The sequence below is a fragment of the Schistocerca americana genome, chromosome 2 (genome assembly GCF_021461395.2).
Source record: "Schistocerca americana isolate TAMUIC-IGC-003095 chromosome 2, iqSchAmer2.1, whole genome shotgun sequence".
In the NCBI taxonomy this organism is placed as follows: domain Eukaryota; kingdom Metazoa; phylum Arthropoda; class Insecta; order Orthoptera; family Acrididae; genus Schistocerca; species Schistocerca americana.
In genome coordinates this window covers 1,006,352,099-1,006,468,465 of record NC_060120.1, presented here as the reverse complement: position 1 = coordinate 1,006,468,465, position 116,367 = coordinate 1,006,352,099, and the positions used below count along the sequence as shown (strand labels likewise).

Genomic DNA, 116,367 nt, shown 5'->3' with positions numbered 1-116,367 from the left:
AAGGAGGAGGGATGGTATGGTGGGGATGGCAGACAGTGAGGCGCTACATTGTAGATGGTGGGCAGGAGAGAAGGTGGGGAGGGGGGGGGGAGAGACTAAGTAGCGAAAAAGGAGAGAAATAAAAAGAAATTAGAAGACCAGGTGTGGCGGTGAAATGACGGCTGTGTAGTGCTCGAATGGGTAGGAGGCTGGATCGGTGAAGACAGTGACTAATGAAGTTAGAAGCCAGGAGGGTTACAGGAATGTAGGATGCATTGCAGGGAAAGTTCCCACTTGTGCAATTAAGAAAAGCTGGTGTTGGTGGGAAGGATCCATATGGCACAGGCTGTGAAGCAGGCATTGAGATGAGGGATATAAAGTTTGGCAGCATGTTCAGCAGCAGGGTGGTCCACTTGTTTTTTGGCCGCAGTTTGTAGGTGGCCATTCATGTGGACCGACAGCTTGTTGGTTGTCATGCCTACATAGAATGTAGCACAGTGGTTGCAGCTTTCCTTATAAATCACATGACTGGCTTCACAGGTAGCTCTGCATTTGATGGGATAGGTGTGTTAGTGACCAGACTGGAGTAGGTGGTGGTAGGAGGATGTATGGGACAGATCGGGCACCTAGGACTATTACAGGGGTATGAGGCATGAGGTAAGGGATTGGGAGCAGGGGTTGTGTAAGGATAGACGAGTATAATGCTTAGGTTCGGTGGATGGTGGAATACCACTGGAGGAGGGGTGGCGAGGATAGTAAGCAGGACATGTCTCATTTCAGGGCATGACGAGAGGTAAACAAAACCCTGTCAGAGAATGTAATTCAGTTGCTCCAGTCGCAGATAGTACTGAGTTACAAGGGGAATACTCCTCTGTGGCCAGACTATGGAATTTTGGGAAGTGGTGGGAGACTGGAAAGATAAAGCAAGGGAGATTTGTTTTTGTACAAGGTTCGGAGGATAATTATGGTCAGTGAAGGCTTCAGTAAGACCCTCGGTATATTTTGAGAGGGATTGCTCATCAATGCAGGTGCGACGACCACGGGTGACTTGGCTGTATGGAAGGGACTTTTTGGTATGGAATGGATGGCAGCTGTCGAAGTGGGTGTATTGCTGGTGGTTAGTAGGTTTGATATGGATGGAGGTACTGATGCTGCCATCTCTGAGGTGGAGGTCAACATCTAGGAAGGAAGTTTGTTGGGTTGAGTAGGACCAGGTGAAGCAAATGGCGGAGAAGTTGTTGAGGTTCTGGAGGAATGTGAATAGGGTGTCCTCACCTTCAATCCAGATAGCAAAGATGTAATCAATGAATGTGAACCAGGTGAGGGGTTTAGGATTCTGTCTTTTTAGGAAGGATGCCTATAGATGACTCATGATTAGGTTGGCATAGGATGGTTGCATGCAGGTGCCCATAGCTGTACTCTGGATCTGTTTGTAGGTAATGCCTTCAAAGGGGAAGTAATTGTGTGTGAGGACATAGCTGGTCATGGCGACTAGGAAGGAAATTGTTGGTTTGAAATCCATAGGGCGTCTGGAAAGGTAGCGTCCGATAGCAGTAAGGCCATTGGCATTAGGAATGTTAGTGAACAGGGAGGTGGCATCAATAGCTGGTTGTGCTTATCGCGACCTAACATCTCCGCTATATGGTGAGTGACCACATTCCTTCTATAACATTGTTACATTCCGTCCTGATGTTACATTCCATTCTGATAAATGTATGACACTTACTGCGAAAACTAGTTGTAATTTTACAGTTAATACAACGCTCTTGTATCACCTAATTTGATAGGGAACATGTTCGCACTAACCTCTCCAGGCGCTTCAGTTCACCTTGTACGGTCACTGGTTCGTATCTACTTTTAGTCATATCAGCATCGTGACTGGCTGGCCGTCTTATTATGTCAACTGTACTATTTTCTAGGCTACAGTTAGCAGTTGCTTTACAAATATATAAGCTGTACAAATGACTGTTACATTTGACGCAGGTCTGTCGACTCTCGCAATTATACCGACGTGTTAGCCGCGCCTACAGGTCAAAACGCCAGTGCAAAGTAACGGGATTCTTTCGGGGTTCATACCTCTGGTTCTGTTGGTGATAGAAAGATAGTGTCAAGTGTCTTGGATACCACTTGGGGGGGGGGGGGACATTTGTATCATTTGTATATCCAAGAGAAGGATCACCGTACTGCAACTCTCTTACACCACAGAATCAACGCTTGAATATTGTACGTACATTTCCTGCAGCTTAGGCAAATGGAGAAAATCTGTTTTTCTTTTTAAATGAGATGTGGAGTATGGTGTGCCTTAAGGCGCTTATGGACATATCATTTATTTCACTGGCAGTTCCTGAGAATAAAGCGAGAAACACGATTTTTCTGTAACAAAACCTAGCCCAGAAATCGCAGACCGTTATGCACAGAAAGTGGCTGAAATCCTTACGATAGAACCTGTTTCCGAAATGCAGAGCTTCAAAATTACCTTAATGGTGCATGTAAAATACGCACATAAAACCCGGTGTGAGGCGAAAACTTCGTTTATAAAGTGATGCATCAAAGAGAAATAAGCTGTAAAGGGTCTCTGTTGTCGTCATAAGGGTTCTAGTAACACCATGTAGTACTGAAGAAAATGAAAAATTTTGTGAACGTAAAATCCGGTCTGAGGTGTAAATTTAGTTCTGCGCTATTTCAATTTCACGAAAGTAAATTATAAAAATTTTACTAACCCATTACGTTCCTTTTACACGTGTGAGATGCCCTACTGCTGCAGTGAAAAGAAAGGAAACAGCTGAAAACAGCTCCTGTCGGAGCAAAAAAAGGCTAATATGCTCCTTTTTTAAAAGACTCTGAACAGAATGGAAGCAGCTACCTAGTTCTACATTCCTCACCACCTTTAAAAATAATCCCAAAAATTTTGACATGCGAACATATTCGTGCTTTTTTGTTGAGGATGAAGTAGACAGTAGCAGTTGGAAACCGAGGAAAAGTAGTACATAGTGCAAGATAGTTAACAATGGTCGTGGTATTGAAAGATTCTATACTAAATCTGTGGAGGAGATAGCATTACTTCGAACTACATTGAAGAGTCAAAGAAACTGGTACGCCTGCCTAATATCGTGTAGGGTCCCCGCGAGCACACTGAAGTGCCGCAACACGACGTGACATGGACTCGACTGATGTCGGAAGTAGTGCTGTGGGGAGTAGACACCATAAAAGCTGCAGGGCTGTCCATAAATCCGTAAGAGTACCAGAAGGTGGAGATCTCTTCTGAACAGCACGTTGCAAGGCGTCCCATACATGCTCAATAATGTTCATGTCTAGGGAGTCTCGCGGTCGGCGGAAGTGTTTAAACTCAGAATAATGTTTCTGGAGCCACTCTGTAGCAACTCTGGACGTGTGGGGTGTCATATTGTCCTGCTAGAATTGCCCAAGTCTGTCGGCATGCACAATAGTCATGAATGGATGTAGATCAACAGACAGGGTGCTTACGTGCGTGTCACCTGTCAGAGTCGTCTCTAGACGTATCAGTGGTTCCATGTAACTCCAACTGCACACGCCCCACACAGAGCCTCCGTCGGCTTGAACGGGCCCCCGCCGACATGCAGGGTCAATGGATTCGATACAATTTGGAACGAGACTCGTCCGAGCAGGAAGCAAGTTTCCAGTCATCAACAGTCGAATGCCGTTTTGTGTCGTGGAGTCATCAAGGCTCCGAAAGCCCCTATTGATGATGTTTCGTTGAATGTTTCGCGTGCTGACACTTGTTGATGGCCCAGCAATGAAATCTGTAGCCATTTGCGGAAGGATTGCACTTCTGTCACGTTGAACGATTCTCTTCTGTCGTCGTTGGTCCCGTTCTTGCGGGATCTTTTTCCGGCAGCAGCGATGTCGGAGATATGATGTTTTACCGGATTCCTGATATTCACGGTGTAATCGTGATATGGTCGAACGGGAAAATCCCCACTTCATCGCTACGTCGGAGATGCTGTGTCCCATCACTCGTGTGGCGACTGTAACACCACGATACTGCAACATTACATAGTTTCTTTATTTACAATATATAGGTTACATTTTCAATTTCCATCTTTTCTACGTCTGCTACATGTAGGCTACAGTTTCAGTAACATCTTTCCAGTATTACGTCATCTAGGTCTCAGTTTCTATACATTACAATACATCACTTGTAGGTTACAATTTCAGTACATTACATTTACAATCAGTAAATTGCAGGTAAACTGTTTTCAATTTACTGCGATTTTCGCTCGCAGGTGGTGACCAGCCCTGCAATCTCGAAATGACTCCAAACCAGAATGATCGTTTAACCACTGGCTACCAAGCAGTGGACTAGGAGTAGCGCCTTTAACAAACGGACAAAACCTTCAGGGTCCTGCGACCGAACATACTCTCTGGTTGCGGAGTGCCACACTCAGTGTGACGTGCCGCATCAAGTCAGAGACAGAATGACTTCAATTAGAAGCTGTGAGGAAGGAAAGAATTGGTTGATTCATGAAAAGCTGCATTCACTTTCATTGACACCTTAGCAATGCAGCATGGGCCTATGTCAATGTTATAGACAGTGTTGTTGGAGGTAGAATACGCCAATGTCAGTGGACAAGAAAACTGCATTTGCACCATATCTTAAGAAAGATTCATTTAGATGAAGCAGGTAACATAATGTACAAAGTGATTTTGCTTACCCTTTTAACCATATTTTTTGTAACTTTTTGTCTTACAGAATTTTCATTTGTACTGATTTACTAATTATAGTCATGCATAAATAAAAATAAATAAATAAATAAAATTATAGACCCATGGAGCCTAAAAGTGGCGTTGCCAGGTAGGTATATGTAAGGTGATAGGTGAAGAAAAAAAGAATGAGCGCCTGAGGAAGGAGAGAGTAATACTCAAAATGTAGACGCTGCTTAAATTTTGAATAACATGTGTCAACAATTGCAGCCGAAGACTTACGACGTAAAAATACATCCTCGTTCTGTCAATGGCCTTGTCAATGAGGTCGGACAAGCGCGTAAAGTTTTAGGCCACTCTCCTGTCCTTGAGATAGGATACTGCTCCAAAAAGGTGGAAGAATCAGCAATTATCAAATGGCTCAAATGGCTTTGAGCACTATGGGACTTAACATCTGAGTTCATCAGTACCGTAGACCTTAGAATTACCTAAACCTAACTAACCTACTGACATCACACACATCCATGCCCGATGCGGTATTCGAACCTGCGACCGTAGCAGTCGCGCGTTTCCGGACTGAAGCGCCTTGAACCGCTTGGTCACAGCGGCCGGTTAGCAATTATCAGCAGCATGACTACGCAGAATAAATGGATACTACTGCGTTAAAGACACAAGTCGTATCCACAGGAAATGTGGGCTGCAATGGAAAAAAAAATCATGATGAAATCCTCACTGGCAAAAGAATCCAGATAATTCTGCCATTCGGATCTCCATCGAGGCTGAGGTGACCATTAGAAAAACGTGGAATAAATATCGAAAAAGTAACGTTCTACATGCAGCGCGTGGAACATCAGAAGTTTGAACGTGGTAGGGAAGCCAGAAAACCTGAAAAGGGAAATGCATCTATACAGAGAGGGGTCAGTGAAATGAAATGGAAAGAAGATAACGATTTCTGGTCAGACAAATATAAGGTACAATCAACAGCACTGTAGGATTCGTTATGAATAGGAAAGTTAGACAAGCAGCGAGCTGCGGTGAAGAGTCGAAGGCCGAAAAAGATAGTCCTCGTATACATGCCGACGTCGCAAGCAGAAGATGAAAAGAAATAAACAGGAAGGAAGTACAGGAACAGTGTGAAATAAAAAAAAAGATCTTCGGAAAGATTAATTTAGGATATCGAGAAATCAAATAAGTCTTGAGTGTCAACATAAACAATGCAATGGATTGCCAATACTAAATACAGAGGAGAGAGCGGATAGGTGGAGAGAGTACACTGAAGACTATTATGATGGGGAAGGATAGTCTAATGACGTGCTAGAAAACAAATTTGGAATCGATATTATAGAGACAGAATCTCCATTATTAGAGTCAGTATTTAAAAGAATTTGAAAGACTTTTTGAGTTCGAATGAGGCATAAGGGATAGGTGACATTACACACAGTTTCAGAAGTCATTGGTGGACACAGCTTTGTAAAATTTATGAGACTGGGACATACATAGGGACTTTTGGAAAAATATCAAACACATAGTTTCTAAGACAACAGTGGCAGAGAGAATCATAGGACACACAACCTAACAGCTCTTGCATTTAAGTTGCTGAGAACACAGGCACCGAAGAATGAAAAAAATTATGCATGTCTTAGAAGACGATCAGTTTGTATTTATAAAAGGTAAAGGCGACAGAGAGGCAGTGCTGACATTGCGGTTGATAACGGTAGCAAGACTAAAGAAAAAAAAAATGGCCCTGAGCACTACGGGACTTAACATCTGCCTGATGACGGCTGCCCACAAACAAGAGAGACGGAAGTCAATAGAATTATACCGAGTACTGCAGATCCAGAACTACGGAACCATCATTCATCTCTTTGTGAAGAGACTATAGTTAAGTACCGTCAGTTGGAGTTACTTTACACTCATCTTTTGTGTTTCCTTGATTTTGTAAAGCGTCGCTAGTTATATAATTGATATAAACAGGTTTGTATACACTATCAGGGTTCTTAAGGACAATTATAACCTCAAAATGAATGAAAAACATGGTTATTACATGTCTTAAACAAAAAAAGTGTAAAGGTACCCTGTCCTACGGATCTGGAAATTTTAAATGGAAGTAAAGCAGATATCTGAAGTGGCGTGACATTTTTCTTAGCTTTATTGACCCGCCGGAACACATTAAAAGAATAAATGGAATCTGATGGGTCACTTCAAATTTAGATTTTATGACGTAAAGTGACAATAACGGTTCTGCTGTGTCCAGAAAACGATTTCTCACTATTTCTATAGCCATACTATAGCAGTGTGATGCTCCACTAACCCTATTTTCACTTCAATAAGGACATATTTACATAAGTTAGTGCAATAACTTTCGAACTTGGGAAACCCACTTCGTAATGCCATAAGTTCATCAAGTAGGCCCTTCACGTCCTGGTAATTGGTTACAGATATACGTTCAACGTCACGCCATACAAATTTGTATGTTGTGTCGCCAGCCTCCTCACGAACTCAAAGTGTCTCTCATCTCAAGACATCACTTTGTCTATTTCCCCAATGAAGTTCTTCGTTTTTTCCTTTTCTTCGTTTCTGCTTTCGTTTGCATCTTACAGTTTCTTTAACGTTACTACCGCCCAATCGTTAGACGTAGACCTTCATTTCTTTTCAGCTTGCTAGTAACATGCCTCCACAAAAGAAGATTTTCTTCTACCGTTCCCAGCTCTTGAGGCCTTATTGCAGTACATTTCATACAAACAAGAATAACAAACAGAGCATAACATGACACAGCCATGAATGTTTCTAGGCAACAAAATATGTAAAGATACTCACGTTCAGTAAACTGCATTTATCATCCATCAATATGATACACAAACAACACCTTCGCAATTTTACTACTTTACTAAGAACTTACACCCACGTGCGGCGCTTGATGGAACTTAATGGGAAGCGTGTAAACTAATCCGGATTGTGTAAAATAATGCCGGCTGACGGTAGAGGTTAAAGCGGAATAATGTCATGTTGTTTGGGAGTGCAGAACAAAATTTATTATTTTTTTATCAAATTTTCTTTCTGCTGTTCTTCGACAGTATAGACATGACATGAATTTAAGAGGACTGATTTTGATTGCTATATCTTATCATATTTACCTAAATAGCTTAACTTTTGTCCACAGATAACTCATACTAAACGTGGCCGAAACTAAAAATAAGTGTGGACGTAGAGTGTTGATTTTTTGAAGTCTGGCTTCATTCGTCATTGTCCACCACATACGTGCCTTTTAAGCACCAAAATGTGAAGCAATAACGCTATGAAAACAACGAAGGTGGAGGATAATCAGGGAAGGTGCCACCTTGCTAATATAGGTAAAGGTTTGAAATACTTTCAAGTACTTAAGGTAAAAGCTTCAAAATGGCGCTGCGGTGGAGTACATTCGCTTCGACGTCACAAAGACATTGGGAACGTTTGCAGAAGTCTTACTGTGTCCAGTAAGTTATAGCAAAATAAGAAAAACCGCATACTATCGGGGAAAGTTAATTTTTCCAGCCGCTGAAGTTCTAAAAACCGTTCTACACAAACATGCTAATGATGTACCCAAAAGGCCTACTGATGAACTGAGTTATGATCTTGTGTAATTAACTGCGAACGAATACATACCACTGGACTAGTCAACGTTACCCGGTAATGAGGCACAATAATTGGCTTATGTTCGTTTTGTTATGGACCAAGAAATCCATGAGGAACAGCTGACAAAAAGCGATCCCTTTATCAAATATAATGTCAGAGGTAGAAGACTGAACACCTACCCTAATCGCGCGGTATCCTGGATTTATAAGTCATTTAAATCAGAATGTACGTGAAGTGTCATCCACCGACAACACTTTCTAAAAATCTGACACGTAATTTGCATCACACTCTTCAATTTGTCATAAGTAGACAAAATTCGAAGCAGCACGTTGATTTCTATTTTGAATGTGCCGTTATGAGAGGAAACTAACGAGAAATTTGATTGATAACTGCTCCACACCGAAGTAAGCTGGCTGTAAAAATACGTGATCCTCAATCATATTTTACACTTCCGAAATTTGCACTAGTAAAAGCATATTACTGAGCGATACGTGCTGCCTCAGTATTTTTTCACTTGAGAGTTGTTGTATCTTATACTCTCCAGCCCGAACATGTCTCGAAAGGCCTAACAGCACCGACCGAACGCCGTATCATTCTCAGCTGATAGGCATCACTAGATGCGGACAGGGAGGGGGTGCGGGGTCAGCACACTCCTCTCTCGGCAGTATGACAGTTTTCGTGACCGGAGCCGCTTTTTCTCATAAAAGTAGTTGCTCAGTTGGCCTCACAACGCCCCCCCTCCCCCACCCCCCCCTCCCCCCCACCCCCGATTTTGTAAATCCATTTATAGTAAATAACCGTTCTTATTAAGATACAAACCCAGGATGACAGCACTATATTAATTACATGTAAACTGAAGCCGTAAAATGTGCCAAGATAATATTGTAATTCTACAAGGGTAGAGAAATTAAAACACATTTTAGAGGGCATCATCTACCCACAGTAGCACATCAAAACTTCTGGAGTTGAAAACTTGCGAGTCACCGAGCTAAGGATTTTATACAACACTAATAAGGTACATATTTACTTACAGAAAAATTCAGATCGTTGTTACTCTTCAGCTAACAATGATACAAATAATTTTGTAGCCATAAAGGATGCTGACTGGACGCTGCTGCCCATCCTGGAAGTAATTTTCGATCGAGTGCTTCGTTCGCCGTCTGCAACGAGCATATACTCAGAAGTGCCAAAGAACGTGGTATAGGCATGCGAGTTCACTTACAGAGATATGTAAACAGGCAGAATACGGCGCTGAGGTCGGCAACGCCTACATAAGACAACAAGTGTCTAGCGCAGTTGTTAGATCTGTTACTGCTGCTACAATGGCAAATTATCAAGATTAAAGTGAGTTTGAACGTGCTGTTAAAGTCGGCGCACGAGCGATGGGACGCAGCATCTGCGAGATAGCAACGAAATGGGGACTTTCTCGTACGACCATTTCACGAGTGTAACGTGAATAACAGAAATCCGGTAAAACAACAGATTTCCGACATCGCTGCGGCCGGGAAAATATCCTGCAAGAACGGGACCAACGACGACTGAAGAGAATCGTTCAACGTGACAAAAGTGCAACCCTTCCGCAAATTGCTGCAGATTTCAATGCTGGGCCATCAATAAGCTTCACGGTGCGAATAATTCAACGAAACAACATGGGTTTTAGGAGCCCACTCGTTTGCCCTTTATAACTGCCTCGTCTGGGCTCACCTACACCGCCACTGGACTGATGATGATTGGAAACATGTTGGCTGGTCGGACGAGTCTCATTTCAAACTGTATCGAGCGGATGGACGTGCGCGGGTGTGGAGACAACCCAATGAATCCATGGACCCTGCATGTCGGCAAGGGACTGTTCAAGCTGATGGAGGCTCTGTAATGGTGTGGGGCGTGTGCAGTTGGATTGATACGAGACCCCTGATACGGTTAGATACGACTCTGACAGGTGACGCATGCGTAAGCATCCTGTCTGACTACCTACATCCACTGTGCATTCCGACAGACTCGGGCAATTCCTGAAGGCGATGCCACACCCCATACATCCAGAATTGCTACAGAGTGGCTCCAGGAACATTCTTCTGAGTTTAAATACTTCCGCTGACCACCAAACTCCCAGACATGAACATCATTCAGCGTATCTGGGATGCCTTGCAACGTGCTGTTCAGAAGAGATCTCCATCCGTCGTATTCTTACGGATTTATGGGCAGCCCTGCGGGATTCATGAGGTCAGTTCCCTCCAGCTCTAGACATTAGTCGAGTCCATGCCATGTCGCGGGGGCTCTACACAATATTAGGCAAGTGAACCAGTTTCTTTGGTACTTCCGTTTATTAAAAACGATGTGTGTGCACCGACGAGGTTATTCGATCGTTGTCAGTCATACTGAAAGTTGCTACCCACCTCTACAGATTGTGGGGTGATTTTATCCGCAACAGCAGCTGGTTAAGTGTTGTTTGGCGTTAAAAATGGCTGACGCTATTGTGTTTTAGTAGAAATATGTATCGATCAAGTCCTGTAAAACTACGTAAAAGTGAACTTAATTTTGTCAATGGTTTATCTGCAAAGCCTGTGTTTGGTTCCCAGTGTTCTGTTTTGTGTACTATCCCATATATTAAAGAAAACCACATGGCAAATGTCCGAGATTATTCTTCACTTTTAAAGAGAGCAGTTAGCTTCATGTAAATGGGAACAAAGAGGACAAATCGTCACTGACATGTGTCGAGTGCTGATTGCGATAAGATAAGCTTCACTGCTTTTCAAAAATGATATCTGTGCGTGTGAATATTAGACAGAATATACTGATCAGTAAGTGAATGTAGACGTTTATTTATCGTCGTGGTTACTGACTCCTCTGCATTATTCTTAGAGAGTCGGAACATTGTAACTCAGTCTTCGCGAGCAGAATTGTCGACCTGTGGAGTGACGATCATCAACAGTACGTTCTTCGTCGTTTTCTGGCTGTTTGGACAAATAGTTCCCAGGGCCTTTTAAAAGTCTGTGGTATCTAAAACTTGCTCAAGACTACTAAACATCACATCAGTCAAGATTAAAAAACCAACCATAATACAATTTTTACCCGTCACCCCATATCGTGACAAACGGGAAAATCCAGTCAATGGATATACCCATTGAGGCTCAAACAAGTACAATAAATGTAATACTCATATGAAACAACCGCCAACAAAGTAGGATAAACGGACGCCCCATATAGAAGAAAGATGTGTTCACAATCAAACGGAACAGTCTTTCGTAACACTAATATATTTAATTAGAACGCATTTCCCTTTCGCGGGCAAGTGCTCTACTGCAGAAGTAAAGTTGCGAGGACGGTGCGTGAGTCGTGCTCGGGTAGCTCAGATGGTAGAGCACCTGCCCGCGAAAGTCAAAGGTCCCGAGTTCAAGTCTCGTTCCGGCTCAAGTTTTAATCTGCCAGGAGGTTTCATATCAGCGCACACTCCGCTGCAGAGTGAAAATCTCATTCTGGAAACATCCCCCCAGGCTGTGGCTAAGCCATGTCCCGCAATATCCTTTCTTTCAGGAGTGCTAATTCTGCAAGGTTCACAGGAGAGCTTCCGTAAAGTTTGGAAGGTGCGAGACGAGGTACTGGCAGAAGTAAAGCTGTGAGTACCGGGCGTGAGTCGTGCTTGGGTAGCTCAGATGGTAGAGCACTTGTCCGCGAAAGTCAAAGGTCCTGAGTTCGAGTCTCGGTCCTGCACACAGATTTCATTTTCCAGGAAGTTTTATATCTGCGCACACTCCACTGCAGAGTGAAAATTTCATTCTAAAAACAACTGCGTTTCATTCTGGGTAATGACGCCGTCAAAACACTGTTTCCACTCTTCAGTAAAGGTTTTCATGAGACCCTTGTACGCATTCTTCTTCATCGTTTTCATTTCTCTTGTCAGTAATCTAGGCACCCAACGTGCACAGATTTTTCTGTACCCCAGTGACTGTAACAGTGATACCACACTAGCCAATGACAAATGAGTCATTTCAGCAAGCTGTCGTGTCGTCACACATCTGTCATTTTGGATGATTTGATCAATGGTCTCCTTATTCACATCACTCATTGCCATCGATGATCTACCGCATCGTGGATTGTCCAGTAGAGAGAAATCACGTTCTCTAAACCTCTGCAACCACTGCTGAATACTGCTGCGATCCACTGTGTCCTCCTCATAAACGGGAGGAACTTCCTGTGAATCGATGTGGCAGAGTCATCGTCGGGCCTGAAGAGGAATTCCGCCACCTAACGTTGTCGCAACCTGACATCTACTTCACGGTCCATCATGGCTCACCTGTATTTAAAAGAAAATACTTTTATACACCAACTTATAGCTAAATGATCCAAGTATGTTAAAAAGAAAAGAAAATTAGAAACGACTGTGCAAAACTTTTTGAACGCCCTTTGTACAGGACTATCAAGAACGGAAACAAAACCGCAAGTTAGTCCTATCAAGCACCCACCAAGGAGTTACAAAAGGTTACTGAAGCACGGAATGAAAAAATAACGATGACTAAAGATATTGAATAAGATCCCCGTAAGCAGTGATCTGATGATTAAACAACGTAATTCAATAAACGGCGTGCTAGAAACGTATCGCATGGCCACTATAAATGTTAATAGAATTGCATTCTCAACACAGATAACAGAATGGAAGTCAGAGGTCTATATACGAGGGCTATCCACAAAGTACATTACGTTTTGGAATTAAAAATAAATAAAGTATCGGAATTTTTTTTATTATATACAGGTGAAAGTCACACTTAAATACTACTTTCCTACATAGTTGCCATTTAAATTAAGGCACTTATCGTAGCGATGGACGAGCTTGGAAATTCCTTCGTCGTAAAATTCGGCCGCCTGCGCCTTCAACCACGTGGTTACCTCTTCTTGAAGCTGTGCGTCGTCATCAAAACGCTGCATAGCCAACCACTTCTTCATTGCCGGGAATAAGTGGAAGTCGCTCGGTGCCAGGTCGGGACTGTACGGCGGATGAGGAAACAACTCCCACTTAAAAGATTCGAGAACTTCACGGGTGGCATTTGCCGTGTGGGCCCGGGCGTTGTCGTGAATCAGCAAGATCTTTCAGCCCAACTCTCCCCTGCGCTTGTTTTGTATCGCTCTTCTGAGGTTGTGCAGAGTTTGGCAATACCTTTGAGAGTTTATTGTAGTGCCTCTTTCCAGGAAATCCACAAAAATCACACCTTTTCTGTCCCAAAAGAAGAGGTAACCATGTGGTTGAAGACGCAGGCGGCCGAATTTTACGACGAAGGAATTTCCAAGCTCGTCCATCGCTACGATAAGTGCCTTAATTTAAATGGCAACTATGTAGAAAAGTAGTATTGAAGTGTGGCTTTCATTTGTATATAATAAAAAAATTTCCAATACTGTATTTATTTTTAATTCCAAAACGTAATGTACATTGTGGATAGACCTCGTAGCTATACTGCAAGTGACTTCTGCCGTATTTGCAGACAGTATTTGTTACGAACATATCATCAACATACGGACACCACGGTAACTGCCATTTTCTACAGACAAGAATGCAGTGTAATCCTGTCTCTCTGCTTGTTTCGGTAAGAGAAATAACATGACAATCATACGACACACAGTTAATGAACATCTCTGCTACATCCGGCATTGGCGCGAACTTAGAGCTACGGGAATATTTTACAACGCAACTGTTCCGCAGCTTGCGTACACCCACAACTCTTGTCGGACAGTTCATCAGTGTTGTGGACCGAAAGATCAAGCACCAAGAGTCCTGAACTAAACAACGTGGTTGAAGACTCGAAATCCACCGTCGTCTGGAGTAAGTACCACCCCACGTAATCGGTATTCACCTATACCGCGAACTATATGGAAAGCAAAACTGATCGTATATATTAGCAGACTGAACTGCCACATCACATATCGCACACTGAAAATCTGCTATTTAGTGTTTCTAAGCACATTAGCTTCCGTATTTTATGGAGCCAAACAAGACAAAAAACATATAGAGCGTGAGGTCTTTAGCAGGCAAATATCACCACTTAAAGAGCGACTCATTGCAGCAATAAGACGAAATGGTTTGGGAATTTTGTGTCGCATCTTACTCCACGTTTAATAAAGGCATTGACTGGTGGTTATTGTATGTGAAACTAAAAGCTATACACATCTTAAAACAATTTTCAAGAGAAATACTGGAGGTTCCCTTATTATTTATAACCGCTGAGACAGCTTTATGACAAAGCAGAAGATATACAACAAAACACAGCTCCAATTAAACGACAAAAAGCTAAAATTGTTTAACTAACGCATATCACTGTACAGAAATATGTCAACAGATTTGGGATCACACAGCAGAGTTACAGAAAAAGTCTGTAATATATCATATTGCAAAACAATTACATTGCACACAACATCACATCATAAAATCGCTAGTAGACATAAGACCATATTTGTATCACCTATCAGAAGATAAAAGAAATCTCTTTTTACGACATTTACTGTACTTGTATTCTAATACAGCAGCGCCAGTTATTAATATGCTGATTTGGCGTTCATATTAGGATGCGATTGCAGACTTCGATGATTAGTCACTAGTACAACCCATAGACCAAGACAAAATAGGTGTGGTAATGAGACATATTTCTGATAAAAAGTCTCCATTCATTCATGGAAGCACTGCAGAATCCTGTAAACGGTATTGGTATTTGACATGACCGAAATTGACACAAATTTATAACCATTTAGTACGAGGTGATGCGTTGCCACCTAATTTCACTGAAGGCGTCACCGTCATAAGCGAGAAATAATCTTCTCCGGAAAAAAAAGAACAAACATCATTTCGCCCAAACTGTACATGCATGTTCTCGATTCAAAGTTGCCATCACCGATCGATCTGTTGTGATAATTACACCCTATGTTATTAACAGTACCACTAAAATTAAAGTTAACGAATGCCCCCGCACCAGTATATTTAAGACGCGAACTCCCCCAAGAACGTGCGCTGTCGGCTACACTACTTGCTTTAGGGGATAGGGCCGCTGTTTCGACGTATACAACTCTCACGGGCATGGCTCTAGAATATCAATAGAGGCAAATTAGAGTGCGCTTACTGAGGTGTGCCACACGAGAACACTAACAATGGCACGTGGACCGATTAAATATGTTCTATCCAAGCTACAACAGATAGCGCCCGGATATTCTTCAGTTCCCAAAACAGCAAAGCAGATCCCATCGGCAATATGGTCAGCGAATATCATTGATCACATTCCACATTACGGCAACGCCATCCTCAGTGGGAGAAATCGGTCTGCGAAATTCGTAGATTCATTTTCACATCATATTCTAGAAGCCCACGTATCTCATCCGTCAAGCCAGAACAAATTCAGTCACAAAAATTGTTATGCTCCACTTTAGACCTGCAGATATGTCGCCCCAATACACGTCTATCTCACAGTCCCCCTTTCCAAATCTCTGTCAGTACTACGTCGATGCGCAGGGGTTAGCACACTGGACTCGCATTCGAGAGGACGACGGTTCAATCCCGTGTCCGGCCTTTCTGATTTAGGTTTTCCGTGATTTCCCTAAATCGCTCCAGGGAAATGCCGGGATGGTTCCTTTGAAAGGGCACTGCCAATATCCTTCCCCGTCCTTCCCTAATCCGATGAGACTGATGACCTCGCTGTCTAGTCTCCTCCCCCACAGCAACCCAACCCAACCTAACTACGCCGATGATACTTAAATTGGAGCGGACAACTGTCCATGGCAATATTATACGTAAGACTGCGACCTATACATCCAAGACAAATCGTTCATCTTAGAACAAAATGGATGAGTTTGTAACCTAACATACATAAAACTTTTCATCCCACCAACGTCAGGTTACAATGGTTAGACGTTGTCAGTAACAAAGTGATGACACGAGAGAAACTGTTTCGGGTTGGAATGGAATCGGGTGGTCATGGAGTCGTGAAAGACTTATTTGTGTCACCAGCAGGGCACCTTCAGCAGTATGACAAATATATTGGAACTTCTATTCGGCTGCAAAGCAGAACACTTAGGTGTGGTATGTGTCTCACTTTGTCCCTTACGGACGCAGAACTTCAAACCAACACAATGTCCATTGGAAAATTACAATAACAACTTCGGTGCCGTATGGAATGTTATGATCACTGTAGAGAAACAGTAGATTGTTAAGGTTGACCTTGTTTTTTCACATTCTGGTTTTTTTTTTTAGTGTTGAATAGAGTTTGGCCAGAGGGGAGCATGTCCGTTCTTTATTTAATAATAATCATTCAAGTGAAGAAATCAGTGTAAATAATTATTATTTTAGTCCTGTGGCACCTTCTACTGTAGAGAAAGCGAAGGAGTTTAGCTGTTCTTCGAGGCTGTAAAAGGAGGTAAGTGGAAACGGACTAATTCCTGGCTGGCCTAGAGTGTGTCAAAGTGGACACTAGCGCAGTATGTAAAAATCAAGAGAGTAATTGTCACCTTTTTAAGAGCTGTTAGACTATAACTGCCGGTATCGCGGTCAAAACATAAAAGGAGTAATAATTTTCTCTAGCTCACCAGAGTAGCCCTCTGCCGCCTGCATACACATCTAATGCGTGACAGGTCTTTTTTTTTCTAGACCGTAAAACTAACCACAATTATGAAATATGGCACTAGGAAAAAACTCGTTCATATTGTTGTCGCTAATGGAAATCTCTCTTGTGTGCTGCGACAAACGATTTCATCGAGAATCATCTTCAAAAGTATTAAATTATTTTTCTCTCACTAAGATGTCGACCATTTCTCTATCCCCGTCAGTAAACGCAGGTCACACAGAAGGTGAGTTTACATCGGCGACTGTCTACACGACCTAAATACATACATATTTTCCATATTTATAAAATATATGTACAAAGCAACAGCACTATTGTTACATAAATGTTAGTTTCATGCTATATGCAACGGAGCCCATGACACCAAGCAAACTACAGTAATTAGGAAATATTTTCCAAATTCTGAGACAGTGACACCAGAGCGGAAAAATTTGGAAAAAAAGCCGATTCTGAAATATTTTCCCGACGGCAGCAAAGCAGCATACCAGGTGAAGAAAACCGGTACTCATTCGTGGGAGCAGAATTGATTTTTTACGAGGCTCACTGTGGTCTGCGCATAGAATCTGGTTTGTTTTATAGTAGATTAAAAATGTATTATTTTTGTAGACATTTTTCATTGTGTTAATGTTTCACAAGATGGCGCAACCATTCTTACACTAGCGCGCAAACGTCCTTAGCGTGACACAGTTATTTTGCAAAGAAATATTTTTCATTAGCAGAGCTAAGTTACATCTAAGCTTCACCAGTGAACTGTTTTAGTGGTGAACATAAGACGAATAAGAAAGATAAGGTCAGACATTCATACAGATTATTGTTAAAACTAAATTTGGAGCACAACCATGGTAAGTTCAGATAGTATGTCTGATACTTTAGATACTACTTAAGAGTCGAATGTTGAGGGTAATGGTAGATGATGCTGTCACGCCACCACGTGGCCTGTGAGCAATAGGCTACCAGTTCCGAAGTGGTACCCTACACCTGATCCCTTTGTACAACTATGTCAAAGGACATAAGCTTTACCCAGTCAAAACTAGATGAAAATAATCAAAGTCTTGACAATACCTCCCTTCGGCAAGATTAGAGGCTTTGAGTTATCTCAAAATGAGCTTAAGGAGAGCAATGAGAGTAGCGTTCAATGATTTCGAAAGCAAGACGTTATCAACCGAACTGAGTAAAACCCCTAAGAGATTTTGGTCGTATGTAAAATCAGTAAGTGGGTCAAAATCGTCGATTCATTCTCTCAGCGACCACACCGGCACCTAAATGGAAGATAACAGAGAGAAGGCCGAAATACTGAATTTGGTCTTCCGAAGTTGTTTCACCGCGGAAGATCGTAACAATGTCCGTACTTTCAATCTTCGTGTGAACGTCGAAATGGCACATATTGAGATAACGGATGGCGGAACCGAAAAGCAGCAACAATCGCCTAGTAGTGGAAAGGCTTCAGGACCAGATGAGATACCTATAGGATTCTATAATGATTAAGCGAAAGAACTTGCTCCCCTTCTAGCAGTAATTTATCGTACATCGCTTGAGGAAGGAAAGGTACCTAACGACTGGAAAAAAGAACAGGTCTTTTCCATTTTTAAGAAAGGCCGTAAGACAGATTCACACAATTACAGATGTATATCGTTGACGTCAATATGTTGTAGAATTATGGAACATGTTTTATGCTCAAGAATTATGGCGTTCTTGGAAAGGAACAACTCCTCTATAAAAATCAACATGGATTTCGCAAACAGAGGTCCTGCTAAACTCAGCTCGCTCTGTTCCTCTATGAGATCCACAGCGCAGTGGACAACGCCGCTCAGGTTGATGCCGTGTTCCTTGATTTCAGTGAGGCATTTCACACTGTTCCCCACTGCCGTTTAATCAAAAAAATACGAGCTTACGGAGTATCGGAGCAGACCTGCGATTGCATTCAACATTTACTTGCTGACAGGACTCAACATGTCGCTCTTAACGGAACTAAATCGACAGATGTAAAGGTAATTCCCGGAGTACCACAGGGAAGTGTGATTGGACCATTGCTGTTCACAATATATACATGGTGTTATAAAAAGGTACGGCCAAACTTTCAGGAAACATTCCTCACACACAAATAAAGAAAAGATGTTACGTGGACATGTGTCCGGAAACGCTTCATTTACATGCTAGAGCTCATTTTAGTTTCTTCCAACTACACTGAATGGAGCACGTAATCATGATTTCATACGGGACGCTCTACCTGTGCTGCTAGAACATGTGCCTTTACAAGTACGACACAACATGTGGTTCATGCACGATGGAGCTCCTGCACATTTCAGTCGAAGTGTTCGTACGCTTCTCAACAACAGATTCGGTGACCGATGGATTGGTAGAGGCGGACCAATTCCATGGCCTCCACGCTCTCCTGACCTCAACCCTCTTGACTTTCATTTATGGGGGCATTTGAAAGCTCTTGTCTACGCAACCCCGGTACCAAATGTAGAGACTCTTCGTGCTCGTATTGTGGACGGCTGTGATACAATACGCCATTCTCCAGGGCTGCATCAGCGCATCAGGGATTCCATGCGACGGAGGGTGGATGCATGTATTCTCGCTAACGGAGGACTTTTGAACATTTCCTATAACGAAGCGTTTGAAGTCACGCTGGTACATTCTGCTGCTGTGTGTTTCCATTCCATGATTAATGTGATTTGAAGAGAAGTAATAAAATGAGCTCTGACATGGAAAGTAAGCGTTTCCGGACACATATCCACATAACATATTTTCCTTCTTTGTGTGTGAGGAATGTTTCCTGAAAGTTTAGCCTTACCTTTTTGTAACACCCTGTATAAATGATCTAGTAGAAAGCGTCTGATGCTCTTTAAGGCAATTCGCAGATGGTGCAGTTGATGCAGTTGTTTATAGCAAACTAGCAACGCCAGAAGATAGTAAGAATTTGCAGAACGACTTGCAGAGAACTGATGAATGGTGCAGACTCTGGCAGTTGACCCTGAACGTAAATATATGTAACATATTGCGCATACATAGGAAAAGAAATCCACTACAGCGAAGCTACACTGTTGATGAGAAACAGCTGGAGACAGCATCTGCCGTAAAATATCTAGGCGTAACTATGCAGAGTGACCTTAAGTGGAACGACCATATAAAACAGATAGTGGGAAAAGCAAACACAAGACTCAGATTCATCGGAAGAATCTTAAGGAAATGAAACTTACCCACGATGGAAGTGGCTTATAAGGCACTTGTTCGCTTGATTCTTTTGTTCATCTATTTGGGATCACTATCAGGTAGGTCAAATAGAGGAAGATAAGATACAACGTAGAACGGCACGTTTCATCACGGGATCGTTTAGCTGGCTAGAGAGCGTTACGGAGATGCTAAACAAACGCCACTGGCAGACGTTACAAGAGAGACGTTGTGCATCACGGAGAGATTTACTACTGAAATTTCCGGATAGCACTTTTCAGGAGGAGTCAGACAGCCAGCATATTACTCCCCCCCCCCCCCCCCCCCCACATACGTCTCGCGTATTGACCACGAGCAGAAATTCGAAAAATTAGAGCCAATACAGAGGCTTACCGACACTCATCCTTCCCACGCACTATTCGCGAGTGGAACAGGGTTGGAGGGATCAGATAGTGCTACCGAAAGTACCCTCCGCCACACACCATTAGGTGGCTTGAGGCGTATGATACAGATGCAGATGAAAACAGACGTTGCGAATCACGCCGTTGAAGTGATACACGGCGACTTATTAGGAATAACTAATGATATTTCAACAATGAAAACTAGAGTAAAAGACATGCCAGATAAGATTAAGAAACTGACAAATGACTTTGATACATTGCGGTAAAATTTAACAACACGACAGTCGACATATCGACAGGTCGCCAAAACAAGTAGACTAACAAAGAATGAAAAAGACGTTGACGAATTTAATGAGAGAAAGGGGTTTCATTTGATAGCAGGTCAAAGACAGAGCTATAGAGGGCTGTTGAGAAAACGATTACTGACGTGTACACAGAGCAGACTACGTCGGTAGTAAAGATACAAACTTAGTTAGCTCAGATGAAAAAGCAGGATCGACCTAGGTGGAAGGATCATGTGCAAAGACAAATAGGGACAAAACTGGAGAAATTAGAAAAATACTTGAATAACATTAAGAAGCAAGCAAGGAATAATTATTGCTAGCCAGCTAAGAGTAATGATGAATGTCATAGCCCATTTTCTCATACAAATGTATGTGCACAAGGAGCAGTAGTTAGCACAAACATAGTACCACAAAACGCCGATGGGTGGACACAACACTTTCATGAGTTATACTAGAATTTAGTCTTCTAAAAAACCGACAGTTCCAGGTGGTCATCCTAGAAAAAAAACCTGGGCTACGGCTTGGTCTGAGCAATTAAGGATGCAGTATATATATATATATATATATATATATATATATATATATATATATATATATATATATATATATTGGGTTTTATACAAGGGAAGGCCGCACTTTGCACTTCCGAGACGGCAGAGAATTGGCACACATTAGCACAATTTGAAAATGCATTTGTTGGGAAATATTGGTAGCGTTGTGTGCAGGAAAGATTAAGAAAACAAGTATGGAGTCCAGAGCTATACAACATCAGGTAGGGGTCGTTTAAGAAAATATTTCGAGAATTCCTTAAATAAGACTCGTTTCTGGGAAGGACCCATAGCTCTCAGCGATGTTTGACACATTTTGAAAGGAAATCTTCCATGTCACATTGGAGAAAAACTACTACACATACCATACTTTTTGCCGGTCCTTTATTATGGTGTCCTTATAAACGAAGATACTGAGTACTGCTCGAGCGTTTGGGATCCCTACCAGGTCGGATAGAGGGAGGACATAGAAGCAATTCAGAGGCGGGCTGCTAGATTTGTTACTGGTGGGTTTGGTCATCACGCGAGTGTTACGGAAATGTTTCAGGAACTCGGGTGGGAGTCTCTAGTGCAGCATGCAGTACGAGTATCGTAATGGTGGGGGCGGTGGAGAAGCTATGCCCACTCCGCCGCAGTATACCGGCAGCAATCACGGGCGATCACTTGATGTTCATCGTGTGCTTGTTGACACACAGGAGGTTGTGTTGATGTCAGTGCTGTGCCCGACCGGTGGCGGGTCTCCGAATCATAAATGAAGACGTAGGAATGATGACATATATGACACTGGTTATTCAAACCACGAATCCACGGTGACAATACCACCACGGAAACCAGCCACAATTTAATCAGGGCAGAAAGACTTGCCAGCAATCGAATCATAATGGGAGCCGGCCTCTGTGGCCGAACGTTTCTAGGCGCTTCAGTCCGGAACCGAGTTGCTTCTGCGGTCGCAGGTTCGAATCCTGCCTCGGGCATGGATGTGTGTGATGTCCTGAGGTTAGTTCGGTTTAGATACTTCTAAGTCTAGGGGACCGATGACCTCTGATGTTAAGTCCCGTAATGCTTAGAGCCATTTCAACCTAGTGGGGAGCCGCAGTAAGGAAATCCAAATCCAGCAGTGAATATAATCGTGATCATCGATAATGCACGTTCGTTGGCTACGAATTCAGCAAACTAGGCGTGCCTGAACAGGTCGATAACAACACTGCGTAATATAATACACCACATAAACCATCAGATCTAATACACAAAAACAAGGAAAAGAATGAATGGGTTACAGTCACTTGGTGTATGCCTAGGCAGGAAGTATCCCTTGAAAAAAGGTAAGAAAAGTATTAATATCTTTAACAGACAGCGCCAAGCTACGAAAGATTCATTATAGCAAACAGCCGAATAGAGTTAACCAATTCTCTTCTGGGGATAAGGACCCACAGCAAACCATCACTGTTACAAAATGAAAATCATAAATGACAACTGATGTATACCGGTCCTTTTAGGGTTGGGCGAATACCACACTACGGAAGCTACTTGTTGGTATATCCGCAGAGCGGGAAGATATAAGGTTTTCACTGCAGATACATTTAGTCAGATCTTCATAAGTTTTCAACTTGTTGCAGAAATTGGCAGCTTGCTGTAAATGTTCAGAAGTGTAAAATTTTGCACTTCAGGACATGAGAATCACTGTTGGCATCAGCCAAATTACACAAATACCTTGATGAACACTTTGTAGGGATGTGAAATGGAATGATTACGTAAGTTCAGTCGTAGGTAAAGCTGGTGGTAGTGAAGCATCTACATCTACATCTACATACGTACTCCGCAATCCACTCTACGGTGCGTGGCGGAGGGTACCTTGTACCACAACTAGCATCTTCTCTCCCTGTTCCACTCCCAAACTCTCTCTTATATTTGTAGTCTTTCCGCAAAATGTAAGTTGGTGGAAGTAAAATTGTAATGCATTCAGCCTCAAATGCTGGTTCTCGAAATTTTCTCAGTAGCGATTCACGAAAAGAACGCCTCCCTTCCACTAGAGACTCCTACCCGAGTTCCTGAAACATTTCCGTAACACTCGCGTGATGACCAAACCTACCAGTAACAAATCAAGCAGCCCGCCTCTGAATTGCTTCTATGTCCTCCCTCTATCCGACCTGGTAGGGATCCCAAACGCTCGAGCAGTACTCAAGAATAGGTAGTATTAGTGTTTTATAAGCGGTCGTCTTTACAGATGAACCACATCTTCCCAAAATTCTACCAATGAACCGAAGACGACTTTCCGCCTTCCCAACAACTGCCATTACATGCTTGTCCCACTTCATATCGCTGTGTAATGTTACGCCCAAATATTTAATCGACGTGACTGTGTAAAGCGCTACACTACTAATGGAGTATTCAAACATTACAGGATTCTTTTTCCTATTCATCTGCATTAATTTACATTTATCTATATTTAGAGTTAGCTGCCATTCTTTACACCAATCACAAATCCTGTCCAGGTTATCTTGTATCCTCCTACAGTCACTCAACGACGACACTTTCCCGTACACCACAGCATCATCAGCAAACAGCCGCACAATGCTATCCACCTAATCCAAAAGATCATTTATGTAGGTAGAAAACAACAGCGGACCTACCACACTTCCCTGGGGCACTCCAGACGATACCCTCACCTCCGATGAACAAGCAAAGCAAGCGTTGTATCGTGTGTGAGATACAGAGGCGAGCGAGTGTGCCGGGACTCACTCCAGTTCACTGCTAGTAGCGCCACGTCACGTTAACGCCTCTGCGCATAGCGCGCAAATATTGCACCACAACTAAGTATGAAATTAAAAATCAGATTGTACATTTAAAACTTTGTTAAAATATATTTTAGTGTTATAATGTTTCAAATATCAAGTCATTATGTACCTAGACTTGCAAGTATATGTAAAAATGCCGTTTTAAGAAAAAAGAATAAGTAGCGTTAAATAACAAAGCTAGAAAGCCAGAATTTGCTCAGAATGTGCCTTTAGAACTCATAAATATGTGGTACAAGTTTCAAAACCACAGAACAAAAACTACGACCGGAATCGCGATATTTAGGAAAAATCAAAAGCGCTAAATATTGGACTTAGAAACTTAAAAATTTGTTTTATGCTTAAATAGGTGCCGGAGCGGACGGCCGAGGGAACATCTGTTGTCTACGGCTTTCCACATACTGCAGCAGCCTCTGAAAGACCGCTTTCTCGGACACATAATCTTTAGTAACATAGTTATAAATTAATTTAGAAACTTCTGAGTTTTTACGTGTAATCATACCTGAGAGACCACGTTAAGCTACGTCTTATAGTTTTTGAGTAATTAAGTAAAAACCAACTTTTAACTAAAATATACCCAATTGTAGTAGGTTAAGTAACTGTAATTTTAATTATAGAAAATTTCGGTTGAAGAAGATGATAAAACTACCAATTAATGCAGGTATACTAAATTTTAGAGTTGTAGTGTTAATAACAGCCAATACAAATTCTAGTAAAGGTGTGGTTCAGCGGTAACGATCTACCATTAGTTCCAGCATAAAAAATCTAGAAGGCAAAATTTTCATTGAAGCGAGCTGAAACTTTTTCTGTGCTTTCAAACTTGTCTGAATACACGTAAAAACTTAGAAGTTTCTAAATTAATTTATAACTATGTTACTAAAGATTATGTGTCCGAGAAAGCGGTCTTTCAGAGGCTGCTGCAGTATGTGGAAAGCCGTAGACAACAGATGTTCCCTCGGCCGTCCGCTCCGGCACCTATTTAAATACAGCCCGAGAGGCAAGACTACGGTTCATTTCGCACTCAGCCACTGTAAGTGCCACATCTGTTAAACGTCGGATCACGCTCTGCCTCGGATGACGTCAGAGCCGGACTGTGACGGATCGCGTATTTGCTGTAAAAGCGGATAGTGAACTCGCGAGGACTGTACACCATCCTGGATTTCTTAGAATTCGCCAAAGTAACTGTTAGTGTGCCGTTCGTGAGAAACTTAAATCCGCGTGGCGAGGTGGCTTCTATTATTTCCACTTCTATCTTCTATGGCGAGCATTAATTTTGAGCATTAATTTTGAACATTTATTGCAAACTTTCATCTGAGTATTATTAGTCATGGCGAAAGACAATCTAGTAGGAACGTATCTTAGATGGTAGCCTCTGAACTGCTAGATGCGTTGTTAGAATAGAAAGACTAGCTTTCAATTGAACATAGTGAATTTCCAAGTGTTGTACTAGAGAAACTTTTATCAATATGTGTGTTAAATAGAACTTTATACTTTCAATCATAAATCACAGTCCTGGTCCCGCTAAGTAGAAGGAGAATAGGAACTTTTCTTTCAGTGGGCTGGACCGGAACGTGGCCGTGTAGAGTGGAAACTAAGGTCAGTATGTTGCCCTTTGCTTTCTGGCTGACCACAGAATTAGTTGCCAAGCTCGCGTGAGAAAGATGGCGAACTGTAACAACCACTAACTCAAACATAATTCAACTCGCCGGCCCACAGTAGACGTCGTTTTGTTGATCGAATACTGGGGAGTGCAATCAGTCTACAAAATAGATTGCTTACAAAGCACTCATACGACTGGTTCTATAGTATTTCTCAAGTGTGTGGTGCTCGTACCAGATAGGGCTAGCAGGGGATATTGCACCTATACAGAGAAGGGCACGAATAGTCACAGGTTTGTTTAATCCGTGGAAGAGTGTCACAGAGGTACTTAAGGAACTGAACTGAAGGAACTTGAATAAAGACGTAAACTATCCCGAGAAAGTCTATTAACAAGTAATTACTATTAAAAACAGTCTTGATCACGATTTATTTAACAAGGTGACCGGTTTCGACCACTACTGTGGTCATCTTCAGACCATTGAGTAGGAACCTCTTTCTGTTAGTAGTGATTCTCCAACAGAAAGAAGTTCCTACAAAGTGGTCTGAAGATGACCACAGAAGTGGTCGAAACCGGTCACCTTGTTAAATAAATCGTAATCAAGACTGTTTTTAATAGTAATTATTTATAAGACATTGATCACTGCTGTTCCCGTAATGCATTCAAAAGTAATTCTATTAACAAAGTTTCAGGTACCGGTTTTAAATGATTACTCTAGGAATATACTACAACCCCCTGCGTATTGTTCACATAGGGATCGCGAGGATAAAATTAGAATAATTACTGCACGCACAGAGGCATTCAATCGTTCTTCCCATGGTCCATAAGTGAATGGAACGTGAATAAATCCTAATGAGTTCTACAATGGGATGTACCCTCTGCCATGCACCTCAATGTTGTTGCACAATGTAGATGTAGATATATATATACATTTTTAGCATGCAATAGTGCTCTGACAGAGACATATCAACGACTGAAGAGACAAAAATATATGTAGCAATACGACAAGACCTCAACTTTAGCACACACTACCTTTATTTAATAGGTATGATCTATGCAACAAGCTGCAAAACGCGAGATATCATAAAGGTAAGTAAAATACAGAATGAAATGAACATCATCCACAAACCTAGCTGACACAACCAGATCAGTGGATACGTTGAACCTAGTAGAAGAATAACAAACGGTACACTCTTGAATCTGAAGATACATGTCTTAAGATATTACTAAACAAGCAGTAAAAAAGAAAGGAAAGTTCAATAATCTCCTCTATTTTACATTTGTCTGTTGTATATATTTTTCATTATTAATGTTTGCATAAAGATTTTAAACTATCAGTTGGTAATTACTGCGAAGTTGCCATCTGGGTCTCGTGGGAACGAAATTATTCCCCCGCGCCCAATAAACGTGTGTTAAAAACAGCAATTCACATCTCAGAGTGCCTGAGGGTGCTCCGAAATTTTGATGCGAAAGTAACCAAACAATTAGGCAAAACGCATTATCAGTAAGGAAAATGAGTACTGTAACTTTATAAGGCGTGCTTTCCAGAAGACGACTCGCGTATAGTAAACGATTTGCGTTTCGGTATGCTGGAAGCACAAGGCAGTCTCACGTAATCCATTTTTGCTTACACCCTGAATAGCAGTGAGAGGGGGCAATACCTCAAATAATTGTATTAAATAACAAATTCTAAACAAATGCGTATACCGCTGGTAAAAAATGAAATGACCGTATGGCATTGTTGGCCTGGAGGCCACATCCGTGGAAGTTCGGCCGCCAAGCGTGAGTTTTATTTCAGTCGTAGTCACATTGGATGACTTTCGTACCGATGATGAGGATGAAACGATGATGAGGACAACACAACACCCAGTCCACGAGCGGAGAAAATCTCCAATCCGGCCGGGAATCGAATCCGGGTCCGCTGAACGTGAGGGAAGCGTGTTATTACTTTTTTTGCATTTTGTTCTTTGTTGTTCGTTCTATTTGATCGTAGCGGACGTCACATGGCATCCGTTGTAGTTCGTTGTTGATCCCCTCACTCAGTTTCTTTGACCGAACACGCTGAGCTACCGTGCCGGCATCTCAGCTAAGCAGGTGGGCTATGCGGCTGGTGATGTTCTCAAACAAGTAGGGATTGTGCTATCAGCCGGGGGAGGTATGAAGGAAGATTGTTATGAAGGTAATTTTAAAAAAAATTACTACAAACTAAGTGACTACACTCGAATAGTGCAAATATAGTGAACTGAAAACTATGGCTTAAGGAAGTTTTGTTCTCGTAGTGGAGGAAAAGTTGTTCCGGACTTGGATCATTTGACAGTAAAAGTGTCTAAAGGCAGTATGGCGCTTGCAAATAACCATCAAGCTGTGTTACTTCCTGGATCTACTAGTAGGGAAAGGACTCGCGACTTCTTCAGGAACCTTCCTACTCTTCTCTCCCACCTCTGATGGAAGAGGGCGGACTGTTAGAGGACATGCTGCCGTCCCTTTTCAGGTATAGGGGTTGTACATATTATTTATTTCTTTTATTACAATTTACTTTTCTAGCAAGTGCGTTTGCCATATATGTTTTACAATTTTATTACGTGTTTTGCAGTATATTCTTTTCTTTAATAAGTAAGTAACGTTATTTTAATATAATGTGGGTTTTGACAACAACAAAAGACTTAATAAAAACAAAAGACTTGATAAAAACAAAAGACATATATATATATACACTCCTGGAAATTGAAATAAGAACACCGTGAATTCATTGTCCCAGGAAGGGGAAACTTTAGTGACACATTCCTGGGGTCAGATACATCACATAATGACACTGACAGAACCACAGGCACATAACACAGGCAACAGAGCATGCACAATGTCGGCACTAGTACAGTGTATATCCACCTTTCGCAGCAATGCAGGCTGCTATTCTCCCATGGAGACGATCGTAGAGATGCTGGATGTAGTCCTGTGGAACGGCTTGCCATGCCATTTCCACCTGGCGCCTCAGTTGGACCAGCGTTCGTGCTGGACGTGCAGACCGCGTGAGACGACGCTTCATCCAGTCCCAAACATGCTCAATGGGGGACAGATCCGGAGATCTTGCTGGCCAGGGTAGTTGACTTACACCTTCTAGAGCACGTTGGGTGGCACGGGATACATGCGGACGTGCATTGTCCTGTTGGAACAGCAATTTCCCGTGCCGGTCTAGGAATGGTAGAACGATGGGTTCGATGACGGTTTGGATGTACCGTGCACTATTCAGTGTCTCCTCGACGATCACCAGTGGTGTACGGCCAGTGTAGGAGATCGCTCCCCACACCATGATGCCGGGTGTTGGCCCTGTGTGCCTCGGTCGTATGCAGTCCTGATTGTGGCGCTCACCTGCACGGCGCCAAACACGCATACGACCATCATTGGCACCAAGGTAGAAGCGACTCTCATCGCTGAAGACGACACGTCTCCATTCGTCCCTCCATTCACGTCTGTCGCGACACCACTGGAGGCGGGCTGCACGATGTTGGGGCGTGAGCGGAAGACGGCCTAACGGTGTGCGGGACCGTAGCCCAGCTTCATGGAGACGGTTGCGAATGGTCCTCGCCGATACCCCAGGAGCAACAGTGTCCCTAATTTGCTGAGAAGTGGCGGTGCGGTCCCCTACGGCACTGCGTAGGATCCTACGGTCTTGGCGTGCATCCGTGCGTCGCTGCGGTCCGGTCCCAGGTCGACGGGTACGTGCACCTTCCGCCGACCACTGGCGACAACATCGATGTACTGTGGAGACCTCACGCCTCACGTGTTGAGCAATTCGGCGGTACGTCCACCCGGCCTCCCGCATGCCCACTATACGCCCGCGCTCAAAGTCCGTCAACTGCACATACGGTTCACGTCCACGCTGTCGCGGCATGCTACCAGTGTTAAAGACTGCGATGGAGCTCCGTATGCCATGGCAAACTGGCTGACACTGACGGCGGCGGTGCACAAATGCTGAGCAGCTAGCGCCATTCGACGGCGAACACCGCGGTTCCTGGTGTGTCCTCTGTGCCGTGCGTGTGATCATTGCTTGTACAGCCCTCTCGCAGTGTCCGGAGCAAGTATGGTGGGTCTGACACACCGGTGTCAATGCGTTCTTTTTTCCATTTCCAGGAGTGTATATGGATAATAGAAAGTCAGTATGCGAAAGGATATGTACATAACAAGATTGAGGATTTATAAATAAGGCGTAATTCATAAGTAATTTCGTATTATTGACATTGTAAGTTTCATGGGTAATTTGCTTGATCGTTATACATATATTGTGTTGCAAATATCAGATTCCGAGGGTAGTTGATTCACAATATGTTTTGCATATAGTAGTGTACATTTATTGGTGGTGTTGCATCTTTTCCTTGCGTATTTTCTACATTAACTGGAGTTTAGTTTTTTTAATTGATCCTGAGAGGGGTGTTCTGTATTGTCAGGTATTTGGTGTTGTTTAGACTGTTTGCTGGTTTCTTGTGTTGGTATGTTATGTGTGTGTGTTTGCGGTTAATGCATTATTCTTTCATCTAGGTGAGTTGGTGTTGTTGTGTTTTCGATTAGGGGTTGTAGAACTGGGACGAGGTCAGGGAATGTTTTGGCTGTGTTTTGGACTATTGTGCGTGAGGGTGGTATGTATTTGTACTAAGGTTTTCCGTTTTCTCTTCCGTTTGTGGTGAGAATATCCTCCATGTCAGTCCTTGTGTGGAGTATGTGTTCGCCGTATTTGGCCCTGAGCTTGGTGATTCTGGTTTTCAGTGGTTCTACATCTGTGATCTTGTACACTTCATTGCTGGGGGATGTGGAAGGCAGTTTGGTGATGCTGCGTATAAGTCTTCTTTCTGTTTTGCAGAACTTTACCGTGATGCGAGCCTGTATTCCCCCGAGTGGAGCGACTGCATACTCCAGTATTGGTCCTATAAATGTTTTATACGTATGTGGAGCTGTTTTATCGCTAAACCCATGGAAGCGTCCTTGTACCTGACTTACTTTATTTTGTCTGAGTCGTATTTCGTTTAGTAAGTGATTTAGGTTTGTTTTCCTTTTAAGGTGTCGGTCTAGATGTACTCCTAGGTATCTGACTCAGTTGTTGAGTGTGAGGGGCGTGTTCCAGAGTGATAGTTAAATATCGTTGTCGTCTTGCTGTCTTTTTTTTTGTGAAATGTCTGTGTTGGGAGGGAACTGTTTGGGGTTGGGGCTAATTCTCCATTTCGTCATCCATTGCTCTAGTCGTGTGTGGTAGTTGTTAGTCTTTCATTGTAAGGTGATTGTTTTCGGTTCTGTGCACCAGTAGACCTATGGTTTACCACCATGAAAGAAGGTATTCGGCAGCCTCCGCTCATAACACACGTATGGGAATAAAGTAGGCCACAGCACTCAACTACGGTGGCTAAGAACGCCAGTTACCATGCTGTGGTATCGTACTGATTGTATCGTATGCATTCATATATGCGCCAGCTTTCTTGCCACCCAATGGACATAGGGACAACGTGAATTTTAGAATAGGAAACGAACATCATAAAGGCACTTATGCAAGTGCATATTTAGGGAATTTGTGGAGAAAGAAATAAGTGTCGACTGCTCATAAAATCTGTGGTAAGTGCTACAACTCCTGTTTTGAAGAAATCGCAAAAAACTTCCAGAAATCATTCCTTTTTTATATCCTTATTCTTTATAGCATAAACTAATGAAGAAAGTTAATCTAAAAACATTTTTAAAGTTACCGTGAAACATTTAACAACAACAAATTTGTTTATGGAACAAAACAAGAACAGGGGTATGAGCCAACCTTACTAACATAAAAACTTGGCTAAGTCCACCACTTATATCTGTAAATAAAGGGGTGTGGGAAAATAACAATAATAATTTTACTATTATTAATATACGGAAACTATTGTTTTCAGTTTTTCTATAGTAACTATATTGTTTTGAAAAGTCAGTTAGGCCTACAAAAGTGCTGTATTAGCAAACAAACTAGATAAAGAACAAAGACAAAATCAAGAACGTTATTGTATTCTTACAAGTTTTATTTCATAATAAATGCCTTTTACAAAGTTTAAAAAGTTATCTTTTGTGTTAATTTAACACTATTTTATAAACAAAATATTACAATGTTACAGTCTATAAGCAGCTCCTGTGTTTAATCTGTCAGATTTTGGTAAAAAAGTTTGTTTTCTTGTGTTTGAGATAAGGTATCATCTTATCGTCTTCTTCAAGTACTGCTTCTCAGGTTTCAATCTGGCTCTTAGTTGAAGCTGGGGTAGATTTAAGCCTTTTATGATTTCCATCTTCACTCCTTCTTTGAATACATTCGTTTGCGTCCACGATTCACCTTAATTGATTTTTTTTTTTTTTTGTAAACACTTTTCCTGGGTTAGTTTTGGAAACTTTTAGCCAAATGGCCTTGGAAATTTCTAACTTTTTGTGATGAGGTGTTCTTTAGCTACTTTGGAAAAGTCATAAAAATCATCCTCATTCATCGTAGTGGTTATAAAAGGAGTTTTTCTATTGGCATTATACAAAACTCTCACAAGATCCAAAGTAACTTCACATTTTCCTACTTTTTTTCCGTTTCTCAATCAGAGCAAAGTCTTGGTCACAGGCTGAGTATGTGTGTCCAGACACGATATACTTGTGGTGAACTTCGTCAAGGAAATTATTACAGTCCAAGTATATCCACAGGAACAATAGCATCAAATTTTTGTTTTGGCCACAGCTATTGTCAGACCACACAATTAACATTTTTTCTGGGCGATTTTACTTTTAATCCTCCTTAACACACAGCTCGCTATTTCGTTGTCTCTGCTGCCACTCATGCCCTCGTGCCAAAGAAACATAAAACCTTTATTATTATCTGCCATATGCAATTCCAAATTGTAACAAGAAAGTTGACACAAATAATCCATTTGCAGTGTGACAATGATGGTAAAGAGAAAACTTGTTGTAAATCTATTGATACTGTGCCTATATCACTTGTGCGAGAGGTAGAATATACGTGATCACGATTCATCTCTTCTCTAGATTTTTGAATGCGTCTATGATGAAATTCTAGTGATGTACGATATGCTGCTCGATTGGTTGAGTCATTTAGCATTTTACTTTTAAGCAGATCACATGTGTTACAGGTATCTTTCCTTGGGCGGTGAAATCTGAGTTTAGGAAAATGTTCTTTCAATACTTTTTTGTTGTACAAATATCTTAATTTTTTTGTTTGGATGAAGCGTAACAAAATGCTCATACATTTTGCTGTAATTTAAATCTTGGCTTAAAAATAGAAGGGAGCTTTTAGCTCTTGTGTATTGGCTTTCGTCCTTGGGGAAACTTTTGATGTGTTCAACAATGTGTTTTGCATCAGCAGCTATATATGTCCTTCCTTTGGTTTTATTTACCCTACGTTCAATTTAGGTAACATCATCACTATTTTTTCTTTTACCAAGGTTTCCACTCTTGGCCTGGTAATTTTGTGTATTTCGAGAAAGGTTTTTTTGCAAACTTGAAAATGTCCACCTTCGTCATCAGGAACTCTATGAAAAACACTAGCCTGTCTGCGATTCTCCTAGGGTTCTTCGTAAGAACCATGCCGCTTTTTTCTAACATTGCATATACTTAAGTTTCCCATCAAATAAGAGTTTTGCTTAATATTATCACCTAGTTCGTAGAACTGATTGAATATGTTTAATTTGTGCTCCAATGCAATGCCTCTACATTGATAGCGGCACCGGCATAAAACCTACAACAAACAAACACGGGAATTAGAGGCATTAAATAATGATTTGGGCTGGACATCATTAAAAGGAAGACTTTTTTCGTTGCGACGGAATCTTCTCACGAAATTCCTGTCACCAACTTTCTCCTCCGAACGCGAAAATATTTTGTTCATACCGACCTACATAGGGAGAAACGATCACCACGATAAAATTAGGGAAATCGGAGCCCGTACGGGAAGATATAGGTGGTCGTTCTTTCCGCGCGCTATACGAGATTGGAATAACAGAGAATTGTGAAAGTAGTTCGATGAACCCCCTGCCAGGTACTTAAATATGATTTGCAGAGTATCCATGTAGATGTAGATGTAGATATAGAATTTGTGACTGCCACAAATAACCTGTTTATTTGCTCCTCTGCACAGTTAATAGTTCTGCTATAGTCCAGGAACCAAGTCAAACATAACGTAAAGTGGTCTGCACAATCTAAACATAGGTTAGCTTAGAACACCACAGAAAAATCATAATGAACCGAAGTTCTTCAAAAAAGCCTTAGTTCTAAGGCGTTGAATTTATCATATACACTTACCTCATCAGGTGGAGGTTGTTTTTGTGGTACAGTAACTTTTTTATTGTTCTAATATGGTTTTCCCTCGGCTCTTAGCTTCTTATTTATTTGGGAAACACTACCTTCACCTTCTTTCCGACTTTTTCTTGTTTCATCCATCACATAAACCATAATAGTAAACACAACAGACAGGACTAATCACTGTTAATGGCTCAAATGGCTCTGAGCACTATGGGAATTAACTTCTGAGGTCATCAGTCCCCTAGAACTTAGAACTACTTAAACCTAACTAACCTAGGGGCATCACACACATCCATGCCAGAGGCAGGATTCAAACCTGCGACCGTAGCGGTCGCGTGGTTCAAGACTGTAGCGCCTAGAACCGCTCGGTCACCCTGGCCGGCTAATCACTGCAACTTGAACACAATCGGACCGGGCACATAGCCCGGATTTTGTTTCAGAACAGGTGGCAATTAGCGCCTGGCGCATTCTGGTGGCAATGTTTTAAACCGCTTCTACACTTATTACTAGATAGTCCGGTTTTGACTGACGAAGGTTAGGTACATAGCCAATATTTTCACAATAAAACGAAATTTTAATTTTTGACGCTTAGACCAGAGTTTATAATCTGTCGACAAATGTATCCTCACTAAAATTGATGTGTTAACACAAAAGGAGAAATGTCGAGATACCCTAAACTTCAGAATATCGAGAATGAAACGACGATGTAATAAGGGAGAACGTAGTATACTTATGTATACGTAAATATTTATGTAGTATGAGATAATATCTAATCTAGGTTAAAATATTTGTCTCATGTTAACTATTATTTGAGAAAGAGGTGGACATCCCCAAAAGCATCGGGTTCCGTGGTGAGTCTCGGGTAGCAAAAAACTACGCTCCGAAGGCCTGTTCACGGATAGAACAAACGGCAGTCAAATTACCAACCTATTCCTTATTATCCTACGACTATTACATCCAATATGTCACATGAATATAACATGTACCAATGTGGGACAAATATTTTGTGAAATGAATCATTGGGTTCAGCCGTGTGAGTGTGAACTGCACAGACTTCGCTCAAGCGGACCGTGAAACTTTCCAGTAAATAATTTCGGTGTCTAAGGGAATGTTATGATCTCTGTAGAAAAACAGTAGCTATGTTAAGATTGATCTTGGTTAGTCACATTCTGGTACCTCTACGTTCTTAATGTTGAATAGACTTTGGACAGAGCGGAGTATGTGTTTCCTTATTTAACAATAACCACTGAAGTGAAGAAATTGGTATACATAATAATTATTATAGACCTGTGGAAACTTTTACTGTAGAGAAGGTGAAGAAATTTAACTGTTCTCCGAGGCTGTAAAAGGAGGTAAATGAAAACGGATTAATTCCTGGCTGGCCTGGACTGTATCAAAATGGCCGCTTGCGCGATACGTAAAAATTAAGAGAGTAATTCTCACCCTTTTCAAGAGCTTGCAGTCTTTAAATTTCCAATTTCACTGTCAAAACGTAAAAGAAGTAATAGTTTCTCCATGTCAGCTCATTAGTGAAGCCCTCTGCTTCCCTTATATCGATCTAAAGCGAGACTGGTATTTTTTTTCTATACCATAAAACTAGCCATAGTCGTGAAATATGATACTAGGAGATGATCAGTTCATACCTCTCTCGCTAATGTAAATCCCTTTTGCGTGCTGCGACTAACGATTCCATCGAGAATCATCCTCAAATTAAGGGCGTATCCGTTTTTCAAAATTGTTAAATTATCTTTTTATTACTAAACAGTCAACAGTTATTCTATACCCATCAGTACACGAAAGTCACACAGAAGGAGTTTTTACAACATTAGGGACTATTTAAGTAGGCAACACTGGTCACTAAAGTATACGTTCAGATATATAAAGAATTGTTCCGCAATTTTCTAGATGTATCAATAAAATAAACTGAGGTTACAATGCAAATAGATTTGTACTATTCAAGTTATTTGGTTTTCTTCTCAAGAAAATATTTACTAGCTCTTATGAAGAATTACAAGAATTTTTGTGTTTTGTGCTTTTTTTGCTTCCCAAGATGTTTTAATGGGTTTTTCCAAGTTGCTATTGGTTGTTTGTTTTCTAAAGAAGTTTTTCTTTCTTTTTATCTACAAGTGCGATATGTTATAACTTCTTTTGCTCAGTTGGTGAAGTTTATTAGTTTTACAAGTGGGGATTTATTTCCCTTTGCTTCCACGACGATTTTATTGTATTCTTCACATAAATAAGTTATTCACGAAAAAGCTCATCGTCTACCAAGACGGTGTTTCTGTTTTAAGAAGCCTTACTTAAGCGGTCTGTCAGAGGCTTCAGGACAAACTGAACGAGGAAAGTGTCGTTATGAGCTACAAGCCTGAGCCGATTTTGGCCTTTCTTAAGACGGATGTAAGGTGGGGCTAGAAGGGAGGAAACAGGCACTAAAAACTGTCCATAGATAGCGTCTTTAACTGTTAATCAAAATATTCTGAGTCCCGAATCTGAAACGAGGCACAACTTAAATTTCGATTTATCGTTAGCAATGTTGTGCCAAATATTAGGGGTGTTCGAAAAGAAAGGATCCAGAGGCATAATTACAGAAACCAGTACCTGTATGTTAGGAGTACTGACCCTGGCTGTTGCGACACTTGTCCCACTGTATGACAAGGCGGTGAAAGGATGTCTCGTGAAATTCCTGCGGCTGCGAAGTTAACCAGTTCCGCACGCACAGCTGGACTTTCTATTAAAATGTCTTCCCCTAAACAGGAGTTACATAATATGTGTACGATAACAGATTATTAAGAAGGAACAACGATTAATGTAAGTTTGGGTCTGTCCGAGAGTCATCACGCACGAATAACCAAAGCACTTACGACATCCGCTCACATAAAGCGACAAATCTGGTTTCGAGTCCCAGTCCGTAGCAAATTTTCATTGTCGTCAACCCTTATACAGCTGATGGTTGTTTTTACTCGCATCTACGAATACATTTCATACATGCCAAAAAGGCAGTAGTCGGACTTATATCCATGTCCAAAGGAACAATGCATCTTCCTTCTTAAAATCGAGCGCATTGCAACATCGCTTTCATCCGACGATATCACGCAGCTGCTTTCATTAAAAATGTTCTCCCGTGTATGGAAATATACATAATTAATGTACGAATGCAGGTTGTAGACACTTTGTTGAAGACATCATTTCCACTTCGCGCGTTGGGCGCGTAGGTTCTGTCTCGTCTTTGTTTGCCATAGCGTCTCGAGAGCTTCCTTGTCTCCCCTTAGCGTCCTGTGACTCCTTACGCACGTCTCGTTTTAGTGACTCAGTTTTGAAGTGGCATAGCCTTGCGTCCTGCTGTCGCCCATTGCTCCTAGGAAATGTCCAACTACAGGTAGCGTTAACTTTTGCTTTGATAAGTTCATGTTAATTCGAAAATTCATGATTGTCTTTTAGACACTGTCAGGGTAGCTCCAGAACACCATGCTACGGCTTATATCGATCCTGAATCGTTTGGGTCTTATGTCAAGTCTCTAGATCAACATCAGGTTGACAGTTTCCCTTTGCGGCACGGACACGAACTCCCTTTCGCTCAACACGTCGGATGTAATAGCACGGTTATTTTGGCAAACGCAGAAGTGGAATATGTAAGTTGATGACAATTTCCTAAAGATCGTGCGGCTTTCCTTTGAGGACATACGGGGTATACGGTGAGAAACGCTGGTCCGCTCAACATCGTTTACATGTTTATGGTGATGTTCAATCCTTGGACGTGATGATAAAATCGAAAAACCCCTCTCATTTGCGTACGTGTGAATACCGGGCACATTTAATTTAAACAGGACACGTAGGGACCAGCTATATGTAATGTGCGTGGATACTCCTCAGAAATTGCCCTCGTCGTGTCACCTTAAAAATCCACTAATAAGCATTGTAAAATGGTAACTTTGGCGGACCTCGTTCCCAGAGTGACAGCCATTGTGCACGACCAAGATCCTGAGGGACAACACCAGCCACTGTTTGATGTCCCTAGGGAATTTCCAGAGTTAACCTTTAGCAATACAGAAATACCCGTCGCTGAAGAATGAAATAAATAGGCAGTAAAGGGAAGCTAAGACGAAATGGCTCCGTGAAAAATATGAAGAAATCGAAAAAGGAATGACTGTCGGTTGGACTGACTCAGCATACAGGAAAGTCAAAACAACCTTAGGTGAGATTAAAAACAAGGACGGAAGCAATAACAGTGCAACCGGAATTCCGCTCTTAGATGCAGAGGAGAGCGCGGATGAGGGGGAAGATTTATCTGATGTGATAGAAGAAACAGGAGCCGATTTAAAAGATGTAGGGGATCCAGTATTTAAATCGGTATTTAAGACAGTTTTGGAGGACCTAAAATGAAGTAAGCCAGAAGGGATAGGTAATATTCCATCAGAATTTCTAAAATCATTGCGAGAAACGGCAACAAAACGACTATTCACTTTGGTGTGTAGAGATTATGACTTTCGGAAGAATATCATCCTCACAATTTTGAAGACTGCAAGAGATGGCAATTGAAAGAATTATCGCACAATAAGCTGAACAGCTCATGCATCCAAGTTGTTGATAAGAATAATACGCAGGAGAATGGAAAAGAAAATTGAGGATGCGCTAGATGACGATCAGTTTGGCTTTAGATAAGTTAAAGGCACCAGAGAGGCAATCCCCATCTTGCATTTGATAATAGAAACAGTACTAAAGAAAAATCAAGACACGTTATTAAGATGTATGGACCTCGAAAAATCTTCCGACATTGTACAATAGTCCAAGATGTTCGAAATTCTGAGAAAAAAAGGGGCAAGCTATAGGGAGAGATGTGTAATACACAACATGTATAAGAGCCAAGAGGGAATTACATGAGTGAACGACCAAGAACGAAGCGCTCGTATTAAAAATGGTGTAAGACAGGAACGTAGCCTCCCCCTCTCCGGCCCCCCCCCTAGTCTGTTAAATCTGTATATCGAACAAGCAATGATGAGAATGAAAGAAAGGTTCAGTAGTGGAATTAAAATTCAAGGCGAAAGGGTATCACAATGATACGATTCACTGATGTCACTGCTATCCTGAGTGAAAGTAAAGAAAAATTACACGACATGCTGAATGGAATGAGCAACCTAATAAGTACAGAATATGTATTGAGAGTAAATCGAAGAAAGACGAAAGTAATGAGAAGTAGCAGAAATGAGAACAGCGAGAAACTTAACATCAGGATTGATCGTCACGAAGTAGATGAAGGTAGAAAATTCTGCTACCTAGGCAATGACGGGCAGACTGGCACTGGCAAAAGGGCATTCCTGACCAAGAGAAGTCTATAGGGGAATGTTGAAAATTAGTTGGACTGATAAGGTAAGGAATGAGGAGGTTCTGCGCAAAATCGGAGAGGGAAGGAGTATGTGGAAAACACTGACAGGGAGAAGGAACAAGTTGATAGGGCATCTGTTAAGACATTAGGGAATCACTTCTATGGTTCCAGAAGGAGCTGTACAGGACAAAAACTGTAGAGGAAGACAAATATTGGAATACGTCCAGCAAATAATTGAGGATGAAGGTTGCAAGTGTTACTCTGAGATGAAGAGGTTGTCACAGGAATTCGTGTCGGGCCGCATGAAACCAGTCAGAAGACTAATGATAAACAAAAAAGCGCTCGTATAGGGACTTTGCCACGTAGCTTTCGCGTCGCCGCCAGTTCCACGTCAAAACAAGCGTAGACGGACGCAAGACAATGAGGGATCAGACGATTTCTCTTACCTTCTCCGCTCAACTGAAAAGATTCCGTTGAAGGTCTCCCCCCCCCCCCCCCCTCACCGAGTTAGGACCAGATGATAATGTGTTATCTGCTGTTCACCTCCGGCACCCCCTCTGACATATATCACGAGACCGAGACCGTCTCTTGGGCATCACTTGAGAGTGGACCTGTTCCGGAACTTCCTACCTTTCTGGGTATTCCTCAGTTTGTCGCTACCATTCTTCTACTCCTTAGGATGGGGAAAGAATGCCACAGATCGCAGCTGATCACACCCAGAACGGCACAACAAGTGTGGAAGTGGAACACATGGGATGGCAAAATATATACCGTCAGCTTTCGTTTCCGTTCATTCTCAGTATCCGCACCGCCCACCTATGGAGAAGTGGGGCGTGCGGACACCTTCCTCTGCGGCTGGTTCTGAATTTCCGCATCCCCCGACCACCACCCACCCACTCCACCCACGTTACCTCATTAGCTGTCACATTCCAGCAAAGCGTTTTGAAGCTGAGCGTGCGACTTCGCAAAAAGGAAAAAAAGAAGATGTGGAGAAGAGGGATCAAGCGCTTTACATTCAGATTCATAAATGCTCTCTGTCGCGAACTGTGAAGCTAGACCTTAAAGGTCACGTTCAAGTAATCGTCTGAACCGTGTTAGTGACAACTGGTTGCAGGCCTATACTTTTCTTACCTTGAATGTGAACCGAATAAGTTCCGATCTTGCGGCGATGCGACAGTCTTGCCATGCTGTGACAATTTGTTTACGATTCAGTAGCAGACATGAAATTTTTGCAAGAGGTGTTATTAAATCATTTTGCTGTTCCCGGATTTCTAAGTTGTTTAATGTGACTCGTGAACTATCTACTGGTACTGCGTTATTTTACAGAGAGGGAATACCACTGAGAGATTCTGAAGTTCTTGATAACGGCTGAGGTACAGGCTGACATTTTTGTGACCTTACTTTAATTGTTCTTTATGCCCCTTCCGGATCTGGCCATTCGACAGATCGAGCGCGTTTTACAAAGAGAGTATAGTTTATTTATTCCGTAAAACTCTGCTGAAGCTTTTGTTGGGCGGAGATTTGAATTGTGTTTTGAGTCCTGTAGATATGACCCCCAATTGTAATTTCAATAAGGAAGTATATGACTTGGTGCGCTCCTCGCAATACACCATACATGGATCTGTTACTGTCTGTCTCTCTCGTCAAACATAAGCATTTTACAGCTACATCTAGCAGCAGACTCGATCGGTCTTATTTCCCTCAATCTTTATCTGTGCGGTTAATAGCCGTTTCCCGATACTGCAATTCACCAAAGCTGTGTGGCTCGACGTCAAATGCCAGAACGTCATCTCAGTTGCTGCAGCTTCGTTTCTGGAGCCTTATTTTTATTGATTTTAATGAGGCTTTTGACCGTATCAGCTACCGTTTCTTGATGCACGTGTTCCAGGCGACTATATACTCTGTAGATCCTCTGCTTCAGTTATGTAGCTGGAAGATAATGGGAGAAAACATCTCGGTCCGAGCGTACAATAATGATCTTATGGCTTTTCTAAGCCGTATCTATGACATGTCCTTGCTCAAGGACATCTCATACCTTTTGTTATTTCTCTGAGGCCCGCATTAATGAACAGATACTAACATGTTACCTTTGTTGGGTTTTAATCAAGTTGTCTTTTCATGAGCAACCGAGGTTGCTCGCCACAAATCGTTGAGGATTACATAGTATCGCTGCACTTAAGGAGGCTGCACTTAGCGAGAGGTGACTCGCCGTATGCAAAGAGCAATTCGTGAATGCGAACGCTGTTACCTTAGCCTTCTTCACGAAGCACAGGTCTCAGATTCCTCAATTTTCAGTTAAGCGTGTTATTTGCATAAACTTTCCCACTCCCAGCTATGATTGCGTACCAATTGAAGCAGTTACTGAGTCATTTCCTACGGGAAAGTCATATCTTTCGACTAGGGTTCGAAATGATAGCGAGGCCACGTCCCCTTCGAGAGTTGATGCTTCCCAGTATTAAAGCAAAGGTTTCGATACCGTTTGTATGAAGTAACGTCTTAACATATACTCGAGCCTTTCATTCCATTGCATCTCGCTTACTTACATATCTTCAGTCGGTCAGTCTCCCTCCCCCTGCAGATGTTGGCAGCATCAACTCTAAATTGCAGCACGTACGAGAGTTTTATTTTGTAATCACTTTTCCAGGAGCCGACATTTTATCAGTGACGCGTCTTACCACCAGATCTTTACTTTACCGTTGGGGGTACAATAATAGCTCTCCCCTGCTGAAACTGCCGCGTCACCGATTTCTTGAAAAACAGTGTGGTTTCACGTTAGTGAATGTTTTTGATGGAGTCGCTTCATCGTGGTATGGGGTATTCATACCTACGAACGCCTCCGTTGCATTGGTCTTCGTCCAACTGATCTTTGCGACACGTCACGAACCCTATACATCACCATTTCTTCATATAAGTAACTCTGAGTTACTGAAAACTGCAGTTATAAAAAGAAAAGATTGGGCATAAGTTGTTATTCACGGCCTTCCCTTCGTTCACAACGTTCATTAACGGGAATAAGGTTCAGAGAAGAAATTCGACAATAGGTGCTACGACGAGCAGGTTCAGTTCATGCCCCGTGCAGAAGCTGTTTGTTGCACCATATACAGGGTGAGTCACCTAACGTTACCGCTGGATATATTTCGTAAACCACATCAAATACTGACGAATAGATTCCACAGACCGAACGTGAGGAGAGGGGCTAGTCTAATTGGTTAATACAAACCATAAAAATGCACGAAAGTATGCTTTTTAACACAAACCTACGTTTTTTTTAATGGAACAGCGTTAGTTTTGTTAGCACATCTGAACATATAAACAAATACGTAATCAGTGCCGTTTGTTGCATTGTAAAATGTTAATTGCATCCGGAGATATTGTAACCTAAAGTTGACGCTTGAGTACCACTCCTCCGCTGTTCGATCGTGTGTATCGGAGAGCACCGAATTACGTAGGGATCCAAAGGGAACGGTGATGGACCTTAGGTACAGACAGAGACTGGAACAGCACATTACGTCCACATGCTAACACCTTTTTATTGGCCTTTTTCACTGACGCAAATGTACATTACCATGAGGGGTGAGGTACACGTACACACGTGGTTTCTGTTTTCAATTACGGAGTGGAATAGAGTGTGTCCCGACATGTCAGGCCAATAGATGATCGATGTGGTGGCCATCATTTGCTGCACACAATTGCAATCTCTGGCGTAATGAGTGTCGTGCACGCCGCAGTACATCTGGTGTAATGTCGCCGCAGTCTGCCACAATACGTTGTTTCATATCCTCTGGGGTTGTAGGCACATCACGGTACACATTCTCCTTTAACGTACCCCACAGAAAGAAGTCCAGAGGTGTAAGATCAGGAGAACGGGCTGGCCAATTTATGCGTCCTCCACGTCCTATGAAATGCCCGTCGAAAATCCTGTCCAGGGTCAGCCTAGTGTTAATTGCGGAATGTGCAGGTGCACCATCATGCTGATACCATATACGTGGACGCGTTTCCAGTGGGATATTTTCGAGCAACGTTGGCAGATCATTCTGTCGAAACGCGATGTATGTTGCAGCTGTTTGGGCCCCTGCAATGAAGTGAGGACCAATGAGGTGGTCGCCAATGATTCCGCACCATACATTTACAGTCCACGGTCGCTGTCGCTCTACCTGTCTGAGCCAGCGAGGATTGTCCACGGACCAGTAATGCATGTTCCGTAGATTCACTGCCCCGTGGTTTGTGAAAACCGCTTCATCGGTAAACAGGTAGAACTGCAACACATTCTCTGTTAATGCCCATTGACAGAATTGCACTCGATATTACAGTCATCACCATGTAATTGTTGATGTAGCGACACATGAAAAGGGTGAAAGCGGTGACGATGCAGTATGCGCATGACACTACTTTGACTCAGTCCACCGACTCTCGCAATGTCCCGTGTACTCATGTGTGGGTTCATGGCAACAGCAGCTAACACACCAACTGCAACCGCTTCTCCTGTGACGGGCCTGTTACGGACCCGTTTGCGTGCTACGACCATACCTGTCGCATACAGTTGGCGGTAGATGTTTTGCAATGTGCGGCACGTTGGATGATCTCTGTCCGGGTACCGTTCTGCATACACCCTACAGGCTTCAGCTGCATTTCGTCGACACTCGCCATAGATAAGTATCATCTCCGCCTTTTCAGAGTTCGAATACACCATGGTCACAGATCCTACAACACTACACTATCACAGACGTCTGGTAACACGGTGTACTACAGTTGGTCTGCGTGCGGAGACGAATGCAGAATAACAATAGCAGCAAGCGCTACATGCGGACACTGCGACAGCTAGACCAAACCACAACAGTGCACTACAGCCACACTCGTAAATACGGTCGTCATCGTAAACATGTCCCTGCAGATGCTGCTCGCCGACTGTGGCCTGTGTTTGTTACAACACGCAACTGAACGTCGGAGGTTTCAAGCGTCAACTGTAGGTTACAATATGTCCGGATGTAATTAACATTTTACAAGGCAACAAAGGGCACTGATTACAGATTTGTTTGTATGTTCAGATGTGCTAACAAAACTAACGTGGTTCCATTTAAAAAACGTAGGTTTGTGTTAAAAGACATATTTCTGTGCATTTTTGTATGGTTTGTATTAAACAATTACACTAGCCTCTCTCGTCACGTTTGGTCTGTGGAATCGGTTAGTTAGTATTTGATGTGGTTTACGAAATATATCCAGCAGTAACGTTAGGTGGCCACCCTGTATTTCAGCCGGAATTTTTTTTTTAAGTCGCAGTGTGAATTGCGCTCTCCCTCATTTTATTTCGGTTCTAAGGAGCCTTCTCAATAACATTCGCCGGTAGGTAAATTATTTTGCAGCCCTGACTAACCTTATAAGGATACCGATTTCGTGCCGCAATCATTTTCTGTTAAAATGTATATGTTTATAATGTTGCTGATAAGTTTCTCCGCAGTACCGCAATCAGACGCCTGAATGCAGGTGCAGCCGGCCGAAGTGGCCGTGCGGTTAAAGGCGCTGCAGTATGCAACCGCAAGACCGCTACGGTCGCAGGTTCGAATCCTGCCTCGGGCATGTGTGTTTGTGATGTCCTTAGGTTAGTTAGGTTTAACTAGTTCTAAGTTCTAGGGGACTAATGACCTCAGCAGTTGAGTCCCATAATGCTCAGAGCCATTTGAATGCAGGTGAATAGCTTTCCCACGAATTTCTACTGATGCTTGTGATCGAGATACCTCCCTGTTGATGTGTAGTTGTGTGTTGAAAACAGCGCTAGCAGATCGCATACCAAATTACTAGTCTACGCGCTCTAGAACCCTAAACTGGTTCTATACAAAAGGTAATACAATGATCTTCATTCGGTGGTACTATCAGCTCATCTCAACATGTTCATTCTGCTTTAAGACACGGAGCTATTGCACGTCAACAATGCTCTTAATCGCTGGCATTCTTCTAAGGAAACATAGCATCTACGTGTACATGGATATATTACAGAAACGTGCATCAGTGTTGATAAACAGTACGGATGATTTTGTGCTATTATTCCCAAATTCATAAAACTCTGTATACTCCCTACAGCTAGAGCAAAATACTTAATAATAGTGTGAACAAAATTTGTGGCAGAAGAAGGTTGATGAATAGTCCTGTCAACGTACATAATCCAGAAATAAAACTAGGTGGTGATAATGTGAACAACATGAGTCCCATGTGATGTTTGAAAGGAACTGCGAGCATGTAAGTGGCTTAAAATAATCTATTTAGTCGTTAATGTTGTTCTGATTATTACTGTATTTAAGCTGACAGTACAATATCCAAAGACCAAACAGACATCTCTCCTCTTGCTTCAATTAATCCAAATGAAGTAATTCAACTTTTGGATTACCATACTAGGAGGTGGAAGCAGGTGGTAGGGCAGTGTGGAGGAAGGGGAGATGGGGGAGGAGGTGTAATCGGGAAAACAAGATCGGCACAAAGTCGATAAGGACGAAGCAGTAGGAAACGAACGTAATGTGAGCTCAAATCTGTACCTATGAACTAAGACAGTATGCACATAAAAAGCAACTCACAATCACATCTAAGTCAAAGACAAAACAGAGAAATATAGAGCTGACAACTGACAACTGATGTTTCTATAGGTAAGCAAAATTGAGGACGTATTGTAGAAAGAGAAGAGGAAGTAGGTGAAGATAAAAAACAAATTACGATACTGAGAGATTTGCACAGCAATGAAAGAAGAAGTGAAAATGAGGTGCCTGTAGTAGACGACATACCGCCAGAATTTTTGAAATTTTTTGAGGGCCAGCCATGAAAAATATATTACACTTGTTGTGCAAGGTATACTGTTTGTCCAGAAAAGGAGGCACTCAGTAGAGGAGGAGGAAACGAGATTTCACGGTTTGAGAGGACACGTGATGTTATTACAGTAATGTACAGATGTGGACGTAGATGTAGGTGTAGAATTGCAAAATCTAATCAAATGTACAAAGTACTTGGCAGTATGAGCTCATTTACCACAATGTGGTTACACCCTGTCTAGTCTTTCAAGCTGTCAGGTGCTAATGACGGTGTCTCATACAAGCACGTGGGATCTCCGTAACCTTCACAGTCATCAGTCAACATCCGACGTTGTCTGCTCCTCCTATAAACCCTACCAGGCCTCGTAACAACACTAAACACGAACAAAAGTGATGCACTGTAGTGGTGTTTCTACTTTTCACAGAGGAGTTCAACTTGAAACAGTTACACACCCACCACCAGCCTGTAATTGACATCCCATCATTCCATCTGGCTGCTTCAGGTTTTTGTCAGGCAGTGAGTATGAGATTGGGGAAATAACTTCAAACTTCAATAAGAGTCTAATATCTCCATTCCCAGCTGTTGTCCGGTACGAACACTGCCGAGCCATCAGTTTAATACTTAATGGTTGGAAAATACTGAAGTGACTCATTTACAGAAGAATGAAAAAATTGGTTCCAACCGGGGAAGGTCAATTGTTTCAGTAGAAATGTAACACACATGAGACAATACTGACCCTATCCTTTATCTTAGCTTGTAAGTGCAGATTTAGTGAAAGCTTTTGACAATGTTCACTGTACTAAACTCTTTGGTATTATGAAGTTATCAGACACAAAATACAGGGAGTGAAAGGTTATTCACAGATTGCACAGAAAGCAGACTGTAGTTGTAGGAGTCCAAGGACATGAAAGTGGAGCTGCAGTTGAGAAGGGAATGAGACAGGTTAGCTGCCTATTCCAGATGTTATTGAATCTGTACAATGAGCAAGCTGTAAAGCAAACAAAGGAGAAATTTGGAAAGGGGCTTAAAGTTTGGTGAGAAGAAATAAACCCTTTGAGGTTTGCCGACGACTTTTAAATCTGTCAGAGAGGGCAAAGAACACGAAACAGCAACTTAACGGCGTGACTAGCATCTTGAAAATAAATCGTAACGAAATAAAAAAAAATGTTCAAATGTGTGTGAAATCTTATGGGACTTAACTGCTAAGGTCATCAGTCCCTAAGCTTACACAATACTTAACCTAAATTATCCTAAGGACAAACACACACACCCATGCCCGAGGGAGGACTCGAACCTCCGCCGTGACCACGTAACGAAATAAGACAACGTGTATCAAATATAGTTGAATCATATGAGGTAATGCTGACAGAATTAGATTCGGAAATTAGACACTAAAAGTAGCAGATGAGTTTTTCTATTTGGCTAGAAAAATAACTGAAGAGGGCCGAAAATAAAAAAAGAAAATTAAAATTTGCCAGTAGCAAGAAAACTTTTTGTGTTTTTATTTATAAATGTTTCATACCAAGTTTATGAATAGTGATGACATTTGTCGATCAGCCGCACGTCGTGGCGTTCAGTGCTTAAATCATTCCTTTATACTACACTTGAGACTTAATATTCAATAACGTAACGCTGTTCTCTGCATTTATATCTTGACTCGATGCAATGGCCCACTCCAGACAACTGGTGTAGTATAATTTTAAATGTTCTGGAGTCGTTTCTCCAGGTATTTGTGTCGAGTATAACCTTGTAAGGAAGTGAAACGTGGACAGCAGGCAGTTCAGACAAGAAGAGAATAGAAATGTGGCACTGTAGAAGAATACTCGTGAAGAGGTGGAAAGGCTGGATGACTAACGACATGGTACTGAGCAGAGATTGATGGAGCAACTAGACCAAAAAAAGGGGAACGGTTGGTATGACACATCCTGAGGTGTCGAGGAATAGTCAGCTACGTAGCGAAGGGCTGTGTTCGGGGCTAGGGAGGAGGGGGTAATGGGGTAAACTGGTTCAAACGCATGTAGGATGTAGTAATTATTCAGAGATGAAGAGGCTTGCATAGGATAGACAAGCCTGCAAAGCTGCATCAGCTGGATCAACGAGAGCAGAAGCAGATTTCACAGGGGAGGTTTCACAAACCTCTACATGTATTACAACTGACTGACTGAATATCAAGTCGCACAATACTGGTGAGTCATTATATCCAGTTGTACACCTCAGTAGCAGAGTGGCCAGCTCAGCGTAGATGGCTGCCATGTGGAGGACGTGTTTCGACTCCCTCTACTGTCGGTAATTTTTCCTTGGTATGGAGTATGGAGTGCACTCAGCCTCGTGATGCCAACTGAGCACCTAGTGGCTCCAGGGTCTGACAAGTCCGTAAAATGGCCGGGAGACAAGTGAGTTGATCATATGCCCTCCATACATCATCCTCATAACACCACAAGGCAGAGGACGACGTGGCGATGGAAAGACACCCCTCAGGCCTTTCCTGTCTGGACGAGGAGCTCGTTAATTACATCAAAAATGTTCGAATGTGTGTAAATTCCTAATTGACCAAAATGCTGAGGTCATCGGTCCCTAGACTTACACACTACTTTAAACTAACTTAAACTAACTTAGGCTAAGAACAACACACACACACACCCATGCCCGAGGGAGGGCTCGAACCTCTGGGGGTAGGGGGTTAATAATATCCAGCACGAAGTTTACCCCCGCAGTATAATGGGTGACATGCAATGGCAACAAGTTCAAAGCACCGAAATGATCAATAAATTGCAAGAACTTTACTGTAATAAAATTAATACCCTTAAACGCATTTAAATGTCAGTGTTTGCATGTCAAAGAAGCATTTAAATTTATATCATTAGTGATAAGATAGTTTCACCTACTCACTGTTGTTATCAAACGATATTAAACAAAAACAATGTTACGCTTTTTGTGTAATGTCACTTTATAATTCCCGATGGGACGAAAGTGTCTTATAGCTAATGATACAAACTGCAGTGTTTATTACAAATACTAGACATATCCCAGTAAATAAGTAAATAAATAAATAAAGATCAGCAGCCTATGCTGGAAAATTATTTATAGAGGTTTTTAGTCGATGTACACCCAATCATAAAGAATGCTATTCAATGTGTTCCGTTTCCGCGAGATTCTAAATCAAATACTGCAACCTTTCTATCTCAGCAATACACTAATGTTGAGATAATATTAGTGAGACATAGCGATTTCAGCGTGCTTGTACGCTCTTTCTGTAAGACTCATGGAGGCAGTCGGTTTTGTACGCTAAGTTTAAAACCCATGTTAGCACGAAAGAACCATGTGGATGAAATATGTATTGCATTATTGATTTAAATTAATTAAGTACTGTTCTGGCAAAGCAGTGTGTTGAATTTAGAATTCATTTCTGTAGACTTTTCAAAGAAATAGTGTTGATACTTTGTGATTTATTTGTCTTTATTACAAATCCCTTGTTCATGAAGAAACTAATGGTTTATTGTGCTAATATTATATTATTTAATATTATTTGTAATGATATTGTACATTTATTGGTTTGTAATACAAAGTAGTAGGAGAGAAAATAACAATTTCCTTAATATTAATGTTGCGTACGGCAATGTAGTGGAAGAAGGAAATTTATCCTATCCCAGGACGTAAAGTTAAACACGATATCCGGAACAAGGAAAACATGAGAAGCAGAACAGCACAAACAAGAAAGATTTCTTTAGCAGCAGGGCTCTACTGGTTCCGAATATCGGTATGGAAATGAGGAAGAAATAGAAACATTTGGAATACAGTATAGTGTGGAAGTGGAAGAGTACCATCTGAAGTTCTTATAAGAAATAGAAAAAAATTGTAACGTGCCGCTACAGAAAAAATACGTTAACTGTACAGTTAAAGATACAAATGAAGAAGTGTTAAAAAGACTAGCTGGGGAGAGAAGGCTGTAGGAGGCGCTTTCAAGAATAAGGAACAAGTCAGTGGAAAAATTGCTACGGTACCAAGAAAAAGTAAAGGATAGTGAAAGATGCAAGTAAGAATGCGGTAGTCTAAAGACTGGTGATTAAAATGGATAATATACACTTCTAAATGTGTTCATTAACAAAGTCGAGGAAGGCCGATACCCTGGTGTATACACTTGGGGACCTCTCTGTGGCACAGGGCATGATGGTCCATGAAGCCATGCCAACCACCATGCCGTCCTGAGTAACTGGACTACCAGAGTCACCCTGAAAAAATAAATAAATAAAAATAAAAAAAATTGCAGGAATCTCAGAGCCCAGTAATAACAACTTATTATAACATAAGGGTCAATCGAAAAGTTCCCGTTCGATGGTCGTACAATATCGATATGCCAATCAGGGAAAATCACCATGAGGATTGAGGCAATCGTCCCACCAACGCACGAGGTTGAGCATATCGTTACGGTGAAACACCGTGCGCTGCTGCGTGAAAAAAACCACGACTGCCTGCTGTATATCCGCGAGCTACAGGAATCTTCGATGATTAAAGGCCTTTTTAAAGGAGCAAAGACATTATAATCACATGGGGAAATATCAGGATTGGCTTCTCCCAGTTAGATGTGTCAATCAGTAAGGAACTTTGCGCACCATTCCAAGACAGCGGTCTTATACAGACACGCTGCACAAAACAGCGGTCTTATACAGATACCCCTGCACGATACACGTTCTTCATTCGTTGATGGCTATCTACCGATGTTTGGCTTTCGGCAACTAAGACAAGAATAAGAGCAAGTTGGCCTTTTTGAACGCATTTGGTAATAACGTCGCCGTAGTTCACGTATCCGCATTTGTTGCACACACGTTAGAAGTGTATGAATGCCACACTAATCCACTGCATACTTGTCGGTGCTTATATAGGCTCACTAGAGTCGCACTACAAAAGATATATCCGGCAGCAATACCCTTAAACGGAAACTTTTGGTCGTCCCTTATGCAGATCAAACCCTGAAGAAAAAGCAACTACTTCTATAAACGTAAAGCAATTTTTCTTGCTTTCTTTTTTTGTGATAACGGAACATCATACTACAACAGTTGTTTTACTTTGATATGTATGTATGGTTCTTTTTATCTCGCTGTTATCAAACATGAAACACTGAATTGTGGCAACTCTGGGTAAATCTGTATTTAGAAAACTGCAAATTATTACGAAAATAAATCAAAGCAATTTCTTACGCATTGAAAAAAGTAGTTTTAATTATTTAGTCAACTGGCAACCCTTCCATGGAACACTTCTTACTAGTTATTATACCTTCATACAAAGAAATATATGTAAGCAGAAAATGTTAAATATGAGGAAACAGAGTAGCCGTGATAGAGTACCTGAGCAGATATTTCGTATTTCAGTAGATTCCATTTTCGGTTACATCAGTTCTCGCTTTGCTTATTGTTCTGCCGTCTTGCCTAGTATTGTTTCGTAGAAAGCACGATTCTTTCGTATCTTGAACTTCTTCTTTCAACTTCTCTGTTGGTTAACGAGTTATTAGGGCAATTTTGGGTAATCTTTTTGTCATGGATATTGTACGGCCCAACAGAAACAAGCGGCCGTTTGGGGAGCCAAGCTGAAAAGGGCACCGCGCCTACTGATCATCATCAATTTCTTCCAAATTTATGGTGTACGCACGACTTGACCAGAAATGAAGGTGGCAGAAGTACGAGCTCCGGATGGCAAAGCGTCTAGAAAAAGTAACATGTCTGTCCCAGGTGGGGCGGTACAAGAGCCATGTCTTAATATACTATCAAGATAGCGGTTGGCGCAATGAAGTGTAGGACGGTAATATACGGTCGTGCAAACATTTTTGCATTTTCAATTTCGACTTTACTTACACTGTAAGCAAACCGAAAGAGTTCTTAATATTTTATATTTATCAATATTTACAAAAAGGACACGATAAGGAAAAGCAGCGGATCATTTTGGACCGAGGATTCGAAAAACTGTGGATGAGTATGTGGCAAAATATGGGAATGTCGTCATTATTTCATCAAAATCTAGGGAAAGTACAGTAGCGTTATGCAAAATTTTTTTGACTGATGTGCAGTCCTACGTCCAGGAAAACAATTTTCTTGTGTTAATAATTTTTAAAGATGAAGAAGGATCGCCATCCTGCAGTGTTAAAGTGCCATCCCTCACCAGCACCCCATCCTAAAAAAAAAAAAGAGAAGCGCTTCGCTGGTGTAAACCTGCGATAACTGTTTTTCTGTTTTTATCGTCAGGGAAAGCGTTTGGTCAAAATGCTTAAAAACTGCTTTTATCTCATAAATAGAGAAAAATAAAGCACTTCCCGAGAAGTCTGCAAGAAAATACATTCCAATGCACATCACCAGCACTCCTCGCCATCTTGACTAAATGGCGCACTACGCCTAATTTTATGACGAGTGTGAGATGAGAGAAAAGCCTTTATGAATGTAAACCAAGTCTATTTTTCCATAGAAACTTTAAAACAATCACGAAACTGCAAAAAAGGCGAGGATTTAGAACATATGCAAATGCCAAGAATAGTATTTGTTCCCCTCTTTTTATGACGAACATCACTGCAACACGTGTAAATCAACAACTGTAATTTAATAAAAGTATCTAATTTTATTTACACCTTACACTCACCTTTCGGAAATTTGTTTATTTCGGTCTGTCGCAAGAGCAAGTAACGTGAAAATTGGAAATGAAATAATACTCCGCACACTAGTTCGAATGCGCGTCCCGTGAATTACCATTACGTATACTGTCCGTTCCACCAGCTGCTGCCTGAAAACTACGCTGACATGAATAGCTCTTGCCTCACCCGACGCGTACCAAAATGCTATTTCTCCTAAACGCCTGGCCATCTGGTGCTCCCACTCTTACCACTTTCATTTCCGCCCGACCCGCGGATATATCTCAAATTTGGTTTAAATCGGTGGAAGACGAGTAGGCACTGTCCTCTCGAGAGAGCAGGTCCAGAGGCGCCCAGGAGCAAAATTTTTATACTCTGCGTATCACGATTGGTAGCGAAAACCGACACAGGAGGAAGTATACGGTAATAGAAGCGAGAGAATTAAAGTACACGTGGATCGGAAAATGAGTTATTTGCGAGATAACTGCGAAATTGTGGTTACTAGCCACCACTGACTTCAATATCGAACTTTGTTCTAGTTACAATAAACGTATTTGACATAGAAACTTTTAGATTAAGTCCCCATTTAACTGGACTCAAATTTCACCGAAGATTTACGTTAACAAGACGTAAATTATTCCTTCGGCACGTAGCATGTAACACCTTACTGTACACGTTTCGTTCTGACACGTATAGACTATGCCATGCTAGTCTCCGATGCGAATTACGAACTCCTTCAAACACTCTCGAATCATTTCGTAAATCTTGACATCACAGCAAAATTCGCTGCCCAGTTCTTCAGCCGTATCAACACAATGCAGTACTCTCCTATTTTGTGATGGCTATGTACACTACTGGCCATTAAAAATGCTGCGCCACGCAGATGACGTGCTACAGACGCGAAATTTAACCGACACGAAGAAGATGCTGTGATATGCAAATGATTAGCTTTTCAGAGCATTCACACAAGGTTGGCGCCAGTGGCGACACCTACAGCGTGCTGACATGAGGAAAGTTTCCAACCGATTTCTCATACACAAACAGCAGTTGACCGGCGTTGCCTGGTGAAACGTTGTGATGCCTCGTGTAAGGAGGAGAAATGTGTACCATCACGTTTCGGACTCTGATAAATGTCGGATTGTAGCCTATCGCGATTGCGGCTTATCATATCGCGACATTGCTGCTCGCGTTGGTCGAGATCCACTGATTGTTAACAGAATATGGAATCGGTGGGTTCAGGAGGGTAATCTACATCTACATCTACATGACTACTCTGCAATTCACATTTAAGTGCTTGGCAGAGGGTTCGTCGAACCACACTCATACTATCTCTCTACCACTCCACACCCGAACAGCGCGTGGGAAAAACGAACACCTAAACCTTTCTGTTCGAGCTCTGATTTCTCTTATTTTATTTTGATGATCATTCCTACTTATGTAGGTTGGGCTCAACAAAATATTTTCGCATTCGGAAGAGAAAGTTGGCGACTGAAATTCTGTAAATAGATCTCGCCGCGACGAAAATCGTCTTTGCTGTAATGACTTCCATCCCAATTCGCGTATCATATCTGCCACACTCTCTCCCCTACTACGTGACAATAGAAAACGAGCTGCCCTTTTTTGCACCCTTTCGATGTCCTCCGTCAATCCCACCTGGTAAGGATCCCACACCGCGCAGCAATATTCTAACAGAGGACGAACAAGTGTAGTGCAAGCTGTCTCTTTAGTGGACTTGTTTCATCTTCTAAGTGACCTGCCAATGAAACGCAACCTTTGGCTCGCCTTCCCCACAATACTATCTATGTAGTCTTTCCAACTGAAGTTGTTCGTAATTTTAACACCCAGGTACTTAGCTGAACTGACAGCCTTGAGAATTGTACTAGAGTAATCGAATTCCAACGGATTTCTTTTGGAACTCATGTGGATCACATCACACTTTTCGTTATTTAGCGTCAACTGCCACCTGCCACACCATACAGCAATCTTTTCTAAATCGCTTTGCAACGGATACTGGTCTTCGGATGACCTTACTAGACGGTAAATTACAGCATCATCTGCGAACAACCTAAGAGAACTGCTCAGATTGTCACCCAGGTTATTTATATAGATCAGGAACAGCAGAGGTCCCAGGACGCTTCCCTGGGGAACATCTGATATCACTTCAGTTTTACTCGATGATTTTCCGCCTATTACTACGAACTGCGACCTTCCTGACAGGAAATCACGAATCCAGTCGCACAACTGAGACGATACCCCATAGGCCCGCAGCTTAATTAGAAGTCGCTTGTGAGGAACGGTGTCAAAAGCTTTCCGGAAATCTAGAAATACGGAATCAACTTGAGATCCCCTGTCGATAGCGGCCATAGCGGTAATACGGAACGCCGTGCTGGATCCCAACGGCCTCGTATCACTAGCAGTCAAGTTTACAGGCATTTTATCCGCATGGCTGTAACGGATCGTGCAGCCACGTCTCGTTCCCTGAGTCAACAGAGGGAGCCGTTTGCAAAGCAACAACCATGTACATGAACAGTTGGACGACGTTTGCAGCAGCATGGACTATCAGCTCGGGGACCATGGCTGCGTTTACCCTTGACGATGAATCACAGACAGGAGGGCCTGCGATAGTTTTCTCAACGTCGAACCTGGGTGCACGAATGGCAAAACGTCATTTTTTCGAATGAATCCAGGTTCTGTTTACAGCATCATGACGATCGCATCCGTGTTTGGCGACATCGCGGTGAACGCACATTGGAAGCGTGTATTCGTCATCGCTATACTGGCGTATCACCCGGCGTGACTGTATGGGGAGCCATTGGTTACACATCTCGGTCACCTCTTGTTCGCATTGACGGCTCTTTGAACAGTGGACGTTACATTTCATATGTGTTACCACCCGTGGCGCTACCCTTCATTCGATTCCTGCGAAACCCTACTTTCAGCAGGATAATGCACGACCTCATGTTGCAGGTCCTGTACGGGCCTTTCAAGATACAGAAAATGTTCGACTGCTGCCCTGGCCAGCACATTCTCCAGATCTCTCACCAATTGAAATCGTCTTGTCGATGGTGGCCGAACAACTGGCTCGTCACAATACGCCAGTCAGTACTCTTGATGAACTGTGGTATCGTGTTGAAGCTGTATGGGCAGCTGTGTACCTGTACACGCCATGCAAGCTCTGTTTGACTCAATGCCCAGGCGTATCAAGGCCGTTATTACGGCCAGAGGTGGTTGTTCTGGGTACTGATTTCTCAGGATTTATGCACCCAAATTGCGTGCAAATGTCAGTTCTAGTATAAAATATTTGTCCAATGAATACCAGTTTATCATCTGCATTTCTTCTTGGTGTAGCAAATTTAATGGCCAGTAGTGTACAAAACCATCCAGAAGGTAGAGATGACGTGACATTGGAGGTCAATGTACGGCCTGTGCTGGATCACATTTGACTGTGCAAAAAAATTTCTCGGTTCACTTTCCCCGTCAAATCTAAGCTTTCGATGATATCGACCACTGTCGTTATCTTTTTTCTCTCTTTTTTTTGGCCCCATTTTTAAATCAAAGGGTCATCGTCGATGACGATCCAGACTTCATGGTGGAAGGAAATTAGGAGTTCGGGTTCACATTACTATGAATAAACGTTTGGGGTCAACTTCTTAGGGTCATAAGTTACCGTCAGTACCACCAGTTGGTGGAATGGCATAGGATGTCGCAGTACCAAGGAACGTGGTACCTTATACCGTCGCCATGGAGCGGTATAGTCCTTCCAAGGGTTGTTATGTGGTATACTGATGATGATGTTGTGTGGTTTGTGGAGTGCTCAACTGTGCGGTCATCAGCGCCCGTACAAAGTTCCAATTATTTCACAGTCCAATTTTTTTCACAGTCACATCTAGTCACTGTCACGGATGATGATGAAACGATGAGGACAACACAAACACCCAGTCTTTGGACAAAGAAAATCACCAACCCGGCCGGTAATCGTACCCGGGGGGCCCGTGATTCATAGGTAGCAACGCTAGCCACTAGACCACAAGCTGCGGGTAAGTGGTACACCGAGTTACACAAAGTGTCTACTTTACTGTGCAAGGTCGTCGTCCGTCTACGAACTGCTTCTAGTACTGAATCCTTATGGAAGGCACCGTGCAAGTTAACGACGCGAGTATAGAGGTTGGCACGAAGTATCCATCTGACTACCATATTCTGTGAAACATGTAGGCAGCCAATTTGTGTTGTACTAGCAAGACCCCAAAACCGAGCTGCCACACAGTGTCTTAGAGAACACGGAGGTCTTAAATAACCGAAGCTTTGCTGTGGTACTGAGGTCAGCACCCTTGAAAACAAGGAGGAGTTTCTTGGCCGTACCAAAAGCTTTGTTCCGGAGAAGGTCAACACGTTAATGGAGAAAGAAGTGTTTGTCCAAAATGACCCGCAGAAAAGTGACCAATGTCCCTTCAGGGGATATCCTGTCCATGAAGTCTTTAGCTGTTGGGCATCGAGGGGCGTTCCTTGTTTAAATAGATGTCTGTCGTCTTGACAGGATTTAGTTGCACTTTATTGGTCTGACACCAAGCGGTTGTGGCGCCTAGTTCACACTGAAGGCGTCGAATGTTGCCGTGAATACGTCTGCCACTGGTGAGAAAAACCGCGTCATTCGGCAAACTGCGCAGTTTGTACCCCTGTGACATTTGGCATGTCACTGACATAGATATTAAACAGTAGTGTGGATAAAACGAATCCTTGAGGCAACCCCACATACGGCAGTTGGGTAATAGACCATTCGCCCTCTACAGTAACAATTGTCTTTCTATCTGTCAAGAAACTAGTTGTAAGTTTCACATAACAATTGGGTATCGACGTCAGTTCACCCAGTTTCCGATTTAACTGTTCCCGCCATACTTTATCAAAGGCCCTTTCAATATCTAAGAAGACCGCTGCAGTAGTACTAGGCACATTGAAATTTCTGGCAACATAGTTGCAGCTCCGTGGATAGTTTAGGTTGGGAGCCATACTGTTTTGCTCTAATTGTACCGTCTGCCACAAGTAGTTCCAAAATGCAGGCCTGGATGACTCTCTCGAAGGTTTTGCCCAAATCACGAAAAAGATTAATGGGTCGGTAATTTGCTGCCAGGGTAACGTCCTCCTGGTATAGGGAATAGAAACTACCTTGGCGATCTTCCACAAAGAGGGGAAATACGTTGTCAAGAGACAGCCACTATAAATGGTTCTCGAGAGCACCAATAACTTACATGCCAAGCTCTTCAGGTGTAATTTGCTGATCTTGTCAGATCCAGGTCCCATTTAACTTCCTGAGTAAAGTTCTAATTTCGCTAGGTGTTAGACGGGGACGGAAACGGTTCAGGAGTAGTTACGATCCGATCGACGAGTTGTACGGTGGCATACTCATGGTCTCTCTGGGCTCTGTTCAGAGAAGCATCATTTGTCGCTCAAACGCCATCGCGAATGCTTCCTCTTTTGCGAGAAGGTCTTCTGTTGTTCCGTGAGGAGTCTGAAACGGTCGTCTGGGCATGGTGTGGGCCTCAAGTTTTTCACTAATGGCCATTCTTCTCTGGTTTGCAAGAGTGAGAAGGACGTCATATCCTCCCACGTTTCCATTTGCCATTCAAGTAATTGCCGTTGAAGCTGCCTTTCCATACGATGCTGTCATTGGCGGTAAACTGGATTGCGAGACCGTTGACACAACTTCCGGTACCGGTTCTTCCGTAGCTGTAGTTCTTCTGGTAAGGGAGGCAACGGATCGTGGATCTGGAAGTCCTCAAGAACCGTTATAGCCGACAGTTTATGTGCCCTCCGGAGCTTCCGCGTTAAGTAATTGACGGCATAATCGATTTGTGCCAGGATCTCAACCTCCAGTGTAGACTCGATTTTATTATTTAAGTACCTCTTGAACTTGGACCAGTTACTTTCCTGGTGAACTTGCTGATTCGGTAGGTGACCTGTCAGTGGTAACGACGCCAGAACAGGATCATGGTTCGACGATAAGTCGTAGATAGTAGCAAGAGGGATGTCAATCCCAGTCCTTGGATGGTAATAATGTTAAGGACATTTGGACGTTGTTGGCCGGTAGAGGAAGTTTGAGCAGGCTCAAGAGGTCCCCAGATCTCCAGGTCAAAGTCCTGTTCCAGACTGTGCAGCACCAGTCCCCTAGGGTTGTTGGTACATGAATTCCAGGTAGGATACTTCGCATTCCAGTCGCCTCCAGTAAACGTCTTGCCGTTGGTGCTAAGATATGATGTAAATCTTGTGCTATTAGCTGTGCTGCAGGGCGAAGATATGCCGCCACAAAAGTGACCTCTTCGAAATCTGCTGCAGGGCGACGATATGCCGCCACAAAAGTGACCTCTCCGAAATCTGTCCAGAGTGAAACCACAGTCGCTCCAGCTCCTGTGGGTTGGGTAGGTTGACATGCCGCTGAGTAATACTACGCCGAAGGTAAACTGCTGTGTCACCACGTCGCGCATGTCTGTCAGTGCGGTAACCGACAGTATTTCGAAGCTTGAAAGTTTCATTTGGCCATAGGTGACTCTCTACCGGGAGGACTATGTCGATCTTGTGACAGGCAATGAAATCTTGCAGTTCATGTTTCTTATTGCGAACTCCAGAAGCATTCCATAGGCAGATGCGAAGATATGTTGTCGGTGCAGCCGTGATGTTAATCTGACCCCTTTAGTTGAGCCAGTGTCTTTAGCTGTCAACACCCTTCTTCCAGCAGTGGTGAGCTTATGTAGAAAGTTCTGGCTGCTAAGAAATCTGAGAATGTTTGTCACTTCGGTGAGCACAGCATCCGCGTCTTTGTCCCGAGGTGTCCTCAGTTTGAACAACCAACGTATATCTTGCAATGCCTAAGCAAACGTTCGTCCCTTTCGTGTTGCAGTTGCAGTCCACAGTGGTTCTGTCGGGTGGAGGGGGAGGGGGAGAGAGGGAGTGGGGGAGGGGCGGAGGGGGGGAGGGGCGTAGGTGGGCCGTCTTTTGGAACAGCCGAGCGGTCTAAGGCGTTGCAGTCATGGACTGTGCGGCTGGTCCCGCCGGAGATTGGAGTCCTTCCTCGGGCATTGGTGTGTGTGTTTGTCATTACGATAATTTAGGTTAAGTAGTGCGTAAGCTTAGGGGCTGATGACCTTAGCAGTTAAGTCCCATAAGATTTCACACACATTTGAACATTTTTTTCTTTTGGAACAGCCGCGCCAGCCGTGTCAGTCATTACATGTTTCATACCGTCTTGAACAGTTGCACGTTCCCGCTGTGGTTGTGCAGAACGTGAGGCTGATGTGTGGAACTTCTTGAGAGCTTTCTGAAACTCACTACAGCCCTTTCAGGATGATGCATACGACCCTGGCAACTCGCGCTTTTAGGAGGTGAGCCTGGGGGTAGTGTACGTTCAGTACTGGGGTGCATGGCGCCACATTTAACACATCGTGTCGGTAGCCAACAATAATTAGATGCGTGTGTACAACGTTGACAAAGTTTACATTGGGAAGGTTCGTTGCGGGAGCGGTAATCCTCCATGCGCACTTTCATCGACAGCACATAGCGAACTCCATAGATGGAACCAGATTTACCTCCCTTTTGTAGTGTCACAGTTTACACCAGCAGTGGGTGAAGCTTTCCCTTCCCCTTAACCATGAACTGGTCTACATCCTTTATGGTAAAGACATGATCTTGTAGGGCTTTGTGCACTTCCTCTGCCGTAGCCGAAGGTGGAAAATCTTTCACCACTACCTTCACATCCCTGCCGGTGATATCCTTGAACGTGTGAAATGGTAATTGTTGATTCTTGCGAAATTCGAACACCTTCTGGTAATCCTCGAGGGTGCCAATGTAGAATTTTACACCATCTCCCACGTACGCAGCTCGTAAACCACCAGATATCTGTTTCCTAAAGTTGCGGCACAGCTTAACATCGTTGGCACAGTTCTAAACGACTATGTGTGACATCTTGGGAGCCTTTGGGACGGACGGAGGTGGGGTGGCAGGTCGGCGGTCGTAGGCTCTTGCACCGACGCTCCAACGAGGGCGTCATATCAGTTTGTAGTGACAAGGGTCGGTCGCGCAGCTCGTTATAGTGCCTGAACAGCGCTGCGGTGAAAGATCTCTCAGCGCTGTACTGATTGAAACCCCTTCTAAGCCACGCTGTCAACAGTAGGTTGGCATTCCATAGATTCATCATCCAGATATGTTGTCCTGTGAGGACCTGATTCTGTCGCTTCGCGGTTTAAGCCACACGACGATAATTCCCCAGAATCATTGTCTGTATCCTCCGGAAGCAGTTGTTTCATACGACGTATTTCTTCTAAAGCTTCTTTGCGATGACGTCGGTGGTATTCGTACTTCTCCTCCGGTATTTAGCTCTTATGTGTGGTACACAGGTAGCCTTCAGGCTTTGTTTCGCGGTGTGATGCTGTAGTTGTGGTACAGTCTCACCCATTGTAGTGTCCGACGCGATGTCCGTGACGGGATCCATGTCATCATCAGACAGGGAACCGAAAGCAGCCAGAAATCGCTTTCACACGTCCGCCGACGCGTCCGTGAAAAACACAATTGCAGAAATACTTCCACGAACTCGCGAAAAACACGATAACTGACTAACGGCTTGCGATTCGGTAATTACAGTTCGATACAATCGAAAACTGCCTCTCTGATAGCCGTTAGATAGCAAGGTTCCTTTTTTATAACCCCAGAACAGCATTTGATTGGCCGGATTACGTACAGAGGTGGCGCGTTCTGCGTCCATATATTTTGCTTCCGCTCTATATCTAGCGTCGTTTGCAGCTCCATCCATCGCATCAGGCGGTGAATTGTGGGAAGTATACCTCCGATTTTTTCTCTTTTCAAGTGCACGCTTTCATGCATTGCTAAGAGCATTGTGTCTATTGAAGTTGTATTCACAAGGTCTAATTTTAGAAGCTTCGCCGGCCACGGTGGTCTAGCGGTTCTAGGCGCTCAGTCCGGAACCGCGCAGCTGCTACGGTCGCAGGTTCGAATCCTGCCTCGGGCATGGATGTGTGTGATGCCCTTAGGTTAGTTACGTTTAAGTAGTTCTAAGTCCTAGGACCCTGATGACCTCAGAAGTTAATTCCCATAGTGCTCAGAGCCATTTGAACCAAAACAAATTATGTACGCTGAAGAGCGGCGTACTAATCTGCCGCCAGCCTGCTCCCTTCGGGGGAGAATCGAAACTCAATTAGGGGAAGAAAAAAAACTCTGCACGACGATCGATCGGCAATCGTCCGTATACACTGGCTCACGTAACTCTTGCCACACTCGCAAGGGATTGTATTATATTTAATGCGCGGCAACATTTCTTTCATTTTTCTGGGCGGCAGGAAGACTGGTCTGAATCCTTGCCTGTTTAAGACTGTCCGTATCTCGCTAGTTGTTGCACCGCGCTGTGTGTTGGTCCCCTTGGCTTCTTTGAATGGAGTGGCGTCCTGGTTTCGTCATCAGGCTGATCTAAAGTTATGGATAGAATACCCATACCTTCTGAACATCGTCTTCAGACGCTTGATCTCGGAACCTAGGTGGTCCATGTCCGAAATAGTTCTGGCTCTGTGTACTAGCGTGTTCAGCATAGCTCTCTTCCGAGCTGGATGGTGAAAGCTACATCCTTTGAGACACAGACCTGCATGTATCGGTTTTTCTGTACACAGAGTGTCCGAGTCGTCCATCTGATCTCCGTTCGACCAACACATCTATGAAGGTAACTTCCTAACCTCCATCACCACTGTACACCATTCAAATTAACAACTTACTGCCACAGCGCCCCACTGCCAGATTAAAAGCTTATTGTCAACATATCTCAAGAAGCAAGCTGTCCGAAAGGGAAGACTGTTCAACGCTCGTTCTTCAACACCTCCCATGAAAAAGTTTGCTACGGCTCGTGACAGTGGTGAGCGAAGTGTCTCATGTCACCAGAAAAAAAGCTGTGCTTGTCTTCAATTCCCCAATGTTGCTCAAGGTAAGGTAACACTGGGTGAAATTTGAGCTCAGTTACCAAGGTCGTAGCCAGGATTTTGTCAAAGGGAGGGTCCGATTTGTTTTAAATTTCTATATGATGTACAACACATGTTTTCTTTTTTACAGTGTGTCCCACAATTCATATTACATACTAACAAAGTTCTAGAGAAGAGAAGACTTAATAGATCAGTTTCATGTAGAAACCCATGTCGAGAAACGTCATCCAACGACGCTACACAGTGTCAAAGTTATAGGCATCAACGCCTGTAAATGTATGTATCGAGACGGAGTGATCCCGTGATTATGTTACAGAGTGATGGAGAAGGATAAATGTATAAATTTGAGGTAAGGGTCCCCGTATCCGAAACGAGCGAGTCGAAAGTTATAACGGAAAACCGCTATGATGCCTCTGATCGTGTAATACATGTACTGGTACTGCTGTTAACAATGCAGCCTTTCGCTCCCTGTTTTATATCCCTGCCACTTTTACAATTTGAAAGAGAGTGTTCCAGTCTACACTGTCAAAAGCTTCCTCTAATTCTACGAATGCTATAAACGTAGGTTTGCCTTTCCTGGACCTGACTTCTGTCAGAAGTCGTAGGGTCAGTATTGCCTCGTGTCTTGCTACATATCTCCGGAATCCAAACTGATCTTCCTCGAGGACTGCTTCTACCAGTTTTTCCATTCTTGTGTAAAGGAGCTGTGTTAGTATTTTGCATCCGTGACTTGTTTCGACTTAAGTCTTTCAATGCTTTGTCAGATTATTCCTCTACGTCCTCTTCCATTTCCATAACATTGCCCTCAAGTACATCTTCCTTGTATAGACTCTCTATAAACTCCTTCCACCTTTCTGTTTTTCCTTCTTTGCTTGGACTGGATAACCATCTGAGCTCTTGATATTTATACAGATGATTCGCTTTTCTCCAAAGCTCTCTTTAGTTTTCCTCGAGGTAGTGTCTATTTTACCCTAGCGATATACACTTCTGCACCATTACATTTGTCCTCTAGCCATTCCTGCTTAGTCATTGTGCACCTGCTGTCGATCTAATTTTTTCGACGTTTGTAGTCTCTTTCGCATGCTTTATTTATTGCATTTTTATATTTTCTCCTTTCATCAATCAATTTCAATATCTCTTGTACTACCCAAGGATTTCTACAATGCCTTGTCATTTTATCTATTGTGTCCTCTGCTGCCTTCACTATTTCATCTCTTAAAGCTATCCATTCGTCTTTTACTGTATTCCTTTCCCCTGCTCTTGTCAGTCGTTCCCTAATATGCCCTGTGAATCCCTCTACAACCTCTGATTCTCTCAGTTTATATAGGTGTCATCTCCTTAATAACTGAAGAAAATGTCTCTGAAAAAAAAAGTTTTGGCATATGCTAGCGAGATACAATAGCGTGGACGAATGGAAAAACAAGGCTACGACTTCCTTTTTTTTACCCTCACCTTCTACAAGTAAAGAAAAAGTCTTGTAATGATAATATTTCTCCGATTAGAGAAACTGAGAGCTTAGATGCTGACCTTACAGCTGTAGACGTTTCTTCATTGTTGAACCATTACTGATCTATGTAAAACCATATTTCGTAAACTTGTTGCTAAACTTACCATCTTGTTCTTTAAAAAAAATTACGGGTTTGTATGCACGTACAACCTAATTTTTTATTGGAGTCCCTTTTTATTACAACCAGGAAATTTACATTTAATTAAGTAAGTAAACCAAGTACTAGTACTAGTATGACGTATGCAATGGAGTCTCTAGTATCTAGGTCGAAATCATCGAGCCATACATATTGTAAGGCCTTCACAAAAAAGCAGACATGTGAAGGCAAGCGGGCACATGCCTCGAGACCCCTAAGTACCATTTACAAATCTCTGTTACGTCACGAGAAGTGCGGATTACCTTCTGTAAACATTTATCTTAAAATGGCTTACGAAGAGCACCAGGGAAGGCAACTAATTTGGAGACGGTGGGAAGCGCCAGAAAAATTTTCTTGGATATGCCACGATTCTGTGACATTTAACGGTATTTTGGACTACAGGGAGGGTAAACACACACTTGCCTATTATTCTTCAGTGCTTCTTCGACATACATGACATTTAGCAGAGATAGTGGCAACCCTATAAATGAAATGCATTCACAGTTTCGAATATGGACGAACAGCCATCAACAGTATAATAAAATGACGTCTATGTACATTTGTGTGGGACCAAGACACGAACCCGGATTTCCCGTTTATCGCAAACGGTCGCCTGACCAGTAGGCTATCCGAGCACGACTCATCGTCAGGCTCAAACTTCCACATGTCATCAACCATGTGTCTACCAATTGTACTCGTACATTCATTGTGTATAGTGCAGCACAGGCGAGACATTTTACTGCAAAGGTCGCTTGTCCCGTGTGTGCGTATAAATATGGTTTTGCAGTACATGCAGTGCATTGCTTCACATTCTGAAAGACAATGGCATTGAAATATCATAGAAAACAACTATGTCCTACTCCAGCATCTCACTTTTCTCTCTTTTCTTCGTGCGTACATCGGCTCCCTCATAGATAAAATACCGTACTTACGTAGCAGACACCGGTTCCTCCTGTGACTGGGCCTGTGCAAATCATAGTGTCAGTCAGCTGGTTTTCCGTTATTAAGCTGTCGATCAGCTGCGAGCAAGTCGCTTGATCGATGATGACGACGTCTACAGTCTGCAGGATATCCGGTTCGCCTTCGTCTTCTGTCTCTCCCCAGCCAAGCGCAACAGCGGATGATCCATCTGAGGAAGACAGTTTTTGTTCAGTACTTAAGTCATTCAGGTGCAGATGGTCCACATATTTTTATCTGAAATGCAGCTTGATCTTAGGTGGGAGGTCTTTTTGAATGCAGATCTGATTGTGGTGTTTTTGAATTGCTATCTTTAGAGGCCAAAAACTGAAGCTAAAATAAATTTTTACGGTATTTCTACTCGTATTGCTTAACAGGAATAGACCGTTATCTGTAGCACGGGCAATAGAAGTATGATAATAGCGGTAATAGTTTCTTTTCTGGATTAAATTAGTGTATTATATCCATTACTCTACGGTAAGTGGAATATCTTATTTTACTTATTGATATGTTCGTTATCAGAAAACATCTTTAATCTCAGTGCAACAAGAATTCTTGCAGATGGCACTGGAACTATTTTGACATGTGCCACAGATCTTGGGAAAAAATACCGGGAAAGATAAAGTGCAAGGGTTTATAATGCTGAGATGGAAAAAGTTCATTATAGGAAGACAATACTGTATCAAATATCTACAAACACTGCCATTAGAAAATCACGAAACTACTGGACCAAATGAGCTACTGAATTTCGATGTACTCTTGTGCGAAGTATGGTTTCTTCAGTTAACAATTAAATGTTGGCAGAAATATGACATTCTTTCCGTGAGGGAAATATCTGAGAACAATTTATGTGTTAAACAGGGCAACAGACAAAAATTTATTCGGTAACTGAGCAGAACTGAATTATGTAACCTAACGAATAACACTGGATATCCTCCTTGACAATGCTTAGTACTATATACCAACGTATTTATTCCAGTATTTATCCCTTTTCTTTCATTGTTTGACACGTATATGCTGAAAGTATTGAATAGTTTACCGCTCCCTCATCATATTCCATACGTCATTTTGATATATTATCCTTACTCCTCCTTCTCTCTCTTTCGAAGCATTAATCTCGACTCGGGGAGGGGGGGGGGGAGGGGGGGTCTGCTGCTATGATTAACCGGATTTGGAGTGTTAATTTGAAGGTGTGGCCGGATGTCCTTCCCGTCGCCAGTATTCTCCTTACTCCTACAATGTCTAAACCCTGTTACATAAACTCCGGAGCTCCGCAGCTTTTAAAACAGTTTATGTAACAGGGTTTAGACGTTTAGGAGTAAGGATAATATATCAAAATGAAGTATGGAATATGATGAGGGAGCGGTAAATTATTCAATATTTTCAGTACATACGCGTAAAACAATGGAAGAAAGGGATAAATCCTGGAATAAATACGTTGGTATATAGTATTAAGCATTCTTTTCTACCATAATGATATTACCCTTATACAAAGAGTGAGAAAAACAGAAAATACCTTTGTGTAGAAATTGGAACAGATTTCGGAAGACAACACTTCTGCTTATTAGGAAATGACAAAAATGTGAACAAGAACAGTGATAGAGAAATAAAGGAACAACGTTCCTAATTCGTATGTGAGATCATCAGCAGAATACTGAATAACAGGAAGATGAAATATATGAGAGCAAAAATTTATAAAATAACGATGGTACCGATTCTGAAATAAGGCGTTATGCGTACTGCTCCTCACAAGCGCATAGTATACAACCAGACGAATTTAGATTTCTAAAATAAGTCAGCGGATACTCTAGGTTGGATAAGTATTCATGAGGCTAAAATAGATTTAAATATTGTATAAACTGGGACAATGATAGAAGGAAACTGGAATATATGGCAATACTATATGAAAAGACTGGAAGAGAAAAGACTTCATAAGTGAACAAAAGCCCTAGAGGACGAAGAAAGATGCAAGACCTAGCCTTTACTGTGACTATCGTAGTATTTGCAGACAGTGAAGCAGCCTCATAAATGAGTTGGATGGTGACTGATATGTGAAGTAACGAGTGCGGCACTTGCTACGGAACGTGAAATAAAATATCATAACTCAGAACAATAACTTGGAGTATTGGAGTATTGGACATAACAGAAGTGTATCGATGTTCATGGAAGCTCTACATCATAAGCAAAATGCTTCAACATTACAGATAATGAGGTTAAAGGCGGTCGTAGAAGCAGTGTAAACTAAAAGCACTCCCACTGGTGATATAAGAGAAAAATCACGAGAAACAGAAGTGAAGATGCAGGGTACGGAAATTGGAAACCGTTGAAGAAAACCGTATCCAGAGGTCGTAAATGGGAAACAAGTGAATGAACAAATACCGGTGAGAGTATGATGGAGCCTCAGAGAGCAGCAAATTACCCATTTTTTTCAGAGTAAGATAAAAAAAGGTAAAGATAACTTTCGCAAATTGAATGGTTACGGCCAATTATTATTTTTTTTATGGAGAGGGGCATTTCGGACACTATATTCGTTATAGATATCTTGGAAAATGGCGGAACTACGTGTAGGAGCTACACTGCCTAACAAAGAAAAATCGGGCACCCAGAATATGTGGTCGGATGTTAATGTATCTTCGTACACGAACAAATCATCAGCGGGTATGTAAACGATTGGAGTTGCAATACTGTATGACGGGTGAAACCGCCGCCAGAGTGCTTTAACACTGTTCGTGTTCAGTTTTGTTACTAGTCCTGGCAGGGCACACAAGGGGCGTAAACAGGATCAGAACTAGAATGAAATTTTCACTCTACAGCGGAGTGTGCGCTGATATGAAACTTCCTGGCAGATTAAAACTGTGTGCCGGACCGAGACTCAAACTCAGGAGCTTTGCCTTTCGCGGGCAAGTGCTCTGAGCTACCCAAGCACGACTCACGCCCCGTCCTCACGGCTTTAATTCCGCCAATACCGCGTCTCCTACCTTCCAAACTTCACAGAAGCTCTCCTGCGAACCAAATTTAAGATACGCTATGGAAGAATACTTTAAAGGTGCTCAAACTGCTACAGTGGCATAAATTGCAGGTTTGGATGACAATACCCAGGTGTCTCAGTGTTTCGGTCTCGCAGTATATTTATAGTTTATAGTCCTTTAATAGCTGTATAGATAAAAAAAAAACTGTTTAACATTCGGTTCCGAGGTATAACGCAGAACGGCAGGTGAATTGTTTGAAAACATGTCGGCGACGCTTACCTGTGGGAACAACTCCGGCGCTGGGCAGGTTAATGGGTTGGACAAAAGAGTTGAACGTGAAGGCGGTCATCAGTTTGAAGATAGCGATGTCGTTAGGGCTCACGTCAGTACCACTGTAAAGAACGCTTGTTACAGAGCTACCCGCACATATTGGCACAAGAAAGCAGAATATTTATATTAGGATGCAGAACAATAAATTTAAAGTAAACAAATATGCATAAAATGTCAACTAAATACTCGCAGAAATTTAGATATTGACAACGATGGCTCTGAGCAGTATGGGACTCAACATCTTAGGTCATAAGTCCCCTAGAACTTAGAACTACTTAAACCTAACTAACCTAAGGACTTCACACACACCCATGCCCGAGGCAGGATTCGAACCTGCGACCGTAGCAGTCCCGCGGTTCCGGACTGCAGCGCCAGAACCGCTAGACCACCGCGGTCGGCTATTGACAACGATCTCGCGACCGTCGGAACTGGAAAATAACTACAGTGACTAAAATTAATGTACTTCCTCTATCTAGTATCTACTCAGTCTTGTTTATTTATTTCCAACTTTCCTCTTCAGTTATCATCCTGGCTTACAAAATCTGATCAGTTTATTTTCTGGAAATTGAGATTATACGACAGTATTAAGGTAAACACCGCTTGGTTCCTTCACGTTTAAACTAAGAGACAGTTCTTGTGATAAAATCGTTTGTGCTGCCAGTACAGAAATTCGATGCGAGACATCATAGTCACGTGTGAAACATTATCCCAAACGAAACTTTAAAACTAATTCATGTACCATGTGAAAATGTAAGTTAGCGCAGTTCAGGCAGGTGAAGAGTCACAGTGTGTGACAAGCTGATACACAGCATATTAGTTGTAATCGGAAATAAACGCATTCTTGCTCGCCTAACATGGAGATATGGGCAGAATTTCGGTGTAGCCATTATGTCGAGGAAGGTTGAGAGCAGTAGATATGTTGAACAGCAAGTAAATGGAAACACCAGACTAAAGATATTGCAAACGTTTGTTTCACCAAAAAGTACTGATGGTTATGTACTCGTTCGCATTCATGCAACGGTAATTTTCCAGTATGATTGTAAGCAAGAGCTCTGCAATTTCTGGATTCTAGCCCCCAGTTCTTGGTAAGTCTACCACTATTCCCGCTTCCTGAAGGTCTCGATGATCATACAACCTGAGTTATTCTGTTGTCATCTGTAGTCTCATCTGTCTATACCATTCAAGTTGTTTTCCCTTCAATCCACTGAATCAATATTGAATCTATGTTTGCTGTCAGTTTGATGTCTTCATTTATTACCCTATCTATTACTGTGATTTTGAAAGCATTCTTCACTACATCATTTCGGCTGCATACAACTTTAATTCCATTTCCTTTGTCAGTGGCTACGCATGTGTCCTTCACGAGAGGGTGCTTTCGACAACACTCCTATACGGTGACATCTTGGGTTGTCGGGTGTTCTGCCGGATATCAGCGTCGTACTTGCACGATATTTCGCTCACGTAGCTCGTAACCTTCATCAGGTGCGACCTGAGACTGCTCCTCGAGTGGACCTGGTCCAGTATTTATGCCTATGGCCTTCCCCCTCCACCAACGGCTGCAGGCGCTTCCTCTGTGGTCCGCGGAAATAAACGCATTCTTGCTCGCCTAACATGGAGATATGGGCAGAATTTCGGTGTAGCCATTATGTCGAGGAAGGTTGAGAGCAGTAGATATGTTGAACAGCAAGTAAATGGAAACACCAGACTAAAGATATATCCGCGGACCACAGAGGAAGCGCCTGCAGCCGTTGGTGGAGGGGGAAGGCCATAGGCATAAATACTGGACCAGGTCCACTCGAGGAGCAGTCTCAGGTCGCTCCTGATGAAGGTTACGAGCTACGTGAGCGAAATATCGTGCAAGTACGACGCTGATATCCGGCAGAACACCCGACAACCCAAGATGTCATTAGATCGCCGGGAAAGCCTGAAGAGTTACATCAACTCCTATACGGTCGTTATTGTATCTTTGACGATACACTCGTTCCAAAATACTGCACGTAGCTGGTTAGTTATGACGTTAAATATCGTTTTTGAATGTGTACGTCTTAGACATTCCTTTTATTGTCTATCAGTGTGTTGTCTAAATTTTTAATAATTTCGTTCTTCATTTTTAAATCACTCCTTTCCGCTTCTATGAACATAATATTACATGTTTCCAGCATTTACCTTTATATATCTATTCTCGTAAATCTCAAATCTATAACATTTATGTATTTATATCAATGCACGTAATTCCCAAATACGTAAGTTACGTTGCTTGCTTCTCGACTGTTATCATTCGGTCATCCATAAAGAGTAGGCTGTAATTTCATCCATCGGAAACGAAATTTTTCGAAACCCTAAAACTTTGTTATTTGTGATTTAAACAATAAAATACCGTTCCGGGCACTGCTGTGGAAGGAAAGCATAATAATACACACACAGACATTACGTCCAATATTATTGTAATCTTCTAGAGAATTTGAAATCGGAATAATTTTTAAACCACATATGTTCACAAGTTATTTCGAGCGCTCCACGCCCTCACGGAGTCCGTTCAGATTTCTACAGTGACCCCAATCCAGATGGGAACACGAGGGTTTATTAAGCGCGTTTGGACATTCTTATTGCTAGAATTGTTTTATGGACTCTTCGGATGGTTGCACTCAATTTATAAATCCGTTGGGCACTGGTTGATGGTCATATGATGGCTGACGTTTTCGATTAATCTGTTTGTTCGGTTCTTTTGAGCTAAGGAACGATCTTCTGGTATGTGGAGCAGCAATGCCCGATTGCGAATACTGGTGACCCATTCTAGTTGGTTTCGAGCTGTCAGTTATTTTCCTTCATGTATCATAAAGACCGTGTTAATTTCCTTGGTGTGCTTAGACGTCTCCCAAATAGGGAATCCATAACCGGTGACCGAAAATACATGCTGAGTGCTGTGCAGCGTAGCACGTTTTCGTTGGTCCCCTTAAGGCCACTTTGCAGATATTTTTGATTAGTACGCTATTCCGTCTTTGGATTTTGTTTTTGTTTTTCTCAATATGTTTCCTACTTGCCAAATTTCTGTCGAAGTTGGTACCCAGGGTGCCACTCAAGACGATATTTAGATCCTTTCTTGCCTCCGGGTTGTTAATGTTCTGAATTTTTGCCAGGATTCGGTATTAGTTGTTTTACCCTGTAGTAGTATGTGAGTGTCACGACGTCACCATTTAGGCCATTTTCAATTTCATCACGAGATTTTGCTTAACATGAAATCGCCGCATTATCTACATAAATAAAAGATGCTGACTTTCTCCCAAATTGATTGATCATTCGTGTGCTTATGAAAGTTCAGCAATCTGCGACACACTGCCTTGCAGAAAACTGTTTTTCTGGCTTCGTTAACTGCTTGTAATGTGTTAAGATTCGACAAAGGATCTACTATTTAATATACGTACTAACAAAGGACATTCGTCATCGTATTCCCTTCAGATTTAGTGCAAAAATGGCCCAGTGGTCGGTCAAAAATTAAACATAGCTCAAACTTGAATACACGAAGAAGGTGTACTGAACTGTGAAAAAAGAAGCAAAAGAGAAGCAGTGAACGACGTAAGCTCAAGGTGTGCTTCTTCTTGTTTGAATACTTGTTCTGTGTTCAGTTTTTGACGACTGGGCCATCTTACCACCATATCTGAAGGAGGTGCGATGGAGAGCATCGCTTGCAAGATGTTTCTACGGATCATGAACACCCGATTTAATTTTGAAATAAGAATTCTCAGGTTTACAGTATCGTCTGCTACACATGTTCGATGTACTTAATCCGGGCACTTCGTTCTTGATCTTCCATTCTTATTGTTTGTTCTTCTATACAAATAAAAATAAACACGATAGATGGGAGGACTTGAACTAATCTCTATAGGAAAATATCAGGCTTAATACATGTAAGTGAAGATGATGTTGATAATATTTCAGTGATTTGAAAATTGAGTCAAACATAGCACTTCAATGTGGAAGAGTACTTTACTCACTGGAGTCGGTATGAAGTCTGTTGAATTACCGCGTGGCTTGTACTTACCCTGGGTGGTCTGGTTGCTTGATCATCTGCGAAATCCTCACCTCCTGCTCAGTGCCTTTGTCGGTGCTCTGGTCCAGTTCTCCAGCCACTGCCTGAAACAATAACGCGTACCTCTCGTTCTTTTCCACAGTATATGGGAGACAATTTAGCATCGTTAATTTCTACTCTATAATGTTTGACCTGGGAAAGAAGTGAAAGAGATGAAATTTAAGGGATGGGGTGAGGGAAGGAAGAAATGTTGGAGTTTAAAGGTCCGTTGACGACGAAATCATTAGAGAAAGAGCACAGGATCTTAAAGAAAGCGTCCCGACACTACTCTGACTTGAATCGCAGTCTTCCCGCAAGCGAGGAGTTAAGGGACCAGATAACCCTGCTAAGATTCACAGAAATCACAGATCTTCTGGCTGAAAGTAAGAACTTTTTTGAGCAGGACAGGATAACAACCATAGGTTTTGACTTACACAAAAAATGGTGGGAAATGCTAAAGAGCAGTAGAAAGGAATATATCAATTTGATCTAAATCACAATTCGAGAATAGGGAGTAAAACAAAGAGTAGTTTTCTATAAAGTAGAAATGGTGGATAGACGAGAATGTCGGTACAAGGGAGAACTCAGATGAGGGTGTCGTCGGCGAGAGGAGCTTTCTCCAGAAACTGAGGATCACTGGTGGTAAATCTTAATAGTAATCGAGGAATTTTTTAAACAATTATTATATCCAGAACAAAACAATGCGTCTATACGAACCGTATATATTAGGAAGATAAGGAGAAAAAAGAGTTAAGTGCCTAGAATTTCCTTCACATAGTGTATTACAGCTATGTTTTGAATGTTAAAACCTTTTTTCACACTAACGCTTTGCATATGACATGCCATTTCTCCTTTAACGATTGCCCAATTTCGGTCCAACAGACCATTTCAAGGGGGTGAAAATGTTTTTGGGACTTTGTGGTAAGGTTCTGTGGGACCAAACTGCTGAGGTCAGCAGTCCCTAGCCTCGAGTGAGGACTAGAACCTCCGACGGGGGGAGTCGCGCAAACTGTGACAAGGTCCCTAAGACAGTACGGCTACTCCGCGCGGCAAGTGGGGTGGAGTATATGACCGAGCATGAACATAAATATAGTTTAAAATACTATGTCCGTTAAACTAACAGGATAAGCGTATGCAGGCAAACCACTGTAACTAAAGTTGCAAATAATGATAATTATATCGCATCCCTGCTCGTACATCCATACCAACGTGAACTGGAAATGTGCTTAGTAACCTGTATTTAATACAAGTTCTTTGCTGTGTTTGAGTTCCTCGTAACATATCTACACATACCGTTAAGAGATCTAATAGTCTGTCTGCCATCCTCACTCACGTATTTGTTGACTCTTACGTGGTCGTGCGGTAGCGTTCTCGCTTCCCACGCCCGGGTTCCCGGGTTCGATTCCCGGCGGCGTCAGGGATTTTCTCTGCCTCGTGATGGCTGGGTGTTGTGTGCTGTCCTTAGGTTAGTTAGGTTTAAGTAGTTCTAAGTTCTAGGGGACTGATGACCATAGATGTTAATACCCATAGTGCTCAGAGCCATTTGAACCATTTTTTTGTTGATTCTTAAAAATGGAATAGTGAGGTGAATATGGCAAGCTGTGTTGTACAAACATATTTATTCATATAAGATAAGACCCTTGATGGAAAAGTTGTCGTTTACTCTCCACTGAACGAAGAAAGTAAATTGGAAGGAACAATCGGAAACAAAGTATTGGAAATAACGGATAACGAGTAAATGCTATCTTTTATGGGAGATAACCAAATATAGTTATGGAAACATAAGGAGGAGCAGTGGGGGAAATGAAGGGCTTTAGGAGCTTCACAACAAACTTTACTGTGTTTCGAGAAGATGAAACAATTTCTTATGTGAGACAAATTTCATGGATGCACCGTTTCCCTACTAGGGAATTTTTTGACGTTAGTTTTGTCCAGAGACGGTGATCAAATTGCCGTGTGATAAATATTGTTTTAGAGATATTGCTGATCTGATATAGATTTATTTTTGTGCTAAGAGACGAAGAGTTTGCAGTACGAAACCGCGATATATACTTCGGAAGAGCTGGTTGCCCGTTTGGCTGAAGTTGCAGGCATTACGCGTGAGACACGTGGTTGTTTAGAGCGAGTTAGGCGATCATTAGCACGCAGATGCCAGTTGTGCATTAATGAAAGCGGACGTCATTTTTATTAACATCTTTAAAATTATACTGACCACACTGAGGTTTGAAGACCGTCTCTAAACATCACTGGAGTATAAACCTTCATGAACTCCTATGGCCAACAAGGTAGGTTTATGATATTTTTGTCACGTGTAAAGAGTATTTCTTTTTATCGCCATTAATAATCTTAAGATTTTTTATTCGTAATTCTTTTACGCCCTGTATTTAACTGTCAGACGTAACTATAAATGTGCTGCCTGAAAATAATTGTTGTGGATATAAACAAATTGTCTGAAGAAAGAGTATGTGAAATAACTGTTGTAAGGTGTGGTGTGTGTGACAGAAATTGTTCTGTGTAAGTTAAGGTGACATATCTGTATGTCTGTATTCTTCTACTGACGAATTGGAACTGAGACATGAACTTCAAATAGAGTCGATGCCGGTACGCGGATTTAATACGACAAGAAGACGCAAACTTACAATTATGTCCTCCTGATATTGTACGATGACGTGTTGAAAAGTAATACCTCCGAATTTTTAGGTGAAACATCTGAAGTTTGCATGAGTAAAACACACATTATTAAAATTCTACATCTTTCTTCATGTCTACATATTTATTTCACGTTAAAAAAAATTCAGTCTTGCAGCCGATCGTCCTTTAATAGTGTAAGAAGACTGTTTAGGTTTTTATGTTGGTAACGCCACGTAGCGCCCTATATGAAAATCACTGACTGTGCTGTGTGCAGTCTGGTGCTGGTTAGCATTATTGGAATATTCGCTGTTGTAGTGTTGGGCAGTTGGATGTGAACAGCGCGAAGCGTTGCGCAGTTGGAGGTGAGCCACCAGCATTGGTGGATGTGGGGAGAGAAATGGCAGAATTTTGAGAGCGGACTATCTGGACGTGTGTCCATCAGAAAGAGTAAATTTGTAATATTGGATATGATGAACTTATATATATATATATATATATATATATATATATATATATATATATATATATATATATATATATACATACCTTAATATAAATATTTACCTTAATAATGTTGCAAAGTCATATATATATATATATACCTTAATATAAATATTTACCTTAATAATGTTGCAAAGATATATATATATATATATATATATATATATATATATATATATGTATGGTGTTAAAAAAGGTACGGCCAAACTTTCAGGAAACAATCCTCACACACAAATAAAGAAAAGATGTTATGTGGACATGTGTCCGGAAACGCTTAATTTCCATGTTAGAGCTCATTTTAGTTTCGTCAGTATGTACTGTACTTCCTCGATTCACCGCCAGTTGGCCCAATTGAAGGAAGGTAATGTTGACTTCGGTGCTTGTGTTGACATGCGACTCATTGCTCTACAGTACTAGCATCAAGCACATCTGTACGTAGCATCAACAGGTTAGTGTTCATCACGAACGTGGTTTTGCAGTCAGTGCAATGTTTACAAATGCGGAGTTGGCAGTTGCCCATTTGATGTATGGATTAGCACGGGGCAATAGCCGTGGCGCGGTACGTTTGTATCGAGACAGATTTCCAGAACAAAGGTGTCCCGACAGCAAGACGTTCGAAGCAATTGATTGGAGCCTTAGGGAGCACGGAACATTCCAGCCTATGACTCGCTACTGGGGATGACCTAGAACGACGAGGACACCTGCAATGGACGAGGCAATTCTTCGTGCAGTTGACGATAACCCTAATGTGAGCGTCAGAGAAGTTGCTGCTGTACAAGGTAACGTTGACCACGTCACTGTATGGAGAGTGCTACGGGAGAACGAGTTGTTTCCGTACTATGTACAGCGTGTGCAGGCACTATCAGCAGCTGATTGGCCTCCACGGGTACACTTCTGCGAATGGTTCATCCAACAATGTGTCAATCCTCATTACGGATGAGGCTTCATTCCAACGTGATCAAATTGTAAATTTTCACAATGAACATGTGTGGGCTAACGACAATCCGCACGCAATTGTGTAATCACGTCATCAACACAGATTTTATGTGAACGTTTGGGCAGGTATTGTTGGTGATGTCTTGATTGGGCCCCATGTTCATCCACCTACGCTCAATAGGGCATGTTATCATGATTTCATACGGGATACTCTACCTGTGCTGCTAGAACATGTGCCTTTACAAGTACGACACAACATGTGGTTCACGCATGATGGAGCTCCTGCACATTTCAGTCGAAGTGTTCGTACGCTTCTCAACAACAGATTCGGTGACCGATGGATTGGTAGAGGCGGACCAATTCCATGGCCTCCACGCTCTCCTGACCTCAACCCTCTTGACTTTCATTTATGGGGGCATTTGAAAGCTCTTGTCTACGCGACACCGGTACCAAATGTAGAGACTCTTCGTGCTCGTATTGTGGACGGCTGTGATACAATACGCCATTCTCCAGGGCTGCATTAGCGCATCAGGGATTCCATGCGACGGAGGGTCGATGCATGTATCCTCGCTAACGGAGGGCATTTTGAACATTTCCTGTAACAAAGTGTTTGAAGTCACGCTGGTACGTTCTGTTGCTGTGTGTTTCCAGTCCATGATTAATGTGATTTGAAGAGAAGTAATAAAATGAGATCTAACATGGAAAGTAAGCGTTTCCGGACACATGTCCACATAACATATTTTCTTTCTTTGTGTGTGAGGAATGTTTCCTGAAAGTTTGGCAGTACCTTTTTGTAACACCCTATATATATATATATATATATATATATATATATATATATATATATATATATATATATATATATATATGACTTTGGAACATTATTAAGGTAAATACACTGTTTGTTCTCTATCAAAATCTTTCATTTGCTGACTATGCCTATCAGTAGTTAGTGCCTTCAGTAGTCATAATCTTTCATTTAGATGGCAGTAGTGGCGCTCGCTGTATTGCAGTAGTTCGAGTAACGAAGATTTTTGTGAGGTAAGTGATTCAAGAAAGGCATAGGTTGTTGTTAGTCAGGGCCATTCTTTTGTAGGGATTTTTTAAAGTCAGACTGCGTTGCGCTAAAAATATTGTGTGTCAGTTTAGAGTTGATCAGAGTAAGTAAAGAGAATAATGTCTGAGTACGTCCAGTTTTGCTCAGCTGTTTGAAAATCAAATAATGTAAGAGGTTTATCAGCACAGTCATTCATAAATTTTTCTAAGGGGACGTTTCAATACATCCCACGATATTTCAAGTAAGTACGTGCCAGGAAGCTACAGGTGAGCCATCGACGAAGAAAATTAAAATTTATGTTTATTTCTCAACATTGACGAACTCATTTCTCCTAATGACAGAGACGTTTGTCGGTAGAGTCATTAGAATGTTTGTTGATAGAACCTCACCTCTGCCTGAACTATTCATCTCCATCAAAGGGAGTCTCACGGGGTAGCCGCGCGTTCTGAGGCGTCTTGTCACCGTCCGCGCGGCTTCCCCCGTCGGAGGTTCGTGTCTTCCCTCGGGCATGGATGTGTGTGTCGTCCGTAGCGTCAATTAGTTTAAGGGGCTCCGGAACGCCCTATACTTGCAATGTTAAAATACCGCTTATAAATTACATCTTTCCTCACAAAGTATTTGAGGTAGGAAGTTGAACTTTTTACAGATTATTTATTGGAATATGGGCTACAACTTAACGCAGGGATTTTATAAAATTTTAGTTCAGTTATTAAAGATGATTTTTTTCAATTGTAATGAAAATTCACAACATTTTTTTGCAATTTTTTATTTATATATTCAAAAACATACAGTTTTTTGGAAGAAGGCTGTGTTAAATTATGCAGAAGGTACTGTGTAACATTTACTAAAAGTTTGAAACAAATATGTTTGGAAGATCCTTAGAAAACATGTAATTAGTATGAGAAAATAAAAGTTTTGGGAATCGAGCGACAAAGATTGGATTAACTTTTTAGTGCATTCCAGGTCCATAGGATGGATTATCTTCATCCTCTGCAAACTCCTCCTCCAGCTTCCTCTTGTTCCTCCTCCTGTTTACTCTTGCTTCTATTTCTAGACTCTTTACAGCCCTGTCTGCAGCCCGATGGCGTTCCTTGTCTAAAGCAAGCATCGCTCGTTGTAGTGTTCGTAGATTTTACTACCATTTTCTTCAGTTGCAGTTACTGCAACACTGTTCCAAAAGGTGGTCATGTATGAACACGTATCACATTTCAGTTGTATTTCACTAGCAAGTCTTACGTGCTTTATTATGGAGAGTTCCAGACCAACTTCACTACAGTGAATACATCTTACACAGTTTGAAAAAATTCCTTTGAGAACCGACATATCAAATATTTCATTCACATCCGATTCGCCCATAAAACATTCATAGTTTTCACTCATTGAACCAAGCTTCTTCTGTGAAGTATTTTCTTTCCCACTTTGACTGCTATGGGCAGGTGTACTTGAGAGGTTAGGTTCACTCACTTGGTTATCGTCTTTATTGTTTACAGTAATAACACATACCTTTGGCTTTCCAACATTTCTCCTTTTCTTAAAAGCCTTCAGAGGATTTCTAATAACTTTACTTTTACTCATTATTATACTTCAACAAAACAGAGACTCAAGAAACAGAATTAATTACGAATATTTTCGAGATAACGACAGAGTAAATAAACACGAAACAATCGACAATCACACCAGCGATATATATTGAACCATCACAGGTTAGCCACAACACATACTTTATCTCACATCACTAAAATGTACCTGATGAACACGGGCGTTAATAATAACACCATTTGACAGCAGTTTAACAGCGCCACAGTGGGTCACGCCCATGTAGAACACATTTCAAAAAAAATTTAAAAATAGATGTAGTCTTCGGAATTGAATAAATTATATATCTATTAAAAGGTAATAGTCTGCAGATTCAGAAAACGCAAAAAAGTAAAAATCGAACTTTTCATGATTTTGAGCCTTTCCGGAGCCCCTTAAGTTAGATTAAGTAGTGTGTAAGCTTTGGTCCCATAAGACCTTACCACAAATTTCCAAAAGTTTTTTCCATCAAAGTGAAGTCCTTGAAAGTGTTCTTCAGGTTTTCGAAACAGATGGAAATCGGATGGGGTCAAGTCGGGACTGTATTGAGGATGATCGATGACAGCGAAACCAAGACGTCGCAATCTTGCAGATATCGCGGCGCTCGTGTGTGGTTAGGTATTTTCATGCTCAAAGAGAGGCCGCGAGCGGCAGATACATAGACATGAAGATTAAAGATATAGAATAGCGCCTGTTATATTTAAAAGCTTTAAGAGTTTATACAGAAAACATTCGGCGGCATCATCGTTCAGCATGCTCTCATTCACTGCTGACAATCAGTAACATTTATCGGCGGATCGTTATTGTTCGCGAAATTATTTTCTATCGATACTTGAGTAGCCGACTCGTGAAACGAGTGCATATATGGGACTGGATATCGCTTCTACATAGAACACTATGCAGTCGTCCGGAATATCAAGTACGACTAAACAAGACATTCTTGTACTTTTATTTGTAAGCAGCAGATGAAAACATGTTGCAAGTATTGAAAAAGTTATGACAGTTGCTTAATAGGTTGTTTGCCCGCCTTTAGAACGCAGTATAGCAGCGATTCTTCCTCGCAGGGATCTAGAGTGTGCCATCAAACGAGAGTTGAATGAAAAGTAATGCCTCCACCTTCGTTAATTGGGTTTGAATGGGAATATTTTACTAAATCAAATGCAAAAATAATCCTTAGAATGTGATCTTTAATTACCAATATTCAATTTCCCACATAATCGCCGTCCACTGGATACATTTCTGCGAACGATGAACAAGTTTTCTGAAGCCGTCACGGAAGATGTCGACACTCTGTTTCCGCAACCACAATCTCACAGTCCTCTCAACGTCTTCATCAGAAGCATACTGTTGTCCCCGCTGGTCGTCTTTCATTATCGGGAACAGATGGAAGTCGGATGGTGTTAAATCGGGATTGTATGGAGGATGCCGTGCGATGGTGAGATTCAGTCTTTGAAGGTCTCCTGTGGTTGCACGTAAAGTGGATGGCATGGTATTGTCATGCTGCATCTTTCGATAGCCAAGCAAAGCAATAATGTGACCCACACGTTCTTGTGAAATGCCGATTGCGCTTGCAGTTTCTCTCTGAATGATACAACGATCGTCCTGAATCAATCCGTCAACATTTATCTTGTGAAACTCGGTGGTTACTGTCACAGGACGTCCAACTCTTTGTTTGTCATCCAGGTCTGTTGTTCCCTCCTCAACATCCTTGAACGTACTCGTCGAACGACGCACAGTACTCACATCAACACAATCATCATAAAATGGTTTCATTCTCTGAAGAATCTCCTTTGGGTTGACACCTTCTGCTGTCAAGAATTCAAATGACTGCATGTTGCTTAAATCGCATTGACCGACCGTCTGCGCAGGGTTCCATACATCACGCTGTAACAACACAACCGATCAATGCTAAGGCTTCCCGCCAACTGGAGCTGTAGAGAAGATACTACGGAACAAGCCAGTTCTGCCGCACACCAATGCTGCCAACTGCTGAAGATTTACGAAGGTGGAGGCATTACTTTTCAGTCAACCCTCGTGTATCCGCGCACTGGCCACTAATTCCCGTAAATTGCAAAATGGCTCTGAGCACTATGGGACTTAACATCTATGGTCATCAGTCCCCTAGAACTTAGAACTACTTAAACCTAACTAACCTAAGGACAGCACACAACACCCAGCCATCACGAAGCAGAGAAAATCCCTGACCCCGCCGGGAATCGAACCCGGGAACCCGGGCGTGGGAAGCAAGAACGCTACCGCACGACCACGAGATACGGGCGTAAATTGCAGGATGGTGGTTTGTCGACGAGGATCTGCTGTCCGACAGCATCCCAATGTTTTCCATCGGATCCAGATCTACAGTTACATCTACCTGGATACTGTGCAAATCTCACTCAAGTGCCTGGCAACATCGAACAGCACGTGAAAAGAAACGAACACCTGTATCTTCCCGTGCGAGCTCTGATTTCCCTTATTTTATTATGATGATCGTACCTCTCCATATAAGTCGGCAGATGAGTTGGGGGTATTCACATCATTGTTGCGCAAACATTTCTGACCTTGCTTCAAGATGACATCGCCGTTGTGGATGCGAAGGGATGCTGGTGGATCGCTATAATATTCATGTAGTCCGCAGCTGTCATGGTAACTTCTATTAATGCCATAGGTCCCACGAAAGCCCAGGTGAATGTCCCCAGTAGCAAAATACTGTCCCCATCGACCTGCGTCGTGAAGGTGTGCTTACTTTCAGTAACCATTGGCCTGAATGACGACATATCCGGACACAGTTATCGACCAGGTGTAGCAACCTCCATCGTAACTGACGGTGTCGTAGTGCTACCGCGAGAACACGTAGCAGTGGACTACTGTGGAGCCCTATGCTCAACAATGTGCGCTGAACGGTGGGATCTGCAACATCTGTTCTCACTTCATTATCGTCTTCTGGTCTTAGATATGCCGCAGATCACCACCTACGCTGTTTCACAGAACGGACAAGCCTCCTACTTCCATATTTTGTGATGATGCGTGCACACCTAGGCCTAATACTTAGTCGTCTACACATAGTTTCACCATCCTACAAACATCGCCCATAGATTATCCCAGTCAATGAAGAGCAAGGAAGTTCTAATAGGAGGAAAAATTCGCGTAGATACAAATTTTTATACAGGAGTGGTGGTGGGGAGGATGTGGATTGGAATGTCATGGACAACATACTAAAAATCCCAACCAGTGGGGCATGTGTTGAGATCTTGCTTGCATTCCGCCAGCTTCCAACCACACAGACAGGTTACGTGGGCAACGGACCTCTCTGCAGTCGGCAGACAACAGACGCCCCACCCTGCCACCAGGCGGCAAGTGGAGTGCGCCAGAGGTCACTGGCCACGTGGATCTGTTTTCTTCCGCTGGCCACATGACCAAATATAATACCAGTAGTATCGTGGCGCGTGGGCAGAATTCAGGAGAGTATCCAGACTGCTATCGGCAGCTTCACCCCCAGTGACTGGCCTAGGTCAGGCGCCAATTGCGAAAGCATTTCCATAATGACTCTGGAGACACCGCTACGACGGCGTCACTGTCCAGTTCGATCCTTCGCATCCAGAACAAATATTGAAAGTGTGTACCATGTGTAGAGCCGTATTAAGGGCTGAATAGTTTTCTGTGATGCCATAGGTTGGAAGGGGACCGGACGCTGTGGCCGAGTGGTTCTAGGCGCTTCAGTCCTGAACCGCGCTGCTGCTACGATCGTAGGTTTGAATCCTGCCTCGGGCTTGAATATGTGATGTGTCCCTAGGTTAGTTAGGTTTAAGTAGTTCTAAGTGTAGGGGACTGATGACCTCAGATGTTAAGTCCCATAGGGCTCGGAGCCGTTTGAACCATTTCAGGGGGGTTGGATGGTCAAAGCGTTACGGACGGTGGGTCGCTGTACTCTGGTCGTGCACTTCCTTCATAGGTCTGCAAACAGAAGAGCGATGAAATGGTTCAAGTGGCTCTAAGCACTATGGGACTTAACATCTGTGGTCATCAGCCCCCTAGAACTTAGAACTACTTAAACCTATCTAACCTAAGGACATCACACACATCATGCCCGAGGCAGGATTCGAACCTGCTACCGGAGCTTTCGCGCGGATCCAGACTGAAGCGCCTAGAAGCGTACGGCCACAACGGCCTCCGAAGAGCGATCAGCTGACGCTCCACTCTGTCTCCTCGACTACATGAAGCAACTACAGTGTATTTTACCAATATATGATAATCCTCTGCACCATACCTTATGAGTCACTCCTAGCGCAGTGTGCAGGTATGCCTGGAGAGTGTTCATTTGCCATAATATTCGTTAACACAACATAGAATACATATGCGTTACTAATAATGTTAATCTCTGAGCTGTTATATATTACTAGAAAGAAAATTGATTCTTAGTAATTTTGCCAAAGTGTGCAAAAATTTGTGACTACATGAATTTATGCACCCAGTTTTTTTTTGTTGATTCCACTGTGTGCCCAAGAACAGCCGATCTGCTTCGCTATTTTCAGGATCCTTTTCCCCATGACAATTTGCCCTTTATAAAACCCATTTGCCCATTTGAGGCTTGTATCGTCCCTGGAATGATTACAAATTTACCTCTCTTGTGCTCATATACTTTATCTGATCAAAAGTATCCGGACGCTTATTCGAGGACATTAATTTGAAGCGTATCGCCCCTCCTGATTCATGTCGTTTATGACGACTTGAAGTCTGCTACAGACATTTTCAATCAGGTGTTTGAATATCTGTGGACGAACGGCAGTCCATTCTTCCGCAAGAGACCAAACCAGGCATTGTATTCATGTTGGACGCTGGATCTCAAAGGTTCAGATCGGGACTCTGGGCAGGCAAAACTATTTCAGGAATGTTACTGTCCCCAGCCCGTTGCTTCACAGACGCTGCTTTATGACAGGGTGCGTTGTCGTGCTGATACAAACTGCTGGTCTTCTTCTGTACGCAGCACGTAATGCTGTAAAATGCGTACATGCCCTTTCCCCTCTGTGTTTGCTTACGTTAAGTAAGGGGACCATGCCCTAACCTCGCAAAAGACTCCCATGCCGTAACATCACATCGCCCGTATTTCACTTTTGGAACTATATATTATGACAGGTAACGTTCCCCATACTTTCGCCAAACCCTAAGCCTTCCATCGGTTATAGAGCAAGTCATCACTCCAAATGGGTTGTTTCCAGTCGTCAACTGTCCACAGTCTTCGCTCTTTGCACCAACTCAAGCGTCGCTTAGTACTGACTTGTAACACTTTGGAACTTGCGAGTGCTTCCTTGCCTTGATTTCATGCTATGTTTTACAATTAGCTTTATCAATTCTAAGCGACCACTGTTCCTTAGTACACGAGATCTGCAGGCAGTGGTGTAGCTGTGGTTCTTTCTTCGGGTTTCCATTTCACAATCATCTTTGCATACGGGCAACTTTAGATGAGTTGAAGTGTCCCTCACGGATTTTATGTTCAGGTGGCCCCTAATGACTCGTCTACGTTTGAAGTTACTGAGGCCTTCTGACTGACCCATTTTGCTGTTACTACTTCTCTACTTCCCTCTCTTCCTTCATACTGGCCAGTCCTCCTCTCGTGCCGTCTAGTGGCCAATTCTGTAATACATAGTGGTGTCTGGACGCTTTTGATCGCATAGTGCACATCTCTTACCGTCTCATGTTCTCGCAAAGCCATCAGACAATATGGCATCTCAAAACAGGCGCTCGTTATAACTAATTGTTTTTGGAAGCAGTGTTTGACAAAATAAGCGATCCCAATGTAATATTTGAAATAACTTATAAAACAGACTAGATCGTAAGGCACGATTGTTAAAAGATGAGCAGTTTGGATCATCACATGATCATCTTCAGACCTTCATCCGTATTGATGGATAATGGCTGTGCATGGAACAGAAACCGCTGAATGACGACATTCAACTCCTCAACAACGTCAGCAACTTGCAATAACGTCCATCGGTGGATTCTGCTCCATGCACAGTCATTATCTATCTATGTGGTTGAAGGTCGGAAGATTATCATGCGATGATCGGAACTGGTCACTTTTTAATAAACGGGCCGTGTGGTTGAGAGTTTTATAATTAATTTCGAGCTATCAAAACGTTTTGGTTCCCTAGCGTTAAGTGCACTATATACACAAGAGTAGACGAAAACGTATCCTTGGCCCTACCACTCAGTCTTCACATTTAGAAGAAATTTGTGATCGAATAAAACACAGATATTTGTTGCTGAAGGCACATTCCCTACGGTCCTAGTGTTAAAGCTGTCTTGTATGCCGGTGGCATGAGTTTTCACAGACTTCTCTGCTGAGAGTATCAGTGCAAAATACATCACTGTCAATGGAAGCGACGTGATTTTCAGTTCCAGATTCGTTGGTCACTGAAATTCTCGGTACTTCGGTGGCATCTTTAAAGATAATATAGGTGCAGAACATGACACTTTTACAAAGTAACCTTTTTACAATCTCGGAGATTCGAGTTAGTTACCCAGGTAATGACCGTGTTTTGCGTTTAATACTCACATAGAATGCCAGAAAAGTCCTCCATTAATTTGATCAAAGCTGTTAATTCTATTTAGAGTAGTTTACCTTGCGAGCTGAATTTGATTTCCAAATGCCGTATAAGTTAGTTTACTCACGTGTTTCGCAGTCGTACGTCATTGGAAACTTTTCTCGTTAAAGGCTGTCCAGAACATTACAATAGGTTTATAGAGCTGATAAATGATGTGACAGCTTAACTAATCATAAGGCGTATACCGGCCCCACTTGATTTAAAAATCATATTTTCAGGTCTTTGGATAAGCGAGATATGAGTTACACCAATTTCTATATAGTTTCTCCTTACCACTCATTTTTATCTTGTCTGTTTCGTCCGTTGACTTCACTTACTTAAATTCCCAGTTCAGTGTATGAATGTGACGACACTTTCTGCCATTTCCGTCGAGTGGTACTCTTCGTTTTTGGTACAAAACCAGCGTAACTAACAGACCTGTCGTGCAGTCTGGTATTCTTTTATATGTCTCACTTTTTGGGACGCCAACAGCTGTACATTAATGATGCGAATGGAAAGCGCCACGCGCACTCACAATCGATTTGTCGATGTTGGTGATGCAGTGGGCTGCTGTGAGCACAGACGTACTGGAGATGATGGCACCTCCGCAATGGTGGCTCTTGGTGAACGTCCCCACTATCTTCAGCGACACCATATATGGGAATTCGCCTGCGAAATTAGCGAATAGTGAGTGTACAAATACAAGTCCAGCTGCTCAGAGATTGACAAATGTGTAACGTTATTGTTTTACAACAGGGATAGGGACTTTATTGAATCATATACTTGAACTAAAAATGGGGAATTAAAAAGTGTAATACAAATTATGGACCACTAGCTCACTTCTATTGTACTTTCTGATAAATTACCGCGACTGCTACGGTCGCAGGTTCGAATCCTGCCTCGGGCATGGATGTGTGTGATATCCTCAGGTTAGTTAGGTTTAAGTAGTTCTAAGTTCTAGGGGACTGATGACCACAGCTGTTAAGTCCCATAGTGCTCAGAACCATTTGAACCATTTTTTGATAAATTACGATCCAATCTAAAACTCTCCTCATCTGTTTGTTTATGTGTGTCACTCTCCGTTATAAAGTTCATAAATTTCCTCTTTACCACTTGAAGAAATACAGCAACCAGTTACTTTTCATATAGCTTTATTTTGCCCAAGACTCGTTTCTGGTGGTCACGTATCTTCAGTTATCGTACTACATTTATAATTTCCTCGATGCACTGATTTTGTCTGCTCCATTTTGAACGCTGCACCTGCCCTATACAAACTTACAATTAATTTACTAACCATGTTCCCGAAACAGTATATTTACTCTTAATTAATAGCTTGGTGCACTTACTTCTATTCTGTTACTATTAGCTTCTTTTATTGGCATTTATTAGCATTGCAACAACACTTTTACCTCCCCTGATTAAGCTATGTAGTGCAGTATTTGGGATGCAGTCGATTATGTGTTTTGTACTACGCCTAGACTCAAATTACAAGTTTCTTACAAATTTAGAACCTGCCCTGAAAACAGTTGTGCTTATAGACTTGATGTTACCGTCATTAAATCTCGGTACATGCATCTGTGTGACTAAATAGCAATGTCGGTAGGAGTGTCCGACAAATCCTCGTTTCTTCCTTGATGCAACTGGGGAAGTAAACAGTTATTTTCTTAGTAACCACCCACTAAAGAGCAGCTGAACTTCAAGACTTCAAGTATCGCGGTCAACAATGAATGACTTAAACATAATGTTTGAAAGTGGATCGATTTAGACCGATGATTGTGAATGAATTATCTGACAACGACATGGTGTAGTGAATTTAGCCTGCCGTGATTTGATGGCGCAGCTTCCAAATGCCGTGCCTCACTCAAGTGTTATTTTCTGACGAATGTTCGATAGTACACATTTCACACAAAAGCAATGTAGTTGTTTGGTGTAAAGAAAATATATGAAGGTTGGAAATGAAACCGACTCAGGAAGGGGCCAGTTTGTAATCACGTCACCTCTTCGGACCAAATTTTTTTGAAGCGTGTGGTATTGAAAAGCTCTCATTCAGACATTTTACAAAACTGGTTAATACTTCAGTAGGAAGGCAAGGAACCATGGATTACGTGTGGTTGCAGCAGAACAGAGCTTCAGCACACTCTGCTTTTCAGGTGCACGAATTTACTGATAAACGGTTTCGAGGCTGTTAAGTTGGGCATGATTCAGAAACAACTGCCCAGCACGAAGCCCAGACCTTACCTTGGAGAACAACTTAATATGTTGAGTAATGAACTACTTACTACACAACCAAGGCGTCTGAAAATACAGAGACAGAACACACATACTACACAGCAGACCACACATCATTAGGAAAAAGAGGCAGATGGCACACAATAACTTACAATGATGAAAGAGCACACAGCACTGGAAACATACTGAAAAAGCAAGGGTTCCCAGTATCTTTCAGAACTAACAACACAGTTCAACAAAGGCTAAGATCAGACAAAAGAACATCAGACAAACTCAGGAATACAGGAATATGTCAACATGCATGTAACTGCTGGCAAGCCCAGAAAAGCAGAAAGTTCTGAGCAAGGATTCAGAGCACATGAGATATCTGAAGAGTGACAGCACACATTCCACTTTCACAGAAAACCTAATGAATAGAAACCACCTATCCCTTCCACCCCAACCCCCACCCCCCGCATCGAAATTGATCTACACCTCATGGAACACGGCAACAGTTTACACTGAAAACTAACAACAGAAGAAAATATTATTAACATGGAAAGGCTACGCCGGTCGAAGTGGCCGTGCGGTTAAAGGCGCTGCAGTCTGGAACCGCAAGACCGCTACGGTCGCAGGTTCGAATCCTGCCTCGGGCATGGATGTTTGTGATGTCCTTAGGTTAGTTAGGTTTAACTAGTTCTAAGTTCTAGGGGACTAATGACCTCAGCAGTTGAGTCCCATAGTGCTCAGAGCCATTTGAACCATTTTGGAAAGGCTACAGTGGAAGGGAAAAACGTGATGAATGAAACACAACACTTTTCAACAACCTATTTGCAATAACAGCCACTCGTAAAGCTGCAGATGACATGCTGTATGTCGAAGAAGCGGCAACAAAAGCACAGAATATTCTGGAAATAACGGCAATAAAAGTAACAACCAGGCTGTGAGTTAAAGTAGATAAGATATTATACTCTGAATAGAGTATTTCTAACCAAACAATACACATGTAATAATGTTTTATAATGTTTACAATGTTGCTACTTTTGTGTGTTTTAGAATAAAGAAAAAAAAACACTGATGATCATATTGTTGCCGAAACTAGTTTGGGAAGAAGAACGAAATTAACAGAAACAAAAGTGTTTTGCATCGAGGCGGACACACGCTCCTATATTGCTATTTTTATTCAAATACGGACCAATTGAAGAGTTTAAAGATAAAATGATTCTTACAGTTCAAAGTCGGTACAAGATTAATGATGAACTGCGCAAAAGTATCGAGAAAGTCTTTGAAAGCATAAGGCTTGAGATGTTCTGCAAGATGTCATGAAATAGTTGTAGACGCACAAATAATGGTGGACATACATATGTAACGAATAGATAGTTTTACTATGTATGTACAGTATACAGTATGCTGTTTTGACCTAGATTTATGAATACTTCTCGGGCACACATTTTACAGGTATTTTTCTTGCATTAACGATATAATAAGACTGTATTAGTTATGTAATGAAACAGTTACTGGGTATCATGCACTACTGAATAACTAATTACATTGAATGATATAGACGTGGAATTATTACTTAGTGGAGGACTGACTAACAACCGTAGACAGAATGGTAACTAAATTATATTGCACTGCAGTCTTGTTTTGAGAAGGAGTTTATTTGAAAAGATAGATATGGAAACACAATTACTGGGTTACTAGTTTCGGCAGTATATATTGCCATCCTCAGATGCATAAAACTGGGCAGTGGCAGGAACATCATGCAATGCTTACACCACTCTATCGCATAAGGGCTATACTACAAGGATAAAAGAGTCGAGGCATTATAACGACATGTCAGTACATCATAAAGTATGAACACGTTTGAACACGAACGTGACAAATACATGCCACAAATTGGCGCTTCATCGTGTAAAGCTATGTTGGCTGCGACGGACTAGCTCTGTTGCATGTGTCTGTTTCGTTCGTGTTCGAAGTTGTACATAATTTGTGTTAGAACAGCTGGTACGTCTTTGGAAGGCCGCAACCCTTTTCGGCATATTGTATAATCCTCATGTGACAAATTGGTGTATGCGTTATATGATGCAGCTACCATTGCCCTGTTTTATCTATCTGAGGTCGACAATACATATTGCCGAAAGTAGTAATCCAGTAACTGTGTTTACATAGCGATCTTGATAAATAAATTCGTTTTCAAAAGAGGACTACACTACATAATTATAGATCTCCTCCTGAAAAATGTTGATTACATCAGGGAACCATATAAATTATATTGTAAATTATATTGAATGTCACAAAATCCGCTAAAATATTTTATAAATACAAGAGCCAGTATCACACATCTTACATATAATTACTACGATGACTCAAACCATAGGCAGTTTTATGATAATAATAATAATGATAAATACTATTATTATTATTATTATTATTATGCTTTTGCAAGAATAAGACACGGAAATTTCTAAGATACATTTTTTCGGTAAATTTGTTTGAACATGCTCCTCTCACTCAGTGCCTTAGGGCAAGTGTGCGTGCTGAGCATATTAATTCGGAAAACCGAATTACAAGTCACAGAATCAAAATAAGTTTACCTATTACTTAAACACAAATCACAGAACCGTTGAGCTAAACCCTAAATATCTCACGCCCCTCCACCCCTCCTCCTCCACCGCAAACACTTTTGAAGGAAAAGACATGCTGAGAAATACCTAAGCCACAGCGCAGAGTATCTTTCCCAGGGTTAATATTTAACGCTGCAGCGGGATGTGTGCCGTTTCATAGTTTCTTGCCAGTGCGTCGCACCAAGATCCTAACCAAGTAGCTTCCCTTTCGCTGGACATACCCATTGAGCTATCTAGGCCATTAGCACCCTCCGAACTGTCAAACTGTGCCAAAAAATATGTTTGCTATTAAAAGCTAAGGTCTGCATTCGACTCCCGGGAAGGCACATAGCTTCAATCTGCCAGCCAACTAATCCACCCCTCCACAGGGAGACACTCATTCTGAAAAACTTGGAACGTAGTCAACTACCAAAATTACTACTTCAAGGTGACAAAAGTCATGGGATAGCTATATGCACATACAGTATATAGATTGTGGTAGTACCACGTACACAAGGTATAAAAGTACATTGGTGTAGCTGTCATTTGTACTCAGTGATTCATGTGAAAAAGTTTCCAACGTGATTGTGGCCGCACGACGGGAAGTAACAGACTTTCGACGCGGAACGGTAGTTGGAGCTGGACGCATAGGACATTGCATTCCGAGATCCACAGGGTCAAGGGTGTGCCGAGAATATCGAATTCCAGGTATTACCTCTCACCACGGACAACGCACTGGCCATTGGCCTGTAATTTCCAACAGAGGGCACGGCGTTTGTGTAGTCAGTGTTAATAGACAATCAACACGACATGAAATAACCGTAGGGAACATGTGGGACGAATGACGAACGTATCCGTTGCGACAGTTTGGCGAAAGTTTTGTTAGTTGGCTATGGCAGCAGACAACGGAGTACCTTTATCTGACTGCGTGACATTGTCCTGGGCTCGGTCACTATATTGATTTGACCATAGACGACTGGAAATCCGTTGCTTCGGCAGATGAGCCCCCTTTTCACTTGGTAAGAACTGATAGTAGGGTTCGACTTCGGCGCAGGCCCCACGAAGTCACGGATACTACACTTACTGGCCATTAAAATTGCTACACCACGATGATTACCTGCTACAGACGCGAAATGTAACCGACAGGAAGAAGATGCTGTGATATGCAAATGACTAGCTTTTCAGAGCATTCACACAAGGTTGGCGAAGGTGGCGACACCTACAATGTGCTGATATAAGGAAAGTTTCCAACCGATTTCTCATACACAAACAGCAGTTGACCGGCGTTGACTGGTGAAACGTTGTTGTGATGCCTCGTGTAAAGAGGAGAAATGCGTACCATCACGTTTCCGACTTTGATAAAGGTCGGATTGTAGCCTGTCGCGATTGCGGTTTATCGTATCGCTATATTGCTGCTCACGTTGGTCGAGATCCAATGACTGTAGCAGAATATGGAATCGGTGGGTTCAGGAGGGTAATACGGATCGCCGTGCTGGATCCCAACGGCCTCGTATCACTAGCCGTCGAGATGGCAGGCATCTTATCGGCATGGCTTTAACGGATCGAGCAGCCACGTCTCGATCCCTGAGTCAACAGATGGGGACGTTTGCAAGACACCAACCATCTGCACGAAAAGTTCGACGACGTTTGCAGCAGCATGGACTATCAGCTCGGAGACCATGGCTGCGGTTACCCTCCGCACTGCATCACAGACAGGAGCACCTGCGATGGTGTACTCAACGACGAACCTGGGTGCACGAATGGCAAAACGTCATTTTTTCGGATGAATCCAGGTTCTGTTTACAGCATCATCATGGTCGCGTCCGTGTTTGGCGACATCGTGGTGAACGCACATTGGAAGCGTGTATTCGTCATCGCCATACTGGCGTATCACCCGGCGTGATGGTATGGGGTACCTTTGGTTACAGGTCTCGGTCACCTCTTGTTCGCATTGACGGAACTTTGAGCAGTGGACGTTACATTTCATATGTGTTACGACCCGTGGCTCTACCCTTAATTCGACCCCTGCGAAACCCTACATTTCAGCAGGATAATGCACGACCGCATGTTGCAGGTCCTGTAGGGGCCTTTCTGGATACAGAAAATGGTCGTCTGATGCCCTGGCCAGCACATTCTCCAGATCTCTCACCAATTGAAAACGTCTGGTCAATGGTGGCCGAGCAACTGGCTCGTCACAATTCGGCAGTCACTACCCTTGATGAACTGTGGTATCGTGTTGAAGCTACATGGGCAGCTGTACCTGTATACGCCATCCAAGCTCTGTTTGACTCAATGCCCTAACGTATCAAGGCCGTTATTACGGCCAGAGGTTGTTGTTCTGGGTACTGATTTCTCAGGATCTATGCACCCAAATTGCGTGAAAATGTACTCACAGTACTAGTATAATATATTTGTCCAATGAATACCCGTTTAACATCTGCATTTCTTCTTGGTGTAGCAATTTTAATGGCCAATAGTGTAGTTATTAACAAAGAACTGTACAAGCTGGTGGTGGCTCCGTAAAGGTGTGGGCTGTGTTTGCATGGATTGGACTGGGTCCTCAGGTCCAACTGAACCTACAGTTGACTAGAAACGATTACGTTTGCCTACTTGAAGACCATTTGCAGGGACTCGTGTTCGCAAACAAGTATGGAATTTTCATGGATGACTATATGCTATATCACAGTGCCGCAATTACTTGCGATTGGTTTGAACAACATTCTGGACAATTCGAGCAAATGATTTGGCCTTTCAGATCTCCCGAAGTGTACCCCGTCGAACAAATTATTCAAATGGCTCCAAGCACTATGGGACTTAACATCTGCGGTCCTCAGTCCCATAGACTTTGAACTACTTAAACCTATGTAACCTAAGGACAGCACACACTTCCATTCCCGAGGCAGGATTCGAACCTGCGGCCGTAACAGCAGCGCGGTTCTAGACTGAAGCGCCTAAAACCGCTCGGCCACAGCGGCCGGCCCAACGAACTTTTATGGGGCATAATCTAGAGATCAGTTCTTGCAAAAAATCCTGCACCAACAACACTTTCGCAATTATGAGCGGCTATAGAGGCGGCATGGTTAGATGTATCTGTAGTCGGCTTCCGACGGCACATTTAGTCCAGAATGAGATTTTCACTCTGCAGCGGAGTGCGCGCTGATATGAAACTTTCTGGCAGATTAAAACTGTGTGCCGGACCGAGACTCGAACTCGGGAACTCTGCCTTTCGCGGGCAAGTGCTCTACTAATTGAGCTACCTAAGAACGACTCATGCCTGTCCTCACAGCTTTAATTCTGCCAGTACCTCGTCTCCTACCTCCCAAACGAGGTAGTGACAGAATTAATCCTGTGAGGACGGGGAATGAGTTGTGTGTCGGTAGCTCAGTTGATAGATCACTTGCCCGCAAAAGGCAAAGTTTCCGAGTTCGAGTCTCGGTGCGGCACACAATTTTAATCTGCCAGGAAGTTTCATATTGAGTCCATGACATGTCCAACTGCGGCACTACGCGGGGCAAAAGGAGCTCGGTCACGCTATTACGAGATATCCCACGACTTTAGTCAACTAAGTGTACGTTCTGCAGATGATGTACTGCTCGGGTTGTAAAGAATCTATTGAGTGCATCAGAAGAGTGTACTCACCCTTCGCTGTGTCGTGGCCTCCATTGATTCGGCCTGCAGCTACGCCCAACCTCCTGGCTGGACCAGTGTGAGCCAAGCGGCGAACCGGCAGCGAGGCTCCTGCAGTGTAACAACGCTTTACGTCAGAGCCAATGCAGACTCAGTACGTGTGCTGCGATAAAGAAATACTTGCCGGTACTCACCCAGTACACATGCGGTGGAGGCGAGGAGCACGACTACACACAATCGCAGCATATTGGGAAAAGCTGAATGGTCCTGCTTCTCACTGGCAAAACCAAACAACGGTCCGCGACAACAGAGGCTGTCTGACCAAGTACAGATAACCGACATTAAATATAATCTATGCGTGATCGTAACTGTGATAACGAGGCAGCGAGATATTAATTCATTATTTGATACAATCTAATAAGCAGCTGAATTACCGCCATTAAAATAACGGAATCCTCTTGAAATGTGGTTTTGATATTTCTCTGCAATAGGGGGATTCCTTGCAACTGCATAAAAACAATCAAAGATATATATTCCAACTACATCCAGGCGAAAATTGGTTTCAGATGAACTAGCTCCATTACAATTAATAGTTGTATTTCACTATAGTTATGGACGAGGTGATAGAGAAGTTATTAGGTGGTAGTGGTACAGAATGGGGAACGAAGAAATTAAAATCATTGTTATGCTGACAACATAGTTCTGCTGGCAAACAGCAAAGTTAACCTCAGCGGCTTTACGTATACTTAACGTGGTAGCCAAAACTTACATACGGTCATATCCACCCAAAAAATCATATGTATACTGAAATCTGTATAACCATTAAATGCAAACTGGAAGTGAATGGAAAAATTGTTCAAAGGATAATGGCAATTAAATATCTTGATACTGAACTCTCCAGAAATGGAAATGTCGAAAAGGAATTTAAAGAACAAGTAGAAAAACCAAACAATGTGGCAGCATGTTAAAATGATAAAATTGTGAAAAACAAGCGTAAAGAAAAGATGCAAAGTCAAGAATACAAAAAATCGTAGTGAGCTCAGTACGACATACACAGCTGAGACAAGACCGGCAACATGAAAAACCATTTTGTAAGCCAAGGAGCTGAAAATTCTGCAAAGGATTACAGAAATTGGAAATTTGTGGTAAGGACTATGGGATCAAACTGCTGAGGTCATCGGGCCCTAGGCTTACACACTACTTAATCTAACTTAAGCTAACATACGCTAAAGACAACACTTACACCCATGCCCGAGGGAGGACTCGAATCTCCGACAGGAGGGAGCCACACGAACCGCGACAAGGCACCTCGGACGGAACGGCTACCCCACTTGACAGGATTACAGAGAAGACAGAGATAGAGAGAGAAGTAAAAGCATTAGAAAAGATGTGAAGTGGACTCCATTAATGAATGGGCACATAAGAGAAAGCGTGAATGGAACGAACACAAGGTTGACAGGAAAATGGTGAAAATCGTAAGAAATCAATTTCCATCAGCTAAAAGAAATATTGACCTTCCAAGAAAAGATGGAGTGGTGACCCGGGGTAGCCTGAGGGGTAATAAAGGAAACACGTTAGCCTAGGAATAAAGGAAGAAGAAGATAAACGAAATGCACAGTGTTTCTGTTCATGTATCCAACTGGTGTATATCCAGGGATAGCAACTTATTTTTCCAGTAAGTCTGGAATACGTTTGTGTAACCAGTGCTAAAATTTCAAGACTGAAGTTCATATTTATGAAATAATTTCTAAAGCTTCGCTCACATTTCTACTAGCATTTAGTTAACATAATTAGCACGACGTGATTCAGCAGCATGCTGCCATTATCACAAGTATACCATTTAAATGTACACTTCATTAATCACAAACGCGATTAGTTTTCTATGTTTATTGTATCGTCTCTGGAAGACTTTCCCAGTTAGGCCTGCATACACAGCTTTGTATGTACTACATGCTACTTCATAAATGTCTGACGCGTATCTGTCTGTTTGTTTATATTGTATCTTAATGTGTGTTATAGTTTGTTGTGTGTTGTGAAGGCAATGTTCATGTTGTGCCATCTGAAAGTGTTTGTTATCTTACAGGAGATGTTGCCTCTGAATGGCATGCAGGGAGGGGGTGTTCTTTTTCATTTTCTGTTGCGGTACTTGGATGATTACTGTTTTTAGGGTCCGTGCCTTCGTAAAAATGGAAACCTTACGGAATCCCTTTGCTGTCTGTCTGTCTGTCTATCGGACTATTTAAAGCCCTTTTTTCAGGAATGGGGATCTGGTGAGCTGGGAGCCAGCACATCAATTGGAACTCGCCACTGTATTCCTCGAACCGCTCCATCACACACCTGGCCTTGTGCCGTGGCGCATTTTCTTGTTGAAAACTGCAACTATCGTCACGAAATATGAGTCACGAAGGGGTGAGCATGATCTGCAACCAATGTACGATAGTCCTTGGCCTTGTACGAGCTCCTTTGGACCCATGGATGCTCTCGTGAATGTTCCCCAGAGCATAATGGAGCCCGCGCCAGCTTGTCTCCGTACTGAAGTGCAGGAGTCAAGGGACTGTTTCCCTGGAAGACCATGGATTCGCACCCTTCCGTCCGCATGAAGAGGAAGATATCTGGATTCATCAGACCAGTGAACACCCAGCCACTGTGCCAACGTACAGTGTCAATGGTCACGTCCCCTTTTCATTTTTAGTTGAAGATGTCGCGCTGTTAACATTGGCATAACATTGACACATGCAAGAGTCGTCGGCTGCGGAGTCCATCGTTAGGAGTGTACGGTGCACTGTGTGTCCAGACACACTTCTACTCGACCTACCATTAAAGCCTGATGTTACTTCCGCCACACTTCGCCGCCTGTCCTGTTTTAGCAGTCTGCTCAGCCTATGACGACCAACATCTGTAATAAGGGGCGGTCCCCATGAGGTCGGGACTCGGTTTCACCTTAGTTTCGTCATATGCTGAAGACATCCACCACAGCACTCCTGGAAAATCTGATAAGTCGTTCAGTTTCCGAAATGCTCGTGCCGAGCCTCTGGGCCTCACGATCTGCCCTCGGTCACAATCAGATGGATCTAGCGCCTTCCATATTCATCACACGGACAGAACGCTCGCTGATACTACATGCATTGTGCAAACATTCGTCGCCATGTAACGCTGCTCTCACCTGGACGGGTTTTTATCGATAGTAGGTCGGTGGTCACAATTTTCTGGCTGATCATTGTACACTCCTGGAAATTGAAATAAGAACACCGTGAATTCATTGTCCCAGGAAGGGGAAACTTTATTGACACATTCCTGGGGTCAGATACATCATATGATCACACTGGCAGAACCACAGGCACATAGACACAGGCAACAGAGCATGCAGCAATGCAGGCTGCAGCAATGCAGGCTGCTATTCTCCCATGGAGACGATCGTAGAGATGCTGGATGTAGTCCTGTGGAACGGCTTGCCATGCCATTTCCACCTGGCGCCTCAGTTGGACCAGCGTTCGTGCTGGACGTGCAGACCGCGTGAGACGACGCTTCATCCAGTCCCAAACATGCTCAATGGGGGACAGATCCGGAGATCTTGCTGGCCAGGGTAGTTGACTTACACCTTCTAGAGCACGTTGGGTGGCACGGGATACATGCGGACGTGCATTGTCCTGTTGGAACAGCAAGTTCCCTTGCCGGTCTAGGAATGGTAGAACGACGGGTTCGATGACGGTTTGGATGTACCGTGCACTATTCAGTGTCCCCTCGACGATCACCAGTGGTGTACGGCCAGTGTAGGAGATCGCTCCCCACACCATGATGCCGGGTGTTGGCCCTGTGTGCCTCGGTCGTATGCGGTCCTGATTGTGGCGCTCACCTGCACGGCGCCAAACACGCATACGACCATCATTGGCACCAAGGCAGAAGCGACTCTCATCGCTGAAGACGACACGTCTCCATTCGTCCCTCCATTCACGCCTGTCGCGACACCACTGGAGGCGAGCTGCACGATGTTGAGGCGTGAGCGGAAGACGGCCTAACGGTGTGCGGGACCGTAGCCCAGCTTCATGGAGACGGTTGCGAATGGTCCTCGCCGATACCCCAGGAGCAACAGTGTCCCTAATTTGCTGGGAAGTGGCGGTGCGGTCCCCTACGGCACTGCGTAGGATCCTACGGTCTTGGCGTGCATCCGTGCGTCGCTGCGGTCCGGTCCCAGGTCGACGGGCACGTGCACCTTCCGCCGACCACTGGCGACAACATCGATGTACTGTGGAGACCTCACGCCCCACGTGTTGAGCAATTCGGCGGTACGTCCACCCGGCCTCCCGCATGCCCACTATACGCCCTCGCTCAAAGTCCGTCAACTGCACATACGGTTCACGTCCACGCTGTCGCGGCATGCTACCAGTGTTAAAGACTGCGATGGAGCTCCGTATGCCACGGCAAACTGGCTGACACTGACGGCGGCGTTGCACAAATGCTGCGCAGCTAGCGCCATTCGACGGCCAACACCGCGGTTCCTGGTGTGTCCGCTGTGCCGTGCGTGTGATCATTGCTTGTACAGTCCTCTCGCAGTGTCCGGAGCAAGTATGGTGGGTCTGACACATCGGTGTCAATGTGTTCTTTTTTCCATTTCCAGGAGTGTAGTTACGTAAACGTTTCATGGAATAATACGTGCCCTAAATGTGACATTTGGGTAGCAGTTGTGTATATGTCTATATCTACATCTACATCCATACTCCGCAAGCCATCTGACGGTGTGTGGTGGAGGGTACCTTGGGTACCTCTATCGGTTCTCCCTTCTATGCCAGTCGCGTATTGTTCGTGGAAAGAAAGATTGTCGGTATGCCTCTGTGTGGGCTCTAATTTCTCTGATTTTATCCTCATGGTCTCTTCACGAGATATACGTAGGAGGGAGCAATATGTGTGTATATAGACACACACACTGACATAAATAACTGTAAACACTGTATTTCATAACATTACGATAATTATTATTTTTGTCTTCATTCGTAGCCGTTTCCTATATTTTCTGAGCAGTAAGCTATACTATTCATTCTTAACACTTCTGTCCTTGTACTCGTCTGATCTGACACGCCGGCGTTAATCTATACATGTCGACGCACTTCAGTAGTAATTCTCATCACAACAACTACGAACAGCGAACAGAAAGACATAGTCCGTAGTACGCGAGAGACTGGCAAGGACATCGTTAATATTGCCCACAGACGGCACACTATTTCCAGGTAGCGCAAAGTATTTTAAAACATTTGATATGGGCAGTATTATTTCTCAATCTCTCACCGCTGTACGTGCAATATTATTGTGCCTTCGAAAATATTGCACAACAATATTGATCGCTTTGAAACTACGCACTCGGCAACATCAGTAGATTATTTTCGTAACAGACATACCTGCGTCGTAATTCGCTGCTGATTTAGATGCTTATACGAAAGGCGCTTGCACTGTGAGTAGGCAGTTTTGACCAAAAAATCGCTCGTGTAAACTGGCTTAACCAAACAAGAACTTAGACAGCTCAAGGGGTGAGATACAGGGCTGGTAGCCTACGTGGGTGTTCTAGGGATGGCGGTTATCGCTGGAACAACCGGCTTTCGGTTGTATCTTTTATTTTTCAATGCCAATTTAACTCGAGTGATAGAAATGCTCAAAATAACTGGTTTCTGAAATAACTCATTTTCATTTTTTATTTCTACTTTTTCTTGTAATAAACGTAAAAATCGATGACGACTAAAAAATTTGATACCTCATTTTGAGGATACGTAGATTAAAATATTAAATTAAATACGTCAACAGAAGAAAACTTAGTCCGTCCACCGTTCGCTAATTTACTCGAAAAGTGAAATGTTATTTTTATTGCTAAAATTCACCATTATTCTCCTATTGTTACTAATATTTTGAAAGTCTGCTCAAAAATCATGTAATCTACAATCATTCTACGCTCTAAAAAGAGGAAACTGAGCTTGGAGAACTATTTTTCGTTTAATTCGTCCGGTTTCAAAGGCAACAAACTGATAGAGGCATATTATGTACACTCAAGCAAGATTCAGCTACATTCTATTTCCATTGAAATCTATGAATGAACTGTTGAGTTTTTAGTTTTCTTGTTATACGATGTCAGGGGTTTGTCGTTGCTCCTCCCTTTCTTAATCTCCTAAAGCAACTGTTATTGATATTGCACTTCGTAAAACACTTCCAGACCATGGATGGTGCCATGCGCGTAATACAACTAATGCTCGACGGCAATGTGAGAAAGTACCATATAGACTAGTAGGGGAAGTCCCACTCATTGCGTGTACACGTGTACCGTCCAACAGACAACACCACATGCTAAAAGGTACAGTATTGTCTCAAGAATGCTGTACCAATTCTCATGCCATGTGTTTGTTGCTCATTTCTGTATGCGTTGTTATTCAAATATCAGTGATCGATTTTACCGTTGTCTATAATAACGCAGTATTTCATAGCAGTGGAAATTCCTCATTTACTAAAACAGATTTATATAAAAACTAAAAATTATAGCACTGGTGCCATGGCTATCTGATATTTAGGTTTTTCTACCCCTTATTAGTAAAAAATCTCCTCTTACAACAGACATCAAGCAAATAACGAAAAATACCTGTTACTCAGAATTAAAATACCAGTATCGGTTATAACTGTTCGGTTTTTGACATCCCTATAGTGTTTTGTATTTCCGCGAAAGCAAATCTGTTTGCCGACCCCTTCTGGCGTTGGGAGACTCACACTCGTACTCTGTGATGAATCAGGGTGAGTCATTTCACAACACAAAAGAAAGCGGAGTTTTCCGTAACTGCAATGGCCCAAATGTTTCCTGACAGTGACAGTATCGTCAACGTGGTAGTTCAGGTCCAACTACTACCGGTACATAAAACAACCATAGATGAAAACACTGCCGGCCGCAGTGGCCGAGCGGTTCTAGGCGCTACAGTCCGGAACCGCGCCACCACTATGGTCGCAGGTGCGAATCCTGCCTCGGGCATGGATGTGTGTGATGCCCTTAGGTTAGTTAGGTTTAAGTAGTTCTAAGTTCTAGGGGACTTATGACCACAGCAGTTGAGTCCCATAGTGCTCAGAGCCATTTGAACCTTAGGTTAGTTAGGTTTAAGTAGTTCTAAGTTCTAGGGGACTGATGACGTCAGAATTTGAGTCCCATAGTGCTCAGAGCCATTTTGTTGAAAACACTCCTTCCTAAACAATCACGGTGATGTGTCCGCATGATATAAAATGGTCTTTCCCTTGCTTAGTGCCACAATAATCAGCTTCTTCTTTTCTCACTCGATTGCAGAGACTCCATTCTTACCGCTGGCCATAGTGACCTACCGATTACATGTCAAAGCATGTCTCTCTCACAACATATTACAATTCTTACAATTTTACATTGATAAATATTCTATGCAAGTAGAAACACGTTGATATATGTATAAACGCACAACCGCAGAAAATACGGAACAACAAGTCCATATATGGCAATTACAGTACTTACATAGAAAGAAACACAAAACCTACACAATTGCAATTATCTTTGATCTGAGAAGAAAACAAAAAAAGAAAGAGAATGTAAAGAATTTGCGTCGGACAATCGTGGTTCCTTCACAAATGGACGTACGCAGGTCCGCGTGGCCGAACGGTTCTAGGCGCTTCAGTCTGGAACCGCACGAACGCTGCGGTCGCAGGTTCGAATCCTGCCTCCGGCATGAATGTGTGTGGTGTCCTTAGGTTAGTTAGGTTTATGTAGTTCTAAGTTCTAGGGCACTGATGACCTCAAGTCCCATAGTGCTCAGAGCCTTTTGAACCATTTGAAATGGACGTACGGGAAATAATGGAAACAACTTGTCCTGTCACAAAATACAGCAAACGTATTTATTATCTGTATTAGATAAAGCCGAAATTAAACCGGAAGTAAGACAGAAAACGGAAGATACTGAGTATTTATACGTTATTGTTGATTAAAGAGACAAGCTATAGCTATATAGCGGTAAACAATCCATGAAAAAATATGTTCCGAAACTTATCAGCGTGTATACAGGTTGTTTCAAAAAGAATATACGTATTTCGGACGCATATATTTATTAAAATTGAAACTTTATACACACATTTACGAACCTCTCAAGTTCAGATTACTGATGTTCAATATGTCCTCCATGAGGGACAAGAACAATATGACATCGATACTCAAATTTCTCCCGTACTCGGGAAAGCATGTCCTTCGTCACTGCAGTGGCAGTACGGATCCGGTTCTTTAACTCTTCCAGGTTCTGTGCGAGTGATAGTACATAAATGTTGTTTTTAACGAAACCTCACAGGAAGAAGTCAGAGGGTGTCAACTCCGGTGACCGTGGAGCTCAGCTGAGACATGCTGAGTCATCAGCTCCTTGACGACCAATCCAACGGTTCGGTAGAGTTTCATTCAGATATTCACGCACTTAGCGACTCCAGTGAGGGGGTGCCCCGTCTTGTTGAAAAATGGTCTTCGTGCAGCCTCGGAAACAAACAGTTTTGTAACACAGCGATATAATGCTGACCGTTGACTGTGTTTGCATCAAAGAAGAATGGGCTGTAAACAGATGATCGGGATAGGGCGCAAAACACATAATTTTGGACGAATCTCGTACATGTTCAATTGCTGCATGTGGGTTCTGTAGGTCCCAAATTGTAACACTGTGTTTGTTTACCTGACCACTAACATGGAAAGTCGCTTCATCACGGAACACGATACGCTGTGCGAAAGTGTTATCATTACCAATAGCCGGGGACTGGGTGTTCGTGTTGTCCTTATCATTTCATCATCATCATCTTCATCATTTGTGACAGCGTTGAGATTGGATTGTGGAAAAAATGGGCTGTATAAGAACTGGGACTATGTACGGGCGATGATGATCGTGCAGTTGAGCGCCCCACATACCAAACATCATCATCATTGTCAATAGCATCGAAAATATCGTTACAAAATGCCACAGGTTTGCGTTTATCATCAGGACGCAGAGCTTCTAACAGCTGTAACTTGTACTGCTTCATAACCAACCGTCGTCTCAAAACACGCCAAAGGCAGCTGTAGCTCCCGACTGGCACGACGAGTTGATTTTGAAGCACTACGTTGGAAAGCAGTTTGAATTAGTGCAACATATTCTTCAGGAACACTAGAGCGGCCAGGACTCTTTCCTTTACATACACGTCCTGTATCTAGAAACTGACGATACCATCTGCAAATGTTCCACCCATTCGGAGGATCAATTTGGTACCTCAAGCTGAAAAGTCTTTACACTGTAATCACGGAATTGCACTTCGCAAACTCGAGAGATTTCTGCTGTGGAGTAGCCATTTTAAACATATGACGGTTACCAAGTAAATATGAAAACTGACATCTAGCGGCTATTAATATAAACTAGACTATGTATTCGTTTCTGCAATAGCCGAGCCGAAGCCCAGCGATCAATAGTTTGGATAAAATAATACTTTGTAATACATATATTCTTTATGAAACACCCTGTATTAATGCATTCCTTCATACGTGGCTCGATATGAGAAGCTGTACACCTTCCAGCGAAAATTTATTTATAGCAATTTACACTACATCTAGCTACCGTACAATAACCAATGTTTAGCACGCATTTTTTGTAGCCAAAAACATTCCCGGTCCTATAAACAGACACCTAGTAAATTGATTCCGTTTAATATTCTCTTGTACATACATGGCTTTTCTGGTTGTGCTTTCCGTCGTTCCTACACCCTGGGAACATTAATAATAAAACAAATCACAAACAATACAGAACGTTGCTTCATCAGAAGAAGTTACATTTTTATGACGCGATATTTTACATGGATGAAAATTAGAAGACTATTGCGACATGTTGGGGAAAAGAAAAATATGTAAACCCCACAAACACAATACATTACCATGCCTAATATGGTGTAGGAAAATCGTTGGCATTCAAAAATGCTTCCAGTCGTTTCTAAATGGATAAATACAACCCCTGTATGGTTTTCAAGTGAATCTCATACTATTCTTCCTGCAAAATAGTCGAAAGTCCAGAAAACTATGATGGAGGTGGATGGCGATCAGACATTCATCTCTCCAAAGGTGTGTGGTAAATGTGATGACTAGGGGAGGTGCTACAGATTATCCTCGTGCTCACAAAATCAGTCCTAGAAATGCAAGCTGTGTGGACAGGGGCCCAGTCAGCTTGGAACATAAAATCATCATTGTGGAACAAGCCGCGCAGAGTGGCCGCCTGGTTTGAGGCACCATGTCATGGACTGCGCGGTCCCTCCCGACGGAGGTTGGAGTCCTTCCTCGGGCATGGGTGTGTGTGTTGGTCCCTTAGCAATTCACATACATTTGACATTTTAAACTGAGGAACAAACATTGTAGAATGGGCTGCACTTGATCACCCAAAATGGGCACATAATCCTTGGCAGTAATATGGTCATGCAGTATAAGTACGGGACCCATATAGTACCACTATCTAGCTACCCAAATCATCACCCAACCAACGCCCTGTTTCGCTCTTTGAATGTAAACTCGGTCAGTAATTGGAAGCAATATGAAGCACTACTCATCCGACCAAATGACAATCTACCATTGCCCCATAGTCGAGGTTTTATAGCTTTGACACCCGCTTTCGAGAATACTTGCATCACTGAGGTGTGGTCTTGGAATTCCTCCTATAACAAAATAATAGGAAACGAGTTCCATAACAGAAATTTACCCGTTTCGGGCACTTAGTGCCATTCTTAAGAAGGTTGTACCTATCGCATTAGGTGCAAGAATCAGCAACGATCAAAGGCATCAGGATGGAGAAGGCAATGGAAACCACTGCATTAAGAACACATGGTCTGCAATTAAAAAAGTGTCATGATGATCTCTTCGTTGGCAAGAGACTCCGGAATAGTCCCCCATTCGGATTCCTGAAGGGGAATGCCAAGAGGAAAATGATTAAAAGAAAAAGATTGAATGACCAACGAAAGGATAAGATTCTACGAGTTGGGGGACGGAATGACAGAAACTTGAACGTGGTAGGAAAGCTAGAAATTCTGAAAAGGGAAATGCAAAGGCTCAGTGTATATATAGGTGGAGTCAATGAAGTAAAATGGAGAGGAGACAAGGATTTCTGGTCCGATGGGTTTGGGTAACATCAACAGCAGCAGATGATGATACAACGAGAGTTCGAGTCGTTATGAACAGGAAGGTAGGGCAGAGAGCATGTTACCGTGAAATGTGACAGGGTTGTTCTCATCAGAATCGACAGCAAACCAACACCGATAGTTCATGTATATATATCGACGTCGCAAGGTGAAGATGAGGACAGGGAAAATATATGAAGATTTTGAACGGGTAATTCAGTACGTAAATTGAAATGAAAATCTGATAGTCATGGGAGACTGGAATGCAGTTGCAGGGGAAGGAGTAGAAGAAAAGGTTACAGGACAATATGGGCTTGGGACACGGAATAAGATAAGAGAAAGACTAATTGAGTTTTGTAATAAATTTCAGCTAGTAATAGCGAATACACTGTTCAGGAATCACAAGACGAAGAGGTATACTTGGAAAAGGCCGGGTGATACGAGAAGATTTCAGTTACATTAAATCACGGTCAGATATTCATTCCGAAATGAGATACTAGATAGCAAATCATATGCAGATATAGACTCAGATCACAATGAAGCAGTCATGAAGAGTAGGCTGAATTTTAACAGATTAGTCAGGAAGAATCAATACGCAAAAGAGCGGAATACGGGAGTACCAAGGAATGACGAGACATGCTTGAAGTTCTCTAAGGCTATAGATACAACAATAAGGAATAGTTCAGTGGGCAGTACAGTTGAAGAGGAATGGATATGTCTAAAAAGGGCCATCACGTCTGTTTCAAACAAAAAGGTAGGTGCAAAGAAGGTAACAGCGAAGAAACCAAGTGAAACAGAAGAAATATTTCAGTTGAGCGATGAAAGAAAGAAGTACAAAAACGTTCAGGGAAATTCCGGAATACAGACATACAAGTCGCACAGAAATGAAATAAATAAGAATTTCAGTGAAACTACGACCAACTGGCTGCATGAAGAATATGAAGAAATAGAAAAAGAAATGACTGTACAGAAAAGTGAAAACAACATTCGGTGACATTAAAAGCAAGGGTAGTAACATTAAGTGTGCAATGGGAATTCCACTCTTAGATGCAGAGGAAAGAGCGGGTGGGTGGAAAGAGTACAATGGAGGCCATGTGAGGGGAAAGACTTGTCTGATGACGTGATAGAAGGAGGAACAGAAGTCTATATAGGAGTGACAGGGGATCCAACATTGGAATCAGAATTTAAAAGAGCTTTGGAGGACTTAAGATCAAATAAGGTGGGATAGATAACATCCCATCGGAAGTTCTAAAGTCGTTGGGGGGGAAGCGACAGCAAAACGGCTATTCAAAATGGCTCTGAGCACTATGGGACTTAACATCTGAGCTCATCAGTCCCCTAGACAACTTAAACTTAACTAACATAAGGAAGTCACACACATCAATGCCCGAGTCAGGATTCGAACCTGCGACCTGCGCGGCTCTGGACTGAGACGCCTAGAACCACTCGACCACAACGGCTGGCAAAAGGGCTATTCAAACTGGTGTATAGAAGGTATGTATCTGATGACATACCATCTGACTTTCGGTAAAATATCATCCACACACTTGCGAAGATTGCAAGAGCTGACAAGTGCAGTCGGGTTGAAAGTTCTTAACCATAAGTCGCTGGCAACAGAAGAATGGAAAAGAAACTTGAGGATGCATTAGATGACGATCGATCTGGCTTTAGAAAAGGTAAAGGCTTCAGAGAGGAAATTCTGACTTTGCAGTTGATAATCGAAGCAAGACTAAGGAAAAATCAAGACACGTTCACAGGATATGTCGACATGGAAAAAACGTTCGACAGTGTCATATGGTGCAAGACATTCGAAATTTTAAAGAAAATAGCGGTACGCTATAGGGAGAGACGGGTAAAATACTACACGGACAAGAGCCTATGGGGAATAATATTAGTGGAAGACCAAGAACGAAGATATACAGACGAATGTTGAAAATTAGGCGGACTGATAAGGTAAGAAATGAAGACGTTCTATCCAGAATCGGAGAGGAAAGTAATATGTGGAAAACACTGACAAGGCTAAGAGAAAGTATGATAGGTGATCTCTTAAGACATCAGGGAATAAATTCCGTGGTATTATACAGAGCTGTACACGGTACAAACTGTTCAGGAAGACAGAGACTAGAATACGTCCAGGAAATAATTCAGGACGTAAGTTGCAAGTGCTGCTCTGAGATGAAAAGATTGGCACAGGAGAGGAGCTCGTTGCGGACCGCATCAAAGCAGTCAGAAGACTGACCAGGGACGGCAGTACTTGTTGTACAGTCTCTGCGGCGTGCTCAGTGTGCTCCCATGCTGGCCATAAGATTGGTAAGGGGTTCTTGTGGTAGGGTGCTGCTTTCTAGCATCAGCAGGATTGACAACCGCTCGGCAGTTGTTGATGGATGTGAACATGCTGCGAAACGTCTCCAGAACGCATTCCACACGTGCTCGATGGGATTTATGTCTGACTCACAGGAAAGCCAGGCAATTCACCGAATATCCTCACGTTCCAAGAATTCCTCCACCTGCTCAGTTCGATGCCATCAAGCAGCATCACACATAAAAATTAAAACAGGAGTGAATGTAACCCTGAAAAGACGCACGTCGGGATCAAGTATAGTGTCACAATAAAATTACACTGACCCGTGAGTATAATGTGTTCAAAGATTTCGAGTTCATTTTGCCCATGCAACATCATGTATTCCTACACGTTAATAACTGGAGCCACCTACTCAGTCATGTTCCACAACTTGCCTGGGTGCAATACGTGCACCAATATCTCGTCATATGAGGAAAAGTCCACAAGCACCACTCAGGCTGAATCTACTGCCCTCGAGAAGAGCACTCGACCTCACTCCTCATTGGTCCAGTCGCAATACTCTTGGCAACAACGCGAACGGCGCCGCCGATGTGCTGATGTCTACGGAACACAACGTACTGGTTGCCGGGTAAATAGACCAGTCCCATGCAGTCGCTGTTCGAGAGACTGTGTGCATTACTGTCTTTTAAATATTGTTTCAATTGAACGCTCCGTTTGCCGTGAGTTCTTCCTTGCTTGTTGCACAATGTAGCGACCATCTGCTGCACCTCTTCTCCTTCGGGCTGCAGTGACTTAGGTTCGAAATGCTTCCCATTAACGTGAAATGGAAATGCCGTGTGTCAAGGGCCTCCCGTTACGTAGGCCGTTCGCCTGGTGCAAGTCTTTCGAGTTGACGCCACTTCGGCGACTTGCGTGTCGATGAGGATGAAATGACGATGATAAGGAGAACACAACACAACACCCAGTCCCTGAGCAGAGAAAATCTCCGACCCAGCCGAGAATCGAATCTGGGCCGTTAGGTAGACATTCCGTCGCGCTCACCACTCAGCTACGAGGAGCGGACATGAATACTCTTGGACTACAGTTTCACACCACGCCTTTTTTCTTCCAAATTCCCGGTGATTTTCTCCCGGGTGAAGACATCCAGATGTGGTCTCCCGGTCATTATGTAAAAAAGAACATCATCACAGCGCACCGTAGCTGTTCGTTGCTTGACACACGCTCTTATTTCCCGTTTCTTCAACTGCGTGATGTTCCGGGACGAGCCCCATTTTACGCTATAGTCGTCCTTACCTCACATCTTGTGACGTCCGATTTTCTATGCATGAGTGGGAGACCTCTGGTAACATGCTGCCGCACTTTCATTCATGTACACAGAGTTGTTAAGGTGTTATGTTACTTTATGTACCTTGTCCTTAAGTTTTGCAGAGTATTCTACGACAGCGTTTAAAGTACGCTAACTACATCGCATTTTGCTAGAGGAATGTACAGCTTCTTTAAAGCATCAGTGATCCTTTCGTTGAGTTTTCTAAGTCCCTTTTGCTGTGATCAAGATATTTATTACGTACGCTGCTAATTGGAATATCATAATTTACAGCCCGCTCAAACACGTTACAAAGAAACGAGGACAAGCAAAGCAATCCTCTTAATTCTGCATCGATAACTAGTAGAAAGGGGAAAACCAGGAAGTAATTTGGAACAACGGGTCAGCGTTCTCTTGATCTCGAGTTCACAGAACAGCAGTTGTGAAGGAGAAATAAAAAAAAAGAACCCTTGTTAACATTTAATACAGCACTGGGAATAATCAGTTCCATTTAATAAATGAGAACAATACTAAAAAAAAATTATTCTGCCTGCAGTTTGTCATTTGTGTTTTTCTCACGTAACTAGAGTCTACTTTCTTTTTTAGTTCCCGGTAACACAGCTGGAGTTTTATGTACAGCAAGAAAAGTTTGTAGTTTCTATGTGTATCATCTCAATATGTAATAAGCATACTGCCTTTTCGCTGATTAACTGATCGCATTTTTCTAAAATATTTTAGTACAGTAATAAGTAAATAAATTATTGCAAAATGTCAACCAGCATTTGCTTATCTGTCCGAGTGTCTTCAAATGGTTCAAATGGCTCTGAGCACTATGGGACTCAACTGCTGAGGTCATTAGTCCCCTAGAACTTAGAACTAGTTAAACCTAACTAACCTAAGGACATCACAAACATCCATGCCCTAGGCAGGATTCGAACCTGCGACCGTAGCGGTCTTGCGGTTCCATACTGCAGCGCCTTTAACCGCACGGCCACTTCGGCCGGCTGTCCGAGTGTCTTCTTAACTGTATATCTCTCTTTACAGTAACATTGTCTGTGACGAAGAGTTACCGAAGTCAGAGATCTCACATTTCCACTTCTGCGTGAGCGATGTCGTCCAACGTTGTAACGGGAGCGCATATTCACCTAATTAACAGAACCCCATCTCACCTTTGTATGTTTCAGTACAATTAAAAAAGAAGATTACAAACGCAGCAAATATATCCTCCATTGCTGGAATGAACGAAAGGTTGCTCCTCTCAAACATAACTGTTGAAGTTTCTCATTTCTCATTATCGGTTCGCTGCCTTAAAGGTCTTACAGTTCATTTACAGCTGACTTTCCCCATACCTACAAAGCAGGAATGAAAATTTCATCTTGTTTTATTGCAAGTAGCCGAGTAGAAGAAGGCTATGTGCATTCAAAGATTTGCGTTCAGAAACTGTGAACAGAGATTACCTGATGATCACGAACTATGTAGAAATGTACTAACACAGAAGATAATGCAGACGCAATAAATTTCTTTTCACCATACGGGAGCCATTCCACAAATGCAATTGTTTAAAGGACTTCAGCAAGATTGTTCTGTAGCTGCGACAAAGGAATATCCCTATAAACTACATTGCGAAAGCATGCCAGAGTGCAAGTGCACAAGTGTCGCTAGTTTTGAAATCAAGTTTCTGTGTGATATGTAAGTAACGAAGTAATTTCGTACAAATTTAGTTCCTAGGTCTCACTCTGCACTTACAAGGAATTACTTTTCTTTAATGTGTCAGTGATTCAACAAAGAACTGCCTTTGTGAGATAAAAATCTTCCTAGTGTGAATGAGTACCTCGGCATTTAAATGGCTGCCTGCTCAAAGTACTTGATAGAAACCTCAAAAACTATGGTTATTCCTTCAGAACTCACTTTGATGGCGACTCACGTATTTTGCTTAGTTGCATTTCTACCAACTCCTGAAAATTGAAGTAGAGTGTCAAAGAGACAACTGGCACAGTAATGACCTTATCTTGTATTCATTCCCGATGTCACAATGCAAATGAGGCAACTGGGCATTTCATCTCCAAGGTTACACGCCCACCTGCTTCCCCCCAGGGGACTCCCAACCTTGCCCTCTCACTTGAGGCAACTGTCTTTCGCACACTCAAAGGTCACACTCTCCACACCGACCTCCACCAGTGGGAGGGTGTAAAAAGGCAGGATACCACTGGACCAATAGGAATCAAGGTCCCCATCTCTCCCCTTCTTTTTAGAATAATCTAATTGCTTGAGCCCTGTCATTAGAGGTCTGTATACTGCAGTGAAAGGACCACCGTGAAGTACTGGCAGCGGCAGGAGAGATCAGCCACTCTCTCCAGCTAGAATAACAAATAGAAGACTTTCACACTTTAAACAAAATATTTGTCCAGTTATTATTATTATTAATATTATTATTACTATTGCTGTTCATGTCTAAATAAATGTGTTTATACTTACGTTTCGTTATTTACGTTCCAGCAGCATTTTCCCTTGATGTGATACTAAGAAAACTGTCTAGCAAATAAACACAGATGTTCGACCTGCTATTGTCTGCACCACCACAGCAGCACGCAGGCAATCTTCTTGATTTATTGGACTGTTCTCAATCGTCACCACAGCCATTGCAGCAGCTGTCGGAACATTCTCAATACCCCGAACCTCAGTTAAAAGCCACCAGGATACCATTATCTGTCAATACGTATAATCTGGCAGCTAGTTGATATAAATGCGACATTGTAGACCTAGCATCTGGGAGTAACTTCGATGTAGTAACTGAAACTGAAAACGCTCGACAGGTTGGTACTGGAGTGCAGTCAGTCAGTATACGTGATATGAGCGGGTCTACCTGTGAAGCATGATGAAAAACACTGAGAAGCAGATGACGACTGAGTACAACCTGTCACACACGTCTGTTGGATGTTTGGTTGGAAGGTATCGGTCATAGATATGTATGGCGAAACAATGCTGGAATTAGTTTCGGGAGACACACACATTTACATAAAACACTCGAGTGTTGTGACTTTACATGAGCTATATGGTGTTTTAATGACTGTCGCGGACAGACTGTGTCACTGGCACCCGTAAGTTAGAGGTACGTTCTATCACTTTGTAAACTATTTACAAGAGCAAAGTGTAAATGTGGGTCAATTATAACAGTGTATAAAAGTCTGCATTCATTCAGTGTCACAATCTACAAAGTACAAAATCCGTGGAAGCCGATTGCATGTATCGAATACCTATGTATGTAGTTGCTTCTGTTGGTTTGAATGCAACACAGACCGAATTGAAGGAACAAAATAAAGAATCATTTGCAAAATATTACTGAACTGTATGACCATAATAATTTGAGATAATGTCTGTATGTATGTATGTATATAGTGATCCATGTAAATTGCTTACATGGACCTTGTATACAGCAAAGGGCTTTGATTGTTTGCATGTCAACCATCGCTTGCGACACCATTGTAAATTCAAAGTATTGTCAAACTTCTTCTTTGTAATAAAAACTATTAATGGTTTCCTTGAAATGTTGTACGGTATTCCGAGAACGCATCATCCTTTAGGCACCCTATACGGGACGAGTGGGCAGATTTCAGTGCTGGGCCATCAACAAGTGTCAGCATGCGAGCCATTCAAGGGAACACTATCAATATGGGCTTTTCGTAGCTGAAGGCCCACTCGTGTGGCCTTGATGACTGCACGACACAAAGCTTTATAGCTCGCATTGTATCGTCAACACCGACATTGGACTATCGATGAGTGGAAACATGTTGCCTGGTCGGACGAGTCTCGTTTCAAATTCTATCGAGTGGATGGATGTATATGGGCATGGAGACAACCTCATGAATCCATGGACCCTGCATGTCAGCAGTGGACTGTTCAAGTTGGTGGAGGCTCTGTAATAATGTGGGATGTGTGAAGCTGGAGTGATATGGTACCCCTGACACGTCTAGACACGACTCTAACAGGTGACACATACATAAGCATCGTGTCTGATCACCTGCATCCATTCAAGTCAGTTGTGCATTCCGACGGTCTTAGGCAATTACAGCAAGACAATGCGACCCCTCACACGTCGAGAATTGCCACAGAGTGGCGCCAGGAACACTCTAATGTGTTTAAACACTTCCGCTTGCCACCAAACTCAAAAGACATGAACATTAGTGAGCATATCTGGGATGCCTTGCAACGTGCTGTTCAGAAGAGATCTCCAGCCCCTCGTACTCTTACGGATTAGCGTTGCAGGATTCATGAAGTCAGTTCCCTCCAGCACTACTTCAGACATTAGTCGAGTCCATCTCACGCCGTGTTTTGTCACTTCCGCGTTCTCGCGGGGTCAGGTGAACTTGTTTCTTTGGCTCTTCAGTGTATAAAACACCGATTCTTAAAACAAGTTCGACGAGCACTGAAACCATTAAATGGTATCCCAATAAAACGCAAAAAGCCAATGAATTGAAGCTGTTTTGGAAGCACAGAAAACGTTAAACACTATTCTAATAAACAAAAGACAGCAACGAAATAAGTTATGATGGCGAGCACTGAATAGGTAATGCGTCAGATGGATGACTCACCAGATGATTAGGTAGAAAGTGGCAGCTAAAGCAGCCCAAAACGTAGCGGGTGGACAAGAAATTCAAATTATAATTCAAGTTAGCCACAAGATGTGAATGTACGTCTAGAAAATCGACTAAACGTAGCTCAATATCAAAATACAAACTAGCGGCTTTGGTCCCAAAATGTCTCGTCATATAGTCCACAATATGAGTCCACAACAGTTCATGGAGCGGACTTGCTCCCTTCAATAACTGAGTCGCTGACATTTCAACTCGAACTGGCATGAAGGTGACGTTAGCAGTGCACAGGTTAGGCCACTGCTTTCCAGCTGCATTCGGTCAAACATTGAGCTTACAAGTCCCATGTAAAGCAGGACGCCCAACTGCCCGCTGCTGCCAGCGACTCACCTCCACATTGCTTGCCAAGCTCATCCCTATATCCAAGTCCGTAACTGCTTACGCGCCCTCTTGGAGGCAGGCGTTGACTGGTGACCGAGCAACAGGCCAGAGGCAAACACAGGGCAGATACAATCAATACTTGGGCAGGACCCCACTTAGTGAAATTCTTTTCACATAAGATTGGACGCTGTTGTCGTTCAGTGGTCTTTATGGCTGAGGCATCGTCTTCCTTAAGAAGAAGCAGTTGAAAGAAAAATTTTTGATACTTACCACGAGTTACTGTTCCATGTGATTCTTCAGCCGCCGCTGCTGCCGCCTCTTCTACCTCCGCTGCCATCGCCACTGCCATCACTAACTGTTAACACAGCTGATGCAACCATCACTAACTGTTAACATAGCTGATGCAGCCATCACTAACTAGTAACATAGCTGATGCAGCAATCACTAACTGTTAACATAGCTGATGCAGGCGTCACTAACTGTTAACATAGCTGATGCAGCTATCACAGACATTGATGGCACCACTGCAGTCACCACCAATGTCGCTGTAGTTGTCTCTATCACTGGCTGTAGAGAGACAATGCAGTGACACCTCCATTGAGAGCTGGTTTCGATAAGCTGTCCAGTGTGCATATCTACGTAATGCTTTAGCTAACAGCCGAGAGGAGTACTGTCTATCTCACATACACAGTTACTCTGCTTCTTCCTTCTTCGAAAACAATGCTTACAGTCTCCATGACCTACTGGGTATGATAATTTCCTAAACACAAATAGTTTCCCATCGCTGTAATCTAACAAACATATCAAGATGTGATTACTACACATATTACTATTTTTAGCACCAAAATCGAGATACCATCTTTTCTATTTGATCCTTTTTTAAAACCCTGACACAGGGGTTTAGTGGAGGAAGGCCATCACCTTCATGGTGCATTTAGATCATAATACATATAGCAGGACTTATACTTAGAAATAAACACCTCATTCTTAAACACTTGTGGTAGCTAGTCAAATCTTTGTAAAATATCACATAACAATGGCATAAGTTATGTAGGAAAAAAATAATAGTCAACAGTGTTCAAACATTCTGTACGATTCCTATAAACGTTCAAAAGCAGTTTACAGATGTTTTCAGGCTTCAGTCAATAAGCAGTGAAATATTCCTCTTATTTTCTGTCATCGAAATAAAAATCTTTCAGGTGAAGTGTTATTACATGATCGAGAATAATTAGTTCTGAAATAGTTAGGACGTATGAAGAGCAAGTTAATGGCTGCATTCAAAGTAGAAGCAGATGCATCAGTGATCAGAACATACGGTACACACTCCCAGCACTCACACACAGTAACAACTACGGCCCTCACTCTGTTTATATTGAGTTTTACGTCTCGGATAACAATCCAGTTCAGTAGGCGTTCGCGATAATGAAGAACTGGCTCTGCAACCAACTGTATGCACTTTATCTACCCGTAAAAATCACTGCTGCTAATATTATATATAGGGTGCTTAACTGAAGACATTGAAAAATATCGAAAAACACACATTGGATCAATAAAGTCTGTAATTACAGTTTGCTTGCTTCTGAAGGGGAAGTTCAATCATACCACACTCGGGCCGCCAGCCCACCCCGTGCTTAGTAGCCCCATCAACTTCCACCCGCCCGTTTTTTATTGCAGATTACGATTCTACGGCAGCATCTACATGAGTTTTACCTGAAGCTCTTTCTTCGTTTTGCTCTGTAATGGGAGGAATAAAAATGGGTACACAATGGTATTTACGACATCCTAGTCTGTGGTCCTTGAATGTTCAATAGTAAGTGGGACCACACCTCCATGCTGCTAGCGTAGGCTAGGTCAGTATTTCATAACTTCTAATTGGAAACTCCATTCGGTACGTTGATTCCTACGAAATATCGAACAGGGGACGTGGCTAACTACGACATATCATAACAGGCAGTAAACTGCAACCCGAATTCGTGTATCGTGCAGACGCAAACAGATAGAGGCTCTAAACATTACAATACCTGCGCAGTGTTTATTGCCTGCACACCTACCTATCATTTGGAGAATAAGCCAGCAAGTGGGCGATGAATGTTGCAACCACAAAAGAAAAAATTCAAATGGTCCTGATTTCCGGAGAAATGTTGAACCTTCTGTTGCCTTGCATGCCGAGCGTTTTCCAAAGAGAGTTCGCTCTCGCTCATTCTTTTACGAGGTTGTGAACGCCTTTATGTCTGACGCCAGCGTACAGACCGGCAAAAGGAAGCGAAACAAATGTGTTACAGGAGAAGCTAATGAAATATCTGCACCAGCGGCAGAGCATCACAAACCCCTACGGATA

The 116,367-nt window shown here is 42.5% G+C and overlaps 1 protein-coding gene across 1 annotated transcript; it reads right to left on the bottom strand.

Annotated features, from left to right (window-relative positions):
* Positions 1-50,144: 50,144 nt before the first annotated feature.
* On the bottom strand, positions 50,145-114,378 carry LOC124594615 (trypsin-1-like). Its single transcript, XM_047132986.1, has 9 exons — positions 114,300-114,378; positions 94,331-94,429; positions 86,413-86,546; positions 82,162-82,173; positions 81,207-81,224; positions 72,573-72,664; positions 68,483-68,595; positions 60,404-60,534; positions 50,145-50,288 (listed from the first exon to the last, which is right to left on the bottom strand). The coding sequence occupies exons 1-9, from the start codon at positions 114,376-114,378 to the stop codon at positions 50,145-50,147; spliced, it is 822 nt and encodes a 273-aa protein (XP_046988942.1).
* Positions 114,379-116,367: the final 1,989 nt, after the last annotated feature.

Excerpts from the sequence above, each read along its gene's own strand:
- LOC124594615 (XM_047132986.1), bottom strand. The coding sequence starts at position 114,378 with ATGGCAGTGGCGATGGCAGCGGAGGTAGAAGAGGCGGCAGCAGCGGCG. Across the intron at positions 68,596-72,572 it reads AAGCAACCAGACCACCCAGG|TGGTACTGACGTGAGCCCTA; the intron begins GTAAGTACAAGC and ends CGTTCTTTACAG. Across the intron at positions 50,289-60,403 it reads TCACCGGCAGGGATGTGAAG|GGTGACTCTGGTAGTCCAGT; the intron begins GTAGTGGTGAAA and ends TTATTTTTTCAG.